The 144,179-nt window shown below is 36.9% G+C and overlaps 7 protein-coding genes across 8 annotated transcripts; all 7 read right to left on the bottom strand.

Annotated features, from left to right (window-relative positions):
• Positions 1 to 13,729: 13,729 nt before the first annotated feature.
• Positions 13,730 to 14,847, bottom strand: LOC116254415 (probable LRR receptor-like serine/threonine-protein kinase At1g51880). Its single transcript, XM_031629797.1, has 2 exons — positions 14,813 to 14,847; positions 13,730 to 14,057 (listed from the first exon to the last, which is right to left on the bottom strand). The coding sequence occupies exons 1-2, from the start codon at positions 14,845 to 14,847 to the stop codon at positions 13,730 to 13,732; spliced, it is 363 nt and encodes a 120-aa protein (XP_031485657.1).
• A 3,831-nt stretch (positions 14,848 to 18,678) lies between these two features.
• LOC116254416 (probable LRR receptor-like serine/threonine-protein kinase At5g59680) lies at positions 18,679 to 66,826 on the bottom strand. The gene is made up of 7 exons (XM_031629798.1): positions 66,721 to 66,826; positions 24,540 to 25,065; positions 21,283 to 21,770; positions 20,435 to 20,567; positions 20,156 to 20,224; positions 20,007 to 20,078; positions 18,679 to 18,754 (listed from the first exon to the last, which is right to left on the bottom strand). The coding sequence occupies exons 1-7, from the start codon at positions 66,824 to 66,826 to the stop codon at positions 18,679 to 18,681; spliced, it is 1,470 nt and encodes a 489-aa protein (XP_031485658.1).
• Positions 66,827 to 71,583: 4,757 nt separating this feature from the next.
• LOC116255023 (probable LRR receptor-like serine/threonine-protein kinase At1g51810) lies at positions 71,584 to 80,189 on the bottom strand. 2 transcript variants are annotated; one of them, XM_031630727.1, is made up of 10 exons: positions 80,062 to 80,189; positions 79,201 to 79,726; positions 76,958 to 77,221; positions 76,734 to 76,870; positions 75,821 to 75,953; positions 75,545 to 75,613; positions 75,388 to 75,459; positions 73,986 to 74,057; positions 73,609 to 73,805; positions 71,584 to 71,708 (listed from the first exon to the last, which is right to left on the bottom strand). In XM_031630727.1, exons 1-9 carry the CDS (start codon positions 80,129 to 80,131, stop codon positions 73,670 to 73,672), a joined length of 1,479 nt encoding a protein of 492 aa, XP_031486587.1. In that variant the 5' UTR covers positions 80,132 to 80,189; the 3' UTR covers positions 71,584 to 71,708; positions 73,609 to 73,669. The 2 variants fall into 2 exon arrangements, with proteins under 2 accessions (XP_031486587.1, XP_031486586.1); XM_031630726.1 differs by having other exon boundaries at positions 76,734 to 77,221.
• Positions 80,190 to 86,850: 6,661 nt separating this feature from the next.
• On the bottom strand, positions 86,851 to 100,694 carry LOC116254418 (probable LRR receptor-like serine/threonine-protein kinase At1g51810). The gene is made up of 9 exons (XM_050077930.1): positions 100,562 to 100,694; positions 95,148 to 95,673; positions 92,631 to 93,118; positions 91,668 to 91,800; positions 91,414 to 91,482; positions 91,257 to 91,328; positions 90,124 to 90,195; positions 89,726 to 89,911; positions 86,851 to 86,896 (listed from the first exon to the last, which is right to left on the bottom strand). Exons 1-8 carry the CDS (start codon positions 100,692 to 100,694, stop codon positions 89,773 to 89,775), a joined length of 1,632 nt encoding a protein of 543 aa, XP_049933887.1. The 3' UTR covers positions 86,851 to 86,896; positions 89,726 to 89,772.
• LOC116254419 (probable LRR receptor-like serine/threonine-protein kinase At4g20450) lies at positions 100,435 to 106,034 on the bottom strand. Its single transcript, XM_050077931.1, has 6 exons — positions 105,898 to 106,034; positions 105,436 to 105,629; positions 103,716 to 103,933; positions 103,490 to 103,616; positions 101,966 to 102,034; positions 100,435 to 100,902 (listed from the first exon to the last, which is right to left on the bottom strand). The coding sequence occupies exons 1-6, from the start codon at positions 106,032 to 106,034 to the stop codon at positions 100,742 to 100,744; spliced, it is 906 nt and encodes a 301-aa protein (XP_049933888.1). The 3' UTR covers positions 100,435 to 100,741.
• Positions 106,035 to 107,929: 1,895 nt separating this feature from the next.
• On the bottom strand, positions 107,930 to 119,702 carry LOC116254422 (uncharacterized protein At1g24485-like). The gene is made up of 3 exons (XM_031629803.2): positions 119,570 to 119,702; positions 118,604 to 119,129; positions 107,930 to 108,028 (listed from the first exon to the last, which is right to left on the bottom strand). Exons 1-3 carry the CDS (start codon positions 119,637 to 119,639, stop codon positions 107,971 to 107,973), a joined length of 654 nt encoding a protein of 217 aa, XP_031485663.2. The 5' UTR covers positions 119,640 to 119,702; the 3' UTR covers positions 107,930 to 107,970.
• A 4,681-nt stretch (positions 119,703 to 124,383) lies between these two features.
• Positions 124,384 to 134,710, bottom strand: LOC116254424 (putative leucine-rich repeat receptor-like protein kinase At2g19210). The gene is made up of 10 exons (XM_050077932.1): positions 134,410 to 134,710; positions 131,129 to 131,261; positions 130,854 to 130,922; positions 130,703 to 130,774; positions 129,178 to 129,371; positions 127,452 to 127,669; positions 127,226 to 127,352; positions 125,706 to 125,774; positions 125,437 to 125,617; positions 124,384 to 124,756 (listed from the first exon to the last, which is right to left on the bottom strand). The coding sequence occupies exons 1-10, from the start codon at positions 134,708 to 134,710 to the stop codon at positions 124,384 to 124,386; spliced, it is 1,737 nt and encodes a 578-aa protein (XP_049933889.1).
• Between the last annotated feature and the right edge of the window lie 9,469 nt (positions 134,711 to 144,179).

The following is a 144,179-nucleotide window of genomic DNA, read 5'->3' on the forward strand; positions in this document are numbered from 1 at the left end:
AATTCTTGCAAAAAAGTTCCTTTCGCGTTTTCGTGCCCATCAAACAAGCCCCTGCGGAGAAGTACGCTTCTTTATATTATGACATATCGAACAACTTCATCATCCTGGTCTATGCGAGTCGATTCCCGATCAGTGAACCTTGCTTGCCAATTTTTACGAAGGCAATTCAATTGAAAGAAAATCAGTGGGACCAGAAATTCTGACTGGAGTGGGGCCAGAAATTTCAACCAAACACTTGGCTCTAGATATGTCAACAACAAAGAGTCAAAGATATGATGATTAATTGATAACCTGATTGCATAGATGAAAATGGAACGAAAAGAGCAAGAAACGATAGAGGTGACGGTGTTTGGATGGAGCAAAAGGGAAGAGTGAAAAGGAAGGATTATGCAAAAGTATAATTGGATGGGAAGGACTGGAAAGGATTAAGGGATTAACGGAACGGAAAATAAGTTTTTCCTCTATTTCCAACAACAAGATAGTGAAGAGCATTTCAAAGGGTAGATATCAACCTGCCTGATTCTGCAGAGTTGTACACGCTTTGCTAATAAATTGGCTTTTTTTGAAAAATAAAAAATATAGAAAAAAAACAATTTCGATAAGTTCACGAAAAACTATTTAACCATTGAAAAGATGCAAAAGGCTGCTTAATTCAGAAGTAATTGACAATGACGCACTTCATGAATTAAAATATTTCCCCCTACTTAAAGAAGAGAATTGGGGCAACGTCACGCACTGTGGGTAGCAGTTGGTTTAAGGTCTTTCCAGTGGGTTGAAAAGCTCCCGCAAGGTCATTTTTCCTTGTAACACTAAGTGTGTGTTTGATAGTCACATCAGTCCTGAATTCGGATATACTGAGTGATCCGCAGTATTAAGAAACGACCATTTTAAAATTAGTAGTTTTGAGTAGGGCTGCACGAGCCAAGTCGAGTTCAAGCTCGGCCGGCTCGAGCTCAGCTCGACTCATGTTTAGTCAGTTCGAGCTTGACACGAGCTTCATAGCTTCAGTTTGAGCTTGACTCGAGTGACTGTTTTCAAGCTGGAGCTCGGCTAGAGCAGCTCGTTTATTGACAATGCCTTCCTTTTTAGCTGGAAGTGACGATGGGGGAGGAGGAAGCGTGTTGGGAAAAGAGAAAAAAGAAAAGAAAAAATTAATGAGTGGTTGGGAAAGAGAAACGTGGGTGATGAGAAGGAAAAAAAGGAGGGAAGTTAGAAAATTTAAAAGGGTGAAGAGAGGAAAAAAAAGGAGGGAAATTAGAAAGTTTAAAAACGATTTTAACTTTAGCTAATTGATTTAATATAACGAGTCGAGTCCAGTTTAAATGAGTCGAGTTCTTGCAACTCGAGCCGAACTTTTGCGAGCGAGTTCGAGTCGAGCCCGAGTTGGCTCGAATCATTGTGCAGCCCTAGTTTCGAGATCCACGAAGGGCCTGAAATCCATGGATTTCATTTCAGAGGGGGGGGAGGGGTCCGACCCCTCCTGGGATCTCAGTTCTCCGTGGGAGACGTCATGGTGGGCAATGCCAACCCCTGCCCACCTCTGCCTGCCAGATGCTGCCTGCTTGTGTCCTCTCTCTCTCTTGTGACCTTTCGGTGCGGGCTTGCATGGGCAAAAAATAAACCCTCAGTAAGCTGAGGGATTCAAATCGAAACCAATGGCCGACGGTTTAAATCCCGCTTTTTCTTGCTGAAAAAAGGGCATCCAAGCCCTCATGTTAGACCGAAAAAGAGCGCTCCAAACCCCTTCTTGTTCCAGTTCACACACACACAAAGCGAGCGAGAGAGAGAGAGAGAGAGAGAGAGAGAGAGAGAGAGAGAGAGAGAGAGAGAGAGAGTCACCATGATGACACCTCACTGGAGATATCTCGGTCACCGGCCAACAGATGCCCTGGATTGCCTCCTTCCTTATTTTGGCAGACCGGTGGCCATCCATCCCCGATAAACTCTACTCTAAGGCCCTGTTTGATAGCCGGGGTAAAATGAGAGGAGGGGGTGAAATATGTACGGGCGGGTGAAATTTCACCCGCCCGACTGAAAACGCAACAAACGGGGTGAAATTTCACCCCGTTGAACGTAAAAGGGAGCGGGTGAAATTTCACCCGCTCAGCATGTTGCTTTCTCACCTGCTTAGCCGACCAACTCCCCTCATCACACCCACGACCAATTTCACCCCTTTCCTCCCTCGCATTCGAGTGACTTCTCACTGTCGCCGCTCCGCCGTCGCCGTTCTCACCGTCGCCGCTCTCACTGTCGCTCCTCCGCCGGTTCACCAACGCCACAGTCGCCGCTCTCAAGTAAGGGTTTCTCCATTTTTCTCGCTGTGTCCCTTTTTCAGAAACGCCCAAATCGATTTTTTCTCTGTCTCTCTCTTGCACCCATTTCATCTTCTCCGTCAGTTTCCTCAAAAGCAAGACTACTTCGTGAGGCCAATTCATACGTGTCAACCTGAAGCAAGAAACAACGGTCAAGACGACACAACATGGACCTTTCTTCTAGCTCCTTCTTTTTCTTGCATTTTCTCGAGGAAACTAGAGGATGTAATGGCCGTTATTGTTGATAACAAGGGTTTTGGGGGTACTAAGGCTTCCAATCTACGGAATGAGGATTCGGTTGCAGCATGTTTGTGGTCCTTTTCGAGGATTTACTTCCAGAGCGGAAGGTCGGTTGGATGCCAGAATGGCTTCAAGATAAGGTCTCCTTTGAAATAGAGGAATCAGTGGCAAGAATATAAGGATTCAAGCAATTGAGTTAGAATTTATGGTCCTGCTGCCTATAGAGATCAGCAGAGAGTACTGGAGGGTGTGAATAAACGTTGGACTTCTACACTTGGGTTGAATCAGAGGGAGGTTTCTCCCACACTGACATCACTTGCAGAGAGATGGCCTACGTGTTGGCAAAAGCAAACTGCTTGAAGAAGCTGTGGCGATTTCTTCACGAAATGAGCAAAAGGGGTGTCCCAAACAAGCTGGTGAAGACGAATACTATAAATGCTGTCATCAAGGTGCTTGGGGAGGAAGGCCTGGTGAAGGAAGCGTTGATGGCATTCTACATAATGAAGCAATTCTGGTGCAAACCAGATGTGGTTGCATACAACACTGTGATTGCAGCACTATGCAGACTAGGAGACTTCAAGAAGGTCACATTCAAAATGGGGGTTCCTGTGTCTAGATGTTCGCCTGATGTCTGCCTATGCTAGGCTCTCTTTGTGGTCTTTGTTAATATTTTCAGTTGTATTTTGTATATTGTTGGTTCGATAGTAGTTTTTATTGATATAGCAACTGCTACGCCATGTTTGAGTTTCACTATTCTTCTTAAGTTGTAGTCAATGTTCCACACAGAAGCTCTGATAATTTGATTTGAGAAATTCACTTCAAGTGATAGTCAATGATCCCATTGATGGCATATTGGCATTACATCATCAGTAAGCTGATTATTTCTGTTTCTGACTAATCGATAGAGCACTTTATAACCAACTATAAAAATTGTAGTTCACATTCAATAGGAAGATATCTTCCAATTTCTTCCCACGTCAAAGTGGGGAGGAAAAGAAAAACAACAACAACTACTAAATGTTATGAAAAAAGTCTCTCCATTTTTCTACCTTGTCCATCAAACAAGATTATATTTACCAGGTTAAATTTTTCCTGTGCATCAAACTGACCCTCAGATTGGAAAAGGGAAAAATTTCATCCTGTAAATTTTTTCAGAAAAATTTACCATGGTAAATTTACCACGTTAAATTCTTCATGTCTATCAAACGGGCCCTAAATGGCTGGAATCTATCAACGAATGCAGGATACGCCTTCCTCATATGAAACTCAAACCCGTCAGGAAGATGGGTGCGATATGGAACTTTTGGATGAACCCAAAGCAGCGAAGAGCAACTCAGCAGCTAAGTTATTGTCTATGATGGCCAAGAGGCTTTCCCCGATCCCTGTACCTAGTCCATTAAAAGGGCAAAATCCCAGTTGCTTGCATGAGAAGGAGATGGAGAGGCAACTGATGCAAGCCATGGTCGGTATAATCGTGGTTGAACCCTTTCAGTGCAGGCGGGACTAGACCTGACCTAGATACTGTTGGGTTTTGTGCAGCGGAATGGCACCCTCCAATCTTCGACTGGCAGCACTTTCACTAGTAACCTCTGCCGATGAACAACAAAGCAGCAGCAACAACCACGGTTGATGAAGAAGAGAAAGAAGATGAAGAAATGTAAATTTCTAGGTTTCCTTCTATGAGGCGCTGATTAGGGAGATCAAGTGATTAACCCTAAGTCAGAGAATTGCTGGGCATAAATAGTGCCACCTCATAGGTTTTCCTGTATCCCAGCGAGTGGTTATGGAGAGAAGAGATTGATGGACAGAATCAAGCTTGTAACTGCAAGTGGGCCCCCTTGCAGTTATCAGATGAATGGGTAGAGCTCTTGGCCACTATCCAACATCTCTCACTTGGCCATAAGACCGCCGAATTGCTTCCACTATTTGTAGGTTTCCTTAATATTTAGTTACGTGGTTTTCTATAATTGGTTTGTTTATCATAACTTGAATTAAGTTCAAAGTTTGTAGCGAGGTTTTACATTCAATGGTTTTCCATCGCAATCTTTCAAATATATCTTACCCTCATACAGGCAACATGCTTGACAAATAAATCATTATGATTCCTTTTGTTAAAAATGCTAGCAATCATATGAATATATCTTTTGTTTCATTCATATATCTGAAAACACATAACTGCCTTAAAATAAGGTCAACCTGAACTTTTTTAGTGTATAATGACAAGGTAAATTAGAAATCTTGTATCAAGTCCAACACACAAGGTAATATACATTGAGAGCAAATGGTATATTTTCCTTTTATTGTTTTCCACAATTACTTAACTCATTTAACAATAGGAGTTTCAAAACATTTATTCTAAATTCATGCAACACATAATCACATGACAAAACACATATTAGTTTTTCAATAGAGCAAAGGGTATATTCAAGTGTGCTCCCACTTTTCAAATGTTTACATAGTCATCAACTTGATTAGCAATACACCTAATCTTTATTATAACTATTTAAAAGAATGAACAATTAACTTAGAGTCTATCATACAAGTACTTTTAATCTTATACAGTCTTTATCAATATACCCTTTCATAAAAAGAATTTTATTTAACTCATCATTCATATAATAATTTTCATGACCAAATATTTAAATCATAACATGCAAATAAATCGCTTACTATGATGTCAGATTTGTCAAGTATTTCATAAAGTTCAATACATAGTTCTACTACCAAATGCATAGAACAACAATTCAAGTATCGCCATTTATAACTTAATTATCAATGTGTGAAGAATAGAGGAGTTCGACTCAGTTAGTTATTCCCTAACTGATCCATAAACAAATCCATAAGATGATCATTGAGATGACTAGTAAGCTTCAGTCCGTTCATTACCAAACTGATTATTAATCGGTTCCTTGCCTGACTACTTATTAACATATCTCATCGATCAGATTTGATCATCAAAAGAATTATTATATTTATACTATTAGAATGATTTCATCTCATGCATAAAAACATCATATACTCTACCTTTATTTGGGTATTCAATACATGTGTATTACAAATATATTCTTTAATTTCTAAATCTGCATTTGACATGCATTCTGATCTCCAAAGATCTCAATATAGATCTAGTTCATGTAGATTTCATTATATTCATGAGTGTTGCCTTACACTTCATGCAAATATTGAATGAACAAATTCATTCTTAAACAATAACTTACTCAGTAAAATACTAGCATAATTGGATAGATAAATGAACAAATAGCATAATATGTTTGGATCTAATATAAACAGGATATGGATGTTTAACCATATATCCATAAATAAATCTAAATCTGAATCATAGCTGTATGCAATCCCAAATGCTCTATGAATATAAAGATTCAGATTATATTAGCATGGATCTAAAATAGTAATATCTATAATACAACTAATATGAATTTAAAACACATGATCCATTAAAACATTATTTATGACTGCTTTGATAAAAAATTAGCCTGTCTTATAACTTGTTTCTTCTATTGTTCTAGTATCTGTAATACTTAACCTGTGTTTTATGATTTCCAATTTTTCTGTCTCATTTTCGAAATAGTATGGTTCTTTGTCGTTTATTACTGTAATTAGTTGTTTGAATGGGTTGTCTATTTGTATGTTATCATTATTTCTCTTTTTGGTTGTTATTTTATGTTTATTAGTTACCACATATAAATTTTTTCCTTTTATTGTCATTACTTTATAGCCATTTTCTAATTTTATTCCTTAGTAAAGTTAGGTTTTATAGTAAACTTTATTTTCTGGTATATTAGGTTTCCTTTTATTTTTGCTTTTATTGCTTTTTCTACTAGATAATTGATCCTATTATCTGCTGAGTATATTTCTAAAGAAGTGTTTATGCCTTCTTTAAAACAGGCTTTTACCATTATTTCTATGCCACTGTAGTACATGCACTTCATTGGTTATTTTATTTTTAACTATTCTAACTCTTCCTTTATTCTCATTCTGCTTTTTAATGGTACTCTAGTTGTTCCTACTCCTTCGTCTATATCTATTACATGTTCTTTTTTATTTATAATATAATACTCTTCTTTTTCTCTCTTTAAGATGTTCTTTATTCTAGGTACTTTCCCTATTAATGGAAACTCAAGTATTTTGTCTTTGTTTATGTTTATTTCCTGCTGTTCTATTTGTTTGAAAACTTTTTCATCAAATATTACTTTTTGTAATGTATATTCTTATAGAAGTTCTTCTTGGTAATTTATTTTATGAAGTTTTCTATTTCCTTACTCATCTTCACTACCTGTATTCATATCATGTTCATTTTCTGTTTTAGTTTCATAGATTGTTTCATTATCTGGTATGTCATTTACGTAGCTTATTTCTATGAAATTGTCTTCTATTATTTCAAATATTGTTTTTCTTAGTGGTTGTCTACATTCTTTTGCTATATGTTCTATTTGTCCACAATTATAGCATCTACATGTTTTTGACTTTTTGGGATACTTATTTTTATTTTTTATGTAATATAGTTTTCTCGGGTTTCTGAATTTCTTATATTTTTTATAAAGTTGTTTTAGCCTCTTGTATTTCTTTTTCTTATATTGTCTATTATCACATCCTAGTTGTGGTGTTGTATATTTTGTGCAGCACTTATAGGGATTTCGCATAATATTTTTTAATTTTTTTTCTTCCACATATATTTTTCACATGATGTTCTATACCATTGTCTGATGAATTCTATTCTGGCTCCTAGTATGTTTTCTTTAAGTGGTTTTTCTTTAAAGTCCTTTATCATGCTTTTATATATTGTTTTTGGTAATTTTTGAAAAAACCATTCTAAGGCTTTGTTTCTATCATTTTTATCTAATTCTGATTGATAGTAGTATTTCCTATATAATGTCGAATATTCGTTCAAGTAGCACATATCACATATATTCAGGGCTATTAAACTATTTCTAGATTTTGTTTTATTTATGTCTACTTGGTCTATGTTTGAATGTAAAAATTTTGTCTTTATGGCTGATACGTATTTTTGTAAGACATCCAATGCTTTAGCTGTTATATTCCTTTATCATCTGTTTCACCTCTTAAGGAGCCCTTTGTCGAACTATCTAATTGATTAAACCATAATCTCACATTCCCTACAAATGTGTTTTCAATATATCTTGATACTGTTTTTATATCAATCTTGGCTTCTGTAATTCTTTTTCCTATTTCTGCTTCCCATATTTGAATTACTTTTAAATTGTTTTTTATTTCATCTATGTTTAGTATTCCTTGTTGACATGGGATTGTTATAAGTAGATCTTTATTTCTTCTTGAGTTTCAAAGTTTTTCAGCTCTTTTTTCTGTATCTGGTGAGTACCTGTAATATTCTGGTTGTCTCTTATGTTCCCTATCCAATACGAAAGGAGTTTTGTATTCATTCTATGATCACAAGTAAAGGAATGACTGATAATTTCATGCACTTTTCTTCAAAGAAAATGTATGGACACTTTATAATCATGTGGCGGAGCCAAGTCAACAGGGAACACATATAGAATTTAATTTTAGTGGGGTCACAAATTAAAGATTACATAATATTAGACCACACAAAATTGTTTGTTAAAGTACCTTTTTGTTAATCCAACCATATGGATAAGATCTTAAAAGTGTTTTGATGAAAACCATATACTAAGTCATTTTTTGAATTTAACATGTTATTATAGTAATAAAGAAATGGATGGCTCTTATGAAATCTAGTTTTGAATGGTGAAAAAATAAATGTTTTTCTTAGAGACAACTTCAATTAGGACATGTTGTATGTAGGATATTTTCTAGAAGGATTGTTGGGGCATGGTGCCCGCACTCTGTTAGAAACTTGTCTGTTCAGCATTATGAATTCTGGTCTTTGTGTATTTTTTAAAGGAGAGATGACCAACTCAAGTTTGATGTTTTAGGGGTTCATATGAGTCCAAGCCTCGTGACTAGAGCCAGTCAATTCATTCTTCTGAGACAGATCATCCCCTCTATTAACCTCTCATTTACTCTTGTTGGTACTTTAATTCCCTTAGGCATGCAGGGGATAAAACAGGGAGGGCTCCTAACTATAACTCTACTGCTACTTTTAATTCCTTTTTGATTGACTACAATCTCATGGTCTTGGAGGATAGAAAGAGGCATTCACCTGGTCAAATAGAAGGGAGGGGCCGGACTCTGCATGTTAGACTGGGGCCTATTAAAATTGCTATGGATGAATGGACTTGGTGGTAGATGCCAATTACAGGTTTACACTCGTACAGTTTCTAATCATAGCCTTCTTTCCTTATCAGTTGAAGATTCTACTTCTAATCACTTTGGCAAGAGATTATTTAAATACCAATTGTTTTGCATAAGAAGGAAAGTTGTCATCAACTTGTTGTTGAGAAATGAAGGTCAGTTGTTCATGGCTGCCCCATGATTAGGGTCCTCGATAAACTTGAAGTAGTGAGAAATAGGCTTTCTGAATGGGACATGTTGCATTGTGTAACATCTTTGAGTGAATTATATCCTTAGAAAAAGAACTGGATTCATTTCAATATGATAATAGATAACTGAATATCTCCGTGGCAGTTTATGAACTTTCCCTTAGGAAAGAACATAAGGAAGCGATGGATGATGAAGAGCTTCTAGGGAAATAGAAATCCATATCAAAATGGATCAAAGAGGGCGACTGTAACACTAAATTTTTCCATGAGATTGTCAAAGACAAGCAACATGCTAATAGGATACATTCCATGGAAGGACCACAAGGCCTTTCTAGGGACCCTCTCACTATAAGGGGCACATGTGAAAGCTAATTTTCTTTTCTCCTGCAAGATGATGGGTTCTTTGATATGTAGCAAGGATGAAAATAATGGCTTGAGTGTTCTCTTATTTCTTTTCATTTAAAGTCATTTTGTCTCATACTTTTTAAATTCAATTGATTAAGGGTTGTAGAGGAGATTATAAACTAGTTTTCAATCTCTCTACATAAAAGAACGCAGTCATGAATCGTCATGATTCATGAGTTATGCAGTCCCTTCATAAAATTTCATTTTAAAAAGTAACACACACACACACACACACACATATATATACACGTGCAATCTCTTGACTCATTGTTTTCTTTTAAAATCAGGTTGGAATGTATTTCCAAGCTGATTTTAAGAAAGAAGACTATTTTGTTGATTTTCGTAGTACAAAGCTACGAAATCAATTTCATTTCATCTTAAAATTTGCTTAATTCCAGCAATTCTTATGTAAGGGGTATGCAACTTGCTGAAATCAGGCCATACTTTACAATAATTAATTCAAAGTTTACATGCTTGAAACTCTAATTTTTAGCCACAAAGTGGCTATGCTTAGTAGAACAACAACAAATTCTAATCCTACCCAATCGGCACCCTGAAAGGATTTTAGGGATTTCTGATTTCATTCATCAATTTCCAGCCTTACATGTAACTGATTAAGTTTTAAGAACAATGCAAAATCATACTTAAGATCCCAATTTTAATATCTTCCAAAGAACAAGATCACAAATGCTGAAATCGTCAAGAATGGATGGATCTTTTGGCACAAGGATTTGAAATTAAATTTGGTTTTGGAGAAAGAAAAGTCTCTCAAACTTCATGACATGAACAAAGCATGTTCTCAAGAAGCACATGCCCCTTTTGCCGATTTGAATACTTAATTTATATGAAGTCAATTTCAATATCATCATTCTCTAAGAATTAAACATTTTTAGAACCAATATTTCTAATTTTAAACCATTTAAATCATAATAAAATCTGATTTCATGACAATTTTGAGGAAAATGGGTAATATTCATGTTTCTCCTATGTTTTGAAGAATGATTTCATCTTCATTTACATAATTTTCAATTGTTTTGAGATTTACCTAAGTCTCAAGCTCATGTATTGTATCTCTAACTTTTGTACTTAACAATATGATAAGCACATTTATAGAAAGTCTTACATTTCAATTAAAATCAATCTCTATGTGTAAATTGTTTGAAGTACATCGAATGAACTTTGAGAGATTATGAAAGAGTGAAGGATGAACCTTTTATATGAATGAACTTTGAGAGATTACGTGAGAGAGAAGAATGAATGATTCATATAGTATATCTTCCCATGCAGTCATACTCACCCAAAATCAATTGCACTACATAATTAAGTGATTTAAATTTGAGTTGCAAAAAGTGAGCAAGTCATATTGCAACAACAATTTGAGGATCTCACTTAGTTTCTAAAGAAAACATAAACATCACATCCATAATCTTGGCCAAAACATATTTTAAAAGCAACATGTTTTCTATCATTTTGGAATTCATGTTTTATCAAAAGAACAAACTCTTCTAAATTTTCTCATCTCTTAGACCAAATCAAATCACACGATTTGACAAAAAAAGAGTTTAAAATGAAACCAATTTGTTAAGGCAACTTAGCCATTTTCTCCAAAAAGTTGATCACAAGATGATCATAATTTCAACCCAAAAATTCTATTGAGTTCACAACAAAGAACTCGATCTTCAACATCCCCAATTTTCCTTACAAGTTATAATCTAAAACATCAATTTGACTTCCCAAATCATGACGATTATCATTTCAAATCAATCTCATTCAAATCGAATGACATATTCAATCAAAGCCATGGTCTTCAAATCAACTTGAAAACCCTCCATTCTTCAAATAATTTGTCAAAACAAGACATTTTCATGTAATTTGTCTCAAAAAAACGAATTCAAATCATTTGTACTTTTGATTCTTGAATCCAAAACCTCAATGCATAAACATATAGTATTTGCATCAATAACTTGTACGTGATCTAAAAGATCTTTAGTCATTGGTCTGATTACCCTTGTTAAAGGCGGCATGAACGTTTGGACCTCGTACCGACGGGCAGATCCCTTCCTCTTGAAATTTTCCTTTAAAACCCATAATTTTAAAAATTTTGTTGATTCGCATTCGACGCCCCTGTAGATGTGGTGGGGTGCAAACACGACTCAAATTCAAAGAACTCGAAGTTGACTCAATTAAACTACCAAACTTTTAAAAAACTCCAACTCAATGCATCTATGAAAGGACTCGGTGTTCGGCCTGAGCTGTAAACATTGAAGACGGTTGAAAGAATTCTCAGATATCTAAAGAAAACCCTTGGGCAAGGATTGTAGAATAAGATAATGAACATATAGATATTGAAGGATGTTCAAATATTGCTTAGGAAACCATGCATTGAAAATCTATAACTGGTTATTGTCTATATGTGGGAGATGATTTGGTTTGTCTAAACAAGAGAAAAACAAAAGGTCATCTCCAGATCCAGTGCAACACCAGAGTATCGGGTGGTGGCAGCAACAACTAGTGAGATCCCATGGGTCAAAACATTAATGATAGAAATTGGAAATTTAGTACTCCTGCTCTTTTGCACTATGATTAGAAGGCAGTGGTTTCCAGAATGGCAAATTGAGTTGAGTCTTTAACGACAGAATGTAAAACAAAATGAAATTGATTGATTGTCACTTTACATGAGAAAATGATCTAAACAAATTTCTAAACAGTTCGCATATGGCTTAACCTAAGGGATATCAAAATAACAATTGATTCAGGCCCTTGATTAGTGGGGCTGCCATCATGTCCATGCCCCACCTGAGGGGAAGTAATGAAAGGATAATTGGCCAGTGTTCATGGATGATATTCTAATTTATCATGTTTATCATTATCAAGCCATTGGTGATTCTCGTTTCCAGATTTAAAAGATAGCCATTGGGGAAATTTTGTAACCCTCCTAATCTTCTTCTCAGCCTTACCATCATACATGTATCACATTGGAAGGATTAATGAGAAATACACGAGCACATGTTGTGTGAGGGTGTTACCTTGGATGTTGGATCAAATGATTTGAAACATGTTATTTCATGCTCTCTATCAATAATGTTTGTCGTTTAGATTCATTTTCACAATCCAGCCTAGCCACACTTAAGTTTTTGGCTTCTTCTGCCCCCTTCTCACCTCCCTATAACTCAATCGTGACCTTACCGACTGTAGACCTCCTCAAGAAGTCCACTTTTTTCCAGAGGACTTCCTCATTGATTTTGCATCATCACTACCAGAATCTCCTTGCCATCAGTCATGCCATGGCTCAAATCATTGCATAGGAGAGCTAAGAGCATGAGCAAAAAATTAAGGACCCTGCACCCAAGCTCTAAAATTTAATTTCATTTCCAATTTTAAAAGACATAGCCAATTGTTGGCTTTTTCATTTTCATGTTTTTCAATAAAGTGAAGTAAGTTCATTTCCTTAGTTTTTTATCAAAAAAGTTGCGTTTATAAAAGCTAGTTCTTTATCAATTACAAAGTCCAATTTGTGTCTAGATGTTTACTTTAACCGAATGGCCCTTTAAAGAAGCTATGCAGTGAGAATATCCAATCAAAGAATACATCACGCAAGCAAATGGAAAGTATTTTCCATTATCTTGTGAGAGCTCCTTCTAATATCCCAATCTTTAGGATTTGTTAAAATTTTCAATCATAAATAACCTTTGTCTATTTTGAGAACTTATTTTGATGCTCAATTATAGATGCAAATCCAACCCAATGCAAAAAATTATTGCAACCACAAAAAGATTATGGAAATTCAGCTATAAATAACCACTATTTCCAACCAGGTGGTTGATGAAGCATACATTGGATAAGACTCACACGCCCAGTTTTGAGCCCTTGGCCACATTGCTACTCTTCATTTCCTTAAAAATACTAAGCTCTAAAAATTAAGAACTTCTTGTTCCTGCATGGATCAACCATCCCTTGGAGCTTCCCACAAAATTTTAGCTGAACCCTGCATGCTTCTTTGCTAACCACTTAATCCAACAGTCACCCAACTAATTCAAGATGGTCTTTTCAATTAAGATATTCTATCAGAAAGTAAAAACCATAGGAATAAAAAACTGAGCAACTTAGCTTGGCATACATTGCCACTTTATATTATATCTTGAATAGACAATTCTCAAGTAGCAAGAGATTGACTGATGTTTCAATGAAGGTTTGTCTTATTAGTTATGATGTTGACATCAAGATAAATTTCTACGTTGGTAATGGATGTTTTGGGCGATTTGCACATACGATAAGTGTTTCAGGTGAACACGCTGAAGTAGTCATCACTTCTATCACTAAAACATCAAGTGCTTAGTAACCAGTCTCCATCTCCATTGCCTCGTTCAAGTCCTTCAGAACATTATACATGTTTGGCCGCTCAATGGATCTCCGTGCAGTACATGCTAAGGCTATATCTGCAACCTTCCACATATAATTCATTTTGTGCTGCCCTTTAATCCTTGGGTCAATAATGCTCTCTATGTCACCCCTCACAATTTTTGATGTTGCCCATTCAACAATATGAAAATGCTGCTCAAGACTGCCAAATATGGCTCCCTTACTAGACATAAGCTCAAAAAGAACCACACCAAAGCTATAAACATCACTGTTTTTGGTGAGTATGCTTATTTCTGAGTACCTGCAAAACAGAAATGTATAACTTTTTGTTTAGAGTTAATTTAGATGAAGTCATCGAGGCTTGATTTCATAGTCGATCTATAAGCTGTTACGATTGAAGGTCCTGCCAAAATTTTGGAAGGGTATATCATTATTGTGGGTCAAAAGAGCTCTTCATGGCCATCTTATCTTGTTTATGATATTCCAAATTGGTGTTCTTCTTCTTCTTTTGTTATTTTCTGGAATATAATATGATGTATTTTTCTGCTTCTAGTTATTCTCTAACATTGTGTTGAACAATTGTGTAGTCTTGTAAAGGACAAGTACCTACAGTATATGAAAGTAGAACATATGCAGCCTAGTGCTTTATACCATAATGTTTATTGGCTAATAGATTTATTAAATCCAATGAATGTAGTAGTTAACAATTTCTCGACTCTGGTCCATTAGCATGATTTGGTGACTAATTGATGATGAGACTATATGCCAAAACAAGCATAACCGACAACTGCTCTTCCTAGTTTCTAATACATAATACATACATATTACCTTAAGCATAGTTTGAATAGTTTTCAAGTTTTAGCTTCATTGTTCTTCACAACCAAATCATATTCATGTTGTCGGCTTGGCCCTGAGCAAGGTCTAATGCAAACATTTCACATTTGCTCTGTGTGTAGGAAGTACTAATGTGTTAATCAGTCATGACATATTGTAGGCCACAAAAATATTCAAATATTTATCAGAAAAGGTCAAATAACTTCAAACAAAAACACATACTCAGGATCAATATATCCAGGTGTGCCGACAATCATTGTTGATATTTGAGTCTTCTCAACAGCCCTCGAAATTCCAAAGTCTGCAACTTTGGCTTCTAGTCATTCATTTAGAAGGATGTTTGCGCTTTTTATGTCTCTGTGGATGATGGCAGGTTGGCAACCTGAGTGTAGATAATTCAAACCTGCATTTCCGGTTCAATTTATCAGCCTTCACAAGTGAACGTTAAAAATGATGAAGCTGTAGAGACTAAATGGTAGGGGCTTGCACACCTGTTGCAACATCCAAAGCAATTTGCAGCCGTCTCTTCCATGTTAAAGGTTCTGCAATGGTTTTTTTTCCTGCACGTAATGAAAACAATCTCCTAGCAATTAATTTTTTGATTTATTACAAAGATGATATACACCAATATTGGCCCTTGTATGAACTATGTAAATACTATAGTCCTCAAAGGTTTGGGGGCTTAAGAAAAAATTAGCTGCTTCAAGTTTTAGAAGGTGTGTGTATATGTGTATGTTTCTTTACCATGTATTTTCTTATAAACAATTTTTTTTCCAAGAGGACTTTGCTAGTTAGGTAGTTAATTTGTTCAACATGCAAACTATGGGTGATATGAAATAGTTTGGGGGCTCTTCTTTTTAAGTTCACCCTTTTATAGCATTTGTTGATTTGATCTGGTGAAGAGCTTTAGATAGTAATCTAGTCAAAATGGATTAGGTTCATGCTTTGTTTTTTGAGATATGCATCTCTTGTGAAGTACCATCACTTTTTTGAAAATTTTTGTTTCAGCGTGAATGACAACATAATTTTTTCCTTTCTGCTAAAAAATTTTCAATTCCATAGTCTTAGTTTGTTGACTAAACATTGAGCTCATAGAAATTCACTTATTCATGCACCAGAAGAACAATGTGGTTGTGGAGTTTCTCTTTTCATTAGCATAAAAAAAATGTAAAGTTAGGTTCTATGATATAGAAGACAAGTGTCAAATTAATTACCAATGAAGACTGCCCATGCACTTGCTTCCACATTTGCTTCAAAATTAGTTGGATGTGTGTCTTGTTATTGCTTTTTCCAATAGTTCTTGGGCTACTTCATGGTTGATAATGGTTTTGATGCTAATAATGGTAACACTCCACATATTTTGATCTTTCTGGCTCTTGGAAACAGTATAAAACACAACTAAAGTAGGTGTGATGCAATCAATGAATATCATCAAATGACTAAAATATCACAAATTGATGATTAAACTAAAGGTAATGGGAAGCTTTCATCTATATGCATAACAATTTCTTCACACTTTTTAATTGCCTCTTGAAGTAATTCTTGCTGATAGCAAAAATGTCTAACAACATAGAATAACAAAAGCTTCCATCACGTCTAGACAAATGGCTTCTACATTTTAGTTAAGCCTAGAAGTGTGAAACAATTTGATGGCCGGTACGGCAAATTTCCTAACTTCTTAATTGATCATCTTTACGTTATGTGCTTGAGTTGAAATCACGATCTCAAATAATCAAATGCCATGAAATGCTTATAAAGAGTTGCACGTAAAAATCCTTTCTGACCTTCTAAAGTAATCATCTAGTGGCTTACTGCATGTCCTTTGCATATTATATACTCATTCTATGACTTGATTGGATGTTATTTTTGTGATTTATTGAGTATAATTCCAAATTCATGATACACTATAAAAAAGTATATTTATACCTGATAAGATGTCTCCCAAGCTTCCATGTTGCATGTACTCATAGAGGACAATCATATTCATTCCTTCGTCACAAAATCCAATGAATGAGACAAGATTTTTGTGATGCACTGTCATTAATAACTTGACCTAAAATGTTGGACATGGAAAATATTGATTTAACTCACAAAATTATGTAATAAAACCAGCACAATTAACTAGACAATAAGCATAATCTATTCTAACCTCTGCAACAAATTCTTGAGATCCTCGTTGCTGCAAATCTTTCAATACCTTGACTGCAACTTCATTGCCATTATCAAGGTAGCCATAATAAACAGAACTAGATCCTCCAGTACCAATAAGGATTTCAAAGTTTCGTGTGATCTTGACGATCTCTTCATAGGTGAATGCATAGTTTGGCCCCGGCTGAATGCAACCATCTTGTTGCTTCACATGATTCTCTACAATTTCACAAGACAATTCCTTAATATAAAAAGGATGCCTCTAATTTGTATCTTCATGGTAGACAAAAATCTATTTTCTGATCCATTGCTTTTACAATTTTCATGCCATTTAAGTTCATGAAGAAGTACAATGCAGACAATTGATTTTGAATGCCTATAATTAAGTTTGGGAGAAAATACACTTTCTTTCATCATTATTGTCACTTCAAGTCTGCAATAGTTTTTTCTTTCCAAACAAGTTGAAGGTGCAACCATGCTAGTACTCCAATGGGGACACACTTAGAACCACCATATGTAAGGAGTTGATGCCAACCCCCTTTGATCTAACTGTGGAACAATTTCTTAAATACTTATCTCCTTTTCGATAAAAGCGGGCTAATTAGACCAAATACTTGTTCTCTTTCAATTGAAAAGGAATACACCAATCACCTTTTCTCTTACTTCATAGCTACATGTATAGAAACATCAATTTTAGCTACTTGATGATGAGCGAGTTGGAAACATGAAGAGGTGATGTAGTGAAGAAGAGGACCACTACTCAACCATGTAAAGTTGCCACCAATACAATGGAAAAGATTATAGCAGAAAAATTATACTTGGCAATGAACAATCAACCAAAATAGCAATAATCGGATAAGGAAAAAATGATTAAAAAAGAGTTAAGGTTTAATTTCAAAGTCAATGTCTCACTCTTCACACATAAACAATTATTTGTAAACAGAGGAACAGAGAAATAAGCTGACATTTCAAATAGGATCTCAAGTCTTGATATCCAATGCATCGACTTACAGTTCATCATCACAATGAGGTTCAAGACTTACAAGTGGGTTGGTCCATCGTCCCCCAAACAGACATAGACCAGGCAAATATGAATTTGCTATATATTAAAAGGCAATAGAGCATGCTTAACTGGTTAGTTCTAAATGGCCTCTTTTTGTAGAAATGAGGTTCAAGCGCAGTTCAATGCATTGTGACTGGTTGAAGCCAGACATTATGAAATATGAAAGAAATATTGCATCCAGGAAATTAACATCAGCAGAATAAGGTACATAAGGATACAAAAAGTACATTCTCAGAAAAGACTTTTAGTAGCAAGAAGTATTCATTTTAGCGCAAGAATGCTCTCTCTTGCCTTTCATATGGAGGTGCCTTGGCCTATATGCTAAAAGAAGCTGGGACACTAAGGTAGTTTGATATTAGCAATCAAATTAATTGGAGTCAATCGAGGCATATTTGGGAATAAAATGACTTACCTACATTATTCTCAATCACAACATTTGATGGTGGCCTAAGACGTTGGCTTCGGAGGCATGAATATACGACACAACCAACTAGCAATAGAAATGAGATAAGTGAGCCAACTGATATTCCAACAATGATCGGCTTCTTATTTCTTTTGCCATCTATTGGAGGTGGACTAGGATTGTCTTCAGTAATGTTGTTTCCTGTTGTACTATAAAAATAGAGACAATTAAAGAGATTCAAAATGCTATATATGGATTGAATGCCATTATCCAACTACAGATATTATGCTTTGAGCTTGGTATGTTGTGAATGAAATACCATCACCCAATTGCAGTTATCATATTCTTAATTTGCCCATTGATGGCCTAAAGAAGTTATCCAAGTTCCCTTTGATTGCCCCTTTCTCTTTGTCTCTCTCATACAAAAAAGATATGGTCACCATGCGGCATTGCCTTCTCCAACAAAAATCCCACTTACTTTAGTCTAAGTTTCTTGTTGCTTGCTAGTGATGCAGGTAAAGGTCCGGTGAAATTATTGTCTGCCAGGTTCCTACAACAATCAATGGAAATCTTGTCATAATAATAGCAAATGGTGATTAAATCAGGCAGCTAGAAAATTAAAACTGTATGATTGCTCTCAGATGGGGGAACAAAACATTCAGCACACTGCAATTTCATATAACTAATTGACTAAACTGTTGTGATCCTTCTCTGCAAAGCAAACAACTGATCCCATACTTGTGGTCTCGTTTCCCCCTACAAGAACAATCAAAACTTTCCACAAGAACTCTCCATATAGATTTATTAAGGATCCATAGAGAGGGCTGAGAAACGATCAGAACAAACCCAAGAATGCACATTTGGTCTAATACATGATTCATTTGAGTGGCTTCAATCAACTGGTGTTTAAGCGCTATCACAGTTTGGTTGCAAAGACGGCACACCCCCACAGATTGCTAAAACTATATATGACAAGTAATTTCACAGAATTAGATGAGGTTTTGATCTTCGTGTCACAAGTTTTGGTTCATCTGGTAAATTTAAAAGGTGAGATTAAGATTATAGAAACAAGAAGCTGACAAACAAACTGACAAAAGTAATAATTGAGAGCTCCGTCATGGACACTGTTCAGGGACCTTCTTTTTCTTCTTTTTTTTTTTGTTTGGCAACGTCTCGATGCACTCTTTCGTCTTTACCAATGGGAGTGCAGGCTTAGGGATCTCAAAATTTCGATGCATTCTTTACTATACTCGATTTATTGGATGTCCGCATACTCACATTCCAATAAGCATCAAGAAGAAGTCTAAACTATGTCTGAATTGAGCTTTTAAATTTGCAATCCAAATATGTTCTGCTGACTTGTAAATATGCGCACAACCAATTAAAATGTGTTGATATTTGATAAAGAATATTTGCTTACAACTGAATCCAAAATCATTTCGATATATTTATTTAAAATGTATCTAAATGCAAACTGGAGTGGATGCCATTTCTTAATTAAATCCAAATCCAATCAGATTTTTTAATCTGATGCTAAAATAATTTTCATATCTGATTTTTATAAAGCAATTGATAGGATATCCCATCTGAAATACCGGATCCATTGACATCTCTACTGGCGGTTTCATTAGAATTTAAAGAATACTCACAAGATATTTTGAGGTTAAACAATAAAAAATTGGAGGTAGCCTTCTATACTAAAAACTTTTTGGACTTGAACTAATGAAAAAAAAAAAAAAAACATTCAGCTGAACTGGCTTTCGCAGTTTACTTAAGTTTTTTCTTTCGGTATATAAACTCACAGCTCTTTCAAGGAAGGAAATCTCCCCAAGAACTCTGGGATCTGCCCGTTCAAGCTGTTGTTACTCAGATCACTGCAAATCAGAGTTCTCATTCAGTGAAACTTAAATATTAAGCAATCAAAAACCAACCATGATTGCGCCTTACTCACATCACCTCAAGTGCAGTCATGCTGCTGAAGTCTGGAAGGGTGCCGTTCAAGCCTGATCCGTTCAGGTGCCTAAACAAGCAAAGGAAAATAGTAAAGATACTCAACAGTGCCTCAAGATCAGAATATTAATCACCTACGTGAGTTAGAAAAAAAAAACATTCGTATCATCGAATCCAAGTTATTGGCCAATATAATTCATCCAAGTTTCAACTGGGAGGAGGAATGTAGGTAATAATTAAAGGACTCAGATCCCACGGTTATGTACCGCATGCTACTTACAGTTCAGTAACACGTGGTGGATCATCAGCATTGCAATTGAGCCAATCCCAGGTGAACCCTACGGGAAGGCATGGATCGCCTGCCCACAATTGAAGTTGTTGATATTGCTCCTGTAACATCACCAATGAGTTCACTGCAAACCAATGTAAAAAAAAAGGGCATTGTGTTCAATCTTCTAATGGAACGAAATGGTAGAAGGATCTTCAGTTAGCATTTTCACCAAAATTTTCAGAAACTTGGAGAAGTGGTTAATCTTTTTCAATTTCCTTAGAAAAAAAATGTGTAATAAGGACCTATGTTTATCATATTTATCCATTTAGTCCCATATAGAATGTTAACTAAATTTTTTTAAAAAATGTGAGACCCTCTACTTGATTCAAAGTTAAAAAACAAATGCTTCATCATAAATGAACAATATTGGAGAGCACAAATTTCACTGTTCCAGCAAAATTAAGATGGTTTAGCGTAGCACCCCTTTTTTATAGGTCAGCAAGGGTGAAGCGGGTATCAGAAAAACCACATAAAGCCTATATTTTAAAATACATATAAAGAAAAGAATTATTGTGTGTTTGTTGATTTATTATGTAGGAACTAAACTATGTGTTGTCTAACTAATTTAATTATTACTTACAAAATGTTACGTATTTTGTTTAACTTGGCATATGACACCGTGTGAACGATAATTAAATTGATCAAACAACCCATATATGAAACAGCAAGGAATTTCTATATTTAGATAAACTTCGTAAATATAACTTATATGAACTAGTTGCAAGTTGCCTATTCAACTTGATTGATAATTTTTGAAGTGTCATGCGTTCATTTTAATGCGAGAGAGAGAGAGAGACCATCCTGTTCGTTGGTTCCATTAGCAAGTCCTCGCTGGAGCTTGAAAACTTCCATTGCGTTGAGGATTGGAGGAAAGGATGCATTAGCTGTGTTGACCAAGGAAATGTTCGATCCCGCAGGCAGGTCACGGCCCTGATTGTAGTCAGTCAAATACGACTGGTAAGGAGGGACGATAGGATCCCCGTTACGCTTGATGCCACCAACAAGGAAATCGAATGATCTGCTCTTATTTCTAAAAGCTACCCCTAACACTTCCATAAAATAGAACTTGTAGTAATAGGTAGCATCTTCCAAAAATATTCCCGAAGTTGGAACCGTCAGAGCCGTTGCATTTCCCGACGCTGGTGTTATGGCGTGGACCAATGCCTTCCTTGGAATATCGGCCGTAATGTTTTGGATGAAGCTCATGTTATCTCTCGCCACAGTAACCACGCCGTCCATCTCAACACTAGGATGCCACCAGCGATCATATGCGTCATCAGGGTACCTGCATCCAATGCAACAGCTGAAAAGTTAAAGCGCGTTTAAACGTGATTTCCTCGTTCTATATAAATCTTATTTTTGGAAATTAACATTCTTTATGAACTTTCCGGACGCAGAGATTAGAGATGGAACATAGTCTGGCCGGGGTCAGCCAGACACTCAAAACTCCAGCTTTTTCCAAAGGTAGAGATTAGACATGGAACATAAGTCAGGGCGGGTCAGCCCCACACTTGAAACTTGAGCTTGGTTCCGGCTTGATACCAAGCTCAGGTTCGGTCCTATTAAAATAAAAAAATACTTTTTAAAATATAAAATAATTTTTTTAAATATAATAAATTCTTTTAAAAATATATATATATTTAATAATTAAACAAAAATAATAAAAAAATTAAAAAGTAACTGGGCCGGGCCGTTTTTTTTCGAGCCCGGATAACGGGGGTGAGGTACATGGACAAAAAAAAAAAAGCTCGGCTCCTTTAAATGACTAAATCATCCCCAACAAAAAAGGTGGCAAAATGTAAAAAGACGATCTTGTGACGAGAAAAGTGGAACCTAAAAAGTTACCTTCTTTGACATTTTTGTAAATGATTGGCCATAAGTATTCACTAACATTCTTGTAAACGTTCTGGCTTTACTTGGAGTAGTTCTCTTTACTTGTGCATCCCCACAAGATGACCAAAGCCCACAAAGGCTCTTCAGTGCAAATATTGCGGATGGTTGCAAATCGATATCCTAGGTCGTATTTGTTAAAGAGATTTACTGTTTCAGTTCAAGAGGATTATATATATATATATATATTACTACTTTTTTCTACTCCCTTGTGTCTCTCCTACTCTTTGACCTATCTATTTTCTTTTCCTTTCAGAACCATCATTTCTAGTTTAAATGAATCTCATTGAAGGAAATGTATTTGAAAATAATTAAAGAGGCTTGTGCATGGAGAGCTACGGTTATAGTGCACCTAGTGTCAAATTCACTATCGGTTAATGAAGTGAGGACTGTTGGTTTTTTTATAAGAGATTACTCCCTTCATCTCCAGAGAGAGAGAGAGAGCTGGTGCACGCAATAGATGTTTACTAAACAAAAATAGGAGGAGGGAGTTGAGGTATTTTCGAAAAAATTTCAAAAAGAATGTCTTTTTCGGACTTTAACCGTTTTTGCAACATTTTTTTTATCCTTGTAGGGGTGCTCCCCTTTTTACTGGCTGGGGTATTCTGGTCATTTTAACTAGTTTTGCTTTCTGCGTTTCTTTTTTTATTGTGAACATCAATTGTAAGTTGCAGAGTGCTGGGATAATAAAGACTCCTGCGATCAGCAAGCATCATCAATCTGTTTAGTCTACTTTCTATGCAAATGATGTTCTAATTATGTTTGTTAATTTGCGAAGACAAACCCTTCTCTCTCATATCAAAAGAAGATCATGGAAGAGTAAGATCGTAGAAGAGTTTGAAAGAGGTGCTAGAATGGTGAAAATTCTGAATAGTGCTTTATAATTGGATTTAATATGAATCCAAATCAGCTCAGCAAGGCAGCTAAACTCTTTGAACAGATATCTTTCAAGTACACTGGGCTGCCTTTGCTGGAAATTGAAGTAACTGAAGAGTTCGTCTTCTAGCTAGGTGATTTCCGGAAATACAATTTCATTTAAAGATTGGCTATAATATTTGTGTGTGTGTAGCAAGATTAATTCAGCTTCCACAATGAATAATACCAACTACTTGTTTTTTTAATTGAATGCTTAATTTATAATAAGTATTTATAGAATAAACAAGTACACATAAACGTCAAATAAGTTAGAATTGGTAGAAGTTAAACCCAATAATATACACATGTATATGTGTGTGTGGGGCTTTGGCAGCTTTCATGAAATAAAAACCCGACCAAGAAAGCGAATGACGGCTAGCTTGCGTAAGCCAAACAAGCACACAGGATGTGCATCCCTCTCAAACCCACTTCTCTCTCTCTCTTCAATATTTAAAGATTTAATTTGACGCGATTTTGAGATCAAGACATGTATAAAGACACAAAGCACAAGATGAATGACAACGTAACTTGTCATTTGTACCATAAAAATAATGTTGATTTTATAACATGCAGCTGGGAGATAGCGGTCCCGACTTTAATTAAGAATTAATGAGTAAAGAACCTTTTATAACACAGACTATATGGAAGGATGAATATTATTATTTTGTACAACAAAACTATACTGCATACCATGAAAGATAAAACAGACTTTTTTGTAATTACCACATCAATAAATTGTACTTTAATTTGTTCTTTCAAAAATGAGTTTGAGAATTGAACATGTATAGCTGTCGGTTCAATAAATCAACCGATTCAGCGAGTTAATTGAAGTGGCAGTGAAATGTTAAAAGAACGAATGAAAAAAAAAAAACTGATAATTATTGAAAATCAGTAAAATGCTCAAAGCAATCGTTCAAAAACGGAAGGCTACCAATATTCAATCGAATCGGTCGAACTGATGGGATTCACATTGGCTCATTCAGGACGGTGGTTCTAAAATGCTGACCGACTTCAACCCATCTTTTTCTTATGATACAAGAGCATAGCTCCCTACAAATCAATACCCTTCGGGGCACTAATTTCTCTCCATCAAAGCCTTAAAAATTAAAATTCTTCAAAGCCTTAAATACTACGGACGCGAAATTAAAAAATACGTTCGTTTGAGTCTTTTAGGTTGAGGTCCGTGTCAATGAGGTTATGCGTTAAAGCCTAGCTCCTCATATGCAGTTTATGTATCTTTTACTCTTACCTTACGAAGTCCGCTGCTCCGAACGCTGTCCTGCTCCTTCGCAGAAGGGCATCTTCTTGGTCGTCCGTTTCGTACATGCTCGGCTCAAATTCCCTGATTTCAAGAGTGGAGATGAAGGGAGTCTGGTCGGGCGACGTGCGAGCAACACAGACGCTGATTTTGTCTCCCTTGGGTCCATATATTACTTCATGATAATAGGAGTTGCTGGAAGAAGTGTCCACAGTCACCCAAGTGTTGCCATCGAACTGAACATTGAAGGAAGGTGGCGATGACTTGCCGTCGTAGTTGCCATAGAAGAAGGATGCCCGAACCATGTGTTTCTTGCCCGTGGCTACTCCTGGTATCACATAGCAGCTTTTCTTCTGGGAGGGAAAGTAGCGGAGGCTATTGAGCTCTTGACTGTATTTACCAAGATTCTGGACATGGGCAGCTTTCCCTGTCTTAATGTAACTGTCGTCGCCCACCCATTTGATGCCTAACCCGTCGGTGTGCTCGCCAGTTCCTCCACAGTCAATGGTCAAGAACACTGAAGGAAACAAAGGAAAAGGTCACCGGTCACCGGTTATGATGCATGCATGAAGGGCGTCCCTTCCATGGGGATGGTTCTATAGTTCCTCCAAATTAAATTCTTTCCTTGTATGCAAGCTATTAGTTGCCAGATATGTAGGAGAAGGAAACAAAGTGAGCTCGTAATAGAAAAGTGTGCTTGATGTCATTGCTTTTGAGGAAACTAGAAGCACTAATTATGTGGACTATAAATGTGGGCATGTGTATTTCCTGGTTGCAAGTAAAGAGAACAGGCCCGATGGGAGATCATGAAAACACTTACGCTGATCCCCAAAGCAGGAGAAAATTTGGATTGCAGTGCACAAAGCAAAAAGGTGCAGGGATCTTGCCATCCTGAAAGAATGATCGAGGGGTATGCAGGGTTCCACCGCGATTATCAGGAGACTCCAGAAGCGGAATCGACTTCCTTGTTGGAGATTAATTTTGCCGAGTGGCTATAAATGAGTCCGGTTTAATGATTTCCCATAGACGCAAGCTTCTGTAAGCCATGAAACGTGACGACATTAATTTTAAAGAATATTGGTAACGTCAAAAGACTTAATGAAAGTCTGCGCTTCAAAATTATTCACGTCATATATATATATACTTTCGGTCCCATCTTTTTATTGCATCAGCATGGTATAGACCATGGTTCATCTTTCTTGATCACGATAGCACACAATCCCAGGCAAAGTTCTAAAGGAAGGTGTTATGCAACATCTCAACAACTTTTTTTTGCAGATTCATGAAAAGATGGACTCAATCAGGGCTAAGTTTCTACATATCAACAAAAATTTCCCTTCTCGCCATCTTGAAATGATGATCTATCGAGTTCCCACAAAGAAGACTTCAAGATGAACGGACCTTCTTTGGGGTTTAGTTCTGCCAAGAGATATTATTTAGCAATCCAGTTTGACAATGTTGTGGGGTTACAGGCGGGTTCCATAAGTCGTGCCGCAATGACATTAAGTTTTTAAAGGCTATTAAAGTGAAGTCAAAAGCTTAAATAGAAGTCTCCCTTTAAGAATTATTCTTTATCCTTATAATTCAATTCCATGAGGCTATTTAGTCATGTTGATCTAGACATTTCTCTCCTCTCTCTCTCTCTCTCTCTCTCTCTCTCTCTCTCTATATATATATATATATATATATATATATATATATACCGTCGTCCATGCATGAATGGTGGACTCTATACATGCATGGGACATACTTTGAACCATTTTTTTGCCTGCAGTTTTTCATATAATCTTGTTTATTTTCACTCATCTAATTGCAAAAAAGCTAGCTGATGAATTAAAATTAACCTATATTTGAATGTCTTGAAAAATGAAAAAAATCCTGAATTTTCAATGGCTTGATGGGCTTTCATAATGAGATAATCAAACTAATTAATTAGGTTTTCAAAATTCTTGCAAATGGATCTACAATTTGTTTTTTCAAATTCCCTAAATGCCACGCATGTTGATATTTTTAATCTCAGAATTTCCAGAAGCAACTCAAAAAACGATGACGACATCGCTTGTAAAACGATTGATAAAATTAAGTAGATATATGACTACCCATTGGAATAATGGCAGACACTATAGCAAGATACATCTTCTATGATGCCATGTTCGTTGCTAACGGCAGGGGCCCTACCTTCCTGTCCAAATAAATAAAATAAAATTTTACGAACAAATTTTATAAAATTTCATTTATTTTATATACAAATTTTAAAAAATTATATTTTGATTGCTCTTAAAATTTTGAAACTATAATTCAATCCCCTCATAAAAAATTTCTAGCTTTGCCCAACCCCTCATCCCCTCCCCCAACCAACCCAACACAAATTTTTTTTTAAAAAAAAAGTACATGTAAGTTTACAAAATCTTTATTTATGTAATAAAAAATAACTAGTTCCCCCTGGCCGGACGTACAGATGAACGCTTGATCATTGTGGGACTTCTTAAATTCTCTTCTCCAGTTGAACTTCATACTTTATTACTTCTCTGCTTTCTGTTTCTCTGTTGGAAAAAAAGAAAAAAAAAAAAAACTACAGTCGGCGGTGGCCTTTTATTTGTTGAAATGTTATTATCCTTGATCATTGTGGGACTTCTTAAATTCTCTGCTGCAGTTGAACTTCACGTTTTATTAATTAATTCTCTGCTTTCTGTCTCTCCCAGGGAAAAAAAAAAAAGCTACCGGTGGCGGTGGCCTTTTTTTTTTTTGAAATGTCATTATCATATGATCTCTACCCCGCTCTCTCCTGTCGGGACGATCCTGTAATTAAATGACGGAATAAGTACTGTACCTGTCATTGACCCCTGTTAATGGAAGCCACGTCTGGTTATAAGCGGACTCATTAAAATGCTGTCATCTGTTGTATTCCAGCTTTGTCCTTAGAAGAGGGCTTTTTGTTTTTGTTTTTTTTCAGACGTGACCAACGGAACTTTGATATATAGACAATAAAGACTTCTTAATAGGTGTTTGTTTGGTGTCCTAAGTTTATGGTTGAAGGTTTGGCAGCTCTATTCCATTCCAGCTTATTATCTTCATTCCGTCCAAGGAGATGCCTTGTACTAATGTTCTCAAAAGCAAATATTGAGACAATATAGTCTTTGGACTTGTTCTAAGAAGAATAATCATTATTGGTTATGGAAAATCCTACTGAAGGTTTGGTCTGAAATTAAAAACCAGGTGGAATTCTAGGATTCCCATTTCTAAAATTCATGTTGATTTTTTGGGTCAAGTTTTTTCTGATATCCACTTTACCGTAGCTCAAATCCACACTTATATTTCTAGCAGAATTTGCAATGACGCCATTCGGGAGTTCATTCCTTCTATACTCCCACGTTGTAATTTGGAGAACAATGTGGAAAGGACTCCTCATCTTTTCAGCAGAAATGAAATTTGTAAGGTTATCCACACTCCCAATGCCTCTCAAAACTGAAGACAGTGGATATGGGCTAGCAGAAGTCACCGTTGTAGTTCGTGGACACTTTATTTAGCTTACGAAGGCAGGCTTCGTTCCCAAGGACAGAGTGCGAATCTCAAAAATTGCTACTACTATGGAAGGGATAAACCAATTGCCTTGAAAAACAAAGAGATGCAAACTAAGGTGGATGAAAAAGTAGTTGTCAATAGTCAATATATAAAATCGTATGATGAATCAAGAAGCCGGTGCAATCATAAAACCTTATACGATCTCTTGATATATTAGGAGATATGTATACCTGCATATGCTTCAAAATATCCTCATCAAGCAGCCATATGTGGACATTGAGCCTGGTGTGGAGGGTGTTGTGTATGATTCAGACAACGGTCTTCTTGAAAATTTCATCACGCATAATATTGGTAAACGTCTCATAGTGTAGGGGTCGTGAGAGCAGGCTCCAGGGTGCCAGCTTTAGCTAATTTCTTTTTGCATCTGTTTTTCCTTTCTTATTTCTAATTTAGTTCTTTATACATGTTTAGTTTAGTTTTCTTTTTTATTTTAGCATGTTTAGTCTAATTTATTTCTCTTAAGTGCTTTAATAATGACATAGTTTAGCATGTTTATTTTCTTGATTAGGTTTATTTTAGTATCTTTAGGGTAGGCATAGGGGTTAGTATGCCCCTCCCTTCTTTGTTTCTTTCTTTCAATCTCATGTTTTTGCTTATGTATTTTACTCAAGGCATGCATATAGAATATATAGTTTTCTTTCAAGTTTTGTTTAATCAGGCACCTGTACCTACATTTTAATATGCACTGCACCATCTTGCACCCACATGCATTTCTTGTCTACAACCAGATTGCCTCGGCAAAGTAGTATACCCTATGTGCATCGGCCTAGGTATGTGAAAACTTGAATCTAGCTTGATCAACATACAAGAACCATTTGAAACTCATGGATTTCCAAAATATTGTCAGAAATCAACTTCTTTAATTGTTTCTAAAAACCCTAGGCCATGTAGGCATAGAGTCCAAACCAAGTTCAGTTCTCTAAGACTTAGCTCATACTGGTCCTAGTAAGCTTATAAACCTAGCCGCATAGCCTAGTCTGGTCAACTTTCATTAAACATTCGTTCATATTAAATTATTGAAGTGTATATCTTACATCATAATGTTCGACTAAGACCAAACACACTTTCTATAGTCAAACCCAAGTAGACTGGAACTTGGTGAAGGCAAAACTAAACCTAGTCATATGACCAACTTGCCCTTAGCTCATTTGGATCATAGATCTCAATTCAAAGAATTGGATTCAATAATAAACCGTATGTTGAGCTAAACCATGACATTAACCCAAGTCTAACCTACCTTGATTTGGATTTGCAAGTTTTCGATTTTGGATCCTAAGTATTAGATTTTAGATCTTGGATTATGAATCTTGGATCTTAGATTTTGGATCTCATGTCTTAGATTTTTTTTATCTTGGACTTTGGATTTTGGATCAGATTTCATGTAATGGGTCTTGAATCACAAATTGATATTGGATTTTCAACCTTGAACATTAGATTGCCAGTGGCAAAGCAAGAAAATTCTAACTCACGGGCACTGTTACTTCAAATTTCAAACTTCAAGGGGCTTTCATATGTTAAAATTGCAAACTAATGAAATATATGTATGTAAATAAAGCAAATTCTTTGGGCTAGTGTTGGCAATTGCCCAAAACAGCCACAACGTGGCTATTGTGTAGTTTATGGTGTTGGGCAACTGGTTTTTCTTTATACGGTTTTTCTTGCTTGGGGAATGGTTAGCAGAATTGCCGTTCACATGCTCTTACTCCTCTAGCTAGAATCGTAGATGTGGCTTTGGGGGTCTTAGGACTCTTCCTTTGGCTAGGATGACTAGTAGGGAATAAGATGTTGCAACAATTCTGACCGTCATTTAGAGGGCATTGCCATTGGCCAGCTTTATTTTGACCCTAGGCATGGGGAGCCTTTTAACACCGGGGTCTCTTTTCCCACGCGGCCACAACTTTTCATACACAGGGCATAAGCCTCCTTCATGTCTACTGATTACTCTATAGTTGTTGTATTTCAAAGTTCGAGATCTGGGACTTCCATTCACGTACGTGCATTTCATGTAACAATCAAGTGAGCTGAAGATTAAAAATTCTCCTTGGTCTAAATTTGCCAAACTAAGAAAAAGTTGAAAAGTCATGTGAATATAGACTATAGTCCATGTTTATTCTTGTAATTATCTATAGTGGCGATTCTTCATTGTCTGCCACCAAAGGAACCACAGTAGCATACTCAGGTTGCATAAGATGATAACATGATTGAGAATAGGAGTGGAGACACCTCTGGTCAGATTCAGCCCTAGTCAGCATAGAACTGATGGCAGATTGTTGTCTATGGCAACTGACAATGTAACAGTTAAATATAGGTCTGATATTCAATACAATTGGAATACTTTGTGAGAGATCATTTAACAAATTTGGTAACATGAACACAAAATTTTTATTTTATGATATTTATCAATAATAAAATTGGTAACCAATTTGCTAATATAAACCGACAATATTTTTTTACCAAAATTTGTTAATGACTATCATGGAAATGTTGCAACATCTCCAAAAATAAAGGAGCCGATTGAGAATTATATAACTTGTCACCCTGGTTTGATGTGGTGGAAATACCCCTCTCATGCTATTAGGTGATTCAATACATAGAAGGACATAAGTATTTTTTCTTCTCTTTTTGAACCTTCATTTTGCATTGTTTATGTTCCATCAAGGTTCATCCTTTGTAGTCTATTCACCTTCTGCATCTCCTTCGTCCTCAAGGGACAGCATGGATCTGAAAAGGAGGCGCAGAGCACTCCAATTTCTTGAGACCTTGATCATGATTTTGCTTCTGCCTTTAGGTGTTTTCTTGCATTAAGGATGTAGGGTAAAGCAGACGAGTGCCCTAGTATTTGTGTTTTTATTTTTCAATTTCTCAAAGTTTTTTCTTGTTTACTGCACTTTCTTTTCAATGACTTTACGCTGAAATTCTATGTGCATGTGGTACTTACTCTTGATCTATTTGTTGCTTGGTAATATTCGTGTTATGTTCATGTGATCACATGTATGTAGGTTTACGCGATCATGGTCATAAATCTTGGCGATCATCCGCCTATAGTGACTTAGCTTCATTTGATTTAACATATATTTTTGTTTACTTTTATGTGCTCATTGAACAATTTTTGAGAACTTGACCATGCAACTACATATCTCATGATATTGATCAGCAAGGATCCATAAGCAATAGGTAAGGGCAAGAGGCGATAAAAAGAATGGAGCTGTACAGCGAGTGTCTCCATTCCTCCTGGCTCGACCTCGCTCCTCGTTGCAGACAGCTGATACGCTCTATCTCTATCTCGTTTATGATTTTGTTTCCTCACCTGCGCCTCTCTGCTTGAAACTGACTTTTGACGCCTATTCTTTTTGTATCATGTTGATAATGAAGATGGCTGTGGTGGTAGTTAGACTTTTGGATGATAAATTCACAATGGTATTTAGAAAGAAAAATGTAGATTGTAGGTTGTTCACATAACAGTCAAATCTAGATCAGATATTCATGCAATTGGAACACTCTGTCAAAGGTCAGATATTCAATCTAATAATAGTGATCTTGTGTTTTTCTTTTCGTTTGTTTGGACTTGGTAATTCTGTCATTAGATTATGCATAAGTTGATTATTTTTTCTCTGGTAGATTGGCGTTCATACTCTACAAGTTCAAAATTTTGTGTTAGTTTTTAATTGCGTATATCGGTTAATAGATGACGGTCACCCAAGTGATTGGCATCTGGCTTCCCAAGGCATCAGTGTCGAAAAGAAGCAGTATGATTATTAACTTCCAAAGACAATAAATCGAACACTGAACCTCGGAAACAAAAAAAAAATGCGAGACTCGAAAACAAATCTCGATTTGGGGACACCAATTTTCGAAGTCAAACATTTAAATCGTTGCAGTTATTTAAAGCCCGAAAGAAAAAAAAGTGGGGTGGGGAGAGAGAGATGCCATATATATTCCCTTCTTTCTACTTTTCCATCCACCCGCATTCGTATGTACATTTTGTGCACAAACCATCCTTCATCGATGGCATTATCATCACCATCACCGAGAGAAAACAAGAAGCAGAAGTAGGCATCAACCAGAAAGAAGAAAAAGAAGGATTCCCACTGAAGAAATCCAGAATATTGATTGAGAGATTTTCTTCTTTTCAGTTGGAGGTCCTTATTGGAAGACGCAGTGATTCCTTGAACGGAATTTGTACTGGGTTGAGTTGTGAGGAAGCAAAAGAAGGAAACTGAGATAAAGGGGAAAGAAGGGGATGTATAGATGGAACGAGTAGATGCTCACCAACGCTTTGCCGCGGGCTTTGTTGTGACTAGATTCCAATCGTTCTTCACTCCCCTTCTTCCTTTCTCGCCGGTCTCGTTCTCCATTTCTCTTCCTTAGTAGCTATCTAAAGTCACCTAGCTATCCAATAAATGTAATCTATTTATTTGAAGCATATGGATAATTGACAGAAAACATAGGAAAACAAAAATGTCTATCACTTTTTTTTTTCTTTGTTGTTTTCTTCTCAATTTATCATAATAGATCAAAAAACACAAACTAACAATGCTTGAAACATATCATGTTTTTTCTTAAAACAATTTAGCCTCTTTAAACACAGTTCAAAATCTAAAACTTTTAATTGAAAAATGCACAAACAAATAGACAAAAAATCCTAAATATTTTCATATAAAAAAAAGAATAATACTCACCAGTCACCACTTGCCTTTTACTGTCTTTTGGGTTTAGGGCTGCATACCAAATGTTCCAAGAACCTACCACTTGTATGAACCTATATGAAGATAGGCCTTTTATTGCACCTCCATTCGACCAGCTATAGTAATCCCTTCACAAAAATTTTGATGTAAAATTAAGCAATGAGAAAAAGGAAGCAACAAACCTGTTCCTGAAATCAGGAAGCCAGATGTTTGATGGGTGTTGAGCCTGAACCTTCATGTTTCTAAGGAAGAGAAATGGAGATCGAGAACGGCGAGAAAGGAAGAAGGGGAGTGAAGAACAATTGGAATCTGGTCACAACAAAGCCGGAGGCAAAGTGTTGGTGAGCATCTACTCGTTCCATCTATACATCCCCTTCTTTCTTTCCCCTTTATCTCAGTTTCCTTCTTTTGCTTCCTCACAAGTCACAACTCAACCCAGAATGAAATCCGTTCAAGGAATCACCGCGTCTTCCAATAAGGACCTCCAACGGAAAAGAAGAAAATCTCTCTCAATCAATTGGGAATCCTTCTTTTTCTTCTTTCTGTTGATGCCTACTTCTGCTTCTTATTTTCTCTCGGTGATGGTGATGATAATGCCGTCAACGATGGATGGTTTGTGCACAAAATGCACATACGAATGCGGGTGGATGGAAAAGTAGAAAGAAGGGAATATATATGGCATCTCTCTCTCCCACGCCCCCACCCCCCTTTTTTCTTCCGGGACTTAAATAACTGCAACGATTTAAATTCTATGATCAATGTTTGACTTGGAAAATTGGTGTCCCCAAATCGAGATTTCTTTTCGAGTCTCGCGTTTTTTTGTTTCCTAACAATAGTCAGACAAGAACCTACCATTCCCATCTTTCCAAAAATGGAGTTGAAAGATTAATCGAACAAAATTAAAAAATACCAATATTTTTCAAGAAAAAATTTATGACATTTTCCATGTTCCAAAGTGTAGAAGAAAAAAGAAGTGATGAGATTTAGGCCTGTTTGATTGTCGGGGGAAGTAAACACTATACAGTGGGTGAAAAAGAAAACAAGCTTACGAATTCCTCCGGTGTTGTACTGCGGTAAATAATGAAATCGAGGGTAAATTTCCCTTGCCCGTTAGGGCTTCTTCTTGCCCCGACCACCTCGCTAGCTTTCCCTCCCCTGCTACCGGTTCCCTCTCACTCCCTATTATTCTCTCTTCCTCGTCCTCGCTTCCTCTTCCTCTTCCTCTCTCCCCGAGCTTTTCTTCTCTTCTCACCATGATTTCCTATTTCTCGTTCTCCCCCATCCCCCATGACGACCACCTTTTCGTGCCGGTATTGAAGAAGATTCGACCGACATTAGGAACCACCAGCATCGGGGTTGCTGGTGAGTTCTCTTCTTCTTCTTCTCATCCAGCATCTAGGGTTTTAATGGATGCCTTTTGTTTCCTCCAAGGGGAAACGGATTCCCTTCAAAAGAAGGGAGGCACATACTTCTGCAGTGTGCGGCAGGTTGCCTCCTGCTCACAGCTCTCTGTGATAGTGGCGGAGCAGCTTGTGTGCCTACTTGAACTGAAGCCATCACGAGCAGAGAGAAATAAAAGAAAGCTGCCTCTGCCTCCGTCCGCTTGCTACTTAGGTGCAAAATTCATTCCTCTTGGAATGATGTCACGCCCTGATCTCCTTTTCTTTCTTTGTGTTTTCTGCATGCTATCATCTTGCTGACTACTAGGATGGCTCTTTCATCTACACCACATTCAAGTCCTGTCACGTAGACATGTTTGCAGTTCTATTGCAACATAGGTAGACTTTTTCTTTTGGAGATGCTAAAAAATTGGGAAGTTCGTAACTTGATCTTGCGACTTGTCGTCATTGGATAAGTCCTTTCTTTGAGAATATTACGTAGGCCCTTTATCCAAATATAATGGCAATTGAATTACTGCATACCACAAGGATATCTCAGGCTTTTGTTTTTACTAAATTATATTTTATATAAACCTTATACGATAAATGACATACTTGTTATAATTGACACTTCCAGTTGATGCATATTAATGCGAGTATCATAATTTAGGTTCTTATGCTATTAATGGGTATCATTATGTTAATCACGTTATTTGAATGTCACATTTTTGGATGTCCCATTAAAAATGTGAGTGTACCCACGTGAAAATGGAGGAGAACAACAGTTTTCAAAGGTCACCTAAAAAGTCTGTATCATTTATTTTATCGTGTGCAAAAATCTATCCTGCCATCAAACAAGACCTCTTTCTGAAAGAGGGAATTTTTCTTTCTGTATTTTTTTCCAAATTTTTTTTCGATGATAAATTACCATTCTAAAATCTTTCCTGCCATCAAACAGGGAAAAACTAAACGGCACCAGAATCCATTCACTTGGCAGTTTTCTTTTCTCTTTTGAAGCTAGTGGGTCCAATCCAAAATGGAGTGACATGGGCATGACCTCATCTCTTGTTGGAAGTTAGAACATGTCCAACCCGGTGGTTGGACATGTTGTTTGCATATATATTGGGGTCCCACACCCCGTTCACCATTACACTGTGTTGAATTGGTAGATGTACTCGCCAGTGTGTGATTTATTGTCTTTTGGAAGGTACATTTTTCTTTCAAAATATCACTGTGGATTTATCATCCAAAAGTCTAACAACCACCACAGCCATCTTCATTTTCAACATGATACAAAAAGAATAGGCGTCAGAAGTCAGTTTCAAACAGAGAGGCGCAGGTGAGGAAACAAAATCATAAACGAGATAGAGCGTACCTGCTATGTGCAACGAGAGGAGCGAGGTCAAGCTAGGAGGAATGGAGGGACTCACTGTACAGCTCCATTCTTTTTACATAACAACATTAAACCAGTTCATTTTTTCATGTTTAAACAAAATCATCAGTGCAGTGTAATGCCGTGAGCCGTTAGATTGTGCTTGATCGAATGGCCCATATTAATCACAGGGTCAAATGGGAGGGAGACACACAAAACCTCTTTTTTTGACGCCATTTTCCCCAACCCACTCTCTCCTCCTCACCTGACTTCTTCCCCCTGCCTTTACCCGTCGCCTCTTGCCCTTACCTATCGCCTGTGCATCCTTGCTGATCAATATCATGAGATATGTAATTGCATGGTCAAGTTCTAAAAAAAAATGCTCAATGAATACATAAAAGTAAACAAAAATATATGTTAAATCAAATGAAGCTAAGCCACGATAGGCAGATGATCGTCATAACGGTGTCTGCCAAGATTCATGGCCATGATCACGTAAACCTACGTACATGTGATCACATGAACATAAACCAATATTGCCAAGCAGCAATTTGATCAAGAGTAAGTACCACATGGACAGAGAATTTTAGAATTTCAGAGTAAGGTTATTGAAAGAATGTGCAGTAAAAAAGAAAAATCTTTGAGAAATTGAAAAACAAAAACTACTAGGCAGTGTGCCCGGGCCGGAATGGAGGGTGCGCACGGGTGAGGGCGTCCTTGCACCTTGGCCGGGAAAGGACGCAGCAGGCAATGTGGGGGAATGGGGAAGAGAGGAGAGGGTGAAAGGAAGAAATTTTTTTCTTTTCTTTTTTTTTGAAGAGCATTTTGCCCTTCAGCCACCGAATCATCGGGATTTAATGTGGGCCATCTGATCTCTCAAGATCCGACTGCTGACCATGGTGGCCTCATCGGGCTGATTTGTCCAACCGGTTGATTTCACCCACAATCTGGTTTAGATTCAGTACATTAACTCCCGAAAGAACTGATCATTGATTTCTACCAAGATGGATGTTTAGGAGATGTAAGCAAAAGTAACCTGCCATTAGGTTTGAAATTATGCTACAAGCTTGAATCCCTAGTCATAGGCATATGATCCCATGACCATTAAAGGATTATTTGGTGGATTTTCCAAATATGTTTTTACGTTGTCAATTACCCATCTAATCTGCACATTTAAAATGTTAAAGCACTAGATAGAAGTGGATATAAGTGCATGTAATCACAAATGTTGGCTGCGACCAACAAACTTAGATTCAATGCTCAAACTTGTCGAAATACGAAGTCCATGATTGAGCAAGGTTATTTTCCGTCATTTGTCTTATTCTTCCATGCTTCTCAAAAAGTGGTGAGCCTAATACAAGCTAGGTTGCAAATTTGAAGGATATGCTGCAAAAAAAAGTGCGAAGTTTTTCATTCGAAGACGATCCTGCTGGAGGATCTACCTCCGAATTTATTAATCAATGGGCAAAGAATACCAACAAATCAAAAAATGCTAGCTGAAATGGCTAAACCAAATCACAGCCAAGATTTACTTAACCTGAGAGGACTTATTCGTCACTGTATTTGGTTTCAAAAATATATCAAGCCTCTTTGGATTAGTACTAATTACTGTAAAATAACAGCATAATTTTAGTTAGTTAATCTAATAGTCAGAAATGTCATTCACGAAATTTTTTTTTGAAGGTTCTTATTAACGTTTTTTTTTTTCAAATTCTGCTTTTATAAAAAATTTTGAAAAAAAAACTTGCAAAATTATTCCTAAAAAGTAAAAAAAAAAAAAACATGAAAACACTAACGCAAAAAGGCAACTTCTCTACTATCTTTCCGCCAACAATCTTGAGAACAACTTAATTTCTTTAAATTACAAAAGTGACAAATATAAAAAGTTAAATATACGATGTATAATTTTTTTTTTAAAAAAAAAGGAAAAAGATTGTAACAGAGCAATAGTTTTTCTAGTTTTCAGACCAGAAGCTTATGTTTATAAAAATTAGGTTTGCAGTTACAGAATCTACTTTATAACTAGACAGTTAATCTAGCCAAGTGTCCCTTGAGAAAACTTTGTAACAACAATACCTATCAAATAAGACGGCACATAGAAATGGAAAATGTTTTCTTATTCATTGGGGACTCCTTCAAATTACTGAGACTAGTGCCAAATCTTTAAGAATATTTGCCAAAGTCATCAATAATAAACTTCCTTTTAATGGTCAGTTTGAGTTGATGTTTAACTATAGCTTAACATATGTGGCCACTTTGTGTTGCAATTTTAATTTGTTGGACAAGAAAAAAAAAATGAAGCAAAGGACATGACCAACATTCACTACTCAAAGTCCTTATTCACCATCACTGTCCACAAATATCTTTAATTGTCAAGCAACAAAAGATCAATAAGGTTTCATTGAAGTTTCACACGTCTGTCATGATGTTGATCAACCCAAATTTCTACCTTGCTAATGGATGCCCTGGGCTATTTTCATATGAGACAGCTGTTTCAGTTGAAGACAACAACGTAGTTATCAATTCTGTCTTTGAAGTATCCTGCACCTGGTAACCAGTTTCCATCTCCATTGCCTCATTCACGTCCCTCATAATATTAGACAAGTTAGGTCACTCAGTGGACCTCCGTGCAGTACATGATAATGCTATGTCTGCAAACTTCCACATAGAGTTCATTTTGTGCAGTCCTTTAATTCTTCTGTCAACAATGCTCTCTATATCACCCCTCACAATCATTGATTTTGCCCATTCAACAATATGAAAGTGCTGCTCTAAAGTGCTAAATATAGCTGTGTGGCCACACATGAGCTCAAAAAGAACAATGCCAAAGCTATAAATATCACTCTTTTTGGTGAGAATGCTTGTTTCAGAATACCTACAAGATAGAGTTAATACCTTCAATAAATTAAAATCTGCACTCACTTCTCTTGGAAAGCAGACAATTAGTTGTGGAATATCTAAGCGCTTATTTAATTGAAAGAAGCTAAACTACATGTAACAACACTTGCATTCTGCAGGATACCGTGGGATATGCAATAACTACACAGTGTTGTACGTGTTGTATTGTAACGTTTTGAAAATATGGTATGATACACTCTTAGTATCGTAAATAGGGGTGTATCGAACAGGCCCCATATTATACGATACGGGGCGATACATTCGTATCGTATGATACGGGCTGATACATTCGTATCGTACGATACGGGCTGATTTCGAAAAACCTGCCTGAGACCTACTTATTCGACTTCTTTTTGCTTGAAACCCTCTGTTCTTCATTTCTCACGATTGGACAGCCAGAAGGATAACTCCTGGATCATTTGAAGAATCTTACATTGTGAAAGTTTTCCCACTGCTGGTCCACCCATAAGTGAAAACAGTTCGTGCAGGAATTGGGTACCACTTTTTAGAACAGTCAAACAGTGAAGCTGTCAGGCAGGAGACTTCCTAAATAACCAAAACTAGTGTTGTTTGCTCTCGCAGTAGTTCAAACAATGATTCAGATCACGACGAAGTTAGAAAGGAAATGCGGATGTGAACATGACCAAAATCGTCCAATCCTTGAAAATACTAAAAGAATAAAAACTTATTCAAGAGGTACCATTGAATCCTGGTTGACTTCCTTCGTATGGCGTTCATAAACCCTCAAGTTCGTGCAACTCAAGTTCGTGCAAGTCTCGTCGAACACGTGATCTGCAGACCAAGAGCCCCGCTCAACGCTTTTGCACTGTAAGAAGGAACTGCAAAGAAGAGAAGAACTTGCAGGACGGGAGGGCAAAAGGAGTTTACCGAAAGCGAAGGAGACGTCTGAAATCGGACCAGAACAGTGCGATCGTTAAACGTACTTGTAGGGAAAAATTACTAAGTGGTGAAATCGGGATGGTGAACTCTCTCTGGAAACCTCTTTATTGCCCTCGATCTCCGAACGGTCTTTTGTTTGTCGGCTTTACATGGATCGACGAGCGAGGGCCAAGGCCACTTCGTCCCTCTCTCTCGACCTTTTAGATGCCCCCCTTCCCTTCCAAGTAGTGGACCTAGTGATCGAACAGCATTGTTATTGTAGATCGAAAAATACCCTAATGAGAGCAAAAAAGAACAGAAATAGCAAATGGAGGAGGGAGGAAACGTAGTCTTACTCTACCACCAGAGGCAAGTGGAGAATCTGGTCCAGCAGGATGATGGATAGGAGCTGCTGCTGGAAATTCCTAATCATGAACTGCGGCAACCCACGCCCACCAATCTGCATCCTCCTTCCATCGTGGGCGCCATTGAGGATCCAGCCTCCCTCCCTGAGAGAGAGAGGGGTGCTTTCGCTCCCTGAAACTCCGCAGGAAAAAAGAAAGCCTTCTTGAAACAGTAACGGTTGTGATGTTGCGTTTCTTAAACTTTATAAGGGTCTGTACATAATTCAAAATTCTGAAGCCGCTAATGCAAAATATTAAATCACTGCAGCTAATTTCTCGCCCCAAGCAATAAAAGAAATCCATTATAGTGACATATTTTTCATTCATTAATTAATGAGTTATCGATAATTAGTGTGAGAATATCAATGGATCATATTTGAAGATGATGTATCTTTACATCTAATTTATTGGATATTCACTCGTTTAAATTCAAATTCGAAAAAAAAGTACATAATATATTTGAATCCGACTTTTAATTTCACAATTGAACCCGAACTGGGATCCACTTTTGAATTCATAACCAAATCTATTTAAAGTTATGATATGCTCCGAACTAGATTCAAGTTATATGGATATTTGATACATTAAATTTTATCTAATGTTTAATATACTTTTTTTAAGCTCCAATCGAATGTCATTTCTTAAAATCAAATCAAAATCCACATTTTCCTGATCAAACTTTTTTTTTCTTCATATCTGGCTGATTTAAAGCAGCGGTGTGGCCGGATATCAGGTCCGAATTCAAATATCGAGATTCAGGTCATCATTGCTTCAGATGACGTCTTAGGCCTGAGCATATTCTAGTAATCCTTATTGCTTGGATCAGAATGTATGGGCTGATTCCCTCTGTTTTTACTTTTAAGTCAATTTAAAATATTTGAAATTATTTTTTAATTGAAATAATAAGTTAACCCATCTCCATCTATATTTCATTCCCATGATTTCAGAAATTTGAGAAATAATGTGACAACGTTTATATATGTTTGAATGGTGTTAATGTTCCTATGGAAAATTAATTTTCTAACTAATTGATTTCCTAATGGCCCCGTTTTTTTACCTACATTTCACACTAAAAGCTAAAAACAGCAAGCAAATCATGTATATTTCCGTTGTATTAAAAAAAATTCCGTTAATTTGAGAAACAGAAAACAGTAGCTATAATTTCTTGCAGTATTTTAAACTATCTATTTTTTAGTTATAGTTTCTTGCAATATTTTAAACTATGTATTTTTCCTTTTCAAATGGCGTATGGATTTGATAAAAGTAGAAAAGCATAAAAGTGTAATTTGAGAACACACAATATTGAGAAAATGTATTTATAACGAAAGCTTACTTCGAAGACGCAATCTTTACTAGAAAATTTGTTTCTTAAAATGATAAGTAAAATTAAACACGAAAAGAGAAATAAGCCTTAAAAAGAACTGAACAGTATTTATTACCCAAATTTTCAGGCTATGCTCGCTCACTTTTTCGTGAGTGTGATAACCAGTAATAACAATGGTAACAATCGGGGAAAAAATCAATATTCAGCATGAATCCGGTGCAATTTTACTTACACAAAATTGTAGACTGGTAAATTACTTAAAATTAATGTTAGATTTTTTTTTCCTTTTCCGAAACTAAAGAAAAAATATCACAGACTTTTCATAGTTTTTCAGGTGAGCGAGAGGGTTAATTCCACCACCCGAAGCGAAGCCCAATGGCCCTCCCCATTCCCCTTGCATCTGGGGTCATGAGCTGTGTGCGTCGATGTCAGTGATAGAATTGGACACCCTTCAACTTGGATGCCGTGCCTATCGCCTTAAGACACAGGAGCATAGCGTCCACGTGAATCAAATTAGAAACCTGCCTTATACAAGCCTCTAACCCGACCAGTTACGCTATGCCCCTTGAGGCGACTTTTCATAGTTATGGTTCAAAACCTACGGGGCTTTTGATTCTCTGACTTAAAATTTCGAGTAGATTTAAGATCAAATCCTGTCCCATATATCTATCTCATCTTAAATCTGTGATTTTCTTGATGCAAAAGCATATATAAAACCAAAATTTCAAGCATGGCACTCGAGCATGACTTAAGATCGACGAATTATATATGGATAATGGATTTTACCATAATCTTATGCCATATCTGCAAAGGCATGCCCCAGAATCAAAGTCATAGATTTTAAATCTTAGGTAATCATGCAACTCTAAAAAGTCGGTTGCTCTAGTATCAAGTTACCTGGACGCGTCAATAGGATTTAATTTATAAGGAACACAAACGGTTCAATGACTGGGAGTTTGTGAAATTTTATACAATAAAATTTTTTTTACACAAAGTCTCATGTCCATTCCAGATAAACTGTTTCGCGAATGTAGATGTAGGTTATAGAGATAATGTAACAAATATTTAGTAATGTAACAACTCCTTTTATTGAGGACTATTCCTTCTAAACGGTTGTAAAATTCCCTTACAAATATTGATTTGAAGGCCGATGGAGGCTTCATATTGGTGAGAAAAAAACCATGCGCCCTTTTGAAGATGATCATTTTGTTTTTGCTTTTTTATTCTTTTCAACAATTAGTTTTGAAATAAATAAATGAAAAAAAGAAACTTGAGAAAACAAAAGGTAGAAATGACATTAGGATAACTAGTACACTCATTAAAGTTGGACGCGCAAGACTTCTCCTCTTGCTGAGGAGGAGGAAGTACCCTCTCCCCGTCGTCGTCTCTTTCCTCTCGTCCGGTTAAACCAAAATAGTTCTTGGACACTGCAAAGATTTAGGATAACTAGTACACTCATTATAGATTATAGACCACGCTTCGGACGTTTGACTCCGTCTTCTGTTTTCTCCTTAAGAAGATCGATCTTTTTCTTTACTTTTCTTTCATCAATCTTTGCGAGCAAGAACTGGACATTGAGTCCAGTTGAACGCCTTAAATGAACCGTCCCCACTTATAATGCCAATCATAATCGGATGACCAAGTCGTGGACGGGGCCACAAGTTATGAAGAACAACGGCTCTTCCCATAGCTAGAGGAACAATGGAAAATATTAGCATTCAGGCCGAAATAATCTATAATTTTTATTTGGCTGTCTTACGGATGTTGAGACTCCATATATAACTACGAAACTTCCGGATAAGTCTAGGCCAATAAATTTTCAAGACTTGTAAAGGGGCTGGCTCGATCGATAACTCAACTCGATGTTTGAAGAATTATTTTGAAGCTTTTGAACCATTTAAACCTTATTTGTATACTTGAAATCTTGATAGAGGGCTAAAAATTTGACTAGTGGAGCATAACTGCCTAATAAGTGCACAATTACACCACCCCATGTGACCTCTCTCTCTCGTGGGTGTGCTCCCCCCTTATCCATCCTTAGGTGCTTATAATTGAAGCAAAAAATATTATTACGATTAATTATATTTACTTATTATTTTATATTAAAAAAATTTTTTTATGTTCATCAATCCCGACTAAGGTTTCAGGTGTCAGGCCAGGCCTAGGCCATGGTCACGAGCAGTGGCCTGATGCTCCGGCCTAGTTTTGAGCCTCCAGATGTCTCAAGAAATCAATAAACAAAACTGAGAGAGAGATATTGTGCAACAACAACTCTTGTCCGTCATCCCCTAACCTCCAATGCTGACCGGAGGTTAATCGAACCTAAGACATGCGAGATGACAATTGCTTGGTTTATCTCGTTATGATCCACCGAATAAGTTCAGTGATGTTACAATGCAAACGGAGAAGACTCCAATATATGACATACGAGGGTTAGAGAGTGAGAGAGAAAAGTTACAGCTCGTTACAGTTGTGCAACAGACTCGCAAGTGAGAGGTTTTACATCATAATTCATAGGCGTACACTTCCTTATTGTCTTATCATTTTCTTATTTTTCTTGGCAATAGCTTCTGATGAGAACGACAACGACCATTCCTTCTAGGTTTCTTCTTTAGCTTGATGGCGCCAACTAGCACTGCAGCGACTCTTCTTGTCGCCATCTTCATTTTCGCACTTAGCAAGATATGGAAATCTTTCATATCCATTAGAATCAAGAATCAACAACACAATACTGTAGATGTTCTGAGTTATTAGCGGATCTACTGTTTAACTGGTGTGGGTCACTACTCATGCCAACCCCTAAAATCTTTTATTGTGAGCCAGCTGGACTTAGATTCAGCAACATGTGGTATCTTCACACCTAAGCCCCACAAACACTCATCCTTTTAAGCTGGAGACAGGTTTTGAATCTAAATGTTTTCGACATAATGTCCACCATCTAAACTTCATAAAATTGACGACCCATAGGACACCCATCTAATATCATATTTAAGAGTATGATGCTATTTGATATATATATAAGCAAAAGAGCAGCAATTTCATCTCGTTGGTGACGTGTTCTTTATGACGATAGTCCGATTTCGGCTTCCAGTTCCTCCCTCGCCTCTCTTTTTTGAAACTTCCTCTTCATTTCATGGGATGTTTCCTCTACTAAAACCATTTTAGTATTTTCTTTCAACGCTTCCTTTCTCCGATTGTCCATTTGATTTCTATCTGGTAAATACACCGAAATGATTTTCTTCGAACTGCATATTTATATTTGGGGTCGCCATTTCTGTTTGGATTGATCCATCTATTGCGAAAGTTAATGCTCTAGTCCTTCACGGCTCTTTTCTTCTTAATGTGGTGGAAGGAGTCGGACTTAGTGCTCTTAGAATTATCTTTCACTTTTTGACTTGTCTTTCCCCATTGCAAGAAAATCTCTTCCCTATAACTATAAGGCGTTCGGCATTTCAACTACCCTAGCTCACATCTTAAGCTCCTTTCCAACAAGAAATAGAGAAAGAGTTTAGATAAAATTATGTACAAAACAATGATTTCAATGTTTCATGTTTCTTAAGCAATGTGTCCATATAAGACCAGAAACTTGATAGTTAAAGTCCAGTTCTTTTCTTTTTCTGATAAAATTCTTTCAAACTATTACTTGACATTCAAAACGACGGAGGAAATATCTGAAGCATGCTACTATACCTGTGTGTGCGTCCGAAATATTGGTCTGGTTGTGTGTGTGTGTGCGTGTGTGTCTCTCTCTCTCTTGTGTATATATATATAGGCTTACCTAGGACACTGTTCCCTCACACAGCACTACATCAGTCACCTCTTAATTATCAAACCGTTTACCGTTTTAGTGAAACGTTCGGTTCGAGTCGCTCGCTTTTCCTTAGATTCTCGGGGCCTTCGCTAACCTCATCCAGAGCTTCAGTTGTCCACTTAATGGATCATGGGGCAGGCGAAGCTGCGCAGCAGCAGGAGGAGGTCGGAGCATGAGCAGCAGGAGGAGGCGGAGGTCGTCTTCTGCGAGAGGCCTGATCCCATCCCACCATATTTCCGGAAAACCCTTCGACGCAATATTTTTGATCCCGCAATTGATGGGCAAGGGAAATATTTTTAATTGCTTGAAGCTGATTTCTCAAGTGAGGAAGAAACGGTGGTTGTGCCATTAACTTCAAGGGAAACAGTGATACTTTCCTAATTAAGCCGTACCCAAAACTGAAGTTAACATGAACACCGAACCTCTCGCCGGCGAGGTGGTCTGCAGGTCGAATCCCCTTCTTTCTAGTATAAAGTTATTTCCAAACGAAAAAAACCCTTTGTAGTAATAATGGGGTCATCGAAATGAAATGAAATGGAATATTTTGCAAATAATCAGTTTGCGTATGTTCATTGGTTGATTATCCTTTTCAAAGCCAATACGTTAAAGCATGATTCTATAAGGATACCTGAAATTTAAATGTTTGCTAGTATATGTGCTCCACTTATATCATATAATCTTTTTAAAAGGGGAGGTGCATAGAACCAGTTTCGAATGACCGAGTGATAGTTAAGTAGTGGTTGTGCAACATTGCTCCAAATGAAATGATAATTGATCTCTAAATGTTCAGATTGATTATGGAAAACAGTCACAGAGCCACATGGTGACTGGTGTGGGCATCTCTTAAAACTTTTTTATTTTTAAATTAACATCTTCAAACAGTTATCCTTAAATATATATATATAAGTGGCCCACCAGATATGAGTATTTTTAAACGAGTGTCTCTCCAACCTATCTTTCTGGCTCTGCCATTAATGAAAAACATGATTAACAATCATGGATAGTGTTGGCATACATATTATCACAATAAATAGTGGGAAGATAATCCATATAATTAAATGCAACCTCATGAAGAACAAAAGCAAGCGCTAAAGCTCGATTATTCAGCCTTTCAGCTACAGCAGGCAACTACAAGTTGCTTCTTAGTGCTCTAGGGGACATAAACCCTTGCAAGATAAATGCAATATCCAGCAGTAGAGAGATAGAATAGTAGCCAACCCTATTGAAATATGAAAAACCATATAAAACAAGAGAATTATTGATAATAAACTAAATGTCACAAGGTAAGGCTGCCTTCATATAGCTAAATTTTTGTTCCACCAACTGTAATAATAATAATAATAATAAAACCTTGTTATAGCTAAGCATACAATGTCACTAGTCCTACAACAAAATGGAATTTCTTTTTCAATGAAGAAGCGCCACACACAAGAAAAGTAGTCAATCAAAACAACACACTATTTGAGCACTTGCAATGAAGTAAAAGGTTTAGGTTTAGGGTTTTGAATGTGCTTGCAACCTTTGATATATATATATCTATATATATATATATATATATATATATATATATATATATATTTGGCACTTTGCTGTTTGTGAATATTTTGTGAACGTGATGCCATTTTACTCATCAGTTGGGTAGCAATGCTCTCTGGTTTGCTAAACAAGCAAGTAGCAAAAGAACTCAGCTTCTTCACTAATACCTCTTTGAATGTCACACCGCTTACAAGCAAAAGGAAAGGCGTTTGGTCTGCATTTCTTGTATTGCATGATTAGTCATGAATATATTTCAACCGTTTAAAATAAGTACGACTTAATTAAGAATAGTGCTTGTCAAATATTAACATTGTCTTGGCAAAATCGTGGTTGGTGTCTGCTTAACTCCGCCTTGCCAAAAAAATAAAAATAAAATAAAAATGATTCATGGTGACATATGTGTGACGAAGAGCCCAATAGAGTGTGCCCGCACGACGAACTTGCTAGTCATATTGTTTAATAAATGTGTCTAGCTTAGGCTTGATTTAAAACTCGAGTTATAAACATGTCTAGTTTGAGTTACAGGAGCTCCACTCAGCTCGGTTAATCATCTTAGATATTTTGGAGTTTTTTGAGAAATTCTAATACTTTTTTTGTTATTTTTGCTTTCATTTAAAAAAAAAAAAATGAACCACGTGACACCTGCTTAAACAAAGGCGAGCATGAGCTTGAGCCAAACAATATGTGACACGAGCCAGGCTCAAGCTGAACGACCAAGAACTCGTCTCGTAATGGTAAGCTTTGGGCTGACAAGGTAACCGAGGCGCGGCTTTGTTCTGTGTTTGACCAGGAAGTTAGTCAAACAATCAAGTCAAGTGAAAGAAGACAAGTTGAAGGTACATAATCTCTTCTCACAGTTAATACTGACATTCAGTCCAGCAACAACCGCGTCCTTTCATTTTCTCACGGAGTGACGTTGGCCGTGTAGACTGCGAGATTAATTCGGAAGCCATGGCACAAAGCCAGCTGTAGTCTTTACACCAGCCTCATAATCCCATTTTCTTTCTCTGAAGGAAGAAAGAAAGAAGAAGATACTGAAACATAAGGTTTGGTAACGGTGACTTTCAGCTTGACACCAACAGTTAATACTGAAACATAAGGTTTGGTATACATTTTTCATCAAACAAAATTTGGTAATTTAGGGTTTTAACTTTCAACCTGAGTGCCTTGGACATTGGAATAGCTTTCTTGGCTTTGGCAGCTTTTGGATCATTAGTTTCCCATGAGTTTCAAACAAGTTGCTTTGTTTTCAAATCAGTATTAACTATTGGTGTCAAGCTGAAAGTCACCGTTACCAAACCTTATGTTTCAGTATCTTCTTCTTTCTTTCTTCCTCCAGAGAAAGAAAATGGGATTATGAGGCTGGTGTAAAGACTAAAGGCCATGGCTTCCGAATTAATGCAGTCTACATGGCCAACGTCACTTCGTGAGAAAATGAAAGGACGAGGTTGTTGCCCGACTGAATGCCAGTATTAACTCTGAGGAGATTATGTACCTTGGCGCAAAACCAATATCTTATTTTCCACTTGCTATCTTTATTTTAATCAAATCCCGAAAATATCTTCCTTGATTAACCCTAATCTTTTGCCAAATCGCTATTTTGATTGTAATGGTAATCAAATTTAAATTCAAAGATACAAATAAATAAATAAATGCATCCAAAATTTTACATGTACTTGAATTCAGATGCATACCAACATCACGAATTCTAATGGATTGTGGATTTTTGTGTTAATTCCTGCTATTTGAATTTGGATCAAATATCAAATTACGTTAATATCTACAAGACCAAGTTCTATCAGAAGGCAAGTTGCGCACTAGAAAGAGAGAAGCTCTTGCGGCAGTGAAATAGCGAAGTTAAATTCCCTCTCTCTTGAAGGCAAGTTGTTTGATTCCATGTTCCTCAAATTAGTTGTCCATTGGGAATGATTGGGTTCTATCAGGACTCAAAGTTAGACACTGTTCATACAGGAGTGTTTGAATGACCATATATATATATTATTCATGGACTTTAACTTCTTCTTTCTTTCTTCCTCCAGAAATTTAAACTCCAGACCATCTCATGTGGGCCGGGGGCTGATGTACTTCTGTGTGAGGGAACAGTGTCCTAGGTAAGCCTATATATATATATACACCCACACACAGAGACACACACGCACGCACACACACAACCAGACCAATATTTCTGACGCACACACAGGTATAGTGGCATGCTTCAGATATTTCCTCCTTCGTTTTGAATGTCAAGAAATAGTTTGAATGAATTTTATCAGAAAAAGAAAAAGAACTGGACTTTAACTATCAAGTTTCTGGTCTTATATGGACACATTGCTTAAGAAACATGAGACATTGAAATCTTGGTTTTGTACATAATTTTATCTAAACGCTTCCTCTATTTCTTGTTGGAAAGGAGCTTAAGATGTGAGCTAGGGTACTTGAAATGCAGAACGCCCTATAGTTATAGGGAAGAGATTTTCTTGCAAGACAAGTCAAAAAGTGAAAGATAATTCTAAGAGCACTAAGTCCGACTCCTTCCACCACATTAAGAAGAAAAGAGCCGTGATGGACTAGAGCATTAACGTTGGCAATAGATGGAGCAATCCAGACAGAAATGGCAGTCCGGGTCATGGTCTATTAGATCGGTTCCTTCCAAATGTTTGGAAAATTGCGGGCTAGGATTTTGAAAGTGGATCTGAAATCGCCACCATCTATTTTATCGAAGACCGGTCATTATTGAGAAAAGGTGGACAAACTTTTCTCCGTGTGTCCCCCAGCAGGTTTGGCGTTCGAACATATGACCAAAGTCAATTGCAGTTCCCTTGTTCGTTGCGCTACCAAAATTTCTGTAATATATCGGGTCATTAATTGGTTCATGAACTGATTTTATCGGCTGGTTTGAGTCGTTTGATGTGGGCGAGGGAAGGAACATGGCCTCCTCGGTGTCCTCACGCAACTTCGTTAGGTTACACTGGAGACAAACTTGGAGAAAAGTTTGTAGATACAGTAATTTAATGGAATCAGCTAAATCCAGTCGGAGGTACAATTATGTATATTACAATTATTTAGATATTCATCTTGTTTGCTATACATTCACAATATGAAAAATTTTCTGAGAATATCAAAAAAGAAAGCGATGCCATTTTCTCAATATTCCATCAAATGTATGATTAGGAATACTTATGTGGCTGCAAATTAATCACGCTACGAAGGCATAAAAAAAATTGCAATTGCATGCAAAGCTCATTTCGTCAATAAGGGTATAAAGCTCAATCATTTTCGATTTGGTTATTTGGATTTCATAAACCGAATATGTAAATATTCGATAAGTGTGATGTAATAAATAATACATCAAACTTTCAAGGAGGCGGTGCAAGAAAGGGAAATATGAGGTCAAGCGTCTCAAAAAAATCTCGCTGCTTGGGTGACCGTCATCTATGAACCGATAGACTTGCAATTAAAATCTAACAACACAAAACTGACAACTTATAGAATATGAACGCTAATCTACCGGAGAAAAAATAATCAACGTATGCATAATCTAATGACGGACTCACCAAGTCCAAACAAACAAAAAGCAAAACATAAGATCACTATCAAGTCTCATGAGACAAGTAAGCACGGTCAACTTCCCAAACATTGTTCAATGAATACATAAAAGTAGAAAAAAATGTTTGTTAAATCAAAAGAAGCTAAAACACCATAGGCGGACGATCGTCATTAACGGTGTCTGCCAAGATTGATGACCATGATCGCGTAAACCTACATACATGTGATCGCATGAACATAAACCAATATTGCCACGCAGCAATTAGATCAAGAGTAATTACCACATGCGCATAGAGTTTCAGCGTAAGGCTATTGAAAAGAAAGTGCAGTGAAGAAGAAAAATCTTTGAGAAAAATAAAAACGCAAATACTGGGAAACTCGTCTGCTTTACCCTACGTCCTTAATGCTTGAAAACACCTAAAGGCAGGAGCAAATCATGATAAAGGTCTCAAGAAATTTGAGTGCTCTGTGCCTCCTTTTAAGATCCATGCTGTCCCTTGAGGACGAAGGAGATGCAGAAGGTGAATCTCAATACACTGAACCTTGATGGAACATAAACAATGCAAAATGAAGGTTCAAAGGGAGAAAATAAAAATACTTATGCCATTCTATTGTATTGAATCACCTAACAGCATGACAGAGGTAGTTACACCACATCGGACCAGGGTGACAAGTTATATAACATCTCAATCGGATCCTTTATTTTAGGAGATGTTGCAATATTTCCATGATAGTCATTAATAAATTTTGGTAAAAAAATATTGTCGGTTTATATTAGCAAATTGGTTACCAAATTTATTATTGATAAATATGGTTAAAAAAAATTTTTTGGTTTCATGTTACGAAATTTGTTAATGACCTTTCATGGATTGTTCCAACTGTATTGAATATCTGACCGAGATTTGACTGTTATATTGTCAGTTGCCATAGGCAACAATCTGCCATCAGTTCTGCGCTGACCACAGGTGTCTCCACTCCATTTCAAGTGATTGTTACTTGAAATGGACGTACGTGAATGGAAGTCACGGTTCACGAACTTTGAAATACGACAACTAGAGAGTAAGCAGTTGAAATGAAGGAGGCTTATGCTGCGTGTATGAAAAGTTGTGGCTAAGAGGGAAAAGAGGCCCGGTGTTAAAGGCTCCCCATGCCTAGGGTCAATAAAGCTAGATATTGGCAATGGTCTCTAAATCGCGGTCAGAATTGTTGCAACATCTTTTTCCCTATTAGGCATCCTATCCAAAGGAAGAGTCCTAAGACCTCCAAAAGCGATTTCTACGACAATTCTGCTTCCCATTCTCCAAGCACGAAAAGGCCGTATAAAGAAAAGCCAGTTGCCCAACACCATATACTACACAATAGCCAAGTTGTGGCTATTTTGGGCAATTGCCAACACTAGCCCAAAGAATTTGCATTATTTACATATAGATATTTCATTAGTTTGCAATTTTTTTAACATATGAATGCTCCTTGCAGTTTAGTTTGCAATTTTTTTAACATATGAATGCTCCTTGAAGAAGTTTGATATTTGAAGTAACTGTGCCAGTTAGAAATTTCTTGCTTCGCCATTGGCAATCTAAGCTTCAAGGTCGAAAGTCCAATATCAATTTGTGATTCAAGACCCATTACATGAAATCTGATCCAAAATCCGAAGTCCAATATAAAAAAAATCTAAGACATGAGATCCAAAATCTAAGATCCAAGATTCATAATCCAAGATCTAAAATCTAATACTTGGATCCAAAATCTAAAACTTGCAAATCCAAATCAAGGTAGGTTAGACTTGGGTTAATGTCATGGTTTAGATCCACATACGGTTTATTATTGAATCCAATACTTTGAATTGAGATCCATGATCCAAATGAGGTAAGGGTAAGTTGGTCATATGACTAGGTTTAGTTTTGCCTACACCAAGTTCCAGTCTACTTGGGTTTGACTATAGAAAGTGTGTTTAGTCTTAGTCGAACGTTGTGATGTAAGATATACACTTCATTAATTTAATATGAACGAATGTTTAATGAAATTTGACCAGACTAGGCTATGCGGCTAGGTTTATAAGCCTACTAGAACCAGTATGAGCTAAGTCTTGGAGAACTGAGCTTGGTTTGAACTCTATGCCTACATGGCCTAGGGTTTTTAGAAACAATTAAAGAAGTTGATTTCTGACAATATTTTGGAAAACCATGATTTTGAAATGGTTCTTGTATGACGACCAAGCTATATTCAAGTTTTCATATACCTAGGCTGATGCACATAGGGTATACTACTTTGCCAAGGCAATCTGGTCTTAAACAAAAGATGCATGTGGGTGCAAGATGGTGCAGTGCATATTAAAATGTAGGTGCAAGTGCCTGATTAAACAAAACTTGAAAGAAAACTATATATTCTATACGCATGACTTGAGTAAAATACATAAGCAAAAACATGAGATTAAAAGAAAGAAACAAAGAAGGGAGGGGCATACTAACCCCTATTCCTACCCTAAAGATACTAAAATAAACCTAATCTAGAAAATAAACGTGCTAAACTATGACATTATTCAAGCACTTAAGAGAAATAAATTAGACTAAACATGCTAAAATAAAAAAGAAAACTGAACTAAACATGTATAAAGAACTAAATTACAAATAAAAAAGGAAAAACAGATGCAAAAAGAAATTAGCTAAGCCTGGTCAGGTCTAGGTTGAGTGTTAATGCAGTCCAAACCAAGTCTTAAACTAAGACTCTAAAAATTTAAATTGTATTGAGCTAAACCTTTTTTTTTAATACCCAATTAAAATTTTATCAACTCTATGGACTTCTCAAGGAATACCCCAAGTGCTTAGTGCCAAAGGGAAGGAAACCCTATTTATAAGAGAGAAAAGGGTTTTTTTCTTTTTGCCCATCAATACATGACTAAACTTTTGCACATTCTCTCTTTTCTCTCAATTCTAAGCCATAGGTTAAAAGTTTATTATCAATCGAATTTTGCTCACTGTAATCTCATTTGAACTCTAAATTCGATCCCACAAAAGCAATGTGTGCACAAAGAAGTACTGATTGATCCATGATAAAGTGTTTGCGTTGGCATTAAGTATGGAGGACGATCGGTACGAGAATATGAAGAGGAGAAAAACACTGTTTTTGACCTTATTCTAAAGTTTTTGATATAAATCAAAAAAATATTAGTCACGACAGATACCACTTTCGATTCCGTCTATACTAAAGCACTCAACAAAGAATTCCATATGTTTCAAGAGCCTTATATGCGAATTGACACTAAGCATGGAGTGAGAAAATCACGATACATTGTTGAGATATAATGTGCATTAAGCTTACGTGTGGGTCATGAATCTAGATTTGGTGTTGAGACCCAAACCCAGCCCACATCCAAGGAAAATTCTAGAAGATGGATCTACACATTTTATTAGAATTTGGATTATGATTCAATATCTAGGATCTGAATTGGTAATAATGGATCCGAATCTACAAAGAAAAATAAGATATAAGACTTGGATATCAGATCCAAACATAGAAATAAGTCTTGGATATATGTTCTGGATCAGAAATATGAAATGAACATGAACCTGGCTTGACCTATGCTAAGTGGGTTCAAGTTGTATGACATGGACTGAACCGAGATTAGGTTCAGTTTTGAAAAACTGGGTTCAGACCTAGGCTGGATGCAAGCTCAGACCTACTAAATCCTTGAAATTTATATGGAAAGTTAACTTAGGTTCATATGACTCCTAAGTTAGATTTTACGAAAAATACGTGCATGGTAAAATGACCAAAATACCGTCATGGGTGATTTTGGCTTGAAATTGATTTGAGTAAAGGGATGTGCATGAACTAAGGTTTTGGAATTAGAGAAAACCATAAACCAATATATATTTGGCATATACCTCATGACTATGCACAAGAATATGACTAAAAAAATAACCATTTTGCTCCAGAGTTTTAAATGATTTTTTTCGATTCGACTAAACCAACATGTGGTCAGGCTCCTTAATAGGCTTTAGCTGAAAAAATCATTTCATATTGATCTAAAAATGAAAAACAATTTTTTACCAAGCCATAAGTGGTACATTTATAAAAGAAAATCAATGAAGGCCATAAACATCATATTTTTATTGTAATTTTTGTAGGTGGACTGAGGGTGCTTGAAAAAGCTACTTACCTAGAGAGACATGGTAAAAATTCAAAGAAAATTACATTAATTTTGCAAAATATACCTTGACCACACTTTACAGAGTGTGGCAAGTACTAGGAATGAAACTTCAGCTAGGTGACTCAAAGTCTGTGAAATAAAACTTTTCCTTCATTAAGGTAAACTTGTTTTGATTTAGTTGCTCTAGAGATCATAATTTTAAGTTCCATGAGCTACAGGGGAGGTGGCTTCAGATTGGATTAACCCTGATGAGTTGACTTAGGCGACTCTAGGGTCATGCAAAATTGAGAAATAACCAAATTGCTTAAATGTAAGGCAATTCTAAAAATTTGACCAAAAATTCCTACTTTCTAAGCACAATGCTAAGATCCATGGGCAAAATAGTAATTTTAGATCCAAAGGATTAAAATTTGATCAAAAGAGCTTCCCACCTGTTACTTCCCAACTGTAACACGATGTGAATGATCACAAGTGCAGTGGAGCCACTCCCACTTAAATCCTACAGGAAGGCCGGGATATCCAAATGATGATTACAGTTGCACAAAGTTCTTTTGGAGCACAGTCCATTATGCTTGCACTAATTCAGGTTCCCACATATACCTAAATCATCTCTCTCATAAAAAAACCTTGTTATGCAGCCGTTATAATGCATGGGTTGTGTGTATGAGAGGCTAGTTGGAGCATCTAGACAGCTAAAGGATTTCAGATCCTATATATATACACACACCTATATGCAATGGCACTATGCTATGAAAACAGTGAGGATTTCATATATATATATATATATATATATATATATATATATATATATATATATATATATATATATATATATATATATATATATATATATATATATATATATATATATATATATATATATATATATATATATATATATATATATATATATATATATATATAGCGAGAGAGAGATTGGTAGGTACCAGAATTTTAGATGTCATTCTACCAATAAGAAATCATTTTGACCGTGTTAAAAGAAAAAAAATAAAAGAGAAAAAGTTGTTAACTATATATATATATATAAAGTGAAATCCTTCAGTCCAGCGATCCAAATGTCCTTCACCCACCGAATCTTTGGGATTTAACGTGGGCCATCTGATCTCTCAAGATCGGACTGCTGAGCAAGGTGGCCCCATCGGGCTGATTTGTCCAACCGGTTGATTTCACCCACAATCTGGTTTAGATTCAGTACATTAACTCCCCAAAGAACAGATCATTGATTTCTACCAAGATGGATGTTTAGGAGATGTAAGCAAAAGTAACCTGCCATTAGGTTTGAAATTATGCTAAAAGCATGAATCTCTAGTCCCTTGATCATTAAAGGATTATTTGAAAAAAAACTTGCAAAACTATTCCCAAAAAGTTAAAAAAGAAAAAGCGTGAAAACACTAACGCAAAAAGGCAAGTTCTCTATCGACTTTCCGCCAACAACCTTGAGAAAAACTTAATTTCTTTAAATTACAAAAACCTGCAAGACAGATGCATAATCGACCTTCTGTTTAGAGTTAATGCCTTCAATAAATTAAAACATGCACTCACTTCTCTTGGAAAGCAGAAGAATAGTCTTGGTGGCTTGTTTTGATTGTGGAATATCTAAGAGCTTATTTAATTGAAAAAAGATAAACTACATGTAACAACACTTGCATTCTGCAGGATTTAGTTACAATCTTACAAAGGCTTATATTTGTCCAAAACAGCTCAGTTTAACTATTTAAATTTATCTTTTTGATGATATTCTTAATTGGTGGTGCTCTTCTTTTCTTATTTTATCGAATATAACATGAAACTGAATCCTCATTCTTGTAATTGTTTCTTTGACATTATTGGGTCTAATGCTTTTTCTAGACCAAACAGTTGAAATTTACGACATGAGTATAATACATGCACAATGTTATCTGAAAGCAAGGAATCAGTTAGATGCCAGAAATGCAGCCATCTATACTTGTGAAAAGTAACTCCATTTCTCGCATAGTATACAGTCAGTAGCTCATATGTAGCTTCTAAAGAAGGCAACAGTAGTAAAAAGTTTCTTCATTGTGATCCACTTGCAAAATGCGATAGCCAATTGAGCATGTGCAGCATGCCACAACCAAATGCAGCTCAAGCATAGCCAACAAGTACCCTTTCCTAGCTCAGATACACCATGCTTTATCATTTAGCTTTCTTGTTCTTCCAAGCCCAAATTATATGTAGAATTGGTTTGTTCCAAGAGCCAACAATTCATAATATTGGCCTTACCACTTGATATTTTGGGTGGATATTAGTGGGGAAGGTAGAAATTTCTAGCCAAGGGACACTTTTACCTTAAATTTCAAACTTTAAGGGGCACTTAAATGTAAAAAAAAATGATGAAGATTCTATGTGTAAATAAAACAAATATTTGATTACCTTGTACTTGGTCTGATTCCAAGACCTTTTGGATGTTGAAATCCATGAGTTCAATTAAATCAATCTTTCGACCTTTAATTTGTTAAAACATGAATCTCGGTGAAGATATCTTTGTGACATCAACAATGCTATACAATATGTGTTAATATGAGATCCTTGTCTCTCAAACTCATAAGCTAAAGTTTCTCTTCAAATTAATAACTTTTTCTTTTTAAACTTTTATATATGTGTATATGTGATAGTATATACACATATATGTACATATTTATCTATCTCTCTCTTTCGTTTCAGAGTTCTCTTCTCGTCTCCATTTAAATTAAGATTTCATTTTGAAAAGCTTATACATATATACATACATATAAAAATATATATATGTCTATAAAGATATATATACATATTTTGATATCTCTCCCTTTAGTTTCAGAGTTTTCTTTCTCTTTCTCTTTCTTCATATTTCTCTTGATATTAAGACTGTCTTTTTTATTATTTTGAACATATATATACATAATACGTATATTTCTCTCTCTTAAAATCTTTCATTTAGTGATATTCAAAATCTATTTATTTTTCTCCGCATTTCTCTTGTGATTAAGTTTTTATCTATTTCATTATTTTGAACATATTTTTTCTTCAAGATCATTTTATTTACCGACTTCACCAATACCAAAACTCAAGTAATGATCCAATCTTAGATTCATACTTGATGGTCTACAACCCCATTTAATTTTCAAAACTTTTCTTTCTTAATAAAAATATTTATGACAATTATAGAAACAAAAACCTTAGATGAATGTTATGGTAGAAATACTTTTGCATTCACACTCACTTAACATCACTTATGATCACTTGCACTTCTTCAAAAAACTTAAGTAAGATGAGATAGAACTCTAACTAGGTACTACCGAATTAGAACAAAACTTGAAACCTACTTGAAGTCTCAAGATAACACTAAAGTGACTTCAAAAGTGATCTCCAAAGTTTTCTAAATGATATTTATAAAGATTTCTCAATTCAAAATTTCTCAAATCAAAATGTTTTCAACTCTCAAATGATTCTTCAAAACTTTCTCAAAGACTTGAAACATCAAGCCTTCAACATTTTCCCAAACACCACACTGCATTTAGGATGACAAAGATGTTTAAACGAAAATGAAATGCATCAATAATAAGCATGCCCTTAAATTAATTACCCTCGGTAAATGCGTCAGAAACGGTCGACCCTTATACCAACGGGCGAGTCTCATTTCTCTCTCATTTTCAAAATAAAAACTCATTTTTTGGGAATACTCCAAAATGAAAAGAAATTATGGGAATGCAAGCAATCATACTAGTGTTATTTACTCACCTTAATTGCCACCATTGAAATTACATCATACTAAGTTAGATTCAACACCACATCAACTACTGATAGTTAATAGAAATTGCATCTTATTAATATACTTATTCACCATAAGTGCTACGATAGGAAGTTGCATCATAGATGTAGAATCTCAAAAGTGCATTTAACCAAGAATTTGTATGTCATTGTCCTCAGCGTTTGGATGACCGAAAATGACATGGTCTTTTGTTCCCAACGAGGATGCAAGGCCCATAGTAGCCACTCCATCTTCTACCATGATGGAGTGGCTACTGTGGATGATGGAGTGGCTACTGTGGGCCTTGCATCCTCGTTGCGAACAAAGAACAGTGTCATTTTAGGACAACGACATACGAATTCTCGGTCAAATGCACTTATGAAAATCTACATCTGTGATGCAACTTCCTATTGTAGCACTTTGGGTGAATAAGTATATTAATAAGATGTAATTTTTGTTAATTATCAGTAGTTGATGTCATATAGAATCTCTGCTACACTGGGTTGAATTGGTAGATGTACTCGCTAGTGTGCGATTTATAGTCTTTTGAAAGCTACATGTTTCTTTCTAAATACCACTGTGGATTTATCATCCAAAAGTCTAACTACCACCACAGTCATCTTCATTTTCAACATGATACAAAAAGAATAGGCGTCAGAAGTCAGTTTCAAACAGAGAGGCGCAGGTGAGGAAACAAAATCATAAACGAGATAGAGCGTACCTGCTATGTGCAACGAGAGGAGCGAGGTCAAGCTAGGAGGAATGGAGGGACTCACTGTACAGCTCCATTCTTTTTACATAACAACATTAAACCAGTTCATTTTTTCATGTTTAAACAAAATCATCAGTGCAGTGTAATGCCGTGAGCCGTTAGATTGTGCTTGATCGAATGGCCCATATTAATCACAGGGTCAAATGGGAGGGAGACACACAAAACCTCTTTTTTTGACGCCATTTTCCCCAACCCACTCTCTCCTCCTCACCTGACTTCTTCCCCCTGCCTTTACCCGTCGCCTCTTGCCCTTACCTATCGCCTGTGCATCCTTGCTGATCAATATCATGAGATATGTAAGTGCATGGTCAAGTTCTAAAAAATTGTTCAATGAGTACATAAAAGTGAACAAAAATATATGTTAAATCAAATAAAGCTAAGCCACGATAGGCAGATGATCGTCATAACGGTGTCTGCGAAGATTCATGGCGATGATCGCGCAAACCTACATGCATGTGATCACATGAACATAAACCAATATTGCCAAGCAGCAATACATAGAATTTCAGCGTAAGGTTATTGAAAAGAAAGTGCTGTAAAAAAGAAAAATCTTTGAGAAATTGAAAAACAAAAACAAAAATACTAGGGAACTCGTCTGCTTTATCCTACATCCTTAGTGCATGAAAACATCTAAAGGCAGGAGCAAAATCATGATCAAGGTCTCAAGAAATTTGAGTGCACTGTGCCTCCTTTTCAGGTTCATGTTGTCCCGTGAAGACGAATGAGATGCAGATGGTGAATCTCAATAGACTACAAAGGATGAACGTTGATGGAACACAAACAATGCAAAATGAAGGTTCAAAGGGAGAAGATAAAAATACTTGTCATTCTATGTATTGAATCACCTAATTGCATGAGAGAGGTGTTCACACCATATCAAACCAGGGTGACAAGTTATATAAATCTCAATCGGCTCCTTTATTTTAGGAGATGTAGCAATATTTCCATGATAGTCATTGACAAATTTTGGTAAAAAAATATTGTCGGTTTATATTAGCAAATTGGTTACCAAATTTATTATTGATAAATCCGATCCAAATTTGATCTGATGCCATTTTTTAAATCTGAGTTAATCCGATTGCTTAATTGTGATATTAAGTGTTTTCTTTTCCACATCCGACTTTTTTGGAACAGTTCAAACGAATATAAGATCCAAATTCAATGTATGGAAATCCCTACAACCAACGGCATTTCTAACACCAGAGAAGACCTGAACCGTTTGCTTCCTTTGGAATTACTTAGGGATCACCATGGCCATAGTGAGGCAAGACACTTGAAACGGTGATCTAGGTTAAGGCAATGCTCCTCGCATGTTCCTAGTCAACTCTAGGAGAGAGAGAGTCCATTCCAAACGAATGAAGCTGAGAGAAATAAATTTAGAAAAATAAATGAAAACACCCAAATATCAAGTCCCCAGCTCTCGATTTTGCGTTATGTAAATATGTGGTATGGAGACATACACAAACCGGGTCAGAGCCAAGTCCAGGTCGTTCAATCTATGCTCGGTTGCAAGATGAACAAAGTTGACATAAAGAGCAGAAAACGAGAAGAAAAATTAGTCTTTGTAATTGGGTATGTAAGTAAATGCTTATTTTTTTTAAAAATAAGGTACGCAAAGATTCCAACCAAGTGAAGAAATTTCAGTCCAAATTCAAACCAGCTAAAATGTTAATCACAAAGTTTTATAAAATACAACTGTCCTTCTATTAAAAGAATAAAATACCAGTTGCGGAGCCAGAATTAGTTTTGACATTTGAGGTACCGTTTATAAATTTTGCATCCCTTAAAGGTCACCAATAAATAATGTATATATATATATATACAACCAAATAATTGAAGACACCTTATGAAAATAAACGAACTTTATAAGGCTGGGGTGAGCAACTACCCAAGCCAGCGCATACGTAGCTTGGCTACTAACTAGGTGATGATAGGTATGTCAACGGCGGATCAGATTTGAATCAAATACATTTTTTTTCACCAAATCCTCTTTTTCACATATTTATATAGCTGAATTCGAAATTGGATTAGAATATGAATAAATACAAGTCATATATGAATGTGATTTCACAATCCGAATTCAATCCTAATTCAATTTTAGATTCATATCTGAATCTGAATTTCGAGCCTAATGAGGCCAATTATAGGATATTTATTTAAAATTTAAAACCGATCTGAATCCAAAAATGATAGGATAATTATATATACCTGAATTCAAATCTGATTTGATTTCTTTATCGAATATTAAATTTTTTCCATACCTGATTTGAATAGGTTGTAGCACCCTGAATAATAACTATTTTTAATTATGAAAAAATAATTTTTAGCAAGTTAAAGGGTGGAATTTGGGTTCTATACAGTTGAACTAGTAATCCTCTGTCGGTTATTCAAGTCAAACATATAGTAATGGAGATTTTCCTTATACAGTTTATGAAGAAGTCCCATCTATTGCTTCAAGCACAATTTTCAGGCTTCGTTTCCATCCTTCATTGTAAGAAGTTATGAACTTGTGGTCATTTCCATCTATGCTGGCACTAATCCAGTCTGCCGCAGGGCCCATCGGAGATATAATCCAGGAATAAACATGGACTATAGTCTATGTTCACATGACTTTAATCCGTTGTACACAATTTTAAAAAGAAAAGGTGGACATATACTTTAATCCATTATTTTACGTGCAGTTTTTTTTATATAACTTCATCTATGTGATAATCTCATGAAATTGCAAAGCTACCTGAATTTAAAATAAATATTTATTTGAATTTCATACAAAATTAAAAATCATGACTTTATATAACGTGACAAAAGTAGATGAATAGTTTCAAATTCCTTGTGAAATTCGATCTACGCATCAGAATTTTGTAATATTTTCCCCTTAATGGTACACATATTGGCCTTCTACATCGTTACATACTTTAAATTATACATATACAATAGCATTACCTGATGAAACCATCGACATCATCTAAGAATAGACAAATATATATAAGTTCTCAGATGCAACTGGACTTGGATTAGTTTATTCCAAACCTGGAGTAACGACACCCAGATATTGACATTCTACATCAATACATACTTTAAATTATATATATACAATAACATCACATGATGAAACCATCGACATCATCTAACAAAGACAAATATAAGTTCTAAATTAAGACGCATAGCAGCATATAGACTTGGGTTAGTTGATTCTTTTGACCTAGAGAAACCCAGATAAAACTTCACAGCAGAGTACCCCGTCTCCCTGTGCTTGTTATGTCATGCGCAAGAGGAGGTGATGCCCATGCTACTTGACCAAATGCCCAGCTGCCTGCCGGCCGCTAACCAAAGCTGGTATGCCAAGACCGCTCAGTGCTCAGTGCTGACTTGGCATGGTGGCTCTCCATGCAAAATAAACAATAAGTCGACTAGCAGAATCAGGGGCGGAGCCAGAATTTTTTTTAGGGTCAGGCCAAACGATTTACGGGCCGGGCCAGGGTCGAGCCAAGTTTTTCTATAGTCGGGCCAAACAATAATCGTTATTTGTGTTTTTTCCCCCTTTCATGTCCTGTTTTACATTCTTTCTTGGTTCTTCATAGTATAGTATGGGCGTTTACCATGGATTAAAAAGAGGGAAAATCATGTTTCTCACTGCGGCAGCTTGGTACCAGAGCCTTGGTTTGTCTTTCTTGATCGCAATGGCATATAATTCAAGGAAAAGTTTTGCGGGCCAACAGGAAAATATTGTGTAACATGATAATTTTTTTGTCAGATTCACCAGGACGATGAACTCAATCAGGGCAAAGTTGCTGCAAATCGGCAAAAGTTTCCCAAAAGGACGAAAAGAACATCTCAGCCGATTGAAACCATCATTAGTATCAAATCTATCAGCTGAAAACACGGCAGAAGAGATGGAGCATTAGATCTAGTAGATACAGAAGCCCGTCCGATGCATATATTTTTCATGACGACGGAACAATTTTTTGAAGCTCTGACACTTTTTTACCGTCAGTGATTTCTTTATTGACCGTGAGTAATGTGTCCGTGAGTAATGTGGGAGTCACAGTTTGCTTTAGTGATGATTTTTACCATGATCAGGCTCATGGTATTCTAAGGCGATTCACTGACAGTCAAGAAGCATCGAAATCGATGGATTTATGGTGGCAGTCAATAGTCAAGCAAAGGGTGTCTGAAGGGTCTTTCAACATTCCCAAAACCAATAGCTGAATCTGGCCACTAAAGGTTGCAGAAAGATGCTGGGCGCGGGGCGTTAGTAGCCTGTGCCTCTTGCTTTCCCTGCCTGAGGAAGTGAGTTGGGTGCGCCCTTAGGCGCACACAACCCATATATATGCGGTAAGAGCAGAGAGGATATTTTGGTAAGTTTTTAAGAAATTTCTTTTTTATTTTTTTTCTGATTTTCATTTTTGTTTTTACAAAAAGTTTTCCTTTTTTTTTGTAAATTAAAGGTATTTTTGTCATTAACTATGCTCACTAAAATTTTGTATGACTCACATAACCAGGTTGGCAAATCCAGCCTGAATGTACCTCAAACTTAAGGCGAGCCACTTCGCTTGTTTAGGACCCAGCCAATCTAGTTTATACGTCGCACGTACAACCAAATTTGTATTGGAATGGTTGGGCTTTTTCGACCAAAGGTTATATGTGAATGTCATCCATAAAAATGGTGTCATTTTCCTTTTCCATTTTATCCTTACTAGGGGTCACTCTTTTAGTAGTTGAACATGGGGTTTGCATAGTCATGGTTCATGAAGGTTTTATAGTACACAATGTTCAATATGTCCTGATTTTGGAGCAAGGGATTGGGCATGGTTGATTGGACAGCCAATGGTGGAAAGCCAATCCCTAATTCCATTCCTACAGGCAACCCCTAGTGCACCGTTAGCACGCCAACACCACCCTTCATGTTAACTGTGACACATAATAAGTATTTTTTGTTTTATGTGATTTTATTTGTTGTTTTGCATGGGAGGCCATTTTTGTCTTTCTCTAAAAAGTAATTTTCCAACCATTTCGTTTCCATGCTTATAGGTTTTTTTTTTTTTCAACTTTTTTGTTAAGAGCTGCACTATCTTCATCGTTAAGGTCGGCCTCCATGCAAGTCAATGCATCCTTATAATGGGGACGTAGCCTCTCATTCCTTACCAGCAGGTAGGGCTGGGCCCTGGGTCTGGGTCGGGGAGCTGGTGGGGGCTTGGGACTAGGCCCAGTTTGGGCCTAGCCCCATTCGTTCGTTAAGAATTAAAAAATATATTTTTTTAATTTTTTATTTTAATAATATATATTTATTACTAATAAATATATTTATATTTAAAAAATTATTTTATAATTAAAAAATATTATTTTATTATAACCGAAAAGGGCCAGTCGAGCCTGGACCTGGGTTTTAGATATCGGGCCGTTCCCGACCCGCTTTTACCGGGCCGGGTGGGCCTGATGCCCACCTCTACCAATAGAGGCAGAGGGAAAGGGGGGTTCGCATGGGCTTGGCCGCACCTTAAATATTTTTTTTTAATTTAGATGTAAATTTTAGAAAATTTTATTTGTTTTATATAAAATTTTTAAAATTGATATTTCAACCGTGTCAAAATTTAGAAACTTTAACTTCACCCTTCTATCCGGTATGGTTGTTTTGTAAAAAGTTTCTTATTAACATGGTGGACCTACCTTGCCTGCTTGGTTTTGCAAAAAAGTTTCTTCTTATGGTAGACCTACCTTGTTTGCCTCTTACAGTCCGACAACGTTTATCTGATCACATGCCAGATAATTGAAATGATACATATGGTACTACACATTTTAATCTATTGCGATTCCATTTACTAAATGGAGATGTACTCTTCTTGTAGGTGAAGTGATAGCTTGACGCCGCTATAATGCATTAGATGGAAACACATATGTGTATGTAGAGAGAGAAAGAGAGAGAGTTACATCAACTATTGACAATCAATATAAATTACATCATACTAGTATGATTTACTCACCTTAATTGCTACGATTGAAGCTATAGCATATTAAGAGATATTCCACACCACATCAACTACTAATAATTAACAGAAATTACATCTTATTAATATACTTACTCACCCTAAGTGCTACGATAGAAAGTTGCATGACCAGTATAGATTCTCATAAGTGCATTTGATCGAGAATTTGTATGATGTCATCCACGGCATTTGAATGACCGAAAATGACATGGTCTTTTGTTCACAGCAAGGATGCAAGGCCCACAGCAGCCACTCCATCATGGCAGAAGATGCCAATGTTCAGGAAGGGAGCCAAGGGGGGTCATCATGGGCCCTAACCCCACCTTAATTTTTTTTTTAAATTTACATGTAAATTTTTTAAAATTTTATTTGTCCAATATAAAAATTATGAAAAATGATATTTCGGCTTATATCAAAATTTACAAACTTTAATTCGGCTCCTTCATGAAAAAATTATAGCTCCACTCCTGGATCCAGTAACCTTGAGTGCTTGATTTTGACAAAGAATTTCTTCTTTGATATGGCGGACCTACCTTGCCTGCCTCCTACAGTCCGATCAGACGCATATGATCACATGCCCACATCATTGAAACGATAGAGAAGGTACTTCACATTTTAGTGTACTTTAATTCATTTACTAAATGCTTCTTGTAGGTGAATTGATGACGACATCGTTGAGATAGCCTAGCTAGATGGCGCTATAATGCATTCGATGGAAACAAACACACATAGGGGTAGAGGTAGAAATTTTTTTGTTGCAGGAGCAAAACAATGATTTCAAAATGTTAACAGTGACCGAAATAAAAAATTTCAACTTATATATATATATATATATATATATAGATATATATATATTAAATTAAAATTTTAGATTTAGATAAAATTTTTAAAGTTTTTAAAATTTGAGTGGGTGACAAGGCCCTTATATATATATATATATATATATATATATATATATATATATATATAGAGAGAGAGAGAGAGAGAGAGAGAAAGTTACATCAACTATTGATAATCAAGATACATTACATCATACTAGCGTGCTACTATTGAAATTATATCATACTAAGAGAGATTCTGCACCACATCAACTACTTATAGTTAACAGAAATTACATATTATTAATGTACTTATTCACCCTAAGTGCTATGATGGGAAGTTGCATCAGAGATGTAACTTCTCATTTGTGCATTTGACCAAGAATTTGTATGTCATCGTCCACGGCGTTTGGATGACCGAAAATGACACATTTCTTTGTTCCCAGCAAGGATGCAAGGCCCATAGTAGCCACTCCATCATGGCAGAAGATGTCGATGTTCAGGGGCAGGGCCAGCATGGGCCTTGAACCCACCTTAAATTTTTTTTTTTAATTTTCAGTTTGTATATTTTCCCCCCTAAAGGCAGCCACTCAAACAAGGGCCTGCATTATCATACTTGTGCTTTTAACCCCATCTAGAATGCTAACTAAAACTTTAAAAAAAAATGTGAGACACACAAAACCTCTTTTACCACGCCATTGTCTCCAGCCCTCTCTCTCTCCCCTCCACTCCACCTAGACCTCTCCCCTCTACTCTGGTCGGGCTCCGCCGCATAAAAGCTGGATTTGGGCCATTTCGATGCCCAAATTCTGAGTTCGGGACTTGGGCCCAGGCCGGTTACAATAAAAAAAAATTATTTTTTTAAATATAAAATATTTTTTTATATAAAATAATTTTTACTAATAAAATATATATTTTTAATTTATTTTTATCTGGGAGTCCTATCGAGCCGATTAGGACCCTTTTTTTGGGCCTGGCCCATTACAATAAGAATATTTTTTAAATATAAAATAAAAATAAAAAATATATATTTTTAATCCCGTTAGAATGATCCAGATCTATTTTTCTAGGCCTGGGCCTGATGGAGTCAAGTACTGGGGTACCCGTTGGGTACCTATTCCAATATCATTTCATTTTCAAATATGACATATCCAATCTTTTACCCGATCAAAGGAAACAGCCAAAAGTACATCAACTACTGAAAATTAAAAGAAAATACATATTATTAATTTAACCCTAAGGATTGTTCTCATATGTGCACTTCACCTCCGCGTGTAGATGACTGAAAATGAGACTGCCGTTTCTTATCAGCGAGGATAAAAGTAGCCACGCCACCATGATAGTCACCATGGAAAAGAGCCGAGAACACCATCTCCGCTGTTCCCCCGCTGCCAATAGTTGGCTATAGAGTTTTAACGTCAGAGAAAAAAATAAACTTGAGCACCTGCAGAATGAGGAGCCGTGCTACGAGGAATGGAGGCACTCCTGTACACCTTCATTCTTCATATATGACAACAGTAAACTGGCAAGTTTTTTTGGGTTTCAAAATCCATTGGTATGGTTGTAAAAAGACGAAGACAAGAACAAAGAGATTGCGTGCTACTTTTTCTACTTTACGAAATCAAAATTGACACCGACACGGCGTCTTCGGTGCAATGAGACGTTCGATCGTGCTTGATCGAGTGGCCCATATTAAACACTGGGTCAAATGGGTGGGAGACACACAAAGCCTCTTTTTTTTTTGGATGCCATTATTCCCAGTCCTCTCTCTCCCCTCTACTACACCTAAGTGTCTCCACTCTACTGTGGTCGGGCGCCCCCATAAAAGCCAGATTCAGGCCATTTTGATGCTCGAAACCTGAGCCCGGGCCTCCACCCAACCCAATTATAATAACAAAAAGTATTTTTTTAATATATTTTTTTAATATAATATATATTTTAATAAAATATATTTTTTATCAGGCCGAATCGAGCACTATCATGCTGATCAGGACCTGTTTTGCCGGGCCCGGCCAGTTTCAATAAATATAATTTTTTTAATATAAAATATGTAAAAATACATATTTTTAATAAAATAAAATTATTTTTATTTTTAATGAAACTCGCTTTTGAGGTAAAAATGAACGAAAATAAAAGACTTCTATTCTATACTACCTACAGTTCAATTGGTCAGAGAAGGAATTGATATTTTGACTTGGAGGAATTGGGAAATGGTTTGAGTTATTGATTTTTTTTTTCTGCTACTTAGCTCAAATCACCTTAGGTTCTTGACGTAGCATGTGTTCCGGATTTTGTTTTATTTTTTGAACGATTTTCACATGATTCTTGTTACTTTGTTTCTTCTGATAGCTACATTTAACTTTGTCCTTTTTGAAACTCTTTGCAGTTGGCCTTCATTGTTAATTTTATCAGCGGCATATTCTTTTGAATTTGTCATTATATCTAGAAATCATGTTGGTGGGTTCATGTTAATCTATTTTTTCTTTGGGTAGCAGATGGGATTCTGATTTTATTAAAAGAAATTTTTCAATTTTTTTATATATATTAAACTAAACTAGTTTAGATTTACATATAAATTTTTAAAGTTTTTAAAATTTGAGGGGACCAAGGCCCCTCTTGGCCCCACTTCCCTTTGTCCCTACACACAAAGATATATATATATATATATATATATATATATATATATATATATATATATATATATATATATATATATATATATATAGAGAGAGAGAGAGAGAGAGAGAGAGTTACATCAACTATTGATAATCCAGATAACCATGGAAAAGAGTTGTGACCACCATTTCTGCTATTCCCCTGCTGCATGTTGATCTCCTTCCATGCCCCTCGTGGCCTCCATTACCTCCCGTTTGCAGAATCTCTGCTAAGAACATGGCCAAACTGGTTGACTATTGTTCTTCTGTGTACTTGATCATCAAATAATCAAAATATATGCATTATCATAACATTATACAAAACAGTGTTGACTATCTCATGATAATGAACAATCAACTACGTCCAGCCGGCATCCTCCTCATTCTCTGATACGTTATTAGGTGCAGCATCTTTCTCACTGATTAATCGTGTCAATAATTTTTTTGTTAATCACCTCATATTCTTTTCATGTTTCAGGCATCGTTCCACTTTTGCACAGCAGCCATTTTCATCTGCCTACTCTCTCGCCTCCTTTCCCCAACCTCCCCTGCACCCATACCAACATGCACCTCACCGGCACCCTAAGTGCTACAATAGGAAGTTGCATCACAAGTATAATTTGTATGACGTCATGCTCGGTATTTGGATGACCGCAAATGACACGCTCCTTTGTTCCGGATGCAAGGCCCATAGTAGCTACTCCATCATGGTAGAAGATGCTGATGTTTAGGGGCAGAGCTAGGGAGGCCAGCATGGGCCTTAAACCCACCTTAATTTTTTTTTTTAAAAAAAAAAAATTTTACATATACATTTTAGAAAATTTTACTTGTCCTATAAAAAAAATTTGAAAAATAATATTTGAGTCCATGTCAAAATTTAGAAGTTTAAATTCAGTCTCCTTTATGAAAAATTTCTTTGTAACCACTATCCCTGCTGTTCCTCTGCTGCATGATGATCTCCCTCTGTGTCTGTCGCGGCCTCCATCGCCTCCCTTTGCAGAATCTCTGCTAAGAACATGCAAAAACTGGTTGACTATTGTCTTTCTGTGGACTTGATAACCAAACAATCAAAATATATGCATTATGGTGACATTATACAAAACAGTATTGACAATCTCAGGATAATGAACAATCAACTACATCCAACGGGCATCCTCCTCATTCTATGGTACGTTATTAGTGGAGCATAAACGAATCCAAGTTATCCACAACATGATAAGGGCTAACGTTAGAGGACTTTGCTGCATTGTGTTCACTCAGCGACTGGAGATGTAAATGGTTTGATTCGGAAAATCTAAATACGATTCACTAGAAATCAAATTTGGTGAGTTTTTTGTACTGCCAAAAGAACCAAATATTTCAAAAAGACATGGCAAATGTTTATACCATAATGCACAATTATGAGGGCATGCGCCCCTCTGTTCGTGCGCATGTTCCTGATGTTAGGAAGGTTGCAGCTTATTATATTGTTAGTCATTTACGCGAAATGGCGATTGCATAACCGTCCCTGAGGCGTCAGAATTGTCAGGTTTTGTACTGCCAGGCGCAAAATCGTAATTAGTTGAAAGAAGTGGGGCGTTATCGGTCATTTTCTGCACAAGTCAGGGACATGTGATAGAATTAAGTATTTTCCCTCAGGAAGCTTTGGTCATTTCCAATTCGGTTCGGGGCGACAAGAAGGTCCAGTTCCGCCGAAAAGTGGAGACGGCAAATCCCCACGTAGGGGTGAACAACGAGCCCAGTAACTCGAACTCGGCTCGTTAAAGCTCGGCTCGAATGCAAGTTCAAGCCAGCTTTTCTACTCAATGAGCCAAGTTCGAGTTGATCGTTCGGCTAGTTCATTTTATCGAGCCGAGCTCGAGTTCGTTTAACGAACCTCGCTTAACCCAACTCCGCTCGATAACTGGGATATTTATGTGTTTCGTCATTGATTCATCTACATTTTTTCATCTTTTTCTCTCTCATGCTCGACCTCGAGGCTCTGCCTCTGCCGCTGCCCTGAGTACACCCTCTCTCTATCTACCGTGTTCTTCTAGTTCTGCTTCCTCCTCCTCTTCTCCCACCCACAGACAGTCGTTACTTCTTCTTCCTCCTCCTCTTCTCCCACCCACGGACGGTCGTTACTTCTTCTTCCTCCTCCTCTTCTCCCACCCACAGACGGTAGAGACGGTTGCAACTTCTTTTTCCTCCTCCTCTTCTCCCACCCAAAGATGGTCGCCTGAGTCAAACATCTTCTTCCCATCCCAAACCCTAACCCCTACTCCTAGCCATCATTGCAGGCCCTCCACCGTCCCCTCCACCGTCCGAACCATCCCTCTGGCCACCATTGCCAACCTCAGCCCCGTCCTCCTTCGATTAGCACCGACATCCGGCGATTGATGGAACGGTTGATGGCAACCAACAATGGTACTCCTCTCTCTCTCTCTCTCTCAATCAGTGAAAACATTGTTTCTGAAACCCTCTCTCCCTCAAGTGGGAGATGGGTCCTTTAGTGCTCTCTCTCTCTCATATTCTCTCAAACCCTCGCCCGACCAAAGGTCTGCTCTCTCAATTGCTAGAGCAAGTGTTTTGGAAATTGAAACCGATTTTAGGTTTTGAGGCTTTCAATCGTTCTTTTTATTCTTTTAAATTTTTATAACTTATGATTGTTCTTCTCCTTTGCAGAACTACCTTCTGCTACTAGCCTCTTCTTCCCCCTTCCACATTATCATCTACTACTGTCGTCTTCTTCCCCCTTTTATTCTGCTACTGGCCTCTTCTTCCCCCTTCCACAGTAGCATCTACTACTACCGTCTTCTTCCCCCTTTCACTTCCACAGCAGAAGCATCTGGAACTACTGCCGTCTTCTTCCCCCTTTCACTTCCACAGCAGAAGCATCTGGAACTACTTCCGTCTTCTTCCTCCTTCACAGCATAATCCTTCCACTTTCACAGCAGAAGCATCTGGAACTACTGCCGTTCTCCCTTCCACAGTAGAAGTATCTGGAACAAGCAAATAATCGAGTTAAACGAGTTGATCGAGTCAATATCGAGCTCGAACACAATCAATCGAGTCAAGCTCGAGCTACCATTGTAAAGCTCGACTCGAGTTCGAGCCGAGCTCGAGCTGGCTGAGCTCGGGCTCAACTCGGCTCGTGTTCAGCCCAATCCCCACGCTTCCCAGGTGGTGGTCTCCGCCGGAGTCGTGCACTTTCAGTACGACCACGACGCCTCTGGGCCCACCTAGATCCAGGGGAGGCTACTGACATGGCGCGTGGGGCCCGGCCCGGAGGACGTGAAAAAGAAAGAGGTGCAAAGGAAGGTGGACGAAAATATCCCCCTTCAAGCAGCCATATGTGGACATTGAGCTTGGTGTGAAGGGTGTCGTGTATGGTTCAGACAACGGTCCTCTTGAAAATTTCATCACGCGTAATATTGGCGAACTTCTCATGCAAGTACCGCATAATTTAGCCTCACACAATAAATTTCTTTTTATTTTCCCAGTCTTTCTTTTTACAACAAAAGTTTATTCAACAGAAAACAAAGCATTGTTCAAAGCCGATGTCCAATAGATGAGATGATTTGGATCTTTAGCTTCAAGTCTGATCCACGTCGTTCTTTCCTGAATACAACAAGTATAAGGTGAGAACCGTGATGTTTCCCCAACACCACCACCAATAAGATAATAAAACAATGTCACATAAATGGAAAATTTGCAAACCTACATATATATTTGTGGCATGAGAGAGCATCAAAATTTGTTTCACAAAATACAATGCGTGTATTCTCAATCAAACCAATTAATCGATAAATTATATTATGTTCATAAATCATAATCATTTTCAATAAAAAATATGAAAAAAGATAAATATATTTTTCCATTCAGACTTAATTCATTTAGAGATGAGCATTAGAAAAGAGTTCATGATTTAACTCAGTTTGAACTTTAAATACGAGTTTAAAAACTATGCCAATTAGAATAGTTAATTTTTCTGGAGTGTTGTTAAGATGTCAGGAAACAAAGATTCAATTTTCACTGAAAAATCATTTAATAATAATTTTTAAATTTTCGTTTATTAAACAAGGGTTGAATTGGACAAAAAAACCATTATAATTGAATATTTATTTGAAATTCAATATAAAATCAAATACAATTTGTATCCTTTGAAAACTTTTTTCTAACAACGTAAATCTATTAAGAAGAAATGCTGAAAAGCTCAACTACATTTGAGTAATGATGATTTATTAAAAATTCAACGACCCAACACCATCCCAAAAAATTGTAGAATTCACAAGTATGGAGTTTTATCTCTATTGCAATGAATTAATAACCAGAAATCCAATAGCAAAGTTTTTTAAGGAGAACAAGCACGAAGACGTTATATTTCAATCTCAATAGTTCTAATTAATTTTTGACGTGTGAATTTGGAGAAATTAATCTTTGATCACAGTCTGTCAGAAAACAGAATACACTTGGATTTGAAAATAAGGCCAATTTCAAGGAATTTTTACCAATAAACTATAAATCCATTTTCCACGAAATTAATGTGGCAGTTTGGTATAAACATAGTGTATGCATCTCTTGAAGTTACTTTTAAACAGAATAAAGACTCTAAGCAATACATTCAGCTTGGTCACTCTTCAGTATCAATATAAAAATGAAAGAAAATTGAGGAATTGTCCACACCAGCCTATTGTGGCTCCACCACTGCTTGCTCCTTCTTATTGAGGAGCGGTGATAACTGTGGGAATAAAACCATGGTTGTCTGCCTAACAGCCATTACCTACGACCAGTATTCATACCCCTTTAGGTCTAAGTTGCAATAGTTTCTTGTATACTTTTCACTTTCATTCTAAAAGGCATGCATCAATCACTTCTTCGCATAATAGCAGAAGTTCTAGAATACGTTGCTGTAGCTGACTAGGCGCTGATTGTGCAGGAAGCATGAGGTAGTGATGCAGTTACGAGGAGCTTCACTACCCAACCTTGAAAAGTTACACCAAACAATGAAAAATTGATGGAGAAAATATAATAAGCATTGAACTAATGGTGAATCAAGCACCATAACAATGATTGGACAGGGAAAGTGGAATTAGCAAAAGGTTAGGGTTTTCTAAGTCTCAAATGTCTTACTCTTCTACGATAAACAACTATTACAAACAAAAGAATAATGAGTGCTGAAATTTTAACAGTATCTGAATTGATTTAGACACAAATGTTGTTTCGGATCAGTCCATGATCTACAAATACAGATCTAGATAATGTGGATTTTGTCTGTGTTTGGAGCCACGCTCGGCCATAGAGCATGGCTAACAGATTACTTCTAAAGCATAACATAAGTTATTACTTCCAGGCCGTTAGCAATAGCAGGATGAATTAGACAAGGGGTATAAAAGAATTGATGCTCAGAAAAGATTTTTGGTAACAACAAGCATTATTTGTGGAGCTAAATGATAGCTTTCTATTGGCAATCAATTCAAATAGAGCATCTTAAGGCATATTTAGGAATGAAAAGCCTTACCTGCATTAATCTCCATCACAACATCAGGTGATGGCTTGAGATGTTGGATTTGAAGGCATGCTTAGATGACACAACCAACTAGCAATAGAAATAGGATAACTGACCAAAATGATACTCCAATGATGATCGGCTTCATATTTCTTCCACCATTTGGTGGCGGCGGAATTGGGTCATCTTTGATCTTGTTTCCTGTTATACTGAATCACAAAGGCAATTAAAGATACTCAAACCATGCTATGAATGAAATAATATAACCCAATTTCAGTTATAGTATTTTTAGTTTTTCTATTCTCAGAGAGATCTGAATGGTCAGAGAGAGTTGAATGATGATGCTGGGCTGGCTTCTGCAAAACAAAAAAGAAAAATGCCCCACTTACTTTAGTTGTATCTTTTTATTGCCTTTCAAAGATGTCGGTAAAGGTCCAGTGAAATTATTGTATGCCAGGTTCCTGCAATTGGTCAATGAAAATCTTGTCATAATAATGTCCAATTGGATATTAAACTCCAGTTGTACATTCACACTATATGACCGCACTCAGATGAGGAAAGTAGATTGAGCATGCTACAAATTCAGCATAACTGACTGACTTACAAAGATAGCGTAACCCACAGAGATTTCTAAAACTATGACAGCAATCTCACCTAATGAAACCTGAGACAAAACTCATTTTACTCACCTCAAGCTTGAGGATCAAGTGACAACTTCTCATTTAGTCGTAAGTTTAAATTGGCAGGCTTAAGATTATAGAAATATGAAGCCAACAAGCAAATTTATTTGTGAAAATGCAACGTAAATTAGTTAACAGCTCGTATAACAATGGGCGTTGTAGTGCAAATCATACAAAAAAACACATACATTCATGACCCCAGCTTCTCTTTAGCATCTCCCTCAACTATGATGCATATTAATAGACACTTAATTAATTCGTACTTGACTTGCTAGTCCTATTGAACACGTTGTGGTCGGCTCATTAGCTTATTGTTTTGTGTGGAAATGAGAGTGTTACAAGCCAAACCCGGTTGATGCATGAGCTACAAATGTCCATTCGTTGGTCTACTTGTAACTCTATAGAAATTATGGCCTCAGTCCCTTTGAAGGCTGTAAACCTCCCTTCATCCTGAGCTGTGCGGATGACATATGCTGCAAGAGTTCTATGCCTCACTTCCTTTGAAGCTTACTCTTGGTCTTGCAACCATTAAACTCTCAAGAGTTCTTTCAGCTTGCCCATCGATATGCTTTTATTGCAAAAGTTGAGGCAGAGAGAGAGAGAGAGAAAACACATTGCGAGAAAGAAGCTACTCACCCAGGCCAACGATTGCTGAACTACTTGAGATAAAGCATCCAGTACAAATTGTTTTAAGTAGCTTTACTTTAAGATGGAATTTTGTTCCTAAAAACTGTACTCAATAAGGTTTGTGCTTAATTAAAACACTAGGACTTCTCTAAGGTGTTGCAACCGCGAATAGGGACGAAGCAGCTTCTAATCATGAGAACAACCACAGTGGGAGACAGTGTTTCATATGGGCTCCAGACACTACTTTGGGGGCCATTTCATTGGTCATGGTCCAAATTTGGGAGGTTCAACTGTGGAGAGTTGGGGTTGGGGGAGCTTCAACTAAACGATAAGAAAGAAAGCAGGATAGCTTTGAACAAGCAATCAAGAATCGAAGCCTTAATAAAAACTCTATAGGCTTGAATTGAAGAAAGTAAACTTTAAGTTTCACGTCATGAGCTGGCTTTCAGAATTTATTGAAGCTTTTTCATGTGACTAAACTCACAACTCTTTCAAGGAAGGAAATGTCCCCAAGAAGTTTGGAATTTGTCCATTCAAGCTGTTGTTACTCAAGTCACTGCAAAATCAGAGTTGAGGTTCAGTGAAACTCTACATACTTATGCAAGTGGAAAATAAACCAAGCATGACCATGTTTTTCTCACATTATCTCAAGTGAAGTCAGGCTGCTGAAGTCCAGAAGGGTGCCTTCCAAGCCCGATCCACTAAGATGCCTAAAAAAGCAAAGGAAAATGGAAAGAATATTAAGAAACTTCTTTACGTCAAAATATTAATCATGCATATGGGTTAGAAAAAAAAGATTTGTATCATTGCATCAAAATTATTGGCCAATATACTTCATCCAAGTTTCAACTCGGGGGAGGAATGCAGGTAACAATTAAGGGACTCAGATCCACGGTTATGTACCGCATGCTACTTACAGTTCAGTAACACGTGGTGGATCATCAGCATTGCAACTGAGCCAATCCCAGGTGAACCCTACGGGAAGGCATGGATCGCCTGCCCACAGTTGAAGTTGTTGATATTGTTCCTGTAACATCACCAATGCGTTCACTGCAAACCATTGTAAAAAAAAAAGAGCATTGTGCTCAATCTTCTAATGAAACGAAATGGTAGAAGGATCTTCAGTTAGCATTTTCACCAAAATTTTCAGAAACTTGGAGAAGTGGTTAATCTTTTTCAATTTCCTTAGAAAAAAAATGTGTAATAAGAAAAAACATTACTTTTTCTTGCTTTTAACAAGAGGCATAAGTCGGTCAAAGCAATAAAATGAACGTACTTTGTATTTTTTTCCCCAAAAAGCAGCCACTCAAATAAGGGCCTATATTATCATACTTGTCATTTTAACCCCATCTAGAATGCTAACTAAAACTTTTAAAAAAATGTGAGACACTCCACTTGTATCACAGTTACAAAACAAATGATTCATCTTAAATTAAGATGGTTTAACCTAGCACCTCTTTTTTATAGGCCAGCAAGGGTGAAAAGGTGTCAGAAAAACCACATAAAGCCTGTACTCTAAAATACATATAAAGATCAGAATTATTGTGTGTTTGTTGATTATTATATAGGGACTGAATTATGAGTTGTCTAACTAATTTAATGACTACCTACAAAATGTTACGTATTTTGTATAAATTGGAATATGACACCTTGTGAACGATAATTAAATAGATCAAACAACTGATATATGAAATAACAAGGCACTTTTATATTTATATAAGTTTAGTAAATATAACTTATATGAACTAGTTGCAAATTGTCTAATCAACTTGATTGATGATTTATAAAATGACATGCGTTTATTTAATACGAGAGAAGAAAGAGAGAGACCATCATGTGCGTTGGTTCCATTAGCGAGTCCTCGCTGGACCTTGAAAACTTCCATTGCGTTGAGGATTGGAGGAAGGGATGCATTAGCTGTGTTGACCAAGGAAATGTTCGATCCAGCAGTCAAGTAATAACCGTGACTGTAGAGCTCAGTCACAAACGACCCATAATCAGGGACTATAGGATCACTTTTATTTCCGTTGCCATTAACAAGGAAAATGAAGGACCTGCTATTCTTTCGAGAAGCCGCCCGTAACACTTCCATGAAATAGAAAATGAAGTAATAGGTAGCATCCTCCGAAAATATTCCTGAAGTTGGCACTGTCAGATTCCTTGCCTTACTCGAAGCTGGGGTTATGGCGTGGACCAAAGCCTTCCCCGGAATATCCGTGAAGTTTTGGATGAAGCTCATGTTATCTCTCGCCACAGTAACCACGCCCTCGATCTTACCACTTGGATGCCACCAACGATCATAAGGGTCATCCGGGTAGCTGCAGCCAATGCAAGAACTAAAAGTTAAAGTACTATTTTTTCAACTACTTTTTGTCCCACGTACTCTTTGACCCGTATATCTACTTTCTTTTCATTTCACAACCATCTTTTCTACCTTAAAATCGGTCAATCTCATTGAAGAAAATGAATTGAAAATAAGGATGTTCAGACTTAGAGAGTTGTGGTTGTAGTGTCCATAGTGCCAAATTTCCCCCTGTTGGTTAATGGGAGTGAGGGCCATTTGGTTTAAGAGATCACCTCCTTCCTCCAGAGGGAAAGAGAGTTGGTGCGTCCAACAGATGTGCACTAAAAAATAAAAAGACAAGGGGGAAGTTGGGGTGTTTTTGGATAATTTTCAAAAAGAAAAGTCTTTTTTTGACTTTAACTTTTTCACTACCCTTTTCTATCCTCATAGCGGTTTTCCTCTATTTAGTGACCGGGGTATTCTGGTCATTATAACCAGCTTAGCTTTCTTCATACTTTTTTTTTTAATTGTGATGAGGATGCTTACGATAAGTTAGCATCATCAAACTGTGTAGTCTATTTTCTAAGCAAAGGATGTTCTAATTATGTTTGTTAATGACCCAAGATAAACCTCTCTCGTATCTAAAGACAATATATCATCGAAGAGTTTGAAGGAGGCGCAGGAATGGTGACACATTCCGAAAAATGCTTTATAATTGATTAATATAAATCCGAATCAGCTCGGAAAGGTAAGCATATTGGACAAATATATATCTTTCAAGTATCCGGGGCTGCCTTTGCTGGTAAATGATCTGATCGATGAATTTGCGTTCTAGGTGATTTCCAGAAATACATTTTTTCTATATTATTTGTGTGTTTGTGTGTACAGCAATATTAATTCAACTTCCACCATGAATAATAGCATCTATTTCTCTCCTTCACTTGCAGGCTTGATTTGTGGTAAGCATTTAAAGAATAAACAAGTAGACTTAAAAGTAGATGAAGTTATAATTGGTAGAAGTCAAAACCAATAATATATACATGAATATACATGTGTGTGTAGTTTGATGTCATGGCGGGGTGGGGCTTTGGTTTTCATGAAATTAACAAGAAGTTGACCAGGAAAACCAATGACAGATCGCTTTGGTAAGCCTAACACGTAAAGTAACTGGTGCCAGACTTGGTGTTTAATGCTGCAGATAGTTTAAAGTCTTACTAAATTTTACTTTTTCATGCAGTTATCTCTAGCAAGATCGTAAGATCAAATGAAAACTTAAACAACCATTCAGGATGTGCATGCCGCTCAAACCCACTTCTATAGTTTTAGTTTGACGCGATTTTGAGTGGCTTGTATAAAGAAACAAAGCACAATATTAGCGGATAGACAATATTATAACCTGCCATTTCTACCATAAAAAGAATTCTGATTTTATATCCGATACAAGGCTGCTGGGAGATAGCGCTCCCGACTTTTATTACGAATTATTAAAGCACATTTTATAACACAGACTGTATGAAAGGATGAATATTATTAAACCTATACTGCATAATATGAAAGATAAAACAGAATTTTGTGCTAAGTACAACATTAGTAAAGAGCACTTAAATTTGTCCGTTCAAAAACGGGTTTGAGAATTGAATCTGTGGCTGTCAATTCAATAACCAGCTGATTCGGCTATTTAACCGAATTGGGAATAATTAAAATAAATGAATGAAAAAACAACTGACATTATTGAAAAACAGTAAAATGCTCAAATCATTAGAAAAATTGTTCAAAAACAGAACACTACACTCTATGGTCGGCTACCAATTATCGAATCAGTCCAACTGATGGGATTCAAATCGACCCATTCATGCTGACTATTTCTCAACTTCAAAGCCATAAAATACTCCAAAGCCTTAATTACTACGGATGGAAAATTAAAAAATACGATTTTTTGAATTTTTAAGACGGAGTTCCTGCAAATTGCCTCCAACCCGACCTCCTCACGGTTTACGTGTCTTTTGTTCTTACCTCACCCAGGCCTTCGCTCCGAAGGCTATCCTGCTCCTTCGCAGAAGAACGTCTTCTTGGTCGTCCGTTTCGTACATGCTCGGCTCAAATTCCCTGATTTCAAGAGTGGAGATGAAAGGAATCTGGTCGGGCGATGTCCAAGCAACACAGACGCTGATCTTGTCTCCCTTGGGTCCATATATTACTTCCCAATAATAGGCGTCGGTAGAAGAAGTGTGCAGAGTCACCCAAGTGTTGCCATCGAATTGAAGATTGAAGGAAGGTGGCGATGACTTGCCGTCGTAGTTGCCATAGAAGAAGGATGCCCGAACCATGTGTTTCTTGCCCGTGGCTACCCCTGCTATCACATAGCAGCTTTTCTTCTGGGAGGGAAAGTAGCGGAGGCTGTTGAGCTCTTGGGAATATATACTGGAATTCTGGACTTGGGCAGCTTTCCCTGTCATAATGTAACCGTCGTCGCCCACCCATTTGATGCCTGTCCCATCGATGCGGTTGCCAGTTCCTCCGCAGTCAATGCTCAAGAACACTGAAGGAAACAAAGGAAAGGATCACCGGTTATGATGCATGAATGAAGGGTGTCCTTTCCACGGGGATGGTTCTAGGGTTCCTCCAAATCAAATTCTTCCCTTGTATGAAAGTTATTGAACTCCATAGAAATGCCACTTTTCAAAAACACTAATTCGGATATGCAGGAGAAGGAAACCACATGTGTAAAGTGAGCTCCCAATAGAAAGTTGTGCTTGATGTCATTGCAGGAGGGGAAGCTAGGAGAACCAATTATGTGGACTATACATGTGGCATGTGTATTCTTGGTTGGCAACTAAAAAAAAAAGCCCGAGGAGAGATCCAGAAAACACTTACATTGATCAGCAAAGCAGGAGAAAATTTGGATCGCAATACATAAGGAGAAAAGTTTCTCGGATCTTGCCATCCTGAAAGAATGATCGAGCGGTATACAAGCTTCAATGATGATGAGGAGACTCCAGAAGCGGAACCTACCTTTGTTGGAGATTAATTTTGCCAACGGAGACTATAATTAGTCCAGTTTGATGATTTCGGTACACGCAAGCTTCTGTGGGCGTGAAACGTAATTTTTCTATATAATATAGTCTCTCTCCCCTCTCTTTCTCTTTATATATATATATATATATATATATATATATATATATATATATATATATATATATATATATAGAGAGAGAGAGAGAGAGAGAGAGAGAGAGAGAGAGAGTGTGTGCAAAATAACCACAGATTTATGTATATGGTGTTGGTAAAATGGAGTCTCCTCATCATCATTGAAGCCTGTGCTTGTGCTTGTTACGACATGCGCAAGAGGAGGTTCCGAGCAAATTTGCTTGTTTATGTATGGGTAAAAGGGTTCACAATTTTTTAAACGGTAAAAAAAAAAAAATCTTTTGTATGTAAGCAGTTCAATGCAGTGCACACAACAAATATACATGGAAAAAAAAAAAGAGGTGGGTTGTGGTATTTTAGAATTTTTTTTATAAAAAATATATCTTTTGGACTTTTAACTTTTTTTTAACTTATTTTTGTCGGTATAGAATCGCTCTCCTTCTTACCCTTTCCATAAGGTTGTGCGCATAACCAGTTTCAGAAATATGTTCCCTTCATCAATCTCTACGGTGCCTGAACTTTGGTGTCCTTACCTTCCTTCCATAGATTTTTTTTTAGATTTCTTTTATGTGCATTGTAACAGTACATAATAGGCCATAATAAGGCAAAAGAAGTAGACATCTAAATTAATCCGTTGCAGACAATTTAAAAAAGAAAAGGTGGACATATACTTTAATCCATTATTTTACGTGCAGTTTTTTTGTATGACTTCATCTATGTGATAATCCCATCAAATTGCTAAGCTACCTGAATTTAAAATGATTATTTCTTTGAATTTCACACAAAATTAAAAAATCATGAACTTTATATAACTTGACAAAACTAGCTGAATAGTTTCGAATTCTTCGTAAAATTCGATCTACGCATCAGAATTTTGTTATATTTTCCCCTTAATGCTACACATATTGACCTTCTACACCGATACATACTTTAAATTATACATATACAATAGCATTACCTGATGAAACCATCGACATCATCTAATAATAGACAAATATATATAAGTTCTAAGATGCAACTGGACTTGGATTACTTTATTCTAAACCTGGAGGTACGACACCCAGATATTGACATTCAACATCAATACATATTTTAACTTATACAATAACATCACATGATGAAACCATCGACATCATCTAACAAAGACAAAATAAGTTCTAAATTAATATGCATAGCAGCATATAGACTTGGGTTAGTTGATTCTTTTAGCCAAGAGAAACCACACCCAGACATAGTTGATTCTTTTATCACTCGATCGGCCGCATAAAACTTCACAGCATAGTACCTCCTGTCCCAAGCCTGTGCTTGTTACGACATGCGCAAGAGGAGGTGACGCTCATGAGACTTGACCAAATGCCCAGCTGCCTACTGGCCGCGAACCAAAGCTGGTACGCCAAGACCGCTAAGGGCTGACTTGGCTTAATTGAGCATGGTCCTTCTCCATGCAAAATAAACAATAAGTCGAGTAGCAGAATGGCTACTCATGTTTCGAACTCCTCTTTGGCAGGCTGCTAGGAGCCACTGGTGTAGGAGAGGATGCCAAAATGAGCCAGATCTCGTTATCACATGACTTCTTATTTGTTTATTGTTTTGTTTAGATCCAGATCCAGGAATCCATTTTAGGTCTATATAAAGATTTTAGCCTCATTGTGCAAATCACATATCAGTTGAATGAAATCCTGATCGTTATTTGTGCTTTTTTTTTTCCTTTCATGTCCTGTTTTACATTCTCTTTTGGTTCTTCTTAGTTTAGTATGGGCGTTTACCATGGCTCAGAGGAAAAATCATCTTTCTCACTGTGTCAGCTTGGTACCAGAGCCTTAGTTTGTCTTTCTCGATCGCAATGGCATATAATTCAAGGAAAAGTTTTGAGGGTCAACAGGAAATTGTTGTGTAACACATGATAATTTTTTGTTCAGATTCACCAGAAAGATGAACTCAATCAGGGCAAAGTTGCTGCAAATCAGCAAAAGTTTTCCAAAAGGACACAAAGAACATCTCATTCTATTGAAACCCATTATTACTATTAAATCTATCAGCTGAAAACACGGCACAAGAGATGGAGCATTAGATCTAGTAGATACCGAAGGCCGTGGGATGCATATGTTACATGTCGATGAAACAGTTTTTTGAAGCTCTGACACTTTTTACCGTCAGTGATTCCTTTATTGACGATAACAAAGCATCAATATGTTACCTGAAGTAAGTTGGGTGCGCAGTTAGGTGCACACAACATTGGTATTTTTTTAAAAAGAATGTCATTTTTAGTATTTTTTTTCTTTTTTATTTTTATTTTCATCGTCACAAAAAGTTTTTTCTTGGATGTATTTTTGTCATTAACCATACTGGCGCAAGAAAATTTTGTGCATCGGTATGATCCATATAACCAGGTTCGCAAATCCGGCCCCAATGTACCTCGAACTTAAGGTGGGCCAGTTCACTTGTCTAGGACCCAGGTCATCCATTAATCTGCTTGAGCCCGTTTCTGGGCCAGTACGACTAGTTATGGTCTGGTTCTTCGAACCCAAGAACTGGTTTTAGGCCCAAACCTGCTCAAGTACTTCAGATCTATCTAAACCTGTCCCCAAACCTCATTCAAACCCCTTATTTTTACTCTAACCTGGGGATAAACTCGAATACAACATGCGAGTTGGGCTGAGCTCGAGTTAGACGAGCTCGAGCTTTGCTTGCTCGTGGAACATCCTTAGCAACGATCCCTTGTTTTTTTTCTAGGTATTGGTCAACGGCCTTTTCTTTTTCCATGTTTATTATGCAGGCTACTCAAACAGCAAAAAAGCATTATTTGGAAAAAATCATTATCCAAGGCGTCAAACACAAGCTGAATGAATTCAGAATTTAAAAAAGCAAGAAAACATTCCCACCTTATTCTAAAGACTAATTCTTGTAAAAAAGCTCCTAGCTGTTTTCTTTCTTTTCTTTTTTTTTTTGGGTGGCCACCAAACCAGCCCCTTGTGGAGAAGTGCTCTTCTTTATATTGTGAAAAATGGAACTACCTCCTCCATTTTTGTCAATGATCAGATTTAAACCACTGGAAGCCTTTATGGATAAGCTTTTGAATTTTGACGGCATAATGAAGCAGCTTTTTGTAGAAAACACAGCACAACACCCTTAATTGTTCTGAATACAATCAGGCAATGGTTCTGAATTCTTCTCAAACGAATTGAAAAGACTTTCCATCAAATAGGTATTGGGCATTATCACAGCTGCCCGCGCAACAACTACAGCAAAATGGTGTGGTGGAGAAGGCGCACGGTCAATTCTGAAAGCGGCAGGAGCATTAAAATTTCAATCTAGGGTAACTCCAAAATTTTGACTGCCACATACCTGAATACAAGAACTCTAACCGAAAGTCAGAAAGATCAAACTCCCTATGAAAGACTATATGGAAAGAAGCCTAGTTATGCTCATCAAAGAGAATTAAGATGTCTGTGTTTTGCAAGAAAACTAATACCTTCTTCAAAGTTTGATGTCGGATCATACAGATGCATTTTTTTTTTTTTTTCTTTCGGCAAAAAGCCCACAACATTTATGAAATCCAAAAAAAAAAAAATCTGTACCAGTGATGTAATTTTTTTAATGAATGAGCGCTCCCCTTCTTGCTTGCCAAAGGAACTAAACTCATGGCAGTGCTACACTTGCCAATTGAGGATCAAGTTTACAGACAACGAATTACCAGGATTGAAGAAGGCAGCCACAAATTGAAACCACCATGTCACAAATTGGAAACAGCAACAATACCTCTGCTTTAATTGCAATGTCACCCTTTCAGCTAACTGAAAACTCATAAATTGAATCTCAACCACAGAAAATTACAGAACAAATCATCTCACAGGCCAGAAACGAAAACCTTGTTCAAACACAATAGCTTATATGATCCACAAGAAAAGCCTAGCCTTAGTTCCATTGAAGGATTTTTGTCGTGGAGAAGTTGGTCTTAAAGCACCTGCTTCAAGGTCAGCCAGAGGTAGGCGCATAACCAGTTACTCTTTGCCAAATTTTCTGTCATTTGACTGTTTCTCTCAGTCTCACAAGGTCTTCCTTGTTTCAATATAAACCTGGTTCTTTTTAGCAAAACTATGTGGGATTCAAATTGGATTCAAGCAATGCAGGGAAAATTGCAGCTCTAAAAGCCAATAAAAAAAAAAAACTCATTTATCCTCCACCAAAGGTGAACCCAATCGGATGTCACTAGGTCCATGGAATAAAATACAAATCCAATGGTGAAGTGGGGAGGTAAAAGGCCAGGTTGGCGGCAAAGAGTATGCATAAGTCGAAGCACAATATTTTCATAATACATATGCACCGATGGCTAAACTGGTGATCATGAGTTGTTTGCTAGCTTTTGGTACAAAGGAAAACTAGATACTTTGTCAAATGGACGTGCACGATGCTTCTCGAATGGAGATTTGAATGAAGATATCTATGTGGAGCTCCCACCTGAATACAAAAGCAAGGAAGAAACAAGAGCTTGCAAATTAAAGAAGTCACTCTACTGTCTTTGACAACTTCCTGGCAATTGGTTTGTGAAATTCTCCTCAGCTTTTACATGTTTTGGTTTTAATCAATCCAAGAAGGACTACTCTTTGTTTACTTGTAAAAGGTCTGGAGTGTTTGTTACAGTACTGGTGCATATTGATGACTTGATCATCACACACACAGATGAACATCAAACCAGCAATTTCTAGTAATTATTTACACAATCAGTTTAAGACGAAAGATTTGGGCCCATTGAAATTATTTCTTGGAATAGAGATGTCACCCTCTAAAGAAGGTATTTATTTGTACCAAAGAAAGTATATCTGTGGTATCCTAGGAAAAACAGGAATGATCGGTGCCAAACCATCACAAGTGCCCATGGAATAGGCTAAATATATCGAAAGATGATGGAGAGGTGATGCCTAATTCTACCACTTATCGGCATCATGTTGGTCAGCTCATTTACCTGCAATTACACAACTAGATATAAGGTTTGCAGTTCATTGTTTGAGCAGATTTATGCAACTAGTGCATTATCATGCTGCATTGAAGTTGGTGTGGTCTAAAGGAGACTCTTGGCCAAAGAATCTTTTTTTCCAGCAGATAGAAACTATAAATTGACGTTTTTCAGCAATGATGATTGGGGAGCATGCATGGACACCAGGAGATCAATCACCAGATACTATGTCTTTCTTGCTGGTGCATTGATTTTTTTGAAAAAAAAAAAAATGTTGTGTCACAGTCAACTGAGTGCCGTGCACCTGCAAACCAACCGGTGAACTTGTATGGCTCAAAGCGCTCTTCTCACTGACCTACAAGCATCAATTTCATGCCCTTCTATGCTTTTATGTGACAATAAAACAGCAATTTAGATGACATCTAATCCAATAGTGCACGAACGGACCAAACATATGAAGATTGATTGTCGCATTGTCAGGGATTTGGCCAAAACAGCGATGATATACCTAAATATACTCCTAACATGCAATTGGCAGGCATTTTTACAAGTTTCTTGGGAATGAGCAGTTCATCTTTTTGAAACCCAAACTCGGCAAAAGCAATTTGCACACTCCAGTTTGAGGGGGTAGTGTTAAAGTTTAAGTTTAATTTAAATGAAATTAAACCGCAATTATGCTCTTATGCTCAGTTAGAGCTGGTGTGACCACAAACAATTATTGAGTTGCTTTTCTAACCTTATTTTGTTGTAAGAAGTCTGCTTACAACCATAGGATGAAGGCTGATGCTAGAAGAATTTTTTACGACCCTTGATTTGTAACAATCTTGATTCTTTTTCTTAACCCAAGGACTGTATTCAATATATTCTTGACAATCAATAACACAGGGTGCGAGATTTTGCTCTGCCCTCTACTCTCTACGCAGCTCTGTGTTCTCTATTGCTTTGGTTTCACCTGTTTCTCACACCCATCATAGCATTTGTTCTCTATGTTACATATTACAATCAAAATCTTGCAATAGACAGGTCACTATTTAAGAATTCAGGGGAAATTGACAAGGGAGACCTTCATAAATAGCAGATAAGGCAATCCATAGAGACATAGAATGTACTTAGTAAGAATCTCAAAAATTGATACTAACATGTAAAGGATAAACCAGTTACCTTGGAAAACAAGGAGGTGCAAAGGAAGGTGGCCAAAAAAGTAGTTGTCAATAGTCAATATGTAAAATTGCATGATGAACTCAGGTAGCCCGTGCAATCGTAAAACCTTATACAATCTCTAGATACGTTAGGAGCTGTGTATACCTGCATATGCTTCAAAATATCCTCTTCAAGCAGCCATATGTGGACATTGAACTTGGTGTGAAGGGTGTCATATATGATTCAGACAAGGGCCTTCTTGAAAATTTCATCACGCATATAATTGGTGAACTCATGCATGTACTACATATTTTAGCCCCATACAACAAAGTTTCTTATTCATTTCCGAGCAATTCTTTTTACAACAAAAATTTATTCAACTGAAAACAAAGCATTCCCAGAAGCTGATGTCCCATAGATGAGATGGTTTGAATCTTTAGCTTCCTGTCTGATCCACATCGTTATTTCCTGAATATAACAAGTACAAGGTGAGAACCGTGACGTTCCCCCAACACAACCACCAAGATAATAAAACAATGTCACATAAATAGAAATTTGCAGACCTACATATATATTTGTGGCACATGATAGAGCATCAAAATTTGTTTACAAAATACAATGCATGTATTCTCAATCAAACCAATCAATCGATAACCATGGGTAAAAAACCATTCATTTTTCTTTTTAAGTTAGGGGTGATCTTTGATCGAATAGTGTCCCACTAGCTTCCTGTCCTCACCACTTACTCAAGAAATTTTAGACCATACCACATAGGAGTCTAGGACTCATGTAGGACTGGTCCCCAAGGAATATAGATTGGGTGGACCAAAGGGAGACGCCTCGCTCTCCAAAACGTATAACGATGGTCCGGGACCTCTGTACCCTTTACACTCAAAGTAGGTTGAAGAACCATTCACGGTTCTAGTATTCAAAACATTAAGCTATGTAAACAAAGCACACTCATCATAAAAAACTTTAAGAAATTATTGCGCACCCAAACGCTACAAGTGTTTTTCTCAAAAAAAAAAAAGAAATCATGTCACTTTTGTTTCTTTTCTAATAGGGAAATATGGTCAAAAACTTATTTTTATGCTCAAACATCTTTGCACATAAGCAATCTTTTTAAGCAATCGATGAGTTGTTGGGTCTCTACATATATTATGTTCATAAATCATAATTCATTTTCAATAAAAGATATGAAAAAGGATAAATATATTTATCCATTCAGACTTAACTCATTTTTAGAGATGAGCATTAAAAAAGAGTTCATTATTTTACTCAGTTCGAACTTTGAATACGAGTTTAAAAACTATGCCAATTAGAAGAGTTAAATTTTCTGGAGTGCTGTTAAGATGTCAGGAAACAAAGAATCAATTTTCACTGAAAAATCATTTAAAAATAATTTTTAAAATTTTGTTTATTAAATAAGGGTTGAATTGGACAAAAAACCATTATAATTTAACATTTATTTGAAATTTAATATAAAATCAAACATAATTTGTATTCATTGTAAACTTTTCTCTAACAGCGTAAATCTATTAAGAAGAAATGCTGAAAAGCTCAACTACATTTGAGTAATGATGATTTATTAAAAACTCTGGGACCCAACACCATCTCAAAAATTGTTTAATTTACAAGTGTGGAGTTTTATCTCTGTTGTAATGAATTAATAACCAGAAATCCAATAGCAGAGCTTTTTAAGGAGAACATGCACGAAGACGTTATATTTCAATCTCAACAGTTCTCATTAATTTTTGACGTGTAAATTTGGAGAAATAAATTTTCGATCACAGTCTGTCAGAAAACAGAATCTACTTGGATTTGAAAATAAGGTCAACTTCAAGGAATTTTTACCAATAAATTATAAATCCATTTTCCACAAAATTAATGTTGTAGTTTGTTTGGTATATTAAAAGTCCGAGAATATTCTTGTTGGTCATAAATTGCTTCGAAATAAATTTCTATAATTATTAAAGTGTATTGCAAAAATGAGATAACATAATAAGTAAACATAGTGTATGCATCTCTTGAAATTATTTTTAAACAGAATAAAGAGTCTAAGCAATACAGTCAGCTTAGTCACTCTGCAGTATCCATATAAAAACGAAAGAAAATTGAGGAATTGTCCACACCAGCCTATTGTGGCTCCACCACTGCTTGCTCCTGCTTATTGAGGAGCAGTGACAACTGTGGGAATAAAACCATGGTTGTCTGCCTAACAGCCATTACCTACGACCAGTATTCATACCCCTTTAGGTCTAAGTTGCAATAGTTTCTTGTATACTTTTCACTTTCATTCTAAAAGGAATGTATCAATCACTTCTTCGCATAATAGCAGAAGTTCTAGAATACGTTGCTGTAGCTGACTAGGCGCCGATTGCGCAGCAAGCATGAGGTAGTGATGCAGTTACGAGGAGCTTCACTACTCAACCTTGCAAAGTTACACCAAACAATGAAAAATTGATGGAGAAAATATACTAAGCAATCAACTAATGGTGAATCAAGCACCATAACAATGATTGAACAGGGAAAGTGGAACTAGCAAAAGGTTAGGGTTTTCTAAGTCTCAAATGTCTTACTCTTCTACGATAAACAACTGTTACAAGCAAAAGAATAATGAGTGCTGCAATTTTAACAGGATCTGATTTGATTTAGACAAATGTAGTCTTGGATCAGTCCATAATCGACAAATACAGATCTAGACAAATGTGGATTTTGTCTGTGTTTGGAGCCACGCTCGGCCATATAGCATGGCTGACAGATTACTTCTAAATGGCCTCTTTCTAAGAGAATGAGGATCGATCTCACTTCTATACTAAGTGACTGGTGAAGATAATAATAGTCTGAAGGAAATTGAAACATGTTCTTCCAACTCACATGACCATTGCTCATAGGGCAATCTTACTTAGATGAGATTGCATATCGATGACACGGTTCACAAATACTGTCTTTAAGAGGTTTGGGCAGGTTCACATGCATTGGATTCACTTATGAACCTAGCAAATATGCAGCTATCTATGGGTCAAGTGTACGCCCCTAAAGCATAACATAAGTTATTACTTCCAGGGCGTTAGCAATAGAAGGATGAATTAGACAAGGGGTATAAAAGAGTTGATGCTCAGAAAAGTTTTTTAGTAACCAGAAGCATAATTCGTAGAGCTAAAAATGCACCCTTTTTTCATGAGGTGAGTTGGCCTATTTACTAGATGGTGCTGGAAAGCTAATGCAGTTTTCTATTGGCAATCAATTCAAGTAGAGCATGTTAAGGCATATTTAGGAATAAAAAGCTTTACCTACATTAATCTCCATCACAACATCTTGGGATGTTGGATTTGAAGGCATGCTTAGATGACACAACCAACTAGCAACAGAAATAGGATGACTGACTGAAATGATACTCCAATGATGATCGGCTTCATATTTCTTTCACCATTTGGTTGTGGCGGAATTGGGTCATCTTCGATCTTGTTGTTTCCTGTTATACTGAATGACAAAGACAACGAAAGATACTCAAATCATGCTATGAATGAAATACTATAACCCAATTTCAGTTATCGTGTTTTTAGTTTTTAAGAGAGTTGAATGGTCTTCACAAGTACCTAGGCACCCTCTCTCTTTCTACACAAAAATATAATGATGATGCTGGGTTGGCTTCTCCAGAAAAAAAAAAAAAGCAAAAAAAATGGCCCACTTACTTTAGTTTTATCTTTTTATTGCCTTTCAAAGATGCGGGTAAGAGTCCAGCGAAATTATTGTTTGCCAGGTTCCTGCAATTGGTCAATGCAAGTCCTGTCATAATAATGTCCAATTGGATATTAAACTACAGTTGTACATTCACACTATATGTCCGCACTCAGATCAGGAACAGAAGATTCAGCATAGCTCACTGGCTTACGAAGATAACGTAACCCACAAAGATTTCTAAAATTAAGACAAGCAATCTCACCTAATGAAACCTGAGCAAAACTCATTTTACTCACCTCAACCTTGAGGATCAAGTGACAAATTCTCATTTAGTCGTAACTTTAAATTGGCAGCCTTAAGATTATGGAAACATGAAGCCAACAAGCAAATGTCCATTTGTTGGTCTACTTGTAACTCCAAGAAATGATGGCCTCAGTTCCTCTGAAGGCTGTAAACCTCCCTTCATCTGGAGCTGTGCGGATGACACATGCTGCAAGAGTTCTAGGCCTCACTTCCTTTGAAGCTCACTCTTGGTATTGCACCCATTAAACTCTCAAGAGTTCTTTCAGTTTGCCCATCGATACACTTTTATAGAAAAAGTTGAGGCAGAGAAAGAGAGAGAGAGAGAGAGATAGAGAACACATTGCGAGAAAGAAGCCACTCACCCAGGCCAACGATTGCTAACATGCACACAAGTTACAGAATAGATATTTAGAGATACTACTTGAGATGTAACATCCAGTATAAATTGTTTTAAGTAGCTTTACTTCAAGATGGAATCTTGTTCCTAAAAACTGTACTCAATAAGGTTTGTGCTTAATTAAAAAACTAGGACTTCTCTAAGGTGGAGCAAGCGCGAAGAGAGACGAAGCAGCTTCTAATCATGAGAACAACCACAGTGGGAGACAGTGTTTCATATGGGCTCCAGACACAACTTTGGGGGCCCTTTCATTGGCCACGGTCCAAATTTGGCAGGTTCAACTAAACGAGAAGAAAGAAAGCAGGATAGCTTTGAACAAGCAATCAAGAATTGAAGACTTATTAAAAACTCTATAGACTTGAATTGAAGAAAGTAAACTTTAAGTTTCACGTCATGAACTGGCTTTCAGAATTTATTGAAGCTTTTTCATGTGACTAAACTCACAACTCTTTCAAGGAAGGAAATGTCCCTAAGAAGTTTGGAATTTGTCCATTCAAGCTGTTGTTACTCAAGTCACTGCAAAATCAGAGTAGAGGTTCAGTGAAACTTTATATAATTATTCAAGTGGAAATTAAGCCAAGCATGACCATGTTTTTCTCACATTATCTCTAGTGCAGTCAGGCTGCTGAAGTCCAGAAGGGTGCCCTTCAAGCCCGATCCACTAAGATGCCTAAAAGGCAAAGGAAAATTGAAAGAATATTAATCATGCATTTGGGTTATAAGAAAAAAAAAACATTCGTATCATCGAATTCAAGTTTTTGGCCAATATACTTCATCCAAGTTTCAACTCGGGGGCGGAATGTAGGTAACAATTGAAGGACTCAGATCCACGGTTATGTACCGCATGCTACTTACAGTTCAGTAACACGTGGTGGATCATCAGCATTGCAATTGAGCCAATCCCAGGTGAACCCTACGGGAAGGCATGGATCGCCTGCCCACAATTGAAGTTGCTGATATTGCTCCTGTAACACCACCAACGCGCTCACTGCAAACCATTGTCAAAAAAAAAAAAAAACAGCATTATGTTCAAACTTCTAGTGAGAAGAAATGGTATAAAGGATCTTCAGTTAAAATTTCAGAAACTTGGAGAAGTGGTTAATTTTTTTCAATTTCCTTGGAAAAAAAATGTGTAATAAGAAAAAACATTACTTTTTCTTGCTTTTAACAAGAGGCATTAGTCGGTCAAAGCAATAAAATGAACCTATTATGTATGTTCTTTTTCTAAAGGTAGCCACTCAAATAAGGGCTTATATTTATCATATTTGCCCTTTTAATTCCATCCAGAATGCTAACTAAAAGTTTTTAAAAAATGTGAGACTCTTTACTTGATTCAAAGTTAAAAAACAAATGCTTCATCTGAAATGAACAATATTGGAGAGCATAAATTTCACTGTTCAGAAAATTAAGATGGTTTAACCAAGCGCCTCTGTTCAATAGGTCATCAAGGGTGAAGCGTGTACCAGAAAAACCACATAAAGCCTATACTTTAAAATACATATAAAGTACAAGAATTATTGTGTGTTTGTTAAAATACATATAAAATACAATAAATTATGAGTTGTCTAACTAATTTAATGACAACTTGTTACTTATTTTGTTTAACTTGGTATATGACACCTTGTGAACGATAATTAAACAACTCATATATGAAACAACAAGGAATTTCTATATTTGGATCAATATAACTCATATGAACTAGTTGCAAGTTGTCTAATCAACTTGATTAACGATGTATAAAGTGTCATGCGTTTATTTTAATGCGAGAGAAGGAAGAGGGAGAGAGAGAGAGAGAGAGAGAGAGAGAGAGAGAGAGACCATCCTGTGCGTTGGTTCCATTAGCGAGACCTCGCTGAACCTTGAAAACTTCCATTGCGTTGAGGATTGGAGGAAGGGATGCATTCGCTGTGCTGATCAGGGAAATGTTCGATCCAGTTGTCATGTAATAACTGTGACTGTAGAACTCCGTCATAACCGACCCATAAGGAGGGACTATAGGATCATTTTTATTCCCGTCGCCATTAACAAGGAAAATGAAGGACCTGCTCTTCTTTCGAGAAGCGGCCCATAATACTTCCGAGAAATAGAACTTCAAGTAATAGGTAGCATCCTCCGAAAATATTCCCGAAGTTGGCACTGTCAGAGTCGTTGCCTTACTCGAAGCTGGTGTTATGGCGTGGACCAATGCCTTTCCCGGAATATCCGTGAAGTTTTGGATGAAGCTCATGTTATCTCTCGCCACAGTAACCACGCCTTCGATCTTACCACTTGAATGCCACCAACGATCATAAGGATCATCCGGGTACCTGCAGCCAATGCAAGAACTGAAAGTTAAAGAACTATTTTTTCAACTCGTTTTTGTCTCACGTACTCTTTGACCCATATATCTACTTTCTTTTCTTTTCAATTTTTCTTTTTCAATTTTTCTTTTCACAACCATCTTTTCTACCTTAAAATCGGTCAATCTCATTGAAGGAAATGAATTGAAAATAAGGATGTTTGGATTTAGAGAGCTATGATTGTAGTGTCCATAGTGTCAACTTTCCCTATTGGTTAATGGGAGTGAGGGACATTGGGTTTTTCTAAAGAGATCACCCCCTTTCTCCAGAGAGAAAGGGAGTTGGTGGGTGCAACAGATAAGCACTCATAAATAAAAAGAGACGAGGGAAGCTGGGGTGTTTTTGGGTAATTTTCAGAAAGAAAAATCCTTTTATATTTTAACTCTTTCACTACCTTTTTCTATCCTTATAGGGGTTCCCCTTTTTAGTGACCGGGGTATTCTGGTCATTATAACCAGCTTTGCTTTCTTCATACCTTTTTATTGTGATGGGATGTTTACTATAAATGAGCATCATCAAACTGTTTAGTCTATTTTCTATGCAAATGATGTTCTAATTATGTTTGTTAATGAGCCAAGATAAAGCTCTCTCATATCTAAAGACAATATATCATCTAGATGTTTGAAAGAGATGCTGGAATTGTGACAAAATCTGAAAAATGCTTTATAATTGGATTAATATAAATCCGAATCAGCTCAGCAAGGTAGGCATATTGGACATATATCTTTAAGTATCCGTGGCTGACTTTGCTGGCAAATGATATGATCGATGAATTCACGTTCTAGGTGATTTCCAGAAATACGATTTCATTTAATGACTGGCTATATTATTTGTGTGTTTGTGTATATATGTGTGTGTGTAGCACGATTAATTCAACTTCCACCATGAATAATAGCATCTATTTGTCTCTTTCACTTGAATGCTTGTTGTGTAATAGGCATTTAAAGATTAAACAAGTAGACTTAAAAGTAGATGAAGTTATAATTGGTAGAAGCCAAACCCAATAATGTATACATCTATATGTGTGTGAGTGTGTGAGTGTGTGTGTAGCTTGGTGTCATGGCTGAGTGGGGTTTTGGTTTTTCATGAAACAAGAAGTTGACCAAATGTTATATATGACAAAAAATAACTGGTGCTAGACTTGGTGGTTAATGCTGCAGATAGCTTGTACTTTTTCATGCTATACTGTTTCATGCAGTTCTCTCGGGTAAGATCGTAAGATCAAATGAAAACTTAAACAACCCTCAGGATGTTGCCGCTCAAACCCACTTCTTTCTCTCTCTTAACTATATATATAGTTTTACCTTGACGCGATTTTGAGTTTGTGACTTGTATAAAGAAACAAAGCACAATATGTTAGGATGGATAATATTATAATCTGTCATTTGTACCATAAAATAATTTCTCATGGCCGATGCAAAGGCTGCTGGGAGGTAGCGCTCCCGACGACTTTTATTAAGAATGATTAAAGCACATTTTATAACACAGACTATATGAAATGATGAATTTATTAATTACAATAAAACTAATACTTATAACATGAAGGATAAAACAGAATTTTGTTCTAATTGCAATATTAATAAACAGTACTTAAATTTGTCCTTTCAAAAACGGGTTTGAGAATTGAATCTGTGTAGATGTCAATTCAATAACCAGCTGATTCGGCGATTTAACTGAATTGGCAGTGAATAATGTTAATAAATGAATGAAAAAATAACTGATATTAAAGGCTCAAATTTTAAAAAAAAATGTTCAAACACTACACTTTAGGGTCGGCTACCAATTATCGAATCAGTCGAACTGATGGGATCCAAATCGGCCCATTCATGGCCCATTCATGGTGATTATTTCTCATCTTCAGATCCTTAAAATACTCCAAAGCCTTAAATACTACGGTCGGAAAATTAAAAAATATGATTTTTTAGTTTTTAAGTCGGAGTTCCGTGCAAATAGCCTCAAACCCGCTCCTCACAGTTTATGTAGCTTTTGTTCTTACCTCACCCAGTCCTTCGCTCCGAAGGCATTCCTGGTCATCCTCAGAAGAACGTCTTCTTTGTCGTTCGTTTTGTACATGCTCGGCTCAAATTCCCTGATTTCAAGAGTGGAGATGAAGGGTATGTGGTCGGGCGATGTGCGAGCAACACAGACGCTGATCTTGTCTCGCTTGGGTCCATATATTACTTCAAAATATTGGCCCTCACTGGATGAAGTGTTCACAGTCAGCCAAGTGTTGCCATCGAATTGAAGATCGAAGGAAGGTGGCGATGACTTCCCGTCGTAGTTGCCGTAGAAGAAGGATGCCCGAACCATGTGTTTCTTGCCCGTGGCTACCCCTGCTATCACATAGCAGCTCTTCTTCTGGGAGGGAAAGTAGCGGAGGCTGTTGACCTCTTGGTTGTATATTCTTAAATTCTGGACTTGGGCAGCCTTCCCTGTCTTAATGTAACCATCGTCGCCCACCCATTTGATGCCTGACCGGTCGGTGTGCTCGCCAGTTCCTCCACAGTCAATACTTAAGAACACTGGGAAGGAAACAAAGGAAAATATCACCGGTTACGATGCATGCATGAAGGGCGTCCCTCCCATGGGGATGGCTCTATAGTTTCTCTAAATCAAATCCTTCCCTTGTATGAAAGCTATTAATCTCCAAAGATATGCCACTTTTCAAAAACACTAATTTCAGATATGTAGGAGAAGGAAACCAATAACTGACATGTGTAAACTGAGCTCCCAATAGAAAAGTGTGCACGATGTCATTGCAGGAGGGGAACTAGAAGCACTAATTATGTGCACTCTACGTGTGGGCATGTGTATTTCTTGCTTGGAAAATAAAGAAAACAGGCCCGAAGGGAGACAATGAAAACTCTCACGCTGATCCGCAAAGCAGGAGCAAATTTGGATTGCAGTGCACAAAGCAAAGAGCCGCAGGGATCTTGCCATCCTGAATGAATTCTCCATCGGTATACAAGATGATGAGGAGACCTACCTTATTTGGAGATTAATTTTGCCAAGAGAGAGTATAAATAAGCCCGCTTTGATGATTTCCGTAGAGGCAAGCTTCTGTGGGCGTGAAATTAATGTTAAACAATATTGTAAAGTCAAAGGTCTTAATATAAATCTGTGACTCCGGATTACTCACAAATATTATAGTCTCCCTCAGTGTCTCTTTTGCTCATATATATATTACATAGAGAGAGAGTGGGGTGGAGGACGGAGTACTTTGTTTATTCATGTAGGGGGAGGACCGAGTACTTTGTTTATTGGGAGTGGGAGGACCGATCAATTTACGGATGTAGGGGGAGGACGGAGTACTTTGTTTATTCATGTATAGGTGAAAGTGTTCAAAATTTTTCGCTCTTGTTTTTTGGCTGGATGTCAGTGAAGATATCCTCTTTGTTAATCTTTTTCTAGGTAACGTCACAAATGGTTTGGTGATCAGTGACATTTCTCTGAAAGATTGGTACAAGATCCTCACATTGCTGGTTCTCCAATGACATCACAAAAGGTTCTGTATCTGTTCCCACACTCTTCTTCAAATTTCACTAATTTAGTTATCAATGTCCCGACGTTTCTTGTCAGTAAAATTTGTTTTTTGATTGAATACTCGACCTTCATTTCCCATGTTGGATTTCGCATTATTGTGCTTTTAGTGACGTGAGGATGTTGCATGCCTGCATCACTGAAACTTTTAAGAAGCTAGTTATATGCGGAGACACAGAAATAAAAATGAGCAAAATACCTTTATTAAAATAATAAACGTAAATTTTTAAAAAGGAAAGGTAGACTTGTAAAAAAGTGAAAATGTCTAAAATGCCTACTCCTTTATAAAAAAAAAAATTCATAAATGCCGCCATCCCCTTCGATGTACATTTGTTGCGTGCACGCAACTCAATCCCAATCTTTTGCCCCTTCTTTAAAAGCGGATGCCCTCTCCTCCCATCCTTACTCTCTCCTCTTCCTCACCTAATATTTTTGGTGCAACCCTGCTGGCTCATGGCTTCTCAACATGTTATTACTCAAAGAACAAAGAATGAAAGAATTACAGGAGCCTTACCTAATATTCTTCACTCTTCTGATTGGATAGCTCACACAAGTATGCCTACTCTCTCTCTCTCTCCCCTTGTGTGTTTCATATGGATATTATTTTATGTTTTTCTTATTCCTTTCAAATTATCCTGCAAAAATGATGAAGCTAGATGCCACAACTTTAAATGCTCCCATTTATTGCGAGTTCAACCCTTTAGTTTCCTCTCAACGTTTTTCTTTTTTTTGTTTTTTATTTGTGCTATTCTTGTTAAAATTCATTTTTTTCATTTTTTTTGTTGGTATATTTTTTCTTGCCTAAGCTGCCAGTTGAGCAGCTGAAAACGCAGACCCCCCTTTGTAAAGAATGGCTCTGCAAGTTCCCTTTTCTTAATAGTAAACTTGTTAATATTTTAGATTCATGTAAATTAGACTATTCTGCAAATAGAGACACACAAAATATTATATACGAGGACGCCATAAGTCAACATTATTAACATGCTCTCAATTAGAGATGGTTTCAGAAGAAGTAATCGACTTCTTATTTATTTTGACCGATTCAGCAGTTAGTTGCCATATATTTGTCCAAGAATTGATAAGGATGAGATGAGCTAGCTCTCGTGGTTTCACCACATGGTGGGTTGCCATCTTGATCATGAAGAATGACGTCATGATTGAGGAGTTCAGTTTGGATTTCCATAGATGTCCTTCAGGGCGGATGAGACCAAGAATCAACTTACGCTGATAAGCAGGCCAATGAATCACACTGAAGGCCTGAAGAGCCTTACCGTTGCCCGTAGCAGAGAGCAGCGTGTTGTCCAAGTTACCAGCCGTTTAGGCCAAGAGGCACTATTTCAAAACTATATATGTGTGTGAAAACCCAAAAAATGTAGAGCTGGCATTGGAAACTGAAAATGCTCTTGAAAAGATAAAATGAGAATTATGAAAATATTTGTACCAAAAGAATTATGAAAATATTAAAAGACTAAAATGTACATAGCTTTAAAAAAATTTATAAAATGCCACTGCCTCTTCGGTTTTTTTTTTTTTTTCCTTGCCCCAAACCAATCCATATGTGACTCTATGTTAGCCAACAATTCCTGCATGCAAAGGCCTCACTGATGCTCCCTACTGCCCACGCCATTGTAGCTGCTGACACAAGCAGGGTACCTTCCAACTCAAAGTTCACTACACAGGAAAAAAAAATTATTGACGTAAAAGGACGTCACCAACTTGTAGGTCAGTAAAATAGTGTCACTGATGATTTTACTGATGTTTTAAAAAACGTTAGTAAAATCGACATTTACTGATGCAAGAGACGAAGTGCCACCAAAAATAGGTTTTGGCATTTTACTGTCCTTTTTACTGACGTGAAATTAACGTCACCAAAATTTTGATACCTTTTACGTAGTGTTCCCTTGACTCCTGTTCAAGAAGACAGCTTACGTCCATGAGACAAACCCCCTAGCCACTGCTCATGCTCGATGCAAGCCTCATTGCATTCCTGCAGTAGATAAATGAACTTACCCAAGCGCCCTTAAGTCTTTTGCTGTTGTTTTGCTCTTAAAGGGAAGGGAAGTAAGAGGAGGGTGTCACCCAAGCGCCCCTAAGTCTTTTGAATCAGTCATTATCTTATCTCATTTTGATCAGAATGGAAGAAGGCAGCGATCCTGTTTTTGACCGGGTATTGGGCAAAGATCTTTTTTCTTTTTCAAGGTTTATTGTGCAGGCTACTCAAACAGAAAAAAAAAACATTATTTGCAACATTCATGATCCAGGCCTTCAAACACAAGCTGAATTCAGAATTAAAGAGAAAAAAAAATATTATTTTAAAAAATTATTCTTGCAAAAAAGTTCCTAATTTTTCTTCTTCTGTTTTTGTGGCAATCAAACGAGCCCCTACCTGTGGAGAAGTACTCTTCTTTATATTATGAAAAATTGAACTACCTCCTCTGTTTTGGTGAATGATCATGTTTAAAACAGTGGAAGCAACAGCCATGTGTTTGCCCTGCTGGAGATGAGGCTAGGAGGAGCTTCCGAGGTGTAGGAATATTTCGATCCCCTAGCTCACCAAGAAAGGGCTCATGGGATGCACGTGCAATGTTGTTAAAACTGGTGCAATTAAATTGATCTGAAAATATTCAAAAATTAAATCAAATTCGAACAATTTATGAAACGGAATCAAGTTATATTTATATAGAAATATAAATTAAGATATAAGATCGGCTGGAGGAATAAACCCCAAAGATGTTCCATATACCCCTCTCATCATGCTATACTTTCAGGCATTTATATATCTTTCTATTTATCTTCCGTTGCTTTCAATAGTGGCACTTATATATGTTTCTATTTTGATTTTATGAAATAATTAAATTCCCTTGTCTCAACTTGGCATATTTTTAGGCCCAAAGGCCCCTCTATTCCCTTGCCTCTGGAGTCTTGAGATGTGTCAGTTCCAGTGATGGCAGCGGTGCACCCTTCAACTTGCATGTCAAGTTGTCATAGTTGATGGGTCACAAATTAGTTTGGGTTTCAACTCAACACTATGCTCTATTTCATGAACATAAAGTCAAAGATATCATAATTAATTAACAAGCTCTCTAATAAATGAAAATGGAATGACAAGGTAAAGAAGGATAGAGAGGATGATGCGAAAGGGAGGAATGAAAAGGAAGGATTATGCAAAAGTATGTTTAGATGTGAAGTACTGGAAGGGTTGAGAAGCTCTTGCAAGGTCATATTTCCTATCCTTGAAGAAAGTAACCTTAAGGTATCTGGTAAATGGTTGCGTTGAATGGCTGGTCTCTTTTCCCACTTTGGATGGACCAAAGTCAACGTTTTTATAACTTACATTCGTGGCTGGTGGAGGCGCAACAGCTTGGTGTCTGATATGGGTTTTAGAGTGGCTAGCTGGACACCTTAAATGGTATCCCTATTCCGCTAAGCTGATCCTCCTATCGGATTGTAAAGACGAGGTAGTGACAAGTAACATTGTTTTCAATGTGAACTAATCAAGTGGAGGAATTCCTGCAGCCTTCATTGATAAGCATTTGAGTTTTGAGGGTATAAGCAAGCGCCACTTTCTGTAGAAAATACTAGAACCAGTAACTACTAACTAGCATGCATTTTTACTACAACTAATCAAACAAAACACAACACCCTTCATAAAATGCTTAATCATCAGCATTATCTGTACATGTTTTGAACAAATTGATTGTCAAGCAGAAAAGGATCAGCGAATTTATAGATGTTTGGTCCAACTTTTATGATGTTGATGTCAACATGAACTCCTACCTTACAAATATAGTTGTCCTGAGAGATTTGGTCTTGAGGCAGATGTTTCAGTTGAAGACAGTTAATTAGTCATCACATCTGTCCCCGAAGTACCGAATTCTTGGTGATCAATCTCCATCTCCATCTTCATTGCCTGATTCAAATCAATCAGAACATCATGCATGTCTGGCCGCTCAGCGGATCTCCGTGCAGTACATGCTAATGCTATCTCTGCAGCCTTCCACATCGAATATTTATTGTACTGCCCTTTAATTCTTGGGTCGACAATGCTCTCTATATCGCCCTTAACAATCTTCGAAGTTGCCCATTGAACAATACGAGAACACTCGTCAGCACTGCCAAATATGGCTGCACGACCACACATAAGCTCAAAAAGAACCACACCAAAGCTATAAATGTCACTCTTTTTGGAGAGAATGTTTGCTTCGTAGTACCTGGAAAACAGAAGCATATGTCAATCTTTTATTTGGAATTAATTCAAGGGTAGTCTTAGTGGCGTGTTTGCTATTTTGTGCTTTTGATGTTATTTTGAATTGGTGTCTTTTTCTTTTTACGATACTTTCTTGAATACAATATGATGCATTTTTCTACATGCTTTCTTGAAATTCTTTATACATATATACATACATACAAACATACATACATACATATATATATATATATATATATATATATATATATATATATATATATTGTTGAACAATTATATGTAGACGTATGAAAGGCGAATAGCTGACCTATCCGACAATGGAACATCCGCATATGATTATTTGAAAGTAATGAATTACACTTGCAGGATGGTTATCTATGGCGGTAAAATGAAGTGCATCCTAGAGCTTTCATAGTATGAAGATAAACTGCGAAGTGACTTATATCTTCTATTGAAAAACCAGTGGTCAATTCTTTAGCAGAATTTAGTTATCGATTGAGCATGCGACCACGTCAGAAATTAAGCATACCTAGCAACTTACTTTTCCTAGTCCCATAAAGTATATACCTTTCCCTATAAATTTGGCATCGGTTTTCATATTTTAGCTCGTTTTTTACAGAACCAACTTATACACGCAGGGTTGGCTGGGGTCCTGGGCCAAGTGCCTGAAGCCAACAATTCACATTGGCTTTCGCTACAGTATGTATTGAGTGAATTAGATCTTGACATGTCATGGGCAATAAAAGTATGTGAATATTTAGCAAATCAGATGTAATAATTTAATTAAAAAGCCATACTCAGGATCAATATATCCAGGAGTGCCAGCAGCAATTGTTGATGTTTGAGTCATATCAACAGCCCTAGAAATTCCAAAGTCTGCTAATCTGGCATGTAATTGTTCATCCAGAAGGATGTTTCGGCTTTTTATGTCTCTATGGATGATGGCTGGCTCACAATATGAGTGTAGATATTCCAAACCTACATTGTAAGCTCAATCTGTCGACATTGACAAATGGATGATAACGATGACCAAGCTACAGAAACCAAATGAACAGTGGTTTGCATACCTGTTGCAACATCCAAAGCCATTTTCAGCCGCCTTATCCATGTTAAAGGTTCTGTTATGGTTTTCTTGCCTACAAGAAACAATATCTTAGCATTCAGTTTCCTGGTTTATTACTGTCACTTTAAAATTTCATGAAACAGTCACTGCCGTAGTATCATCAATATTGCCATAGGTTTAAAAGTAACGTAATCTTAAAATTTTGGAAAATTGACAGTTTTAAGTGTGTGTGTGTGTGTGTGTGTGTGTGTGTGTGTGTGTGTGTATATATATATATATATATATATATAAGAGAGAGAGAGAGAGAGAGAGAGAAACATTATTTTGCTTACCCATGCATTTTCTTTAGGCAATTGTTATCCCAAGTGGTGTAGTTACTTGGCCTGTTCCAGCATGACGAACAGGGGGTGATAAGAAAATAGCCTGAAAACTCTTCATTTTAGTTCACCATTTGTTGTGCTGGTCGAAGTGGTGCGCTAAGGAGATTTGAGCAGAAATCCACCTAAGGGATAGATCAAGTCTGTGTTCTTTTTATAATTTTATAGCTTTCTAACTTCCTTGATGCCACTTATTGGACATATTTTTTACTTTTTCAGTATTTTCTATTTCATCAAAAACTTCAATTTCTACTTTAGTGATTAAAGTGTTCTTTCGTTTTTATTTTAATTTTTCAACTTCATTGGCTGAGTTTCATGGCTAACCATCGAACTCATGGAAAGTCTCTTGTGTGTTCATTACAAGAATAATGTGCATGTGGATTTTTTCTTGCTTATTAGCATCGAGGAAGAGGGTGAGCTTAAGTTGTCTAGATATAGAAGACAAGAACCAAATCAATTATCAACATACAACCGTTTAGTTAATGTGTTCCCCCAATGCTTAGTTTGAGGTCTCCTAATGGCTGAGAATGGTTCTCGTTCTAATATCTCTCATAGTTTATTTTGATTTTTTTGGCCTCTTGGCAAGAGTGTAGCACACGATTACATGAAAACTAATGTTCACCCGCTATCATAAATAAACTAGGTCAAAGAATGAGTATCGGGAAAATACAAAAACACTACTACATAAAATGGGAAGTAATAATCTATTTGGATGATAATTTCTTCACACGCTGTAATCGCCCCTTTAAATAAGACATAGAAAATGAAAATATTTTAAAAAATAGAACAAAAAGAAAGTCCATCAAGACAACAACTTCTATAATTTAGCTAGGTCTAGAAGTGAGAAACTTTTCAAATGCTGGTGCTACTAATTGATTTTTCAATCAATTTTTTTCGCATTATGAGCATGACAATGATCATGAATTTAGAGTAGGACCTTGTACAATGAGATGCCATGAAACATAAAGTGTTGTAGACAAATTCCTTTACAGCCTTGGAAAGTAGTTATCTAGCGGCTATGCATGTTGCTCGACATATTTTATGCCACTCATGTGACGACATGACTTGCTTTCACTTTTATGATTTATTTGTTGTATATAATTCTAAATTCATCCTAAACAGTAAAAAACGAAATTTTGCTGGGTGGTTACCTGATAAGAGGTCTCTCAAGGTTCCATTTTGCATGTACTGGTAGAGGATAACCATATTATTGTCCTCTTCACAAAATCCAATAAATGAAATAAGGTTTCTATGGTGCACTGTCATCAACAATTTGACCTGAAATATTGCACATGAGAAAACTTGAGATCCTTCATTTATTAATAGAAAAGAAACAAGCATAAATTATTAAATGACAAAAGATATTTGTATTCGAACCTCTGCAACAAACTGTTTAGATCCTTGTTGCTGCAAATTTTTCAATACCTTGGCTGCAACTTCATTGCCATTATCAAGGCGGCCATAATAAACAGAGCCAGATCCTCCCTCACCAATAAGGATTCCAAAGTTACATGTGATCTTCACAATCTCTTCATATGTGAATACATGGCTTGGCCCTGACTGAATACAACGAGCCTGTTGCTTTCCAAGATTCACTACAATTTTATATAACAATTCCTTAACTGATCAAGCTTGCACTTTCCATCTTCATGGTGAGTGTGAAAAATGTTTTTTGAGCCATTTTTTTAACAATTTTCATGGCAATATCCAATTTCATAGATAAGTATAATGCAAAAATTGATTTTGAAAGCGAATTAGTTGGGATAAATTCACTTCCTTTTTATTATTTTTGTTAGTTTGAATATGTGTTAGTTTTTGCTTGTCAAACAAGTTGATGGGAAACCCAACTCCTACCCTTGTAAAAAAAAATGGGACTGTAGAACACCTTGAATGTGCCTACCTAACCCTAGAAGGCATTGCTCGAGTTTCTATAAAGAGGAAGATGCTTGTGGGAATAAAACCATGGCTATTTGTCTGATAACCATTACCTACTCTCCTTATGCCAATGCCTTTAGGATTAAGAGTACAGTAGTTTCACAGATACTTTGTCTTCTTTTACTCTAAAAGGAGTACATCAATCACCTATTCACTTCATATTAGAAGTTGTAGAAAATGTTGTAGTTAACTAAAGCTGATTGTGCTGTAAACATGAGGAGGTGATGCAGTTAAGAAGAGGCTCACTACTCAGCCTTGTAAAGTTGGCACTAAACTATGAAATTGGTGGAGAAAAAAAATATTCTAAGCAATGAAGTAATGGAGACTCAAGCACAACAACAATGATTGTACAAGGAAAAGTGGAATTGATAAATGGTTTGGGTATTGTAAGTCTCGAACGTTTCACTTTTTGTATATGAACAACTGACTATAGACAATAGAACAATAAAATGTGCTGAATTATAAAGTAGTATCTCAAGTCTGGTTATTCATGCATCCACTTATAGTACACTACCTCGATGAGGCTCCAGATTTGCACATGAATGTGTTCATCATTTGCCACAGACAAATACAAATCTAGGCAAATGTGGATATGTTTTTCTTGAGAGGATGTAGAGCATGGCTAACAAATCAATTCTAAATGGCCCCTTTCTATAGGAATGTGGTTCAAGCTCACTTCCTTCCTATGTGATTGGTGAAGACTACATTAGTTTGAAGGCAATTGAAACATGTTCTTCCAACCCACATGACCAGGTAGACCAATGGTATATGAATGAGATTGCATATCAACAACACGAATTGTGCAAACTGCTTTTAAGATGTTTCAATGAGATCCACATGCATTGATTCACATATAGATCTAGCATGCATGCAGCTATGTATGAGTCAATTGTATGCCCCAAAAGCACAACAGCAGTACTACTTCTAGGCAATTAGCAATAGCAGGATGAGTTAGACAAAGGGTACAAAAGAGTTGATGCTCACAAAAGAGTTTTAGCAGCAATAATCATTGTTTGTATAGCTAGAATGCTTTTTCTCATTTTTCATGAGGAAGTGGCTTGGGCTATTTACTAGAGGGAGTAGGAAAATTAATGTAGTTTGATATTGGCAATCAATTCAAAAACAGCCTATTATGGGACATTTATGAATGAATAAAGCTTACCTACATTATTTTCCATCACAAGATGAGGTGATGGCCTGGGATGTGGGAATCGAAGGCATGCATAGAAGACACAACCAACTAGCAATAGAAATAGGATAACTGAGCCAACTGATACTCCAATGATGATCTGCTTCATATTTCTTTCACCATGTGTAGGCAATGGGTTGTCTCTAGTAATGTTGTTTCCATTTATACTGAAAGCATAGATAATTAACGAAACTCAAATCATGCCATCGATGAAATATCATCACCCACTTATAGTTTTTTTTTTTTTTTTAGTTTTTCTTTTCACATAGAGTTTTTAATAGACTTGAGAAGTATCTTGCACCCTATAATTGCCTCTCTCTCTCTCTCTCTCTCTCTCTCTATCCTCCCCCCCCCCCCCACCCCACTCTCACACATATCCTAAAATATTCTCATGATGCTCATGCTGGGTTGACTTCTCCATACAAGCCCACATACTTTAGTTTTATATGTTGATTGCCTTTCAAAGATGCTGGTAGGGATCCATTGAAATTATTGTCTGCCAGGATCCTGCAACCAATCGATGGCAAGACTATCATAACAATGTCCATATGGAGATTAAGCTGCAATTGCATATTCACACTTTATAAGTGCACTCATGTGAGGAACAAAAAATTCAACAGACTACAATTTCAGCATAGCTAATTGGCTTACAAATATAGCATGGCCCATGCAGATTTTCAAAACTATGGTAAGCAATCTCACCAAATGAGGTCAGTTGAAACTCAATTTACCCACCTCAAGCTTCAGGTTCAAGTTACAAGTTCTCTTTTAGCTTTTAAGTTTAAATATGTGGGTTTAGATACTAGTAAGCTGACAACTAAATTGACAAAAAACAATGTAAATTAGTTATCAGATTGTATAACAACGGATGATGTAGTGCTTAAATCATATACACGCACATGCATTCATGACCCCCTAGCTTCTTTTTAGCAGCTCTCTCAACTATAAAGCATAAACCATACAACTAATTAGTTCATACTTGACTTGCTCATCATACTGAATAAATTGTGCTGGCCTATTAGCTTATTGCCTTGGCAGAAATGAGTTTGTCACTAGCCCAACCCATTTTTGTTATGACATACAAACGTCCAATCTTATAGAAATGATGGTCTCACTTCCTTTGGAGGTTCTAGGCCTTCCTTCATTTGAAGCCCCACTGATGACAGATGCTATGTAAGCTCTTCCTTGCTCTTGCACCCATCAGCTCTCAATTTCAGCTTGTCAATCAATATGTCTTTATTGCAAAAGTTGAGGCAATGAAGTGAGAGCAAGAGAGAGAGAGAGAGCTTGTCAAAAAAAAGTCAATCGTCTAGGCAAGCAATTGTTGACACATAGAAGTTAACGAATAGATATTTAAAGGTACCTCCTGAAATATAAGATCCAGTGTAAATTGTTTTAATTTGCATGACTTTGGGATGGAACTTTTGTTCTTAAGAATTGTATTCCAATATATTTATGCTTGCAAAAAGGACTTTTTAGAAGTGGAACAAAGCGAGAATATGGACCAGCTTCTTATGAAAACAACCATAGTAGGAGAGTATTTTACCTAGAAACTAATGAGTTCTCAGCCACTATTCGGGTGCTCTTTGTTGGTTCCATTTGCAGGATAGCTTTCAGGCAAGCAATCAATAATTGAAGCCTTCTATATTGAAAATTGTTTGGACTCAAAGCGATGAAAAGTACATTTTAATTTTCAGTTGAGCAAGTGAATACATTGACGAAAAAGCTTCTTATGAAAGCAACCACAGTGGGATCTAGCATTTCATCCAGGGGTTGTCGAGTACTTGGCTCCAGAATATGATTGGGGTGGCCTTTCATTGGTCATCCCCATTTGGTAGGTTCTCCTATTATGGAAAGGCGGTAGAATAGCTTGCAAGGCAAACAACAAAAAATTAAAGCCTTAACTATTTGGATTCAAATGGAAGCAAAGAAAACTTTAAATTTCAAGTGAACTACAAGGCATCCACAACTTATTGAAGTTTTTGCATGCGTGTGTATAAACTCACAACTCTTTCAAAGAAGGAAATGTCCCCAAGAAGTCCGGAATATGTCCACTCAAGCTGTTGTTACTCAAGTCGCTACAAAATCAGAGTTGACATAGTGAAATTCCTAAATAAGCAAGCAAGTGGATAGGCAAGAATGACAATGTTTTACTCACATTATCTCAAGTGCAGTAAGGCTGCTGAAGTCTGGAAGGGTACCCTTCAAGCCTGATCTACTAAGGTGCCTAAGAAAGCAAAAGGAACATGAAAATAATACTAAAAATTGCTTTTACATCACACTAACAATTTTGCATGTAAGTTAGAGAAAAAGGATTTGTATCATTGAATCCAAATTCTTAACCAATATATTCATTAGAGTTTCAATTGAGAGGAGGATATAGACATTAATGAAGGGGATCCATATTGATACTGATAGTTTTGTGCTGCTCACAGTTCTGTCACTCGTGGTGGATTGTCAGTATTGCAATTGAGCCAGTCCCAAGTGAAACCTATGGGAAGGCATGGATCACCTGCCCATGATTGAAGTTGTTGATATTGATCCTGTAACACCTCCAACACATCCACTGCATAGCATTGTTACAAAAAAAAATTGTATGAATTTCGTATGCAAAAAAATGGTAAAAAAGTATCTTCATCAATCTCAGGAATATAGAGATGTAGTGATTTTTGTTATATTTCCCTGGAAGCAATAATTTGTAAAGAATGAAAAAGAAAACCTTCTTCACTTGCTTAAGTTTAACAAGAGGCTTTAGTTAAGTTAAGTAATAAAGTGAACTACTTATTGTTCACCTTTTTATGAGATGACAGTGCATTAGATGCCAACAAGCTCTCACACATGGCCATGCATTTATTGGTGCCCATTTCACTCTACTTAAGATATTAGCTAAAATTAAAAAAACTTGTGAAATTTTCTCATGAAGTAAAAACATATATATATATATATATATATATATATATATATATATATATATATATATATATATATATATATATATATATATATATATATATATATATCCTTCAACTCAAAAGAACAATATTAGAGAGCATAATTTTCATTCTTTCTAGCAAAATTTTCTTAATTTAACCTAGCACCTCTCCTTTGTAGTTGTAAGTGAAAGTGAAGTTTGTTAAAAAAAAGAAAAAATTTAAGCCTATATTTGAGAATATATATACAAACATGACCAAAACAAAAATGTTCCTTCCTTTTCAGGAAATAGGAATGGTCATCTTACACTTCTTTTACCTATGAAATCAATTTTATTAGCATGAAAATTAGGTTGAATGTCCATTAGGCTTTCCCATTTGGCATATGCAACAAAGTTGGTCTAGGCTTGAGAAGAAAAATAGAAGGGGATCAAATATTTTAAAAGTCCAACCTAGGAACATTTGGAAGTTGAGACCAGCCTAGCCCTTCTCTAGACATGTTGGGGCATGTGTTTTGTTCTTCAAGGTATTTAGTCCCCTTACCTTGCCTTTTCTTACAAGGGCCCACCTCTTTTCATTCACCGACTTTCCTTTGGGGTTTGGTAATGCAACTCATTGTCCACCCTCCTACTCACCCATGTTGCAATCTCTATAGGACACAAAGGACATCCTAACTAAAACCTTAGGTTGCTCCTTTGAAAATGTAGTGAAGTCCTTTACTATCCAAATATCATTCACTTAGATTCGATAGAATTGAGCTGAAAAAGCTTCTAACTGGGCTAGTAGAGCAAACACACTAAAAATTAAGTAGTCAGCTTGAGCAAAGAAGCTAGCAAGAATGGTCTCCATAGCTAAGCACTCTGCAAGACCTAAGAGGCCTAGGATCTATATTAATTGTATTTTATGAAAACGATAGTTTGGCAAATTTGGGGACTCAATTCCCTTAAATGGAGTTCTTTTAGCTGATTGTATGAGTGAAATTAAACCAAACATATATAACATCATTAAATATAAAAATAGAATGCATCACTCTTACAACTTCTCCTTGTGAAGAGGTAGTCAATTTGCTTTCAAAGTCAGAGTATATAGATGACATTCTTCAACTCTAGCAAGCTGACCTTTCTAATTCCAACATAGATGTTGGTTGTTTGTAAATCTTCTTATAGGCTCTATTGCATCTATTAAAGGAACATGTCAACTTCACTTTTGTTTATAGGCTAATTGTTTCCACTAAAAAGGGGGTTCCTTTGGGCTGACATTTCTTCCATCATGTCATCCATTAACCTCCCTCAACTACTAGTTGGACATTTTAAATCTCCCCACCATCAATGAATATAGTCAACCAATCACTCTCGATCTCTTCATAAGAGCCTTTGAAAATTTGTGGAATCGTAAAGCCTGATACCCTCACTCATTCAGGAGAAGTCTTTACATGGTCTAACAAAATATTGAAGCTATGGTTGTCAATTTTAAATTATATGTTAGCAAGCCAAATATTATCTAACTTTGTTGAACATGATTGTCTCTTCACAAGTTCATTCTATTTCTGATTGTGTGGCCATTTCCCTTATATGGAGTTGAGGATTCAAAAATATAAACCTTTATCTTGAGAGCGATGGTAGAACACAACACCCAATTGGAAAAACATTGTCCTATAGGGTTAGATTAAAATCCCTCTTATGTCCCCACAACTATGTGCAAGTGCTGCCATCATAATTTGAATTTAGCTTGAGAGGCTTGCAACTTCCATCAAACAATGATTGAAATATCACTATGGCCAATGTCCATAATATCAAACATTTGGAATAAGAACTATCATCGCTATTGAATATGACATCGTCCTCCACAGACATGAACCTATAAGTGGTTCAAAATCATATGGGAGAGTTAAGACTTACCCAATAGAGATTTCATGATTAAATTAAACGGAAAACAAGAAACTCAATAAACAATGCATTCTCCTATCAATCATCAATTGAAAAATATCACACTTTTAGAATATCATTCTTAACTATCACATGAATCAAAGATCAAGAATGTAATCTTCTCAATGTTACAAGAACATACTTTTGCAACTTCGCAAGACGATGATCATTCTTGACTATTAGGATCATATGGGTTTAACTATGGTAACCCTGCCCACTCCTACACTGGGTTCAGGTTGGTTTGGTAGATTTCAGCATGCACTATAACAGCTTTGATTTTTCCTCTAAAAAGACTAAGAACTAGGACAATTAACCATGTAGCCGGCTTCATTATACATCTCCAAAGTTTTCTCACAATATTTGATGTGGGAATAAACTTTCACATTTCACCCCCCTTAAGACACATGTGTCTCAATGTGTAGGACCTAGCTCTAACTATGGAACTAGCTCTTATACCAATTTAACAACTCATCCCACTCCAACATTAGGCTCGGTCTTCTAGTTTAATAGATCTCTACCTACCTCCGAGCAGCTTTTGTTTTATTAAAAAAAAAAAGAAAAAAAAAAAAGCTAGAAATCATAACAACTAACAATCTAGTGGGCCTCCTTACATATCCAATTCCTCATGTTCATCTTTTAATGTAAATTAATCTCATGTATTGTGAAGACCTTCAGGAACATATAAGAATGCCACAATTAGCTGTTCTAGTTCCTACTTTTTTGAAGGAAGAACTGAAGATGCTGGAGGTGGGTCAGGATCCACTAAACCAAGAGTTCGAGACTAGTGTAGGAATGGATTGGGTCATTGTATTGGTATCAGAATTGATTTAATAGTCGGACTTGGGTAATCTAAAAATTTAGTCTTGTATCGAAGATTTTGAAAAATGTTTTGTGCAAAGGAGGTCAGCTACATGGTTTGTTGTGATGGTCCTATTCTTGTTGAGGAATGACCGAAGCTACCAAGAAGCTAGTTATGGTTCACTAGAACAGGAGACTTAGCCTAGTGTGGAAGTGGGTTGGTTGCTATATTAATATTTTCCTCCTAATTCAAGCTCAAAAATTACAAAAAACCCATCTCCATAAAATATTTTGGCTACATTCAAAGCATTGTCTAAATTTAAACCACCTGGACTAGATGGACTCCCAATTGACTTCTTCAATTGGAATTTAGGACATTGTCCGTTAAGGTTTTATATGATGCTCATAGAATTTCATATAATTGTGTTCTCAATGTTGGTTCACAAGTATTTCATATGTCTTATTCTGAAGCTCATATCTGAAAGCTCATATCTGAAGACCAAATTTCTAGATGTTGCACTCTATCCATCACAAGATATCTTCAAATAATTATTGTGAAAGTAATAAAAACGGAGACAAATCACCTTTTCCAGCAGCCAATATGCCCATAACTAATAGCGTTCTTCCCTGTATCAGATATAGATATATTTTGGCCTCTCAGATCTTGCTTTCCATGAAAGAGCCCGGACCAACATACATTAAGCTCAATGTGGAGTTTAGAAAAACTTTCCAAAACTACATGTCTTGGAACTACCTCCTTCAAATATTGCATTATATGAAGTTTGGCAAGTGCTGCATATCTTGGGTTGAAAAGTTATGCCTTAAATTTGAGACAATACTAGTTGTTAATAAGAAACTTGCTTCTTCCTTCTTTCTTCCAAGGGGATAAAAATTGGGATGCCCACTATCTCCATGTTTAGTTAAGACAATACTAGTTGCCAATAAAACTGACTGTTACCTCCAAAGGGTTTCTCCATCCTCTTTCACTTATAGTTTCTTCTCTAATATGTTTCAATAAAATGATGATCTAATCATGTTTGGGGAGGCTTTCTTTGCAGCAAATGACAATTACTAACAATAATTCATTGCCACTTCTATAGCATCATGGCTACTCAACAATGAGGAGAACAGCTTCTCACCTCAATGAAGACATACATACGAACCAAACAAGCAGCTTCTGAAATAGTCAGGTCTCCAATAATGCCTCCCACCATTCAATATCTTGGCTCTCCTCTTTTGATTGAATCCATTAGGCCGTCAACATGTAGACATATTATTGACTATATACACTGCCATTTAGCAATCAGAAAGCTCGATATCTCTTACTCTTTAAAAGAGAAACTATGATTAGATATGTGTTGTATGCTTTTCACGTATTTCTTATCACTAATACCTTACAAAGGTTGAAAAGGACATTAACAATATATTCTTCAAAGGCTTTTATGGGGTGGCTTAGTTAGAAAAAGGAAACACCATGGTGTATGGGATTGGTCACTTGAGAATGGGTATATTGTCTTTCCTCAAGTGGTGGCCATTTAGGCTCGAAATTTGACTATATGTGTACTTGTAACTCAGCAAAATACATAGCCATTGATGCCCCTTCATTCCTTCAAATAATATCCCCTCCCACTTATTCTAATAACGAGTTATAGTCTTCAAGGAATTATGAAGTAATAAAGCTGTTCTATTCTAGCTTATCCTTTCCTTGGGCTTGCTATACCCACTTCACACTTAAATAAGTCCATCTTACTACTGATTTTCTTAGTATTGCAGTGCCACTGAAGAAATCTTTGAATTATCTTGGTCCTTTGCTCTAGTCCAGACTAGAGTGAACTCCACTATTCATGACCTCGTACAAGGATCAATGTACATAAGAAAAACAAAACTATAGAGAAATGAGATGGAGAATATGGCTTTTTACTTTCAAGAAATAAATTATTATATAGCAATGAGGTTTTGTCTGCTCAGAAAATTGCCTGATCTATCTTGTACGATGTATAAAGTCTCTTGGAGAACTGCAATGTGGTATCGAGCTGTATGAGTTTTTTTTTCATAGTCTCATCCCTTGTTGGCCTTGACATTTAATGTTATTATCGATTCTTCCTCCCTAATCGTTATATTTTCATATAACATTTTCTATCTGTTTATGTGATTAAAAGAAGATGTAAAGTAATACTAGATTATGAAAATGCTCCATCACCTTTTTCTCATTGTTTTTCTTTCAACCATCAATTTGAACAATGATGAAGGGCTAAGAATGTTCCTTATCCAATTGGCTTCATGGGGGAGGGGAGGGTATGTAATTGAATGCTGATATTGCTAGATGGCTAAAATTTAAAAAGTTTTCACTAAAAACACTAAAAATGATCCCTAAAACTACCATAAACCATTGATGCACCATAAATCTTGGTTAATGACAATATAGTGAATATTTTTAGCTACAAAATTCTAAATTTCAGCCATCCAACAGCATTTGATATCGAGCAGAATTGATTCATATATGTACATAACTATAACTATAACTATGTCTGTGTATGTGTATGTGTGTGTATATATATATATATATATATATATATATGTTGTAATCCTCCCATCTATCCTCTTATAGCATGTTGCCAAATGCAATGCATTGAGCTACATGTGTGAGAGGCCTGAGCATCTAGATGGCTGAACCATACACTAGGGAGAGCGAGAGTGAGTGAGAGAGAGAGGGAGAGAGAGAGACCATCATTTTCGTTGGTTTCATTCGCAAGTGGGCGCCTGATCACTTGAAAAAGCTCCATGGCGTTGAGGATGGGAGGAAGGGTGGCCTCTGGTGTGTTAACCAAGGAAATGACGGATTCAGATGTCAGCTTACGACCGTGATCATACACAATCCAACCTGACTGATAAGGAGGGGTCATGGGCTCAAGGTTAAGCTTCTTTCCGTCAACAAGAAAATCAAATGACCTGCTCTTGTTTTGATACGCGGCCCGTGACAGTTCGCTGAAAAAGAAATTGAAGTAATAGAGAGCATCTACCAAGGACAGCTCCAACGATGGGACTGCCAGAGTCGTCGCATTGCTCGACGCTGGTGTTATGGCGTGGACCATTGCCACTCCTGGTACGTCCGTGAAGTTTGGGATCATGCTCATGTTGTCTCTAGTCAAACTAATCACTCCATCGATCCTACTGCTTGATGGCAGCCAGAAACGATCATAAGGGGCATCCGGGTACCTGCAGCCAATTGAAGAACGGAAAATGAAAGCGCGTCTAACAAGTCGTGCCTCTAGCTCATTACAAATGGCCTTTTCTTTATCAACAGTAGATGACCACATTGAGAAACAATCTCTAAAATAGTTTTGGCTTTTTCCTTGACTTCTTCTAAAAGGTGTTAGGTGGTGCAAGCGGAAGGGCTGGTGCTCTGTCCTCCTCTCATCATTGGGTAGGGAAGTTGAGTGCATGAACTGCAAGACCATACTCTTTTTCAGAGAAGAAGGCAAGCGTACTGAGACAAGGGGCATATGTGTCGAGTAAATAGTGGCCAAGCCCAAAAAAATTGTGTAGAGAATAGCTGTGTAGGCACGATGGATCAGGTAGTCTTGAGATGAGTATATTGGGTGAGTTTTGATAGCCATAGTACAAACATATATATATATCATTGAATATCATACACCAGACCATCATATGCACAGTGTTGTTTACTATGTTGCTCTTTTCTTTCACCAGGCCAAAGCTCCGTTAATGGAAAGGAGGAAGCGGAAGCCCTATGGCTCCCCCCGTCCTGTCGCAGGCCCGACGTGCCCCAGAAGATCCACAAGGTAGGGATGACCGGCAGACCCACTGACTACTGCATGAGGATGGCTGCTAGCCATTGGAGGGGAACTTGATTACTTTATTTTTCTTATACACTACAAGACATGAGATCTCGGATCAAGCAACCCAACATTCATCTTATTCTCCTTATCACCCTCTCCTTCTCTCAACACTCATCTCATTCTCCTTATCACCCTCTCCTTCTCTCGACTAGATCCCTCCCCTACCTCCTTCCCCTAACTGGAGCTCCCAGACGACGCCCACTGCCGTCACCAGCGGACCAGCCGGACGGTGGGGAGAGGCACATAGCGGCTCCCCTTACCTCTACCCATCGTGGGTAGAGGTTCCTCCATCCACGATGCATAGAGGAAAGAGGCAGCCACTGCACTTGGGCTCCCCCCGCCCATCACCGGCGGCATGAGCATCACCGGAAACCGGGCGATGCCAGTGCCGCCAGCAACAGTAGTCGGAAGCCCCGGCGGCTCCCCCATCTTGCTCTACCCACTATCGGTGGCTTCTCCTCCTCCATCACAAAGCGAGGATTTTTTTGAGGAGCGGATCAAATGGGGGTTGGGTTTTGTAAGTTAGATTTGGGTAAGGTGTGAAAAAAAAAATTCAATTTTTACACCATTTTTTTTTTTGTTGGGCCATTGGCCTAGACGGCCCCCTCCCTCTGCTCCTGACCGTCACCAGCCAGCACGCCCTGTGGATGTCACCACTACCGGCGAGACAAGGAGTGGCCAGGCTCGCTGAAAAGATGAGAGAGCAGCCAGCACGCCCTGTGGACGTCACCACTACCGGCGAGACAAGGAGTGGCCAGGCTCGCTGAAAAGACGAGAGAGTGTGAGAAGAGAAGAGAGGGAATGATAAAAGGAAGGAAAGTTTGGGCCGTACATATTCTAGATTTCATAGTTCACGTTTTGACGTTTTGATGTTTTTAAATGAATGTTCCGCGGTTCGGTTTTATATATATATATATATATATATATATATATATATATATATATATATATATATATATATATATATATATATATATATATATATATAAAAGAAACGTCAATTTAACCCGACGCCAAATGGCGTTGCCTATCCGAGCTCGCCCGATTCGATGTTTCTTTTTTATTTTTTTGCAACCTCTTCTCACTCACCCTCTCCTCCCGAGCCGACGGACGCCTTCACTTTCATTCCCTTCCCCTCATCTCTCTTCTCTTGCCCTACCTTCCCTCCTGATCGGATGGCGGCCTCCATCCTGCAATATCGCCCGACCTCCTTCTCACTGATTTTTGCGTCTAAATCTATCAACTTGTGACTCTTCTAGTGTTTAAACCTGAGTAGAAAGTTTAAACAAAATATATATTTCGTCTGCCCATCGAGTTTAGCAGCGGGGGGTGGGTGGCCACCGATGGAGAGGAGGGGATGCAGGAGGTCGGCGATGGTGCAGGGTTCCGCCGTCAGGTTTAGCAGAGAGGGAAAGGGGGCAATCGGCCATGATTGGAGGAGATGGTGAATGGTGGAGGCGGCCTCCTTCCGTCCTATCTGGAGGGAGGATAGGGTAAGAGAGGAGGGAGAGGCGGAGGAGAGCATGCAAAAATTGGTCACGAGAGGAGGAGGTCGGGCAATGGCGGAAGGTGGAGGCTGCCATCGTCCGTCGGGTTAGGGTAGGGTCGGGAGGGAAGGGTGAGCGAGGGGAGTCGGGTTCACATATATATATATATATATGAACATTCAATAAAGCAACTACTCGTCCAACAAAATTGTATTTTCAAATCCATTTCCTTCTGAGATTCACCCGTTTCAAAATGCAAACCCAATTGGTGAATCTCATCCAAGTCTCTTTTTTTTTTCTGCTTTCCCTTTTCACAACAATTTCATAAATTTAAACCTGGTGAATCTCATTGAAGTAAATGGTTGAAAAAAAACATAATTTTATTTAAAGACTGTTTTCCTCGTTTCTTTTGTTAGTGATGCAGGTTTATACTTTAGAAATGGTTCATGATGCTTTTAGCAATGGTTTATGGTGAGTTTAATATTAGTTTTTTAATGTTTTTTTTGTACAGGTCTGACAACGACCTTCTTACTGTTAATATGTACAGATTTTGACTTATATTAAGTAGGACACCATGAATAATGACATTGATATAAATCTTTCTTAATTGAACATTGTACGATAGGCATATAACAAATAAATAAATTAACTTAAAGTCAATGATATTAGAAACAATAGAAGTCAAAATCCAATATATGATTATATATGTCTGTGCAGTTTAATTTGTGTGATGGGTGGGGCTTAATTTGGTTTTTGTGAAATTAAGCAGTTGACGTAGGAAACAGCTAGCTATACGTAACCCATGCATATGACATCGGCGTAGCTTGTTAAAATGAAAATCTTCCTAAATCTCACTTTCTAACCCGATTTTCTCTCTTAAATAGTTTTGACCTACGTGATTTTAAGTTCTTTATAAAAATACGCAATTTGTATAAAGAAACAAAGGACTATATGACAGGATCATTGATAATAATTTGTACCATAAAAGAATTTTCGTTTTCATTTTGCGAAGGACTTATCTATCAGTTTATGTGAAACAGCCCAATACAATCATGATGACCATATAACAATATGTATGGTAGATAAATTACATTTTTGTGGTAATAACTTTAATCAGTTCAGTAAGTCAGCCAATTCAGTGATTTAACTGAAGTGGTAGTGAATTGGCAAAAAAAGTTAAAAGAAAAAAATTCTTTTGGAAAAAGATGAACTGAAGAATAAAGAAGAATTTACAAAATACTAAACCTTTCAAGTCATAAAGAAATTTGTCTAAATTAAGATTGATCACGGCAGTCTAGAATAGGCTAATAATATCGAATGGATCAAACCGGTTCGATTCAGATCAGCCCAGGCATATAACACTAGTTCTATCCTTCAAAGCCTTACATACTATGCAGCCAAAACTAAAAAACATCATTTTCACTTTCTAAATTGGGTTTACACACTAAAACTCGCCAAATCAAAATTGGTTATGTGCACACCAGTTGTGCACATGAGTGTGTTTTCACCAAAATACTCCTGTTTAAGTATAAAAAAAAAAATATTTTAGAGGGAGAAAATTATATCATGAAAAAGTTAAAATTTTCAAATGTAAATTTTTTAATAAAAATTAAAAAAAATTGCTGAACCCCTTCTTTTTTCCTTCGATGTATATTTGTGTGTGTACACAACCTCTACACTCAAATCAATCTCTGGTCTAATGGATTACGCCTCAACTTTGAGGAGAAAATAAGTTGTGCACACCCAGGGGCGGAGCCAGAATTTTTTTTAGGGTATGGTCAAGACGATTCGCGGGCCGGGCCAGGGTCAGGCCAAAAGGAGCGACGAGGAGCGACTGGTGGGGCCAAACTAAAAAAATTTAATTTTTTCAATGTAAAAAAAAAATTACTGCACCATCTTGTACATGTGACAAATATGCACGCCCAGGCCGAAAAAACGAAGTAGAATTTAGTGTATTTTGATTATTTTTTTCTAAAAAAAAGAGTCCCTTTTTCATTATCTCTTTTTATCGTTATAAAATTATTCACTTTTTTATTAAATGATCAGAAGTAATTTGGTCATTATATACCCTGGTGCACTACTTTGACCAGCTTGGAAACTTTGGTCTTGCAACGTTCAAAGTTCAAGTAGTCTTTTGCTCTTACCTTACGTAGTCCTTCGCTCCGAAGGCCGTCCTCCTCGTATTCACAAGCACGTCTTCTTTGCCGTCCGTTTCGTACATTCCCTGCTCAAATTCGCTAATTACAAGAGTGGAGATGAAGGGTGTCTGTTCCGGCGACGTCTGAGCAACGCAGACGCTGATGTTGCCTCTCTTTGGTGCATAGATTACTTCCGAATAATAAAAGTCCTTGGATGAAGTGTCCACTGTCGCCCAATGGTTCCCATCGAATTGAAGATCGAAGGATGGTGGCGATGACTTGCCGTCGTAGTTGCCATAGAAGAAGAATGCCCGAAGCATGTGTTTCTTGCCTGTGGCTACCCCTGGGATCACATAGCAGCTCTTCTTCTGGGAGGGAAAGTAACGGTGGCTGTTGAGCTCTTTGTTGTAAATACCGAGATTCTGGACTTGGGCAGCTTTCCCTGCCTTAATATAGCGATCGTCGCCGACCCAAATGATGCCCAACTGGTCGGAGTGGTTGCCAGTTTCTCCACAGTCAATGTTCAGGAACACTGAAGGAATCAAACGCAACTCACCGGTTATGATATAAAACAAAGGCTTTTATAGAAAATTCTCTTCAATAATCTACTAATAAGCTAGAGTTTATGTATGAGAAGCATTCCTTCGGGGCCGTTCTACCAATTCCTTGACGCCAAATTTTGCCTTTGTACGAGACGTAAAGGGCCAAAATATGCCTTATATCGAGGTTAAGGTGCACTATGTATAAAATTTTAAAAAGCACCAATATATAAATGAAAAAAATTGCTCAAAAATATACATATAAATATTAAAAGTTTGTTAGGGTTCGTGTGGGCAGTTGCCCAGGCGTAGCCACACCTACCTCCACTATGGCTTTATATTACACATAATAGAAACCATCCAAGGGGCGCATCTATTTCAGGATTAACAGATGAATCAAACAGGCGCAAGTGGTGACGATGAGAACACTTACATTTTCCACCAACGCCGGAGGAGATTTGGATTGCAATGCATAAGCAGAAAAGCAGCAGGGATTTGGCCATGTTAATAAGACGACGGATGCAAGCTCCGAGAACGAGAAATTAAGAAACTCCACAGAACCTGAACCCACCTTCTTTCCTGGATGGGTGCTTTAGCCTACAGAGGTAGAGGCTTTAACTAGGTGCGATTAATTTGACCAGTCTTGCCCTGAGGCAAGCTTTCGTAAGGCATCAAACGTAAGGAGAAATTTTTTTTAAAGGATATTGTTCTAAGGTCAAAAGCCTTGATCTCTTTTCATATGTAAAGCTTGATGTACATTGTACAGAATTTTAATTATGATTACAGCCTTAATTTTCTTTTTTTTTCTTAATAAACCGTAGTTATCAAATATAGCGACGGGAAATATATCCATGGAACTGTTTATGAGCGCGTGTAGATAAGTTCTTATAGTCTAGGAAGTTTTTCAGAAATTTTAGTTCCTGGAATTGTCGATTATTTTAATTTTGAGTTGACCTACTGTTTTTGTACGTACCATGAATAGAGTTGCGAGTTTCACTCATGGACCAGTTGCATGGTTCTAATTAATTTGGGAAAAAAGAGATGAAAATTCATTTGTGAATGTGAAGTTCCATGCAATATTATATTGCGACCAATCTGTTAACAGCGGCGGCACCACATGTATACATCTATACCGGTGATTTTCATTCACCGTATAGATGGTTCACCGGGGACACAAATCTTCCTGGTAATAACACGCCACTGTAACAATTTTTTTTTTGTAGTGGTTACCATAGAAGAACAGAATTCAGGATCTCGCTGTGAAAATAAGAGGCTGAGCCAAGGTAGGGCCTGCATGGGCCCTGGCCTTACTTCAAAACATTTTTTTTTAAATTGTACATGTAAATTTTAAAAAATTTCACTTGTTTTATATAAAAATTTTGAAAATGATATTTTGGCTCTAGTCAAAATTTAGAAACATTAGTTTAGCTCTCATAAAAAATTTCTAGCTCCGCCCTTGTTGAAAATCATCTTCCCAGACAAGCCGATATAACTTATTCATGTATTAAGTTATTTCCGATGCAAGCGGGAGTCCCTAACCCTTTTATTAACCAAAACAATAAGAGAGAAAGAAGATATATACAGGGCAAAGACAAAAGCAGAAAAAGTGAAAGGATCATTCAAGGCTCCACAACAAATCATCGGCCACCATCCCACATTTGGGAAAATGATCCCATTCCACGGATATGTAGGTCTGTTTCAGATGGCATCATATCGAATATCGTCCTTGTTGGTATGCTCCAATTTTAATAACACCGGGATGTTTTCCCCTTGTTATAAGCAATTAGTAATGGTTATTTAGGTTCAACTGGCTCTTTTGGAGTTTAAGCTAGCTTGAAATCTAACATCATTTATAAATTAATGTGTCATTTAAGTTGAGTCAGCCAAGATTTTCAATTATAATCTTCTCGATCAAGTTTGATATTGTTTACATAAACCTTCTTCCTTATCCTTGAAGACGCTGATAATCAATAGAAGCTTGCTTCATAGGGGTGTGCAATTTGTGTGAATATATGTAACTATCTAATGGTTAAGCAGTGACGATGGGACGAGAAGAACAGGAAACAATAGCTTGATCCTTTTTCTTTAAATGCAAGTGGGGTTTTAGACTTCATCATTTTCATTTGATGTATTCCTCCTATGGTCTGTCCACATATATTTTAGTCTCCTTTAATTTCTTTTTCATATGATATGAAAACAGTAATCTAATATTATTTAGTAAGCTGACTGATTCTAAAATTCAAATTTGTAGTATTTTGGTCCCTTTATTGTGCACCTTCTAACAAATTTCTTGCAGCCTTCGGCTTTACTCGAAAGCTCAGAATTTTTTCACATGATTTTGCAAGTTTCCAGGATCATATATCAATTTGACAATTTATCGAGTAAAAAAATTAAACCGCTTCGTCATCCTGCTTTGACCTTAAATACCTCCATGATTCTCCACTCAATGGCTCATTAATTTAGTCAGTGGTCAATTAGTTTACGCCAGTGGAAGCCACGGCCACAGGTTTGCCGCTTCCCGCGGAAATGAGGCCAATAGCTTCCGATGTACTGTAGGAATTAACCATTGCCCAGGGCATCGCAGGTCAAGGTCAAATTGATTAGTAAAATAATAAAAAAAAAATAAATGAAATCGGAATCAATTATGTTGTGAAATCAAATTAAATCGTCATATAAATAAACAAATGTACATAAAAAATAAAAATTAAGAATGGTTTGAAGCCGTTTGATTGCAATAGAAGATGGCGGAACGGACAGAACGTGTGTCGTTTTTATGCAGCCAACACAAACGTTGGACATGGAACATGCGGAACAAAGAGAACACGGAACGGGCGCTATAAAAGCCTGACAGGTTCCGTGGCGTTCAGTGGGAAACCACGGAACAGTAATATATTTAATAGGGCTGTTAATGAGCGAGTTCGAGCCGAGCTTGTTCAAGCTCGGCTCGAACTCGACTAAAACTACTCGAGCTCGAACTCGAGCTTCTTACAGAAGGCTCGAACTCGACTCGTCGAGCTCGACTCGATTAACCCGATATGAAGTTGTAAACTGGTTCTGGGTCGGGTCCAAAATCCAAAAAATCTAACGAGACCCTCCACCGCCGAGGTCTCCCAAACTCCCACCTGTGGAGCAACTACAATGACAAAGTTAATATATTTTGAAGTTTATGTTTCAAACTTTTGATACAAGACTATAGTTTAGTCCTGTATCAATTTGAAACAGAAACTTTAAAATATATTAACTTTGTTATTGTAGTTGTTCCACAAGTTGGACGGGTGTGGGTCTGGGAGACTTTGGCGGGGAGGGTCTTGCGTTAGATTTTTTAGATTCGACCCGGAACCAGTTAATACCGAGGAGTCGAGTTCGTGTTAGATTTTTTGGATTTTTGGATCTGAGACCCGACCCGGAACCAGTTAATAGCGAGTCGTCGAGTTCGTGCAACTCGAACTATTTAATCGAGTTTGAACGAGTTTAACGTTCAGCTCGAACTCATGAAGTATTAGGAACGGTCACCCCAGCCGTTTCTATATGCATATTAAAAAATATAATTATAAATTTAACTTTTGTGGACACGTAGAGGAAAATGGTCCTAATGACTCTTCATTAGGAACGGTTGCGACCAATCCTAAAAGTAATTAAGAACGCCACTTATAAGAATGCTTTAGGAACAGTCGGTTGACTATTGCTAATTACTTTTAGGAAAGACTGCCCGAATCTTTGGGCATAGTTTCTGGCCATTCGTAAAAGTGTTATTTGTTGTTATGGGTGTATTTGATTTGAATCGGATCCATTGACATTCCTATTCTACAATTGAAAGATAATTGAAAATTAAAGGGATATGTTAACTTACTACCTCCTCCAATTTGATGAATTATCAAGTTTGTGGAATTAAGTTGTGTTTTGCCTGCTGGAGATGAATTAGCCAAAAGGAGCTTCTGAGGTGTACGAATGAATCAAATTAATTTATATAAATAAAAAATCTAAATTAAAAAATAAGAATGCGTGCATGAACAAAAATCAAAGATATTCCATACATCATCAAACATAACGTCAAAGATATTATTTAGGGAACACACATTCAAATTTCTTAAATAATAGCGGAGGGCCAGTCTGTATTCCAGTTTGAAACGATGTATAGCAGAAAGAAATGCTTTTAGAAAGTAGGCAACAAGGGAATCTAAATGCTTTTTTCTCGGAACATAGTACCAATTTTCTAGCTTACAACTGGTATCCAGATTCAGAAAAGCAATCATAATATGATTAAGATCCAATTCACTTCTATGATCTCGCTATTTTTTTTCTCATGTTTAAATTAATGATAGAGCAAGTTTGACATTGTCACAGTTAATAAATTCAAACAAGACACCGGGGGAATTAATTTCAATGGGTGAACATTAAGTAACATGTCTGATGCAGAGTTCTACAACCATTTGCCAATTTATTAGCTTTTTTTTTAAAAAAAAACAGAAAAAACCCTTTAACTTTTGATGTATTTATGAGCAAACTATTTAATGCTTGAAAAGATGCAAAAAAGTGCTTAATTCATAAAATAATTCAGAATGACGCACTTCGTACTTAAAACTATTAACCTATAAAATATTTTACCCTCACTAAACAAGATCATTTTATCTGATATGGGTTGAGAAGCTCTTGGAAGATCGTTTTTCCTCTCAATGAAGAAAGTACACCCTGAGATTTTCGGTAAATATTGGGGTGCCTTGAATGGCTGGTCTCTTTTCCCAGGTTGAATAGATCGAACTCAACATTTCTTGCACTTACATTCATGGTGGGTGCAAGTGCAACAGTTTGGTGTCTGATATGGGTTAGAGTGGCTAGCCGGAAATGGTATCCGTATTCAGCAAAGCTCATCCTTGAATCGGATTGTAAAGATGAGGTAGCGACAAGTAACATTGTTTTGGTTGGGGACTTATCAAGAGGAGTTCCTGCAGCCTTCATAGATGAGCTTTTGAGTTTTGAGGGCATAATCAAGCGCCCTTTCTGTAGAAAATACTAGAACCAGTAACTAGCATGCATTTTTACTATAAGTAATCAAACACAAGACCCTTCATGAAATGCTTAATCATCATCAGTGTCCATACTTGTTCTGATTGTCAAGCAGAAAAAGAAAAGCTAATTTATAGATGTTTGGTCCGTCTGTTATGATGTTGATGTTAGCATGAACTCCTACCTTGCAAATAGATGTACAGATAGATTTGGTCTTGAGACAGATGCTTCAGTTGAAGGTGCTCAATTAGTCATCACATCTGTCTCTGGAATATCAAATTCCTGGTGATCAATCTCCATCTCCATCTTCATTGCCTGATTCAAGTCGCTCAGAAGATCATGCATGTCTGGCCGGTCTGTGGACCTCCGTGTAGTACATGCTAATGCTGTCTCTGCAACCTTCCACATAGAATTGATTTTGTACTGCCCTTTAATCCTTGGGTCGACAATACTCTCTATTTCACCCCTAAAAATCTTCGAAGTTGCCCATTGAACAATATGAGAATACTGCTCACCACTGCCAAATATGGCTGTGCGGCCACACATAAGCTCAAAAAGAACCACACCGAAGCTATAAATGTCACTCTTTTTGGTGAGAATGTTTGTTTCATAGTATCTGCAAAACAGAAGCATATGTCAATCTTTTATTTGGAGTTAATTCAAGGGTAGTTTTAGTGGCTTGTTTTCTGTTTTGTCCTTCTGATGTTATTCCTGAATTGGTGTGTTCTTTTTATCCTTTTGGTACTTTCTTTATGATGTGTTTTTCTGCTTTCTTGAAATTCTTTTTCTTTTTGTTGAACAATTATGTAGACATATGAAAAGCAAATAGTTGGCCTATCTGATAGTGGAACATATCCATATGATTATTTGAAAGTAAGGAATTACACGTGCAAGAGGGTTGTCTATAGTGGTACAATTAAGTGCATCCTAGAGTTCTCATAGTATGAAGATCAACTCAACTTGTACCTTTTATTGAAAGGTAGTGATCAACAATTTCTTGACTTTAATTCTCTAGCAGAATTTGGTTATCGATTGAGCATGTGACCATGTCAGAGCAAAAGGTTCCCCTCAAGCATTGCCGACAACTAATCTTTCCTAGTCACACACGCGCGCCCCTTACGCTAAGCATTTCGCGTCGGTTTTCATATTTTGGCTCCCTTTTCTTTACACCCAATTTATATACATGTGGTTGACTACAGGGTGTATTGGGTGGATTAGATCATGAGAAACCATGGGCCATGGAAGTATGTGAATTTCTAGCAAATGACATGTAATAATTTAATAAAAAAGCCATACTCAGGATCAATATATCCAGGAGTGCCAGCAATCATTGTTGATGTTTGAGTCATATCAACAGCTCTGGAAATTCCAAAGTCAGCTAATCTGGCTTTTAGCTGTTCATCCAAAAGGATGTTTCTACTTTTTACGTCTCTGTGGATTATGGCTGGTTCGCAACCTGAGTGCAGATAATCTAAACCTGCATTGTAAGCTCAATCTATCAAGATTGACAGATGGATGATAAAGATGACGAAGCTAGAGAAATCAAATGGCAATGGCTTGCTTACCTGTTGCAACATCCAAAGCGATTTGCAGTCGCCTTTTCCAAGTTAAGAGTTCTATTATGGTTTTCTTGCCTACAAGTAACAAAAATAATATCGTAGTATTCAGTTTTCTGATTTATTGTTGTCATTTTTAAAATGACATGAAGCAATTGTTGCCCTAGTATGATCGATATAATAGTGCTATAGGTTTAAAAGTAACGTATTAAAATCTTGGACAGCTTCAAGTTCTAGAAGGTTTTAGTCTATATATACACACACACACACAAGAGAGAGAGAGACAGAGAGAGAGGATCATTATATTGCTTGCCCATGCATTTTCCTTAGGCAATTGTTATCCCGAGTGGTCTTTGTCTGTTAGGTACCTGTTCCAGCATGCTGAACGATGGGTGATAAGAAATAGCTTTGAAGCTCTGCATTTTAAGTTCACCATTTGTTGTGTTGGTAGATTTGGTCTACTTAAGAGATTCAAGCAGAAATTTACCTAAGAGATATAAGAAGTATGTGCTTTTCTTTAAGTTTACAGCTTTCCCACTTATTGGACATATGCATCTACTTCTTTTGTTGTTTGTTTCATCAAAAACTTGGCAATTGCTGCTTTAGTGATTAAAGTGTTCTTTTTTTTCTGTTAACATTTTTCAATTCCGTTGGCTTAGTTTAATGGCCAACTATCGAACTAATGGAAAGTAACTTGTGCGTATGCATTACAAGAATAATGTGTCTGTGGAGCTTGTCTTGCTTATTAGCATCAAGGAAGAGGGTGACCTTAAATTGTCCATCTATAGAAGACGAACCAAGTCAATTATCAACAGACAATACAGTGGGGAGAATAAACTTGTTTCCACTATTTACATAATGTGTCCTTCCAATGCTTAGTTTTTGGTCTCCTTATGACTGATAATGGTTCTGGTGCTAGCATTTTTTCTTGTTTATTTTGATTTTGGGGGGATCTTGGCAAAAGTATAGCACAAAATTGCATGGGAACTAATGTTCACCCTCTAGCACAAATAAAGTAGGTGAAAGGATGAATATCAAGAAAAGACAAACACTGATTAAATCAAATGGGAAGTATTATTTTTATGGACGATAATTTCTTCATGCAGTGTAATCGCCCTTTCAAGGATGCAGAAAATAAAAATAGCTAATAGAATAGAACAAGAGAGTACGTCAAGGCTAGACAAATAGATTCCACAATTCTGCTAGGTCTAGAAGTGAGAAACCTTTTGAAGGCTAGTGCTAAACTGCTTAACATTTAAATCAATTGCTTTTGCATTTTGAGCATGATTATGAGCACGAATTCAGAGTAGGTTCTCACAAAATCAGATGCCATGAAATGCCCATAAAGTGTTACTGGAAATTTCCTATACAACCTTGGAAAGTACTCTACGGCTACACATGTTTTCTGACATATTCTATGCTACTTATCTGATGATATGACTTTGCATTTTTTTTATTTATTTCTTTTATATAATTCCAAATATATGATACACTATAGAAATAAAATTTGCCTAGGCCTAGGTGGTTACCTGATAAGAGGTCTCCCAAGCTTCCATTCTGCATGTACTGGTAGAGGACAACCATCTTCTTGTCCTCCTCACAAAATCCAACAAACGAAACAAGGTTTTTGTGGTGCACTGTCATCAACAACTTAACCTGAAATATTGCACATGGTAAAACTTGAGTTCGTTTATATATTACTAGAAAAGAAACAAGAACAAATTATTAAACGACAAAGGATAACTCTATTCGAACCTCTGCAACAAATTCTTTAGATCCTCGTTGCTGCAAATTTTTCAATACCTTGACTGCAACTTCATTGCCATTATCAAGGCGACCATAATAAACGGAACCAGATCCTCCCTCACCAATAAGGATTCCAAAGTTACGTGTGATCTTCACAACCTCTTCATACGTGAATGCATGGTTTGGCCCTAGCTGAATACAACCAGCCTGTTGCTTCTCAAGATTCTCTACAGTTTTACATAACAATTCCAAGAAATCAAACTTGCAGTAGTTTGTGTCTTCATAGTGACTATGTGTGAAAATTTGTTTCTTGAGCCATTTATTTAACAATTTTCATGACATCCAATTTCACAAAGAATAATAATGCAAGCAATGGATTTTGAAACCCTGTTAGTTTGGGAGTAAATGCACTTCCTTTTATTATATTTGTCATTTCAAGTATGCAGTTTTTTCTTTCTTGTCAAAAAAGTTGAAGCGAAACCCTGCCCCTACCCTCATGGCAACAGTTGTAGAAACACCCTGAGTGCACCTGCCCTACCCCAAGAGACGTAGCTTGTTCTAGCTTATCTAAGCAGGGGTGATGCCCCCGGGAATAAAACCATGAGTATCTACCTCAAAGTCATTACCTACTCCCACTATGCCAACCCCTTTAGGTCTAAGTGTGCAACAGTCCTTAAATGCTTTTCTTCTTTCATTTAAAAGGAGTGCATCAATTACGTCCTCCCTTCATAGCAAAAAATCTAAAAAAACATTTGTCGTAGCTAATGCCAATTGTGCCACAAGCATGAGGAGGTGATGCATTTAAGAGGAGGTTCACTACTCCACCTTGTAAAGTTGGCATCAAACAATAAAAAGCCAATGAAGAAAAAAAATATATACTAAGCAGTGAAGTAATGGATAATCGATCACATAACAATGATCAAACATGGAAAGATAGAATTGGCAAAAGGGTAAGGTTTTCTAGTTTCAATTGACTTACTTTTCTCAGATAAACAACTATTTATAAACAAATAATTTGTAATGTCCTGAAATTTTAAACAGTATCTCAAGTATGGTTCTCCAATGCATCCACTTATAGCCCATTACCTCAATGAAGCTCTAGATCTGCACATGGATGGGTCCACCATCTGCAACAAACAAATGCGGATCTAGGCAAATATAGACTTGCTTCGTGTTTGGAAGCCAGATAACATGGCTAATAGATCTTTCTAAATGCCCACTTTCTATAGGAATGAGGTTCAAGCCCACTTTTGTACTAGGCAACATGTGAAGAAGATAATAATCTAAAGGCAATTGGAACTTGTTCTTCCAACTCACATTATCATTGCATGTAAAGCAATCCTGTCTGAATGAGATTGCATATCAACAACACGAATCATGCATATTGGCTTTAAGATGTTTCAGTGAGATTCACATGCATTGGCTTCACTTGTAGATCTAGCATATATGCAGCTGTCTATGGGTCAATTGTATACCCCAAAAGGATATCATAAGTATTACTTCTAGGCTATTAGAAAGAGCAGAATGAGTTAGACATGGGGTACAAAAGTGTTGATGCTCATGAAAGGATTTTAATAGCTAGCAAGAGTCTTTGTTGTAGAGCTAGAATGCTCTTTCTGTTTTTTCATGGCTTAGGATATTTAATAGAGGAAGCTAGAAAGCTAATGTAGTTTGCTATTGGCAATCAATTCAAATAGAGCCTGTTAAGGCACATTTAGGAATTAAAAGAACGTACCTACATTATTCTCCATCACAACATCAGGTGATGGCCTAGGATGTGGAATTCGAAGGCATGCATAGACGACACAACCAACCAGCAATAGAAATAGGATAATTGCACCTACTGATACTCCAATGATGATCGGCTTCATGTTTCTTCTACTATTTGTTTGTGGTAGAGGGTTGTCTGTAATGTTGTTTCCTGTTATACTGAAAATAGAGATAATTAAAGAGAAACCATGCTATATATGGATGAAATACCATCACCCAATTATAGTTATGTTTTTAGATTTGTATTCTCATAGAGTGTTTAATGGTCTGAAGAAGTATTCAGGCACCCTATGATTGCATCTCTCCCTCTTTCTTTCTCTCTCTCTCTCTCTCTCCCTCTCTCTCTCTCTCTCTCTCTCTCTCACACACACACACACACACACATATTCAAAAATATGATCACGATGTTGAGTTTACTTCTCCATATAAGCCCACTCACTTTAATTTTATCTTTTGTTTGCCTTTCAAAGATGCCGGTAGAGGTCCGGTGAAATTATTGTTAGCCAGGTTCCTACAACCAATGAATGAAAATACTGTCATAATAATGCACATATGAAGATTAAACAGCAGTTTCATATTCACGTTGTACAGGTGCACTCAAAAGGAAAATGAAAGATTCAGCAGACTTTAATTTCATCATAAATTTCATCGTAACTGATTGACTCAAAAAGATTGCATCACAGGTGCAAATTTCCAAAATATGACAAGCAATCTCACCTAATGAGCTCGACTGAAACCCATTTTACCCACTTCAAGCTTGAGGTTTAAGTCAGAAGTTCTCATTTAGCATATAAGTTGAATGGGTGGGGTTTAGGTTATAGAAACAAGAAGCTAACGAATAAACTGATAAAAAATAATATAAATTAATAATCAGATTTTTAACAATGGATGTGTAGTGCTTAAATCATACACCCACACATTTATTCATGACACTAGCTTCTCTTGAGCAGCTCTCTCAATTATAGGGCATACATGATCCAATTAGGCAATTCATACTCGACTTGCTCGTCCTACTGAATAGGTTGTATGTGCTCGGCCCATTAGCTTATTGCATTGTGTGGAAATGAGTTTGTGACTAGCCTTCTATATTAAAAAAAAAAAGTTGTTTTGATTCAAGCTAAAGAAAAGTAAACTTTAATCTTACATTAAGCAAGCAATACATGGGCCAAGAAGCTTCATATGAAAACAACTATAGTTTGATCTAGTATTTGTCGTGGGGACTACTAAGTTCTCGACTCCTCACAATATATGTGTGTGTGTGTGTGTGTGTGTGTGTGTGTGGGGGGGGGGGGGGGGCTTTTGTTGGCCATTGTCCCCATTTTGTGGGCTCCCCTATGATGGAAAGAAAACAAAAATAGCTTTCAAGTAAGCAATCAATAATTGAACCCTTAACTATTTGGGTTGGAATTCAAGAAAAGTGAACTCTAAATTTCAGGTGAACTGGTTTTCACAATTTAATGAAGCTTTTGTATGCATGTGGATAAACTCACAACTCTTTCAAGGAAGGAAACGTCCCCAAGAAGTCAGGAATATGTCCACTCAAGCTGTTGTTACTCAAGTCACTGCAAAATCACAGTAAACATAGTAAACTCTAGATAATTAAGAAAGCAAATAGCGGAAGCATGACCACGTTTTGCTCACATTATCTCAAGTGCAGTCAAGCTGCTGAAGTCTAGAAGGGTGCCCTTCAAGCCTGATCCGCTGAGGTGCCTATGAAAGCACAAGGAACATGAAAAGAATACTAAAGAATGTCTTTACATCAAACTACCAATTCTTGCATATAAGTTGGAAGAAAAAGGATATGTGCCATTGAATCCAAATTGTTAACCAATATATTCATTAGAGTTTCAATTGAGAGAAGGATATAGGTATTAATGAAAGGAACATATTGATCCCGACAGTTTTGTGCTACTCACAGTTCTACCACTCGTGGTGGATTGTCAGTATTGCAGTTGAGCCAGTCCCAAGTGAAACCTACTGGAAGGCATGGATCACCTGCCCATGATTGAAGTTGTTGATATTGATCTTGTAACACCCCCAACACGTTCACTGCATACAATTGTTACAAAAAATATTTTAGTATCTTCATCAGTTTCAGGAATGTAGAGATGTAGTTAACCTTTTTATATTTCCCTAGAAACAATAATTTGTAAAGAATGAAAAAACCCTTTTTCTCTTGCTTAATTTTAATGAAAGGCATTAGTTAAGTTAAATAATAAAGTGAATTACTTATTATTTGCCTTTTTCTGAGATGAGTGTCCATTATATGCCAACAAGCTATCACACAAGGGCATGTGTTTATCGTTGTCTATTTAACTCTAGTTAAAATATTAACTAAAATTTTTAAAAATAAATGTGAAACCTTTTTTTTTGCAGGATGTAAAAACATATATATGTTTTCAGCTTAAATGAACAATATTGAAAAACATAAATTTTTTCACATGTTCTACCAAAATTTTCTTAATTTAAATAGCACCTATTCTTTGTAGTTATTAGTGAAAGTTGCTTCAAAAGAAAAGAAAAACTTAAAGCCTATCTTTGAGAATATGTATAAATATTAGACACTAATAAAAATGTTCATTGCTTTTCAATAAATAGGAAGGATCATCTTACACTTTTTTTCCTATGAAAACAATTATATTAGCGTGAAAATTAGGTTGAATGCTCATTAGGCTTTCCCATTCAGCGTACCCAACAAAGTTGGTCCATGCTTGAAAAGAAAAATAAAAGGGGATCGAACAGGTTAGAAGTCTAGCCTTGGAATGTTTGGAAATGCCTAAAGCCCACTTGAGACCAGGTTAGCCCTTCTTTAGACATGTTGTGATATGTTCTTGGCTCTTCAGGATCTTTAGTCTCCTAACTTGCCTTTTATTGCAAAACCCCTCCTATTTTCTTTCACCCAACTCTTCTTTTGGGTTTGGCCATGCAACTCAGTGTCCACCCACTTACTCACCCTTGCCACCATCTCTATGGAGATAGAGGACATCCTAGCTAAAACCTTGGGCTGCTCTCTTCAGAATGGGATGAAATACCTTAGTATCATCCACTCATATTCAACATGAGCTGCAAAAGCTTCTAAGTTAGCTAGTAGAGCAAACACACTAAAAATTAAGTAGTCATACACGAGCAAAGAAGCTAGCAAGAATGGTCTCAACAGCTAGGCACTTTGCTTGACCTAAGTGGCCTAGGATCTAGATTGATTGTATTTCATGAAAATGATAGTTTGAAAAATTAAGGAACTTAACTCCCTTAAAAGCTGATTATATGAGTAAAGTTAAATGAAACATATAACATTATTAGATGCAAAAATTACAAGCATCACTATCACAACTAATTCCTCCTTGTGGAGAGATGATCAATTTGCTTTGGAAGTAGAAGTAGACTATATAGATGGCATTCTTCTCCTCTAGAAAGCTGACCTTTCTAATTCCATCATAGAAATTAGTTCTTTGTCAACCTCCCTACAAGCTCTACTTCATCCATTAAAAGAACATGTCGTCTTCACATTTGTTTGTAGACTAACTACTTCCACTAAAAAGGGTTCTTTGGGCTGACATTTCTTCCATCATGTCATCCAATATTCTCCCTCAAATACTTATAGGAGATTTTTTGTCTCTCCTCAGCATTATTGAATAAAGCCAACCAATCACAATCAATCCTTTCATAAGAACCTTTGAAGGTTTGTGGATTAGTAAAGCTTACATGCCCTCATTCATTCAGCAGAAGTCTTTATATGGTCTAACAAAATATTGAAGTCATGCTTGCAAATTTTAAATTGTGTATTAGTTAGCCAAATGTTATCCAGATTTTGTTGGACATGATTGTGACATGTTCATTCTATTTCTGATCGGATGGCCATTGCCCTTGTACGGGGTTGAGGATTTAAAAAGTTTATCCTATGAGTGATGGTGGAACACAATACCCCAATTGAGAAACATAGTCCAAGGGGGTTAGATTGAGCCCCTTATTATGTCCTCATGCCTATGTGCAAGGGTTGTCGTCATAATTTATATTAAACTTGAGAGAATTCAACTGACACACATTAATGGTTCTATTTACATGTCCATTTCTACTTGGAACATCGAGAATTCTAGCTCCCGTTACCTATGATTAAATGATCACCATGACCAAAGTCAATAATATCAAATATTGGAACAAGAACTATCAACACTATCTAATATCACATCATCACCCACAGATGGGGACCTACAAGTGGTTCAAAGTCAGATGGAAGAAATCATGACTTGCCAAATAGAGATTTTGTGATGAAACCAAAGGGAAACAAAGTTCTCTGTTTTTCTTTCCTTTTTTCTTCTTAAGCTGGGGGATAGCAATAATGCATTCTTCGATCAATCAAGATGAAAAAAATATAACACTTCTAGAATACTGGGCTCAAGTTCTTGGTTTGGGATATCCCAACTTGCACCCAAGTAGCTTCAATTTCTCCTTCATAAAGGTTATGAACTATGATAACTAATCTCCTTCATAACCTTTGATATGGGACTCAACAGTCACGTTCTACCCCTTTGGCACATGTCCATATGTGTGGAATTCTAGTTGTGATAGAGCAGGAGCCTCAGCCTAGTCTTGAAGTAGGCTGCATTGCTACATTAATATTCTCCTCCCGGCATGAGCACAAAAATTACAAAAACTCTTTCTTCACCACAAGAGATGTTGGCTGAATCGAAAACATTGTCTGGATTCAAGCCACAAGGGCTGGATGCATCCCAGTTGACTTTTTAAATGGAATTAGGACATCATCAATCATGAACTTTAGGTAATGTTAATACAATTGCATATAATTGTCTTCCCAATGTATGTTCACAAATATATATATATATATATGCTTATTGGTCATGGCATGTCGCAATATAATGTCCAAAGGAATAGATGAACTAATTTTTCTATCCCCCTAAAATAGTTTCCAGTCAATCCATTTACATCCAAAGAAATTACGAAAATCTCATGAATACCACAGATTCAATAAAATAAGCTTCTTTAATAGGTTTCATGTGTTTGTGGAACGAACAAATATATATAAGAACTACTTCATGAAAAATGTCAACAGTGAATAAAAAGTTTAGTTAGCTTTGAAACTATAACTTTTAATATATATGGTGAGAACCATAAACTAATTACAGTACATTGATCCATAAAGTGTGCACTAATTCCTTATGGGAGTGAGAGAGAGAAAGACCATCGTTTTCGCTAGTTCCGTCAGCAAGTCCGGTCTTGAGTTGAAAAAGTTCCATGGCGTTGAGGATGGGTGGAAGGGATGCATCTGGTGTGTTGACCAAGGAAATTTTCGATCCAGCAGTCAGGTTTTGACGGTGGTCGTACACAGTCAAAAATGGTTGATAAGGAGGAACTATGGCCTCATCCAAAAACTTCTTTCCGTCAATAAGGAAATCGAATGACCTGTTCTTGTTTTCATAAGCTGCCTCCAACACTTCCATGAAATAGAAATTGTAGTAATATGTATAATTTCCCAAGCCCATCGCCGACGATGGGACTATCAGAGTCGTGGCATTGCTCGACGCTGGTGTTATGGCGTGGGCTAATGCCAGTCCCGGAATATCCGTGAGGTTTTTGATGAAGCTCATGTTATCTCTCGCCACAGTCACTACGCCGTCGATCGCACCACTTGGATGCCAATAACGATCATAAGGGTCATCCGGGTACCTGCAACCAATGCAACAACTGAAATTCAAGGCGCGCCTGACAGGTATTGGCTCTAGCTCTTTACAAATGGCCTTTTCCTTGTGAACTACATATGACCACGTTGAAAAACAGTGCCCGCCTGTTCTACAGCAACGTTTGCTCCCCCTCAATCGGAATGAGCATTTTTCAGAATTTTGTTTTTGGAAATACGATAATGGAAAAGAGCTTCCATAATTCCAGAACCGTCTTGTGTTGCAAATAAACGGAAATGAGCTTCTACAAAACTTCATTTCTGCACTTGATGGGCATGGATGGAGTCAAAATTGAAGCTGTTAAAATCAAAGCATTGGCTTTGAAATTTTTAGAAAGTCATGGGTTGTTTTTGTAGTATTTTACGAACGATTAACAACGTTTCCAAAATTTGTGAAAATCAGTGCATGTAAAAGTAATCTTTTAAAGAGGAAGCTGGACCATTATGAAATTTTGCGACGGTGCAACCCGATGAGATCCCATAGAGCATCGCCGGCGACGGGAGCGGGGGCGCCGACTCCTGATGGGGGACGCAGAGTGCCCCTCCCCTTCCTTACACGAGCATGAAGAGGGAAAAAAGGAAAAAAGAAAAAAAGAAAGTGACGGCTAAGGCTGTTCCATCATTAATTGGGGGATCTTGGTGTGCTGTTCTTAGAACATTATATGAGATTGGCAAAAACTAAACCACCTCTGTAACAGACAAAACCAAACTCATTAAAAATAATTAATAAAGTGTTCCTTTTTTTTTGCAAGCTAACCTTATGGATAAGATTCTACGAGTGATATGATGGAAAACATTTATTACCTTAGTTACTTTTACTTTCATAATATTCTGCTATAATAAAAAAAATGAACGGCTCATATAACATCAAAATTTTGATAGTTTTTACTTAAACTAAAACATGATTTTACTAAATTAATATTTATGAACACGTTAAATTGTTCATATTTTATCTACAACATTTTTTAACATAAAAATTAAGAGGTCTTGTTTTTGTATCTTACCTAAGGGGTTTTAGTATTTAGTAATTAATGAGGCTCTCAACTTACTCATGAAGATTGTCCAATCAATTTGTGATGGATAGTTGAGATAAAAATAACGCGAAAAAGGTGTGAACTAATACTAGATGTTCAAAATGTTCATTACTTTTTTTTTTTGTTTTTATCTTAACTATCCTTCACGACACACCTTTTTCTCTTTATTTTTCTTTCAACCATCCTTCACGATAAAGCCAGCCAACACCTCTCATGTGTAAGTTGAATAACGTTAGATAGCCAAAATCACCATTCAATTTTCTTTTGTATATAAATATGTATGTATATATATATACATAGAACCTGTAGAGAAATCTGGTGAAGCATTAATATCCTTCTCCTTTGGAGAACCCTCCTTTTTTGACATCATCATGAAAAAACAAAGCAATTGCAGTCTCCTTAGGGCCGTAGGAACTATGATCGTTGATGGCCCTAAATGAATGTATATATATATATATATATATACACACACACTTCGGTAAATCCATAATAAAAATATTTTAATCAAAATATGAACATTCTAACATGTTATACAGACTAATGTAATCTAAATCATGCTTGAGCTCGAGTTATTGTTGTAAAAAAAATGGATATTTCTAGCCATTCATTTTTTATTATTAAAAAATATTATTTAATTAAAAAAATACTAACTTACTATATGTTTCTCACTTCACTCTTAAGGTCACATCTACAAAATTAGATTGCAAATAGTTAATTTTAATAGGTTCAGTTTTTGTCAATTGTATTTTCAAATCCATTTCCTTCCACGACATCCACCAATTTCAAAGGAGGGAAGAAGGTAGTGAAAAGAAAAACGGGGATCGACCCAATTGGTGAATCTCATCCATGTCCCTCTCTCTCTCTCTCTCTTTTCCCTTCTTCACAACAATTTCATAAATTTGAAATTAGTGAAGCTCATTGAAGGAAATAGTTGAAAATACAATTTTACTTAAACACTTTATACTTATTTCTTTTATGATAGTCGTCATAGGAGCATTAGTGATGTAGGTTAGTAGTGTAGAAATGGTTAATTATGCTTCAAGTTATGTTGCTCTCAGTGATTGTTTTCTAATTTTGGTGAGTCTAGCAACTAAATGTCTGATCGCAAACTTCTTTTCCTTCTACTATGTACAGGTTTTGACTTCCATTAAATATGACACCATGAATAATAGCAATTATATCAATCTTTCTTAATTGAATATTTTCCAGTAAGCGTTTAACAAATAAATAAATAAACTTAAAAGTGAATGATATTAGAAACAGTGGAAGTCAAATCCAATATATGCATATTTATGTATGTAGTTTAATTTGTATGATAGGTGGGGCTTAATTTCGTTTCCTAGAAACAGTGGAAGTCAAATCCAATATATGCATATATATAGTTTAATTTGTGTGATGGGTGGGGATTAATTTCGTTTCCGTGAAATTAAGCAATTGACATAGGGAACCAATAACAGGTAGCCTTGCGTAAGCCAAACATACGAAATCGGCTGTGTACCACTGCTGGCAGCTTGTTAAATGAAAAATATCTTAATGAATGTCACTTCTGACCCGTTTTTTTTTGGGTAAGATTCAAATGAAAACATCTATAAGATGAAGTCAGGTTGCCTCAACCTTCTTTCACTCTCTCTCAAATAGTTTTGACGTGATTTTGAGTTCTTTACAGTACGCAAGTTGTATGAAGAAACAGATGACTATATGAACGGATCATGAATGATAATTTGTACCATATAAGAATTCTTATTTTTGGAAGGACTTATCAATATCAGTTTATGTGAAACAGCACAAAGTACCCAATCACGAAAACCATAAAGATAAAATGCATTTTTGTGGTAATAACATTAATAAGAAGTACTTTGTCCGGAATTGCAAAATTCGGTTCCAGAAGAGGCAATTCAGTTATATAACGGAATTGGTACTGAATTGGCAGATATTTTTTTTAAAAATGAACTAAAAATATATACGAATTTATTAAAATAATAAAATTTTTCAAGTCAGAAGAAAAACTTGTTTAAAAATTGTTCACGGCACTCTAGAATAGGCTAATCAAATTGAATTGATCAGACCGGTTCGATTCATATCAGCCCATTCAGGCATATGACACTAGTTTTGTCCTTCAATGCCTTAAATGCTATGGGGAGAAAATTAAAAACCATATTGTTGACTTTCTAAATGGGGTTTGCACACGAGGACTCGATCTAATGGGCTAGGCCTCGAACTTTAGTCTATTCAAAATTCCAAGTTCAAAGTTCACGTGGTCTTTTGCTCTTACCTTACCAAGTCCTTCGTTCCAAAGGCTGTCCTCCTCCAAATAAGAAGAAGGTCTTCCTTGTCCACCGTTTCATACATGCCCAGCTCAAATTCCCTAATTTCGAGAGCGGAGATGAAGGGTATCTGGTCGGACGACGTCTGAGCAACGCAGACGCTGATGTTGTCCCTCTTGGGTGCATATATTACTTCCCAATAGTACGACTCGTTGGATGAAGTTGTGACGCTGTCCCAATGGTTCCCATCAAATTGAAGATCGAAGGATGGTGGCAATGACTTCCCGTCGTAGTTGCCGTAGAAGAATGATGCTCGAACCACGTGTTTGCTTCCCCTGTTCACTCCTGGGATCACGTAGCAGCTTTTCTTTTGGGAGGGAAAGTAGCGGAGGCTGTTTAACTCGGGATCGTATGTATCAGAATTCCGGACTTGGGTAGCTTTGCCCGCCTTAGTGTAACCGTCATCACCCACCCAATTGATGCCCAACCGGTTGGAGTGATTGCCAGCTTCTCCACAATCAATGTTCAAGAACACTGGAAAGAAGCAAAGGAAACTCACCTCTTTATCATGAATGTGGAGTGGAGGACCAAGCAGTTTTTCTTTTGTTTACAATGTGGAGGACCAAGCAAAGAACAGTTAATAGTTATATTTTGAAAAAAAATTTATTTGAAGCAACGCGTAACTAATATGTAGAGTGGAGGGTTGAGATAGAGACTATCCATGTGGGTATCCAGTTCATGGTTAACGGGTGAATCAACCAGGCGCAAGTTGAGACGATGAGAACAGTTACATTTATCACCAAAGCCGGAGGAAATTTGGATTGCAATGCATAGGCAGAAAAGCAGCAGGGACTTTGCCATGTTAATAAGACGACGGATGCACGCTCCGGGCACCAGAAATTAGGAAACTCCACAGAAACTGAATCCACCTTCTTTCCTGAGTGTGTGCTTTAGAGTACAGAGGTGGAGGCCGTAGAGGCTTTAATGTCTGATTTATTTGACCAGTCTTTCCTTGAGGGAAGCTTTCGTATGGCATTAACCGTAAGCAGACATTTTTTTCAATAGTATTGTTATAAGGTCAAAAGCTTTAGTGTCTTTTCAGATGTAAAGATTGATGTACATTGTAAACAATTTTAATTATGACTACAGTATTCATTTCCTTTTTTTTCTAATAAGCAGTCGTTATCAAATATAGCGACGGGTATCGGCCCGTATTGGCCAACTTCTCATCTTTTATTAGAAAATATATCCTTGGATCAAGTGATACGCATCAGCCCCATATTGGTTTTTTTTATATTAAAAACGGTTAAAATATTTTAAATTCTTCTACAAATTGCAGATATATAGAGGTCTGTGTCAGCCAGCATCATGTCGAATATAGGCCCGTATTTTCCCTTTGTTAGCCATTAGTAATGTATTCCAACGCTCAAAATGGTAACAAGGCTATGTTGAAATGGCTCTTTTGGAGTTTAAAGCTAGCTTTAAGTAACATTATTTTAAATTTTTTATTTAAGTAAAGTCAACCAAGATTTTCAATTATAATCTTCTCGATCAAGTTGACATTGTTTATATAAACCTTCATACTGATCCTTGAAGATGCTGAAATTAATATAAGCTTGATTTATAAGAGTGTGCAATTTGTGTGAATATATGTACCTATCTAATGGTTAAGCAGTGACGATGGAATGGGAAGAACTGGAAACGATAGCTTGATCTTTTTTTTTTATTATTTAAATGCAAGTAGCTCTTTTTTATTTAATCATTTAGTACATTTGACGTACTCCTTCTACGATCTGCCCATATATTTAATTTTTCTTTCAATCGTCTCCTTCAATTTATTTTTCATATGATATGCAAATAGTGATTTACTCAGCTGACTTATTCTAAAATTCAAATTTGCAATATGTTTGGTCTCTTTATTCTAACCTTTCTAACAAATTTCTTGCAGCCTTCGTCTTTTCTCAAAAGACCCAGAATCTTTTCACATGATTTTGCAAGTTTCTGCATGCTACACTCCATGAATGCTTTTTCTTCAGAACCCGTCATTTGTTAATTGCCCCCGTTTAACCTGATAGGGAATAATAAGATGTATAAAAAATAGATTAATAAGAATTTTCCATTCTAACTTTAATCTTGCTATGCTCAATAAAATTTTACTGTTATCTTTGTGGCCATGATCATCATCCATATACATATATATAAGCAGCACGAAATATATTATATGAATACTTGCATACAATCATCCCAATCGTTTTGATATTTTTCCAATATCAGTAACGTCAGAAACTATCAAACCAAAACAAAGTTTTAACTTAATTTTTCTCAACTTCTTAAAAAACTACAATATAACTCATCGGATCTTAATGTCATATTGGTCAAATAGTTGAGACCCGCAGTTGGCAGTGCTCTTGCTGTTGAAACAGTGAATTAAACCTTCGCTTGTATAATCATATGCCCGCAATTGAATGAACATGGAAAAAGTCATGATATCATTACCATGAATGTTATACAATGAAGTTCAACCATAGTTGCCTTTTTCAGTCTTATTTTTCTTGACTCAATTCCTTTTATTTATTTTTTGCAAGTTGCCGTAGTACAATTGCTTGCGAAGCTTGAACCCATGGAACTCCACTCGTTTATTTGATAAACTCCAGCCATAAATCCTCTTTGACGCATATACGACTCTACTTTCTTTGGAACTTAGAGGGCGTTTGATTACTCCATATTTGAAATTCGTGAATTTGATGTCGGTCTGACATGGTATTACCTTTGCTGATGTGGTAAAAGAGCCAAGGTAAAATCTTTCATTGATCAAACAAAGGATTTTAGATTTAAACTAGGTTTCATACTTAAAATCTTTATTTTACTTCTTTATATCACTGCAACAATGTTGCCTTTTGCTGATGGTCTTAGCCGTTGGGAGAAAACCCTCAAAAGCCTTGGGAAAAATGTCGTGGGGAATTCAATTCCCAACGGCAAAGGCCGTTGGCAATGATTAGGAGCATTCCCAATGCACTTCAGCAGTTGGAAAGATCTTACAATCCCCAACAGAGTGAGCCGTCGGGAATTCATTGCGTTCATACCAGCCAATGCTGTTGGGAATTCATGGAGTTACCAACAACTAATTAAAGTAAAAGGAATTTTACAGCAATTGGAAATATACATATATCAAAATGAGCTTAAGAGAGCAGAGACAGAACAAAAAAATAAATAAATTTATTAATATATACATAATGATCTTGTCTAATACATATGAAGCCTAATACAACATACTATTAATATACAACATCCAAATATGCTATCTACATGTTGATGTCTCAAATCCTGGAGGAACAGGCCCAAAAGACATTGAAACGAAATGATACAAGAATGACCTCGTACAATGTTCTCTGTCCTTTACAAGCAAAGACAAGACCAGATCTTATACAACTCAGGTTCTAGTCGTGTGTGCAAGAGCTCCACAACACAATCTCCTTTGTAGAATGACCTCATACAATGTTCTCTGTCCTTTACAAGCAAAGCCAAGACCAGATCTTATACAACTCAGGTTCTAGTCGTGTGTGCAAGAGGTCTACAACACAATCTCCTTTTACAATGGACGTCTTTTGCTAGCAATTCCGCTGGGTACCCTCAAAATTTTGTTCCCCAAAACTCTGAACCAATTCCTTGTGTTTAGACTGATCTTTTGGATGTCAGACTGTAAACAATATTTACTCTTCCTTTTTTCCTTCTGAAATTTTTTTTAGTAAATCCTTGGAGCACATATCTTATGCTTGCACAAGATTGAGGCGGTCTGCTTTCACCCATGCAGGCTCCTGTCAATCATCCATAGAAATAAATAAGGAAAAAATATAAGTACTATCTCTGTTGTCTTAAGGCCTGTTTGGCTGGAGGGAATGGGAAGGAAATGGAAAGATTGAGCAATCCCTCCTTTGTTTGGTTGGCTAATTAGAAAGGAGGGAAATGGAGGGAAAGAGACAAAGTGTGTTTGGTTGCGAGGGGGGGAAATGAAAGGAAATAAAAGGAAATGATAGATTAGTATAAATACAATCTCTCTCAAATCGGACGGATTGGGAGGGAAAGGAAAGGAAAGAAATGAGTCTTTTCTTTCATTTCCTTTCATTTATATCCAAACAAGTTTTTTAATCACCTCTTTTCTTTCCTTTCCATTACATTCTTTTCCCTTCCCTTTCTCTTCCCTTCCCTTTCCTTTCCCTCCCTTTCCGTCCCTTCCTTTCCCTCCCTTTCCCTTCCTTTCCCTCCAACCAAACAGGGTAAACAAGGCGTTAAAGCTTTTCTCTTCCTTCGAACACACCTTTTACAAACAAAGGGAAAGAAAATTCTACAGCTGCAATATATGTTCCGTTGCAATAACAGCAGCAAGTCCAGGCTCAAATTTCTGTTTTCTCTCTTTGTCATATATAACGACCAAGAAGTCCACGGTTTTGTGCAAATTGACATCACAGTGAAGCACTGTGAAGGAACTTAAAAGAATTGAACTTAATATATGCAGAAAGAAGAATAAAACTTTATGCCCTTCAGGCTGAAAATTTTATGCAAGGCATATTTATTTAATTTTTCAGAATTAGATCTGTTATTTATTTAATAGTTACATTGTTACTCTCTCTCTCTCTCTCTCTCTCTCTCTCTCTCTCTGTCTCTCTCCATCCACACACACACTGGGCTTGTTTTGAACTGTACATGCTGGTTTTGACGACTTAAGATCCAGTAACAGGTAACAAAGAAATTCAGGAAATTTCTTCTATCTAATTGACGATTCATTTCATTGACAAACATTCAAAAATTATCTGCCATGCTTAACCAGTTCATAACTTTAGAGGTCGTTTGATGACCACAGGACACGCAGAACAGGACACGCGTGTCCTGTCTAAGCAAAATTTTCATCAAACACCGTCCATAAGACAGGTTGGACACGATGGACAACTGGACAACACTATAAATAGTTTTTTTGTCCCATCCCGTTCCGACCTAACCCTCGGAACGGATAGAACTCTTCCCTCACGAGCCCCCGACCCCGACCCCAACCCCGAGCCCTCGACGCCATCTCCGTCTCCTCCCCCGTCTTCTCTCCTTCTCCTCCGTCTCCTCCCCCGTCTTCTCTTCTTCTCCTCCGTCTCTGCCAGAGAGAGGCTACATCTTGCCCTGCTGCCGACCGGCCGGTATTCTTCCCTCACGAGCACCCTACCTCGAGCCCTTGACGCCATCTCCATCTTTGGCCCCGTCTTCTCTCCTTCTCCTCTGTCTCCGCCAGACAGAGGCTACATCCTGCCCTACTGCCGACGGGTATTCCAGCCTTCTATTCATCTCCAACGTCTCGGTGACCATCTGCATTCCAGGTACTGGTCTATTCCTATCTCTCTCTCTCTCTCTCCTCTCTCTATTGTTCGATTGTATTGTCAATGGTAGTTGAAGCCCCTTTTGCATTGTCTGATATGGAGATTTGTTGCAAATGGCAACGATTGGGTTACTAGATTTGGGCTTTTTACTTCTTTTGTCTCTTTCGCCTCTTGAAAGGGGGAAAAACTCAGCCTCAGTCCTCTTCCCTTCCTTACAAGCTTCTTTTCAACACGTCTGCACAACACAAATAAAGAAGAGGGGGTAATTTTTATTGAGAACGTTTTCCTTTCCCTATTCTTTCACCTTTGTATTTTCTTCTCTTCAAGAACCTGTTTTATAGGGCGTATCGTGGTCGAGAACCACACGTGTTATTGCTTTTTCTGTATTGTCATACTATTTTCCTGATTATTGAAGTTGAACAGAAAATTCCAGTGGGATTTATGTTTTGACCCTATTTTTCTGTCCGTGCCTGGTTCCTTTTCTCTATCCATCTTTCTTAACTTGGGTCCTTTTAATTTCCTCCAATGTGTGATAGTAACTAAGTGAAGGAATTTCTTGTTCTCAATCCTATGGAGTGTGGACCTCTTCCGTTTGGCTTATGTGCAAGTTCCAAGTTTAC

This window comes from Nymphaea colorata, chromosome 5, assembly GCF_008831285.2.
Source record: "Nymphaea colorata isolate Beijing-Zhang1983 chromosome 5, ASM883128v2, whole genome shotgun sequence".
In the NCBI taxonomy this organism is placed as follows: Eukaryota; Viridiplantae; Streptophyta; class Magnoliopsida; order Nymphaeales; family Nymphaeaceae; genus Nymphaea; species Nymphaea colorata.

What these genes read in the sequence shown, in the direction of transcription:
- LOC116254416 (XM_031629798.1), bottom strand. Translation starts at nt 66,826, where the DNA reads ATGGTGTTCTCGGCTCTTTTCCATGGTGACTATCATGGTGGCGTGGCT. An exon ending in GGAGCAGCGGACTTCGTAAG is followed by an intron (nt 21,771 to 24,539) that starts GTAAGAGTAAAA and finishes CATTGGATGCAG; the next exon opens with GTACCCTGATGACGCATATG. An exon ending in TGGAACCAACGAACAGGATG is followed by an intron (nt 20,568 to 21,282) that starts GTCTCTCTCTCT and finishes ATTGGTTTGCAG; the next exon opens with TGAACTCATTGGTGATGTTA.
- LOC116254422 (XM_031629803.2), bottom strand. Translation starts at nt 119,639, where the DNA reads ATGGCCAAATCCCTGCTGCTTTTCTGCTTATGCATTGCAATCCAAATC. An exon ending in CTCCGGCGTTGGTGGAAAAT is followed by an intron (nt 119,130 to 119,569) that starts GTAAGTGTTCTC and finishes TGATTCCTTCAG; the next exon opens with TGTTCCTGAACATTGACTGT. An exon ending in GGAGCGAAGGACTACGTAAG is followed by an intron (nt 108,029 to 118,603) that starts GTAAGAGCAAAA and finishes AATGCTATGCAG; the next exon opens with TGGATGTGTTGGAGGTGTTA.
- LOC116254424 (XM_050077932.1), bottom strand. Translation starts at nt 134,710, where the DNA reads ATGGGCTTGGGAAATTATACATATTACTACAATTTCTATTTCATGGAA. An exon ending in TTGACTGCACTTGAGATAAT is followed by an intron (nt 130,775 to 130,853) that starts GTGAGCAAAACG and finishes GTGATTTTGCAG; the next exon opens with TGACTTGAGTAACAACAGCT. An exon ending in CCTGGATATATTGATCCTGA is followed by an intron (nt 124,757 to 125,436) that starts GTATGGCTTTTT and finishes TCTGTTTTGCAG; the next exon opens with ATACTATGAAACAAACATTC.
- LOC116254418 (XM_050077930.1), bottom strand. Translation starts at nt 100,694, where the DNA reads ATGTGGAAGGCTGCAGAGATAGCATTAGCATGTACTGCACGGAGATCC. An exon ending in TTTCCTTCCTTGAAAGAGTT is followed by an intron (nt 90,196 to 91,256) that starts GTGAGTTTAGTC and finishes GACCAATTGCAG; the next exon opens with GAACCTGGCAAACAATAATT. An exon ending in AATAAAAAGATAAAACTAAA is followed by an intron (nt 89,912 to 90,123) that starts GTAAGTGGGCCA and finishes TTTGTCATTCAG; the next exon opens with TATAACAGGAAACAACAAGA.
- LOC116254419 (XM_050077931.1), bottom strand. Translation starts at nt 106,034, where the DNA reads ATGCAATTGCAGCTTAATCTCCATATGGACATTGTTATGATAGTCTTG. An exon ending in AATCAACATATAAAACTAAA is followed by an intron (nt 105,630 to 105,897) that starts GTATGTGGGCTT and finishes CTATGCTTTCAG; the next exon opens with TATAAATGGAAACAACATTA. An exon ending in CTAAACAGTTTGTTGCAGAG is followed by an intron (nt 103,617 to 103,715) that starts GTTCGAATACAA and finishes GCAATATTTCAG; the next exon opens with GTCAAATTGTTGATGACAGT.
- LOC116254415 (XM_031629797.1), bottom strand. Translation starts at nt 14,847, where the DNA reads ATGATTGTCGGCACACCTGGATATATTGATCCTGA. An exon ending in CCTGGATATATTGATCCTGA is followed by an intron (nt 14,058 to 14,812) that starts GTATGTGTTTTT and finishes TCTGTTTTGCAG; the next exon opens with GTACTCAGAAATAAGCATAC.
- LOC116255023 (XM_031630726.1), bottom strand. Translation starts at nt 80,131, where the DNA reads ATGGCAAGATCCGAGAAACTTTTCTCCTTATGTATTGCGATCCAAATT. An exon ending in CTCCTGCTTTGCTGATCAAT is followed by an intron (nt 79,727 to 80,061) that starts GTAAGTGTTTTC and finishes TGTTTCCTTCAG; the next exon opens with TGTTCTTGAGCATTGACTGC. An exon ending in TTTCCTTCCTTGAAAGAGTT is followed by an intron (nt 74,058 to 75,387) that starts GTGAGTTTAGTC and finishes GACCAATTGCAG; the next exon opens with GAACCTGGCATACAATAATT.